The 144,179-nt window shown below is 43.3% G+C and overlaps 3 protein-coding genes and 1 non-coding gene across 5 annotated transcripts; all 4 read left to right on the forward strand.

The window, feature by feature from the left end:
- Positions 1-6,453: 6,453 nt before the first annotated feature.
- Positions 6,454-17,826, forward strand: LOC106611787 (neuronal acetylcholine receptor subunit non-alpha-3). The gene is made up of 6 exons (XM_014212373.2): positions 6,454-6,763; positions 8,216-8,361; positions 14,801-14,845; positions 14,949-15,058; positions 15,503-16,424; positions 16,551-17,826. The coding sequence occupies exons 1-6, from the start codon at positions 6,697-6,699 to the stop codon at positions 16,707-16,709; spliced, it is 1,449 nt and encodes a 482-aa protein (XP_014067848.1). The 5' UTR covers positions 6,454-6,696; the 3' UTR covers positions 16,710-17,826.
- A 5,424-nt stretch (positions 17,827-23,250) lies between these two features.
- Positions 23,251-101,807, forward strand: LOC106611786 (neuronal acetylcholine receptor subunit alpha-7). 2 transcript variants are annotated; one of them, XM_014212368.2, is made up of 10 exons: positions 23,251-23,313; positions 23,569-23,721; positions 50,079-50,218; positions 72,982-73,026; positions 74,137-74,246; positions 89,570-89,817; positions 90,321-90,515; positions 93,977-94,063; positions 99,450-99,559; positions 99,672-101,807. In XM_014212368.2, the coding sequence occupies exons 2-10, from the start codon at positions 23,652-23,654 to the stop codon at positions 100,287-100,289; spliced, it is 1,623 nt and encodes a 540-aa protein (XP_014067843.1). In that variant the 5' UTR covers positions 23,251-23,313; positions 23,569-23,651; the 3' UTR covers positions 100,290-101,807. The 2 variants fall into 2 exon arrangements, with proteins under 2 accessions (XP_014067843.1, XP_014067844.1); XM_014212369.2 differs by lacking the exon at positions 23,251-23,313 and having other exon boundaries at positions 23,322-23,721.
- A 26,243-nt stretch (positions 101,808-128,050) lies between these two features.
- Positions 128,051-130,250, forward strand: LOC106611785 (small integral membrane protein 19). Its single transcript, XM_014212367.2, has 3 exons — positions 128,051-128,330; positions 128,513-128,637; positions 129,485-130,250. The coding sequence occupies exons 1-3, from the start codon at positions 128,200-128,202 to the stop codon at positions 129,547-129,549; spliced, it is 321 nt and encodes a 106-aa protein (XP_014067842.1). The 5' UTR covers positions 128,051-128,199; the 3' UTR covers positions 129,550-130,250.
- Positions 130,251-142,272: 12,022 nt separating this feature from the next.
- LOC123724162 (U7 small nuclear RNA) lies at positions 142,273-142,327 on the forward strand. The gene has a single exon (XR_006756842.1). It is a non-coding gene; the product is annotated as a U7 small nuclear RNA (small nuclear RNA).
- Positions 142,328-144,179: the final 1,852 nt, after the last annotated feature.

Below are 144,179 nucleotides of genomic sequence, written 5' to 3' on the forward strand. Positions count from 1 at the left end.
TGCACAACAGCATGTGAAATGTATTGTCAGTCAGTGTTGCTTCCTAAGTGGACAGTTTGATTTCACAGAAGTGTGATTGACTTGGAGTTACATTGTGTTGTTTAAGTGTTCCCTTTATTTTTTTGAGCAGTATATATATATTAAAAAAAATGTTGCAGGACGTAACATATCATACTACGTGGGTGACGTTGTACACTGCTGTGCACTACTTTTGACGACCCGTTTTGGCTCATGAGCACTACTTTCAAAACTACATGACTGAAATTACACAAAACATTTATACTGCATCTTTAATGTATTCATCTTAAGGTAACTAGGTGAGACAACCACATATCACAGTCCTGTAGTAACACTGTAGCATTAGCATAGCATTAGCGTATGAATTACTGGACGTATAGCCTATAATAGCTACTGTTATAGTACTACGTTGAGTGAGACTATAGTCTGTACATTTCCTTTGAAACTAGGTGATTTGAGCTTTGATGGTCCTCGCTTGCCTGTCCTGGTTTTATTCATCGTGTGTAATCCTTCAAATAGAAAACTGATTAAGATTAACCCTGGGGAGAAGAATACAGTTTTTCTTATTTATACTCCTTTACTGAGTCAAATTACGCAGATAATAACTATGGGCCAAACCAGAACAACAGCAACAATAACAGCAGCAGCAAACAATGAGAGAGAGAGAGAGAGAGAGAGAGAGAAGCAAGTAGGGTAAGCACAAGTACTCACACACATTGCAGCTGGCCCCCTTCGCCCGGGAAGGGAACCGGCGTGCAGGTTTCTAGCCCGCGAGAATTCCCTTTTCCAAGTGATTAGAAATCGGGCAGGCACTGAGTGAGCGGGAGCCTCTCAGAGGCAGCAGCTGTCCGGCCCACGGCTCCAAGTGGAGCGGAAAATCAGGATAATTTCATTGTGATAATTAGCCTCATATTTCCTGACTACTTCCACGGAATGAAGAGCGGAGAGGAATAGTGCCTGGTTTCCCACAGTACCTCTCTCTCTCTCTAATTTAATGCATACTGCTATTCTTAACAGTTAATCTGTCTGTCAGATTTAAATGTGTGGTTGCTCTAGACAAGAGTAAATGCCATAATTCATTATCAGATGCTTTCTGTTAGCAGCTGAACTCTTTCCTTCAATGGTTTAACCTCCTCGTACATAAAAAGCACAACACACACACACACACATACACATACACATTTCCATCATTGTGATCTGCGAGGAGTTAATTTGCGTGTTTTTCATGTGGTTCTTTTCTCTGGGAGATGAATCGGTATGTTTCTCTCTCTCGCTGTCTCACTCTGTCCCTATCTCTCTCTATCTCTCTGTGTGTATCTCTCTGTCTTTATCTCTCTCTCTCTCTCTCTCTCTCTCAATTAAATTAAATTCAATTCAAGGGGCATTGCCAAGCAAGTAAAATAGATAATAAACAAAAGTGAAATAAACAAAAAAAAAAGAACAGTAAACATTACTCTCACAAAAGTTCCAAAAGAATAAAGTCATTTCATGTCAAATCAAATTTGACATGCACCAAATACGACAGGTGTAGACCTTACCGTGAAATGCTTACTTACAAGCCCTGAACCAACAATGCAGTTCAAGAAATAGAGTTAAGAAAATATTTACTAAATAAACTAAAGTAAAAAATTTAATAAAAAGGGGAGGGGGTTCAATGTAAATAGTCTGGGTGGCCATTTTATTCATTATTCAGTAGTCTTATGGCTCGGGGGTAGAAGCTGTTAAGGAGCCTTTTGGTCCCCGACTTGGCGCTCCGGTACCACTTGCCGTGCGGTAGCAGAGAGAACAGTCTATGACTTGGGTGACTGGAGTCTTTGACAATTTATAGGTCCTTCCTCTGACACTGCTTAGTATATAGGTCCTGGATGGCAGGAAGCTTGGCCCCAGTGATGTACTGGGCCGTACGCACTACCCTCTGTAGTGCCTTACGGTCAGATGCCGAGCAGTTGCCATACCAAGCGGTGATGCAACCGGTCAGGATGTTGAGGATCAGCGTGGGAGATGTGTTGTTGCCTACCCTTACCACCTGGGGGCGGCCCGTCAGGAAATCCAGGATCCAGTTGCAGAGGGGTGTTAAGTCCCAGGGTCCTTAGCTTAGGGATGAGCTTTGTGGATACTATGGTGTTGAACGCTGAGCTGTAGTCAATGAACAGCATTCTCACATTCCTATTGTCCAGGTGGGAAAGGGCAATGTGGAGTGCCATATTATGTCTACATACAATGTTGTAACGATGTGCAAATAGTTAAAGTAAAAAAGGGAAAATAAATAAACATAAATATGGGTTGTATTTGCAATGGTGTTTGTTCTTCACTGGTTGCCCTTTTCTTGTGGCAACAGGTCACAAATATTGCTACTGTGATGGCACACTGCGGCATTTTACCCAATAGATATGGAAGATTATTAAAATTGGAATTGTTTTCGAATTCTTTGTGGGTCTGTGTAATCTGAGGGAAATATGTGCCTCTAATATGTTCATACATTTGGCAGGAGGTTAGGAAATGCAGCTCAGTTTCCACCTCATTTTGTGGGCAGTGTGCACATAGCCTGTCTTCTCTTGAGAGCCAGGTCTGCCTATGGCGACCTTTCTCAATAGCAAGGCTATGCTCACTGAGTCTGTACATAGTCAAAGCTTTTCTTCATTTTGGGTCAGTCACAGTGGTCAGGTATTCTGCCACTGTGTACTCTCTGTTTAGGGCCAAATAGCATTCTAGTTTGCTCTGGGGTTTTTTGTCAATTCTTTCCAATATGTCAAGAAATTATCTTTTTGTTTTCTCATGATTTGGTTGGGTCTCATTTCTCTCTCTCTGTGTATCTCTCCGTCTCCCTCTCTGTCTCTCTCTCTCTCTGAGGAGGTTGGCACTTCGCCGTGCCCCTCGGGGTACCACCAGTAGGAGCTGAGGTTTGCGTCTGGGCGCTCTTGCTCTACTGCACACCCAATTATACCACGCTAATCCTGACGCTGTGCCCAGCTCTCCCACCTGGTGGTCACTCTGTGCCTCTACTGGTTGTACTCTCGCACTGTGAAACACCTTGTACTGACATTCAGTCGTGGTGCTGTGCTGCTCACACTCACACTCACCTCCCACGGCACTTAAAGTGACTATACAACAGGACAGATAATAAACAGTAACAGCAGCGTATGTGATGAGTCAAAAGAGCTTAGTGCAAAAAGGATCAATGCAGATGTTTCGGGTAGCTATTGGTTAACTATGTAACTTACTATTTAGCAGTCTTATAGCTTGGGGGTAGAAGCTGTTCAGGGTCCTGTTGGTTCCAGACTTGGTGCTCTGGTACTGCTTGATGTGCAGTAGCAGAGAGAACAGTCTATTACTTGGGTGGCTGGAGTCTTTGACCATTTTTAGGGTCTTCCTGTTCTGGGCCGTACACAATACCTTTTGTAGCGCCTTGTGGTCGGATTCCAAACAGTTCCCGTACCAAGCGGGGATGCAGCCAGTCAATATGCTCTCAATGGTGCAGCTGTAGAACCTTTTGAAGATCTGAGGGCCCATGCCAAATCTTTTCAGCCTCCTGAGGGGGAAGAGGCATTGTCGTGCCCTCTTCACGACTGTGTTGACGTGTGTGGACCATGATATGTCCCTAGTGATGTGGACACAGAGGAACTTTAAGCTCTCGGCCTGTTCCAGAACAGCTCCATCGATGTGGATGGGGGTGTGCTCGGCCCTCCATTTCCTGTAGTCCACGATCAGCTCCATTGTCTTGCTGACGTTGAGGTAGAGGTTGTTGTCCTGGCACCACAATTCCAGATCTCTGACCTCCTCCCTATAGGCTGTCTCATCGTTGTCGGTGATCAGGCCTACCACTGTTGTGTCGTCTACAAACTTAATGATGGTGTTGGAGTCGTGCGTGGCCATGCAGTCCTGGGTGAACAGGGAGTACAGGAGGGGACTAAGCACGCACCCCTGAGGGGCCCCCGTATTGAGGGTCAGTGTGGTGGATGCGTTGTTGCCTACCCTTACCACCTGGGGACGGCATGTCAGGAAGTCCAGGATCCAGTTGCAGAAGGAGGTGTTTAGTCACAGGGTCCTTAGCTTAGTGATGAGCTTAGAGGGCATAATGGTGTTGAACACTGAGCTCTAGTCAATGAATAGCATTCTCACATAGGTGTTCCTTTTGTCCAGGTGGGAAAGGGCAGTGTGGAATACAATAGCGATTGCATCATCTGTGGATCTGTTGGGACGGTTTGTGAATTGAAGTGGGTACAGGTTTCTGGGAAGATGGTGTTGATGTAAGCCATGACCAGTCTTTCAAAGCATTTCATGGCTACAGGTGTGAGTGTTACAGGGCGATATTCATTTAGACAGGTTACCTTGGCATTCTTGGGCTGAGATGGAGAGAGAAAGAGAGAGAGAGAAAAAGGAAATATAAATAGAATAGACTGTACTCAGCCACGAGAGAGAGAGAGAGAGAGAGAGAGAGAGAAAACACACTGATTAATCTCCCAGAGAGAGAGAGAGTGAGAGAAAGAGAGGGGGTGGAACCAAATGAGAGGCAGAAAGACAAAGAAAAACTGAGGAAATGGATAAGAGCCAGACAGACAAAGACAAGAGAATATTACTGGACAAAGCAAAGGATGTCGACACAGCCCAGTTAGAGAGATAGACACACACACACACACATACTGTAGATGGCATATTAAATGGATATTATATTTAAGCAATAAGGCCCGAGGGGGTGTGGTATATGGCCAATATACCACGGCTAAGGGCTGTTCTTATGCACGGCGCAAAACATAAGAAAAAAACACAGAGGTGCCTTAATGCTATTATAAACATAATTAGAGCACCCGTGGTATACGTTCTGATATACCATGGCTGTCAGCCAATCAGCATTCAGGGCTCAAACCACCCAGTTCCTAATATATGCTATATTAGATTCCACAGCAGCAGGACAGGGTGTGGTGTAAGGTTAGAGCTCATGGGCTTGGTTCCTGACCCAGGGAAGCTGCTGAACTGGCTGGATCAGCAGTGTGTTTGGTTGGGCCACGTCAAGCAGGCCCTGTCAGGGGCTATCAGAGTCTGTGTGTGGTGACACATGATAGAGTCACAACTCTGAGACGGTATCTGAGCCTCTAACTCAGATCTCGGAGCCTGACTAACTGATGGAAAATGACAGGGTGGCCATCAACATAGAAAAACAGTCTCAGAGAGAGAGAGAGGGGAGAGAGAGAGATATTTGAGAGAGAGTGAGAGAGAGAGGGAGGGGGAGAGAGAGAGAGAAAGAGATATTTGAGAGAGAGAGAGAGAACGCGAGAGAGAGAGGGGTGAGACAAAGAGATATTTGAGAGAGAGAGAGAAAGAGAGAGAGAGTGAGTGAGAAAGAGAAAGAATGAGAGAGAGTGAGTGAGTGTGTGTGTGAGATATATTTGAGAGAGAGAGAGAGAGAGGGAGAGATATTTGAGAGAGAGAGAGAAAGTGAGAGAGAGGGGGGAGAGAGAAAGAGATATTTGAGAGAGAGAGAGAGTGAGAAAGCGAGAGAGAGAGGGGGTGAGAGAAAGAGATATTTGAGAAAGAGAGAGAAAGAGAGAGAGTGAGAAAGAGATAAAGAATGTGAGAGAGTGAGTGTGTGTGTGTGTGAGAGAGATATTTGAGAGAGAGGGAGGGAGAGATATTTGAGAGAGCGAGAGAGAGAGGGGGAGAGAGAAAGAGATATTTGAGAGTGAGAGAGAACGCGAGAGAGAGAGGGGTGAGAGAAAGAGATATTTGGGAGAGAGAGAGTGAGTGAGTGAGTGAGTGAGTGAGTAAGTGAGTGAGTGAGTGAATGAGTGAGTGAGTGAGTGAGAGAGAGAGAGAGTGATGTGCCATCTCTAGTGAAGTGCCATGTCAGCATCAGGTCAGAAGAAGATTTAGTTTAGTTTCATAAAGCACTGAGTCAGCCATCCTTCCCTCTTCCCCCCTTCTCATAGTAAAGGACTCCCTCTCTAAGTAGGCTTCACCCAGCGTCAATCAATAGAGGTAAGGGTCTAGTACCACTCACTGTTCTCTTTGAGGACAGGCTGATGCCAAACCTTTTACCAGTTCTTCATCCCAAGCGATGCCGATAAGACTTTTTGTATCATATATTTTATCAACTGAAACTACCGGGAATCATCTGCTGACATCCTTCCCGAATTCACTGCTTTAAGCGCGCCCTAGTGGACAGTCCGTGCCCTGCATGTGGACTTTCAACAGACCTTACCTCAAACTGCTGCGATATATTAGGCTACCAAGCCATCTCCCAGTGTCTCAGAAGATCATTACAACAACGGCTAAACTTTAAGAGTTTAGTCTACGTGCTACAGTTTCCCCTCAGGTGCGCATGCACGCACGGTAATCTGCCAGGTGCTGTGGATCCTTAGCGGTTCCTCTGATTGGTTTAGGATCCTGTTTAAACCCCATTCAAACTCCCGCTCTGCTCCCTCCTCTTTGTCAGCGCGCCACACGCTGGAGGGATGTACAGAACAGCCGTCGGTGCCAGTCCTCCACGCAACTGGAGTTTTGCACACCGGGAGCTCAGTGGAGGGCTCGTTTTCAATATTAGATAGGGTTTATTTTTCATTGTCAGCGTCACTAACGGAATTATGGGACTTTTTCATTGCTACGGGGGCTCTCGATTAGTTGTATGTCTTTAATGCATGATATTAGTTTATAGAAGCCTCTACAGAGCGGAGGAGAATCATCATGAGTTTGCGGGTATCTCTGCTTGTCCTTTCGGCGATGTGTGCGCTTTGTCTCGGCACCATCCCCGGTAAGTACAGGAACTGGAACAACTGCATGTGTTGTATGACAAGTAGTGTGAGTTCTAAACGTGTGGGGCTTGCGAGGGATAGCCTATATGGAACTGAAAAGTGCACTGGGTTAGGATGGAAATAAAGGTTCCTCTATCCAGGTCACAGGGGGGGAAACCATAACACATCTGGCCTTACATCCAAGTTACGATATGACCTTCCTCAAGATTCCAATTACTCATATTCCATCTGACAAACTGGAAGCATTAACTGCGCGCCTGTTTCTCGAAGCAACCAGGATCAATCTCCGGAGGACGCTCGCGCCGGTCTGGTTCAGTTTCTGCTGACAGACAGAACCGGTCGACGGAAGCAGTGACAGACACGGTGTCAGGTGACAGTGTCTGTCTCTCTTTCTGTTCTCTTTCTGAAACTAACGGTCATAATATCTGGTGAATTATTGAAGGGCAATTTCCATTTGCCAGTAACACCCCAAGGCTGTTTGTAAACGATTGGTATATATATGTGAAGGTTATGTTGAAGATGGCTAAATCTAAGTAGAGGGTTGCATTTTATTTCTATTGTAATACAGTTTTGATTCCTGGAAGGAAAGGATGTTAAGGCTGACAAAATGGGAGCCAGAGGGTAAATCAGCTCTAGCTGCAGATTAAGGGGCACATGCACACATACACACCCACACATTATAAACACTTTATTTTAATCCAGCAATCAAATTTTACAAAAAAAGGATCCAACTATTTCAAAGGTCCCTGTATGCATGGCACTCAAGGGTACAGGAAGCACCTCCTTCTCCAAACAGCTGGACTGCCCATGAGCAGTACCTGGCCAACTGGTCTCCTTCTCCAAACAGCTAGACTGCCCACGACAGCTGAAACAGAGCGGAACCTAGCCAATTGCTTTGCCCTAGTTTTTGTCAGGCCCTGCAATCTGGAGGCCACGGTCAAGCCTGTGGCCGAGACTGCCGAATATCAGCAACACCATCTTGAACCTACACCGAGGCTGTCCAAGTGTGCAAAGCACACAGAAAGCGAGGGAGGGATGAACAGACCACGAAAAACACATCCTTTCAGCCACACACTCATCTCTCCTGGAGGAGTTTCAGAGGAGTTTCAAGTCCTTTGAAAATCAGCCACAGGCTGCTGTGTTGCAATGTCTGTGTCCCTCTAGCCTTCTGTCTGGCTCTCTGCTCTACCCCCTCCACTCCCACTCCTGTGTCATTGTGCAACTGTTTGATCATACTCTGATTCGTATTACTCAACCCCTTCTCATGCAGGCCCAGTTAACACCATCTAGGTGCTAAACTAAAATTAGACACCTTTTAGTCTGTGATGCTTAAACATTTTATATTAGAAATAATTGTTTAATTGACATTGAGCTTTCTCTCTTCTCTCAGCCCATTTAAACTCTCTCTCTTTTCCCCTTTCTCTCTCCCTCCCTTCCTCTCCCATCCCCAGGTGAGTTTGGATCTCTGGCTGAGATGGAGGATCTCCTGTTAAGGAACCTGTTCCAGGGGTACCAGCGCTGGGTCCGGCCCATCCAGCACGCCAACGACACGGTCACAGTACGCTTCGGACTCAAGATCTCACAGCTGGTGGACGTGGTGAGGATACTGTATGCAGGCGCAGGCACGAACGCACAAATGCTAAACGCACACATGCTAAACACACACAGTGGCTAAAGACCTTGCCATAAAAACAAACAGTAAAAGACATGGACGTTTTAAAATATCTTGTCTGAATGGCTTGAGCCATGTAGTTCTTGTAATTCTGACCCTGTCCATGTTGCTCAAACAAGTCATGCTGAAAGAAAGGACTCCTATAAACCACAGTGGAACAACTCCACTCCTGAGCTGGCCAAGGTCCTGAAATAATGCTGGTGGCCTCAGTGGAACTTCTATCTAGCTTTTTCTCTCCTTTTATGAAACTCTCAGAACACGCTCTTTTCCAGCAGCTTTACATTTTTCAGGGCCTGATTTGATAAGGTGAGGTGGTTTAGCAGTTCTGTCAAAGAACACAAGCAGCCAATAGAACAGTCCCATTCATGGTCTTCAATATGAACCTTGCCTAAACAAACAGCAGGATACATATTCCCTACTCTCTCTCTCTTTCTCCCTCTGAGGGGAGGTAATGTAATTGTTTCAACTCAAAAAGCGTGGTTGTAAATACTAACTGAAATCATACCAAAGAGAGAGAATGAGAATGAAAGAATATATGAAGAGACAGGGGGAGAGGAAGAAAGAGAGCTGAAGCACAGGAAAAAGAGGGATAGGATAGGAAGAGAGAACCTGGAAGATAGAATCACAGGAGAAAGTGATAGATAGAGAGAGGAGTGCTCTGCTTCAGGCTGATAAGTGGTGCCAGTGTTGCTAGCCGTCTGTCCTGTATTAGGTTACAGTTCACCTCTGGACTATGTAAACTAAAATCTTCCCTGTCATGTTGTCTTGCACCAAATGATCCTAAAGGAAACTCTGAAATGGAAATATGGAATATTCACATGAAAATTTGTCGCCAATTGGATGGAAACGTATAGCTATAGACACCCTAAAGACTGGCAAATGCGCTAGTCCAGTGTCACTTTGATCATGGTTCACTAGCAGCCCCAAACATCTAAAGAATAAGCCAACCTTGTAAGAATTGAACTTAAACTCCCCCTTCATTCTCATCTGGAGGTAGATCATTTTTTTCATCTCTGTACTTATTTCCATCGTGGTCCCTATGTTTTCCATAAGTACATACAGTTGAAGTCGGAAGTTTACGTACACTTAGGTTGGAGTCATTAAAACTCGTTTTTCAACCACTCCACAAATTTCTTGTTAACAAACTATAGTTTTGGCAAATCGGTTAGGACATCTACTTTGTGCATGACACAAGTCATTTTTCCAACAATTGTTTACAGACCGATTATTTCACTTATAATTCACTGCTCCAAAAGAAGCCACTGCTCCAAAACCGCCATAAAAAAGCCAGACTATGGTTTGCAACTGCACATGGGGACAAAGATCTTACTTTTGGAGAAATGTCCTCTGGTCTGATGAAACAAAAATAGAACTGCTTGGCCATAATGACCATCGTTATGTTTGAAGGAAAAAGGGGAATGCTTGCAAGTCGAAGAACACCATCCCAACTGTGAAGCACGGGGGTGGCAGCATCATGTTGTGGGGGTGCTTTGCTGCAGGAGGGACCGGTGCACTTCACAAAATAGAAGGCATCATGAGGAATGAAAATTATGTGGATATATTGAAGCAACATCTCAAGACATCATTCAGGAAGTTAAAGCTTGGTCGCAAATGGGTCTTCCAAATGGACAATGACCCCAAGCATACTTCCAAAGTTGTGGCAAAGTGACAACAAAGTCAAGGCATTGGAGTGGCCATCACAAAGCCCTGACCTCAATCCTATAGAAAATTTGTGGGCAGAACTGAAAAAGTGTGTGCGAGCAAGGACGCAAACAAACCTGACTCAGTTACACCAGCTCTGTCAGGAGGAATGGGCCAAAATTCATCCAACTTATTGTGGGAAGGCTACCCGAAAAGTTTGATCCAAGTTAAAACATTTAAAGGCAATGCTACCAAATACTAATTGAGTGTATGTACACTTCTGACCCACTGGGAATGTGATGAAAGAAATAATAGCTGAAATAAATCACTCTCTACTATTATTCTGACATTTCACATTTTTAAATAAAGTGGTGATCCTAACTGACATGGGACAGGGAATTTTTACTAGGATTAAATGTCAGGAATTGTGAAACTGAGTTTAAATGTATTTGGCTAAGGTGTATGTAATCTTCTGACTTCAATTGTGTGTGTGTATATATATACACTGCTCAAAAAAATAAAGGGAACACTTAAACAACACATCCTAGATCTGAATGAAAGAAATAATCTTATTTAATACTTTTTTTCTTTACATAGTTGAATGTGCTGACAACAAAATCACACAAAAAGAATCAATGGAAATCCAATTTATCAACCCATGGAGGTCTGGATTTGGAGTCACACTCAAAATTAAAGTGGAAAACCACACTACAGGCTGATCCAACTTCGATGTAATGTCCTTAAAACAAGTCAAAATGAGGCTCAGTAGTGTGTGTGGCCTCCACGTGCCTGTATGACCTCCCTACAACGCCTGGGCATGCTCCTGATGAGGTGGCGGATGGTCTCCTGAGGGATCTCCTCCCAGACCTGGACTAAAGCATCCGCCAACTCCTGGACAGTCTGTGGTACAACGTGGAGTTGGTGGATGGAGCGAGACATGATGTCCCAGATGTGCTCAATTGGATTCAGGTCTGGGGAACGGGCGGGCCAGTCCATAGCATCAATGCCTTCCTCTTGCAGGAACTGCTGACACACTCCAGCCACATGAGGTCTAGCATTGTCTTGCATTAGGAGGAACCCAGGGCCAACCGCACCAGCATATGGTCTCACAAGGGGTCAGAGGATCTCATCTCGGTACCTAATGGCAGTCAGGCTACCTCTGGCGAGCACATGGAGGGCTGTGCGGCCCCCCCAAAGAAATGCCACCCCACACCATGACTGACCCACCACCAAACCGGTCATGCTGGAGGATGTTGCAGGCAGCAGAACGTTCTCCACGGCGTCTCCAGACTCTGTCACGTCTGTCACGTGCTCAGTGTGAACCTGCTTTCATCTGTGAAGAGCACAGGGCGCCAGTGGCAAATTTGCCAATCTTGGTGTTCTTTCGCAAATGCCAAACGTCCTGCACGGTGTTGGGCTGTAAGCACAACCCCCACCTGTGGACGTCGGGCCCTCATACCACCCTCATGGAGTCTGTTTCTGACCATTTGAGCAGACACATGCACATTTGTGGCCTGCTGGAGGTCATTTTGCAGGGCTCTGGCAGTGCTTCTCCTGCTCCTCCTTGCACAAAGGCGGAGGTAGCGGTCCTGCTGCTGGGTTGTTGCCCTCCTACGGCCTCCTCCACGTCTCCTGATGTACTGGCCTGTCTCCTGGTAGCGCCTCCATGCTCTGGACACTACGCTGACAGACACAGCAAACCTTCTAGCCACAGCTCACATTGATGTGCCATCTTGGATGAGCTGCACTACCTGAGCCACTTGTGTGGGTTGTAGACTCCGTCTCATGTTACCACTAGAGTGAAAGCACCGCCAGCATTCAAAAGTGACCAAAACATCAGCCAGGAAGCATAGGAACTGAGAAGTGGTCTGTGGTCCCCACCTGCAGAACCACTCCTTTATTGGGGGTGTCTTGCTAATTGCCTATAATTTCCACCTGTTGTCTATTCCATTTGCACAACAGCATGTGAAATGTATTGTCAATCAGTGTTGCTTCCTAAGTGGACAGTTTGATTTCACAGAAGTGTGATTGACTTGGAGTTACATTGTGTTGTTTAAGTGTTCCCTTTATTTTTTTGAGCAGTGTATATTTGTTTGCAAACTGATCTGTGACGTGTGTTAATGACAAAAAAAGCAAAAAATGCGGGGCTCAAAACAGGTGGCGCTCTGCCCCTCCTGCCCTGAATGACGGGTCGCCACTGCCCGCAATGGGGTCAGAGGCAGAGAATCCCAGTGGAGAGAGGAGAGCCAGCCAGGAAGAGACAGCAAGCAGCACTGCCTTGCCGTTCACCTTCGCACCCCTGGACCAGACTACACTCAATCATTGAACCTACTGAAGAGCTGAGTCTTCAGTAAAGACTTAAAGGTTGACACCGAGTCTGCGTCTCTCACATGTATAGGCAGACCACTCAATAAAAATGTACCTCTATTGGATAAAGCTCAACATTTTGTGGACCGTAGCGTACGTGTAGGCGTGTATGACAGGACCAAATCAGAGAGATGGATAGGAGCAAGTCGATGTAATGCTTTGTAGGTTAGCAGTAAAACCTTAATCAGCCCTAGAGGCTAGCACTGGAGTAATATGATCACATATTTTGGTTCTAGTCAACATTCTAGCAGCCGTATTTAGCACTAACTGAAATTGATTTAGTGCTTTATCCGGGCAGCCAGAGAGCAAAGCATTGTAGTATTCTAATCTAGAAGTGACAAAAGCATGGATTAGCTTTTCTGCATCATTTTTGGAAAAAACGTTTCAGATTTTTGCAATGTTACAAAGATGGAAGAAAGCTGCCTTTGAAATATTCTTGATATGTTCGTCAAAAGCGAGGTCAGGGTCCAGAGAAACACCGATGTCTTTCACAGTTTAATTTGAGAAGACTGTACAACCATCAAGATTAATTGTCAGATCAAACAACAGATCTCTTTGTTTCTTGGGACCTAGACCTAGCATCTCTGTTTTGTCTGAGTTTAAAAGTAAACCATTTTCCGCCATTCACTTCCTTCATGTCTGAAACACAGGCTTCCAGGGTAAGCAGTTTTGGGGCTGCACTATGTCTCATCAAAATGTACATGTGTGTGTGTCATTCACAAAGCAGTGAAAGTTGACATTGTGTTTCCAAATGACATCAAGAGGTAGAATATATAGTGAAAACGATAGTGGTCCTAAAACGGAAACTTGAGGAACACCGAAACTTACATCCACAGAGACGAACTGATATCTTTCCCGACAGATGAGATCTAAACCACGCAATAATTTGTAAGTGTAACCCAATTAGGGTTTCCAATCTCTCCAAAAGAATGTGGTGATCGACGGTGTCAAAAGCGGCACTAAGGTCTAGGAGCACGAGGACAGATGCATTAAAAGGTAATTTACCCCCTTCACGAGTGCAGTTTCAGTTTTATGATGGGGTCTCAAACCAGAATGTAGCAGTTGGTATATTTTATTTGTCTTCAGGAAGGCAGGGAGTTGCTGTGCAACAGCTTTTTCAAATAGAGAGGAGTGGGTGATTCAATATAGGCTAATAGTTTTTACATTTTCCGGGTCAAGGTTTGTCTTTTTCAAGAGAAGCTTTAATACTGCCACTTTTCCAGTGAGTTTGGTACACATCCGGAGGATAGGGAGCTGTTTATTATGTTCAACATAGGCAGGCCAAGCTCAGGAAGTAGCTCTTTCAGTAGTTTAGTTGGAATAGGGTCCACTATGCAGCTGGATTAAAAAACTTGAGTGTCTCCATTGATCCTAGGTCCTGGCAGTTCTGTGCAGATTCAGGACAACTGAGTTTTGGAGAAATACTCAGATTCAAAGAGGAGTCTGATCATTAGAAAGCAAAATTACAATCTTTTCATCTAAGAATTTCATGAATTCATCACTTCTGAAGTAAAAGCCATCTTCTCTTGGGGAATGCTGCTTTTAATTAGCTTTGGGACAGTATCAAAACTAAATGATGGATTGTTCTTATTCTCCTCATTAGGTTGGAAAAATAGGCTGATCGAGCAGCAGTGAGGGCTCTTCGATATTGCACGGTATTGTCTTTCCAAGCTAGTCGGAAGACTTCCAGTTTGGTGGAGAGGTTATGGACATGCAGTCAGTGTCCAGATTTCAGTTCCAATTTAACCCATCTGAACAGTTGGCTACAGTTCCCTTGACGTGCCATAGGCCTACAGTATGTGAAGTCCCCATCTTCTGACTGGAATTTTGTATAGCACCTCACAATCATCACACAACATAGGCACTGCTATCCTCTTTTACCACTTCACCAGATCTTTCTAAAACATTACTTTTCAGGCCCTTTATTTTCAACTCTCCATTACGCAGATGTTACTCTTAATGATTTCAACTCTGACATTGTCCTTTTTGCCTCCGTGGATCGACGTTAACTTTTTATGCCGTTCCCAAAAGCATTTGGCGATTGGCGTGTTGGCTATTTGGCGCCCGTACGGTTTGGCCCTAACGCTTAGGCTTATGCACTAATACCAGACAGACTAAAATAATAAAGGCAAAACCTTCATGTAGCCTATAGATATAAATTGCACAAGAGCGATACATTTATAAATTGTTTAAGGTTTAATCATGACATAATGTAAAAAGGTAATGGAACAGACAGCAAAATTTGATTCCATTTAAATGACATACGATACACATTTCTAACCTGGATGTCTCCTCCTCTCCTCTGCTCCACTCTACATGACCTCTCTTTCTCTCTCGCTCTCTCACACACACACAGGATGAGAAGAACCAGCTGATGACCACTAATGTGTGGCTGTGGCAGGTGAGGAGAAGGGGGTCACTGTAGCTTGTAAAAGAGGCATAGAAACTGTGTTGTTGTCCACAGAAGAGGATAGATAGATAACAATCTGTTTTTCCCTCAACAGGAGTGGATCGATTATAAACTGCGATGGAACCCTGAGGACTATGGTGGGATCACATCTATCAGAGTTCCATCTGAGACTATCTGGCTGCCTGACATTGTGCTCTATGAGAAGTAAGCTCAATGATAATGTCACATGTTATGAAGGGTTCCATTTAGCATAATGTCTTCAGACAAGACAGTGTAGCCTCCACCTATTTTCACACTAATAGCCCACATTGATACTCTATATCCTTTTTGTTTGATGTATTCCTAAAATATGTTTTATACACACCCTAGAAAGCCATTATGAGGGTTAGCTCTCGGGCTACAATGAAAGGCGGCCAGTGTGTAGGGAAAAAAGATATCGGAGTTCAAAAAGTACTCGTACTCAAAACCATGAAGGCGAATAACTCAAGGAGGCCGAGATCCAAAAATCATATAAATAAATTAATCCATGCTCAAAAGAATACAAAAAGTGGAAGTGCAAGGTGCAAGTAAAATAAGTTTCGGACTTATACACACCCTAACCATAATATGAACCCTAATCTTACCCCCTGCCCCTCTCTCCTCTCCCAGTGCTGACGGACGGTTCGAGGGCTCCCTGATGACCAAAGCCATCGTTAAGTCCAATGGTAGAATCACGTGGACCCCACCGGCCAGCTACAAGTCAGCCTGCACTATGGACGTCACCTTCTTCCCCTTTGACAGACAGAACTGCTCCATGAAGTTTGGCTCCTGGACATACGATGGTAACATGGTGGACATGATCCTGTTAGATGACTATGTCGACAGGAAGGACTTCTTCGACAACGGAGAGTGGGAGATCCTGAACGCCACGGGGGCCAGAGGAAACCGGCGAGACGGGATGTATTCCTTCCCCTTTATAACGTACTCGTTCATTCTGAAACGTCTCCCGCTGTTCTATACACTCTTTCTTATTATTCCGTGCCTCGGTCTGTCGTTCCTGACCGTGCTGGTGTTCTATCTTCCGTCGGATGAAGGGGAGAAGCTCTCTCTCTCCACCTCCGTCCTTGTGTCTCTCACTGTGTTCCTCCTGGTCATAGAAGAGATCATCCCATCTTCCTCCAAGGTCATCCCTCTCATCGGGGAGTACCTCCTCTTCATCATGATCTTCGTCACCCTGTCCATCATCGTCACGGTGTTTGTCATCAACGTGCACCACCGGTCCTCAGCCACCTACCACCCCATGTCCCCCTGGGTTCGCTCCCTCTTCCTTCAGAGGCTACCTTGGATGCTGTGCATGCGGGGCCACACTGACCGGTACCACTACCCAGAGCTGGCGCCGGAGAGCCCTGAGCTGAATCCCCCGTCTGGGGGCCGGAGTGGTGGTCAGAGGGGGAGCAGCGGGGCCTATGGACCGAGTCCTCTGGAGGGGAAGGAAGATGAGAGTCAAGCCTGGGTCACCATGCTGGAGAGAGCTACGTACTCCGTGCGTTACATCAGCTGCCATATACGCAAGGAACACTTTATCAGAGAGGTGGGTCACAATGCTATATGTTTTAATCAACATGATATGTAGTGTAATGCCCAGTTATATAATGTTATACTAAGATGCTGAATTTGTTCCTGTTTCCCTGATTTTTCCTGTTCTTCCCGTTTTCAGGTGGTCCAGGACTGGAAGTTTGTGGCTCAGGTTCTGGACAGGATCTTCCTGTGGGCCTTCCTCACGGTGTCTGTCCTGGGGACCATCCTAATCTTCACCCCTGCCCTGCAGATATTCCTTAGTACCCCTCCCCAGTCGGGACCCAGCAACCCCCATTAACTCATCACCCCCTCCCCAGTCCAGACCTAGCATCCCCCTCTAACTCAGCACCCAGTCCAGGCCCTCTACCCCTTCCGAATTCCCCAAACTGAGGCCTGGACACCCTACCAACAACTCAACTCTGACCCCCAGTCTGGATCTATAGCCCCCTCTATCTCCAGTTTCTCCTGAGCTTTTCAGCCAACTGGCTATAGTCAGCACAGCCAACCCCCTACTGTTGAGCTATGCCCTGCCTTCCCGTGCCACACCTTGAGTCAGAATTATCACATCACCACGCAGTTCTGCTATAGATCCTTTACCCGTGTTTACATATTACATTGTCTTTATGACAGTTGACTCGATGTACAGAAGATGAATGACAAAGCTAATTAGAAAGGTGTTCAAAGTTTGTATCAAAGCCACAATAGTATGTACAGTAATGTAGCATTCTATAGCACAAACATTGACTGAAATACTTTGAATTAGTGTAAAATGTACAATATATTCTCTGTAGGCACCAACAACATACTTAGTTCTTCTCATTATACTCCTCAAAGCCGTTATCGTCCGACCCAACTATTGTGATCTTAGTTAGTGTAACTTAGTTTGTCTGTGAGTAGAATGGTAGCGGCATCCAGGCCGATCTGTTTGGACGATCGGTGTTCTATTTGTGGTGATTCGGGCGGCAGGTAGCCTCGTGGTTAGAACGAATCCCCCGAGCTGACAAGGTAAACATCGGTCGTTCTGCCCCTGAACAAGGCAGTTAACCCACTGTTCCTAGGCCGTCATTGTAAATAAGAATTTGTTCTTAACTGACTTGCCTAATTAAATAAAAATAAATTGTGGAGGGTCCTCAGTTGCTAGGAATTGTTTGAGTTCTGTTTTTTGTTCTGGGTGTTGTATCCTTTCACTTTTATTTCGCACTTGTTTGGGCACTCCGTCAACTAGTTAATTTAAAAACATTATTATTCAGGTACAATGAATATAGTCCCAAAAAATTCCCCCGTAGATGTCCAGCCACATTTGTGATTACTGTTAAGGAGTATGATGGGTAACACAGTGAATCAGACTCTACAAACCATTGTTTTGATGTACTGATGTACATCAAATCATAATAAAGAGATTTTGAATACCGCAAGTTTGTATTTTGTCATGTAGTTTTGAATGTCTATATATCTTCATTTGGATTCGCTTGGAACTCTGTTTGGAACGCAGATTGATGCTGCTGTTACATCGTCAAATTGCGCAAGATAGTTGTTCGTGTAGTATTATTTTATTCCACTAGGTGGCAACCTTGGTAAAACGATTGTCAGCTGTCTCTCTCCTACACATCAGCAGTCTGTAGGCCTATTGGAGGTGTTAGTCTATCAATCCTTTGGTCCTGATTCTTCACTATATGTAGATTTAAATACACACTCTTGCATGTGTTCTCATGCACACAAACACACATCCCCACACATGCAGACACTCACATGCACAGCCACCATATCAAAAAGTGGGCACCTTGCCAGAGTGCATGCAAGACAAACACAATGACATAAAGGAAAAAAAAAACATGATGTAGGATGCTTCTTTTTGGGTAGTGTGTATGTGTCTTTGAGAAGCTGTACTGTACTCCCCTAAATTCAGCTAGTAAAGTGCATGGAACTGTTTCCTCCCAGGTCTAATGCTATACTGACACTGTCTACAATATCACATTGAGCTCTTTGTTCTTCCCCTCTTTCTTCCACTCCTTCCTGTGTAACCCTTGACCTTTTCACTCTGACTCCTAAGTGTTTGCGAGAGGTCCAACCTTTCCCAGACACCTCATAACTCTGTTACCAATATGAAGATCTATGGTCTTCTTGGCCTGTTTATGTCAGGGCAGTCATTGGATCAACATGGGCTTGTTTCAGAACGACTTGTGGGTGTATTTCAGCAGTGTCTTCACCTGGGGTAGCTCAAGCGTCTCAGTGTGAATGCTGATTTTGGATAAGTTTTGCCTTTTAGATCACAAAGAATAAGACTACATGAACATGAACCTAGATCAGCACTCCTACTGTGAGATGCGTGTTACATACGTAGTCCCGAACATCAAAGTCACAGAGCCTCAGACACAAACACCAAAATGAACCTGACCCCATTCCATCACATCCCTAGGTTTTGAGTGATGTGTCCAGGCCCTGCTAAAGCCAGGGCCGTCTTATCGTGTCCGTGTGTTTGCGTGTGGACATAGATCAGGTGCATCTTAGTTTGCGTGTGTGTGTGTGCTTTGTGTGTATGTACATATTGTAGATACATGTGTGTGAGAGTGCGGATGAGTGTGTGTGTGTGTGTGTGTGTGTGTGTAATATTATCTGTGCAGATGTCCTGGGCAGTCTGTTCAATTTAAGTAACCACTCATGCAGGCAGGGGAGAGTGGACTACACACTAGTCTACTGGAGAGTGGACTACACTGTAGTCTACTGGAGAGTGGACTACACTGTAGTCTACTGGAGAGTGGACTACACGCTGGTCTACTAGAGAGTGGACTACACGCTAGTCTACTGGAGAGCGGACTACACGCTAGTCTACTGGAGAGCGGACTACACACTAGTCTACTGCATTCAATCCCATTAGTACAGCACATCTCATGTATAAAATATTTTTAAAATGAACAAGAGCCAAGCAGCTTCGTCCTCTTTATCTGACTCCATCTCTCAAGCATCCCTCCCTCCCTCCCTCATTCTTTCACTTATCAGATTTTTTTCTCAGTCACTGTTTCACTCCCAACCCCCCTTTCTTTCCACCTCTATAAAACACCTTATCTCTCATTCTCTTTCTGTCTCTCTCTCTCTCTCTCTCTCACACACACACACACACACACACACACACACACACACACACACACACACACACACACACACACACACACACACACACAGGGTGCTTGCTGACTCCTGTGGTCTGTCCTGCTGCCATATCGGATCTTGAGCTCACAGTGGGGCTCCTGCTGGTAAAGATCAGGCCACTGAGTCTCTGTCAGTCTGGATATCACCTCCAACAGAGAGAGAGAGCAGGGGGGGGTAGAGAGAGATGGGGTAGAGAGAGACAGAAGAGAGAGAGGGTAGAGAGAGAGAGAGAGATGGGGTAGAGAGAGACAGAAGAGAGAGAGGGGGTAGAGAGAGAGATGGGGTAGAGAGAGACAGAAGAGAGAGAGGGTAGAGAGAGAGATGGAGTAGATAGAGAGATCGAGTAGAGAGAGACAGAAGAGAGAGAGGGGGTAGAGAGAGAGATGGAGTAGAGAGAGACAGAAGAGAGAGAGGGGGTAGAGAGAGAGATGGAGTAGAGAGAGACAGAAGAGAGAGAGGGGGTAGAGAGAGAGATGGGGTAGAGAGTGACAGAAGAGAGAGAGGGTAGAGAGAGAGATGGGGTAGAGAGAGACAGAAGAGAGAGAGGGGGTAGAGAGAGAGATGGGGTAGAGAGAGACAGAAGAGAGAGAGGGGGTAGAGAGAGAGATGGGGTAGAGAGAGACAGAAGAGTGAGAGGGGTAGAGAGAGACAGAAGAGAGAGAGGGGGTAGAGAGAGAGAGATGGGGTAGAGACAGAAGAGAGAGAGGGGGTAGAGAGAGACAGAAGAGAGAGAGGGGGTAGAGAGAGAGAGATGGGGTAGAGACAGAAGAGAGAGAGGGGGTAGAGAGAGAGATGGGGTAGAGAGAGAGAGCGATGGGGTTGAGAGACAGAAGAGAGAGAGAGGGGGTAGAGAGAGAGATGGGGTAGAGAGAGACAGAAGAGAGAGAGGGGGTAGAGAGAGAGAGATGGGGTAGAGACAGAAGAGAGAGAGGGGGTAGAGAGAGAGATGGGGTAGAGAGAGAGAGAGATGGGGTAGAGAGACAGAAGAGAGAGAGAGAGGGGGTAGAGAGAGAGAGATGGGGTAGAGACAGAAGAGAGAGAGGGGGTAGAGAGAGAGAGATGGGGTAGAGAGAGACAGAAGAGTGAGAGGGGGTAGAGAGAGAGAGAGATGGGGTAGAGAGAGAGGGGGGTAGAGAGAGAGAGATGGGGTAGAGAGAGACAGAAGAGAGAGATGGGGTAGAGAGAGACAGAAGAGAGAGAGGGGGTAGAGAGAGAGATGGGGTAGAGACAGAAGAGAGAGAGGGGGTAGAGAGAGAGATGGGGTAGAGAGAGAGAGAGATGGGGTAGAGACAGAAGAGAGAGAGCGGGTAGAGAGAGAGATGGGGTAGAGAGAGAGAGAGATGGGGTAGAGAGAGACAGAAGAGAGAGAGGGGTAGAGAGAGAGATGGGGTAGAGAGAGAGAGAGATGGGGTAGAGAGACAGAAGAGAGAGAGAGGGGGTAGAGAGAGAGAGAGATGGGGTAGAGACAGAAGAGAGAGAGGGGGTAGAGAGAGAGAGATGGGGTAGAGAGAGACAGAAGAGAGAGATGGGGTAGAGAGAGAGATGGGGTAGAGAGAGAGAGATGGGGTAGAGACAGAAGAGAGAGACGGGGTAGAGAGAGAGAGATGGGGTAGAGAGAGACAGAAGAGTGAGAGGGGGTAGAGAGAGAGAGAGATGGGGTAGAGAGAGAGGGGGTAGAGAGAGAGAGATGGGGTAGAGAGAGACAGAAGAGAGAGATGGGGTAGAGAGAGACAGAAGAGAGAGAGGGGGTAGAGAGAGAGATGGGGTAGAGACAGAAGAGAGAGAGGGGGTAGAGAGAGAGATGGGGTAGAGAGAGAGAGAGATGGGGTAGAGACAGAAGAGAGAGAGCGGGTAGAGAGAGAGATGGGGTAGAGAGAGAGAGAGATGGGGTAGAGAGAGACAGAAGAGAGAGATGGGGTAGAGAGAGACAGAAGAGAGAGAGGGGGTAGAGAGAGAGATGGGGTAGAGACAGAAGAGAGAGAGGGGGTAGAGAGAGAGATGGGGTAGAGAGAGAGAGAGATGGGGTAGAGACAGAAGAGGGAGAGCGGGTAGAGAGAGAGATGGGGTAGAGAGAGAGAGAGATGGGGTAGAGAGAGACAGAAGAGAGAGAGGGGGTAGAGAGAGAGATGGGGTAGAGAGAGAGAGAGAGAGATGGGGTAGAGAGACAGAAGAGAGAGAGAGGGGGTAGAGAGAGAGAGAGATGGGGTAGAGACAGAAGAGAGAGAGGGGGTAGAGAGAGAGAGATGGGGTAGAGAGAGACAGAAGAGAGAGATGGGGTAGAGAGAGAGATGGGGTAGAGAGAGAGAGATGGGGTAGAGACAGAAGAGAGAGACGGGGTAGAGAGAGAGAGATGGGGTAGAGAGAGACAGAAGAGAGAGAGGGGGTAGAGAGAGAGAGATGGAGTAGAGCGAGAGGGGGTAGAGAGAGAGAGAAATAGGGAAAATGTTGAAAAGAGAGGGAGGACAGGCAGACAGTCAGACAGTCAAAGTCTATGTTCTGGAAGCTTGGCACTCAAAATCTCTCTCACCCTAGCAGCTCAGAGTTCAGATTTCCCCTGTGACAGATCTGTCTACTCTGAGCAGAGTGTGTATTATTGCTTATCTCAAAGTGTGTGTTTGTGTGTGTTATGTGTTTACTGCTCTCAGTGAAAGGAAAGTCCCCCAGGAGTATGGAAGGGATAAGGCGTGGGAGGCACTAGCACATTGGGAGCAAATTCTCCTGGTGTTTGGTGTGTTAGTGACGCTAAATGAGGAAACATACACACACACTCGCACTCAGACACACTTTGCCTCATCCCAAGTGGTGAAATGACAGAGCAAATTTAGACCTGCAAAAGAGTTCTAGATACAGTGGGTGACATGGACACCTCGGCTGTCCCAGACAGGACAGATAGGACAGACACGGCGTAGACAGACAGCACCACCAAGCACTGGACAGTTCCCGTCTGTCTCCCCCCACCGCTAGCCTACTGTGTGCACCGGGCATGTCAGTGTGCACAAATCAAACCGTCCTGCTGCGATCAAGACAACCGAACTGTAAAATAGCAAGAACAAACATGTCAATGTTGCTTTTCTTTAGATCGCTTTTTAAAGTGGAAATTCCAGCTTGAGAGAGAGAAGGCAGCGCATTTGGTAGTCTATATTGCGCAGTGATTCCCCCTCACCGTTTATCGGATTCTATTCTCGTTGAAATTGTTTATGATGAATGAAGTTAATTGAAGTTAAATAATACTAGAATGGCTAAATGCCCTTTGACGGTTAGCACTAAACAATACTAACGTTACCACCTTTAGCCTATTCACCTATTATAGCCAACGGCCTATGACCAATTCACTCCCTTCCTCTGTTTTTTTGCTAGCCTATAGGTTACAACTTTCTCACAAGAACATTGATGGTCATATTTACGGTAAACTATAAAACCAGACTCTGACCTCTACACTAAGCCCTTTCGGAATCTATAAACTCTTAGCGGGTCTTCACTAGTTACCACAGCCACAAAGTATATTTATTCAATTTCTCTTCTTAAAATGTGATTTTTTTAAAAACCTAACCCTAACCTTCACTACACTGTTAACCGTATGCCTAACCTTAAATGAAGACCAAAAAGCAAATGTTCGTTTTCATGAATTTTGACGAGCCAATTTTGAGTTTGTGGCTGTGGTAAATAGTGGAAAGCCCTCAGCGGGGCGCCGGAGACGGTGCGATCGCTGTCGCGCGCGTCGAACAGACCAAAGGAGCGGAAGAGTCGGGGAAAAGGTAAGCGAGCGAAGAGGGACATCCTAACGTCAGCCACAAGTTTGGTGTAAGATTCACATAGTCGTCATATCATATTAACCGACAATTCAGACACCGAGTAGTTGTATTTTTGCTAGGCGCTAAAGTTATTTTATTACAGCAGACTATGATCTGACAATGCACCCGGTTGTATGAGAATGTGTTTTAAAGCAGCGTGCACACGCAAATGTTGTTAACTATATCTGCCGCACTCACTCTCCCCCTTTCCTAACCAAGTGCTCATATTCGAGCTGAGCGAGCAATTTCAATCTAGCCGCCAGTGAAGACTCGCGGGACGTCGGATTCCTGTGAACACAAGGATGCGGTGCCGCAAGTTTTTTGGACCGTGTTCGATTGGGATCTATCTATGGATGGCGGTCCTTTTCAAAGGTATGGTGGGATCCAGGTCCACTTCTCTCTGTTGAACGATGTTGCATGTTCGTTTGGAGTATGTGGCGTCAATGTACGCTATAACCATGGTAGGCTACTTACTCTGGTTTGAGTTTTAGGTGGGACACTAGCTGATCATAAACTTCCTTCACCGTGGAGTGGAGTTTAGTCGACTACGTAGGACACCAAAGCAGGCTAGACCTAGTTTTTGGTTTTCCAGGTAGTTCTGGGCACATTTTTTTTTAAAGTTTGAAAGGAAGGAACACAGAAGGGGGAAAGGTATATGAAAGTAAAGCGGCTTTTTCATCATCTTCTTCAATGAAACCTGTTAAGATTTGATTAAAGCAGAATACAGTTGTGATGCGTTTTGCTTTGGGAATAGGCTACAGTTTTGTTGCATTATTAGATTTCCTAGTCTTGAGTGTCTTTTCCTTACATGTGACAGTGCAGTCTGTTGTTAGGTACAGCAAGATTCTGTCATCCATTCTAGATAGTAGGTATGCGATATAGTATAATGCATGTGCAGTGCATCATTTTGGAGTTCATTTAAAATAGTTAAATGTGTGTGCGCACGTTGTGCTTATTCATAGGGATAATGTAATTCGTTATTTTTACTGCCCCGTTCTCCCTCCCCTCCCCAGTGGTGGATTTACCATTAGGCAGAAGAGGAAATTGCCTCAGGCCTCACATCATCAAGGGGCCTCATGAGCTGGGCATAATTAACACAAATAACACTAGTAATATATATATATATTTATAATAATTTCTCAGTTTGAGGCACTCCATGCTCTGCTCGAGTCCCCTCCTCTTCAGCAGGTTGGTTCAGCAGGAGCACAATCAGCAGGAAGCTTAAAAGTTGCAAAGGAAACGGGGCGAGAGGGGGTTTTGCCTGGCCACTGTGCCCAGGTTAATTAAGCCACATTGCCGACAAAAATGCTCCCCAAAAAATGTAATTAATCAAAACAGCTGAATAATAATTCATAGTAGACCAATTGTTTATATCCATACATATATGTAACCGGTGGGAAATGGCTAACGAGTTAGCAGTGCACATTATTAATAACTGTTCAAGCGGTGACGTCACTCGCTCTGAGACCTTGAACTAGTTGTTTACCTTGCTCTGCAAGGGCCACGGCTTTTGTGGAGCGATAGGTAATGATGCTTCGTGTGAGGCAGTTGCAGATGTGTTTAGGGTTAGGGATCCCTGGTTCGAGCCCAGGTTAGGGCGAGTAGAGGGATGGAATAGACTGTTACATACATATCAATATTAATCCAAGTTTTTCTCATAATAGTAGAAACAAGTGTCATTAATCATCTACATAATGGTTCATAATAAAGGACTATTCCACACTAAAGTATTAACGTGCATTGTTTCACACGATATGATTGCAAACGTGACTTTCATTGACATTAAGCTGCAGCAATGAGGTGCTTTCAGGGCGGGGCAGAGAACAAGAAAGAAAGATTACATTTTTACATAAAAAAATATGTAAATTAAAGCATTTCTTTAGTAAAAAGACAGGCGCTGCTGATAATACTGCCATGGTCATCTAGGCAGAGAACATGTACTGCATGTGTGGCCCATGGCATGTCATACTCTTTTTGGCCAGGCAGCATCAGATACATGGGCTACATATAGTAAGACAGAGGGGTGCTGTTTTGCTCGCTCGGATGCTTTCTCCGGTAAGATAGTTTCAGCCACTTGTGAATTGTAGGAACATTGACTGATGCACAGTACACTGTTCGGATGCTGGAATTATTTTGGATGAACGTGCCAAGGTAACCTACATTTTGAAGTGATTTGTTTGACAATCATATGAACACATCATGACTGGTCGTGTTCATGACATATTTAAAAGGTAATACATTTTTACAGCTAAATTACAAGTGTTGACTATAAAAAAAAAAAATGTGGGGGCGGGGGGGACTCTGCCTGCGGCCTCAAACGCAAAAGCTCAGACACACCAGTAGGGTTGCTGTTCACGTAGCAAAAACTGAAGTCGTCAGCCACTCAGCCTTGTTAAAATACTCCAAACCAGAAGGTGGCAGTAGCGTTGTTTGGCAATGCACATCCGTGTGTGTTGCTTATGGTCTAGATTCCAACGTTAGCTAGCTAGCTGCGGTAATGTTGCTATTTTGTAGAAAGCCAGATGGCCACAGCTCGATAACTACCTAGCAAGATGATGAAGAAACAATTTAATTCACTCTCCATAATTCCATACTGTCAGTGCCAGTCCATAGCCAAATGTTTCGCTAGCTAGCTAATGACACTGCACTAATTTGGCAGCTAACACAGGCAGCTGTTTCATGGAAACTAGCTCATATTTAATTATAATGTCAATACTAGCTACAGTGGTTAGCTAGCTTGGAGGAAGTATTTAGTGTTGTGTGCATTGCGTCTGTGCACTTAGCTAGTTACTATCTCATAGCCTACATTGTATATAAAGTGTGACTGGCTTATCCATGGATGTACGGAGAAAAATGTCCTTTTTGTTGTCACTCCTGTTGGCTCCCCCACGTGGAGATTTGTGCTCTCTGATTGGCTCAAAGTCATATTGTTGGCAACTGACGAGCATTGCGATTCTACAAGTAGAAAACGGTAGGTTCGTCGCTTCCAGGTCAGCACGCAGCAGGTACCGCTTTTGTTTTAGCGAGAGAAGGAACGGCCTCCGACTGGGATAAGTACCTATTAGCAGTCTATCGGCACTGAGATTCTCTGTGTGTTTCATGCATAGGCCTTAGTCCGCCCTCGTCCTTCTATCCCCTTCAACATCCCTGACATCTGAGTCTACCTTATGCACTGTGACGCAGCACAGCACAGGGTTTACAGAGGTTTTTGGCACAGAGGCATCTCTCCGGTGTGTTGCATGTTACTGTCTCCGTGCATTGTTTCACCGTCTCTTTGTGTGTATCAGTACACGGACACTCCCTGTCCTCACCTATCCACTCCACTCGCGTCACTGGCCAGGGACGGAGGGAGGAACCGAGGGAGGGAGAGAGAAAGTGATATTTTGAGTGTGTTTAGACAGTGCTTTGGTCTCAAGCAGACTTGTCCTAGCATTGCCATTGTCTGATAGACAGACTGGTCTTCTTAACGGTTTGATTTATAATTGACGCAGACTAGCTTTTTCTAGACTTTAAACTCCTTACTCCCACTCTGATCGGGCACTCTTGTGCATGAGGCCATGCATACAGGCAAGTGATCAAATCATTTACACATTAACTTTCAGTAATGGCTGATCTATGTTAATTTACAATACTTTCTAAAAGTATTCTATGAGATGCATCTGAAGAGTAAGATTAACTGTGGAGCAATAGAGATTATTTTTACCAATGAAATTCTGTTTTTATTGTTTCCCTCCAACCTCCCTCTAACCTCCCTCTTTACCTCCCTCCAACCTCCCTCCAACCTCTCCGGATCTATATAATATGACGAGTTGCATGGCATCTATCAATCAATGAATCTGTCTCTGATTCCTATGCAACACCTCACTCTTTCTCCTCTTCTCCCTCTCTTTCCCTTTCCCCCTCTTTCCCTCACCAGTAACTCCTGAGAGACTGTCTAGCCTCTCACTTTCTTTAATCTCTAGTTTATGTCAATTAAACTACTCCTGCCTCATCCTGTGTATTATCGATTGGGTCTTTGCCTGGCTTTAATGAAGTGTTTCTTATGAGCGTAATGATGTGATCTATGTGACTTTAAAGAGGTCCAGCCAGCCTTTTGGTAAGGAACGCAGTGATGATAGACTAGCGCCCTGTCCACTTGTACATCAAGCTGCCTCGCGCTACAGAAACAGGCGCTTGTGCAAGGCTACTTACCTACTTATGCTGTGATTGGCATCCATAGGAGGAAGGCTTACAGTACTGCCCAGTAGCAGCATGGTAAAATACAGCAACTGCTTACATGGTATACATGTATGTACGTTACACTATAACTCTGTATATATGAGAACATATTTTTCAGTTGCCTTTGAGCCAAAGAGCCTAATGAAGATATGGATTTACATAACCAGCCTTATTTTAGATTTTTTATCTGTGTAAGAGGTCAATGTTAATGTATATGAATGCACATACAAATGTAGCAGCTGTGATGGGTCTGTTGTATAGAGTATTCCACTGTGGCGTGACATTGGATTAGATTAGATTAGGATTAAACACTAGGGCCCTGAGATGGAGGCTGGGTGGGTGGGTCTGACCACAGGAGTATAGATTGTCAACCACTCACGTCATCTCAGCCCAGCCCCTATACTGTCATTACCATGCTAGTTTACCCTACCCCACCCCCTACACTAGCTCCACCCTACCCCACCCACACTCTGAGCCCAGTGATGCAGGGTGGGAGAAGGGGTTACAACAGTAGCAACATTCACACACATGGATTAAGATGAAGAGTCAGCCTTAGAAAGCCACTGTTGCTTTTCAACTCCCTCATGTGAAAATGTGTCATTTCTTGTGGCATTGTTTTTATGTCTGAACTCTCTCTACTGTCCCTCCCTCCCACTCACTTCTCTCTGCCCTCCATCCCGCTCTCTCTCTTCCCCTCTCTCTCTCTCTTCCCCTCTCTCTCTCTCTTCCCCTCTCTCTCTCTCTTCCCCTCTCTCTCTCTCTTCTCCCCTCTCTCTCTCTCTTCCCCTCTCTCTCTCTCTTCCCCCTCTCTCTCTCTCTCTCTCTCTCTCTTCCCCTCTCTCTCTCTCTCTCTCTCTTCCCCCCTCTCTCTCTCTCTCTTCCCCCCCTCTCTCTCTCTCTTCCCCCCCTCTCTCTCTCTCTTCCCCCTCTCTCTCTCTCTCTTCCCCCCTCTCTCTCTCTCTCTTCCCCCTCTCTCTCTGTGGGTGGGTTTGGGCTGAAATAGGTCAGGGAATATGCACAACTATACTTTGATGTAAGAGTGAAGACAGAACATCTGTACTAGTTGTATTCCATCTGGAGCCTCCACTACCCAACAGGATATTGACTGGAAAGTAAAACACTGATTAAACTGGCACTGAACACAATATTGAAAAATGTGCTTGAAATATCGGAACACTCTTCCTGTGGTCAAATCAATTCTATCTGTGTCACAAATGCCACCCTATTGCCTTGACAAGGCCCATAGGGCTCTGGACAGAAGTAGTGCACTATATAGGGAATAGGGTGCCACTTTGGACGCATTCTGTCTTCACAATGGGTTTTGGGGTATTTTAAACACTTGTTTAGAGTTGTAGAACAGCGCACATGTATTACTCCTAGCCGTTTAATAACCTCATCTATCACTGTGACATTATTGGGATATGGGTCCTTTGTTTCTTCACCTTGGGATGGCTTTCTGACAGGCAGTTAAAAGGACACCCGTGAAGGTCTGGGTCGCCATTAGTTACATCCGTTTGTCTGGGTTCTTGTGTGTGTGTATGAGGCAGAGAGAGAGAGAGAAGTCCTTGTGATTTGCATACCTTACATAGCTGTGACTGTCTTCTCATCACTCTGCATTAATGACGCATGGTGTGTTTCGAGAGACAGAGCAGAGATTCTGAGGAGTGGTCTCGAAACTCTCTCTGTTTGGTCCCTTCCAGGGTCTAAACTCTGGCCCTATTTCTCCTACTGTTCTATATTCTGTTGTTCTATTTGAGACTTTGAGTGTTTCTCAATATGCATAAGACCGTGCTCCGAGCACGCAAATTGGAGTACGGGAGGGCCAGAGCATAAGTCCAAGTCAAAGTATGCGAAACGGAGCACGGATGCGTACTCTGCTTGTACACATTTCGAAAAGCATGCATCGATGCAAGCTTCAACGAAAAGTACAGACAGAAATATGACGCAACCTCATCAAAAACTCTCATTCTAGGCTCCAGCCTGTGCCTTGTGTCTGGAGCTGAATGTGGGGTGCACATCTGAGCGGGGGGTGGGTGGGGGGTGGGGGGGGGGGTTGGTTGTCTTGTCTCAGCTTCTGTTTGCAGATGCTACCCAGAACAGAGGCCTTTTTCCTGGTTCATGTGCTTCAGAGTAAATCAGCTCACAATGAAGAAGACATATAAAGAGCGTTGTCCATATTCTACGTCTACTTACCAAAAACTCTGACATTTTCATCCCTAACTACAACATTTTCAGACAAGATAGAACGGCCAAAGGGGGCGGTGTTGCAATCTACTGCAGAGATAGCCTGCAGAGTTCTGTCCTACTATCCAGGTCTGTACCCAAACAATTTGAACTTCTACTTTTAAAAATCCATCTCTCTAAAAACAAGTCTCTCACCGTTGCCGCCTGCTATAGACCACCCTCTGCCCCCAGCTGTGCTCTGGACACCGTATGTGAACTGATTGCCCCCCATCTATCTTCAGAGCTTGTGCTGCTAGGTGACCTAAGCTGGGACATGCTTAACACCCCAGCCATCCTACAATCTAAGCTTGATGCCCTCAATCTCACACAAATTATCAATGAACCTACCAGGTACCACCCCAAAGCCGTAAACACGGGCACCCTCATAGATATCATCCTAACCAACTTGCCCTCTAAATACACATCTGCTGTTTTCAACCAAGATCTCAGCGATCACTGCCTCATTGCCTGCATCCGTAATGGGTCAGCGGTCAAACGACCTCCACTCATCACTGTCAAACGCTCCCTGAAACATTTCAGCGAGCAAGCCTTTCTAATCGACCTGGCCTGGGTATCCTGGAAGGATATTGACCTCATCACGTCAGTAGAGGATGCCTGGTTATTTAAAGAAAATGCCTTCCTCACCATCTTAAATAAGCATTCAAGAAATGTAGAACCAGGAACAGATATAGCCCTTGGTTCTCTCCAGACCTGACTGCCCTTAACCAACACAAAAACATCCTGTGGCATTCTGCATTAGCATTGAACAGCCCCCCGTGATATGTAACTTTTCAGGGAAGTTAGAAACCAATATACACAGGCAGTTAGAAAAGCCAAGGCTAGCTTTTTCAAGCAGAAATTTGCTTCCTGCAACACAAACTCAAAAAAGTTCTGGGACACTGTAAAGTCCATGGAGAATAAGAACACCTCCTACCAGCTGCCCACTGCACTGAGGCTAGGAAATTCTGTCACCTCCGATAAATCCACTATAATTGAGAATTTCAATAAGCATTTTTCTACGGCTGGCCATGCTTTCCACCTGGCTACCCCTACCGCGGTCAACAGCACTGCACCCCCCACAGCTACTCGCCCAAGCCTTCCCCATTTCTCCTTCTCCCAAATCCAGTCAGCTGATGTTCTGAAAGAGCTGCCAAATCTGGACCTCTACAAATCAGCCGGGCTAGACAATCTGGACCCTTTCTTTCGAAAATGATCTGCCGAAATTGTTGCAACCCCTATTACTAGCCTGTTCAACCTCTCTTTCATGTCGTCTGAGATTCCCAAAGATTGGAAAGCAGCTGCTGTCATCCCCCTCCTCAAAGGATGGGACACTCTTGACCCAAACTGCTACAGACCTATATCTATCCTACCCTGCCTTTCTAAGGTCTTCGAAAGCCAAGTCAACAAACAGATTATCGACCATTTCGAATCCCACCGCACCTTCTCCACTATGCAATCTGGTTTCACAGCTGGTCATGGGTGCACCTCAGCCACGCTCAAGGTCCTAAACGATATCGTAACCACCATCGATAAGAAACAATACTGTGCTACCGTATTCATTGACCTGGCCAAGGCTTTCGACTCTGTCAATCACCACATCCTCATCGGCAGACTCAATAGCCTTGGTTTCTCAAATGATTGCATCGCCTGGTTCACCAACTACTTCTCTGATGGAGTTCAATGTGTCAAATCGGATGGCCTGTTCTCCGGGCCTCTGGTAGTCTCTATGGGGGTGCCACAGGTTTCAATGCTCGGGCCGACTCTTTTCTTTGTATACATCAATGATGTCGCTCTTGCTGCTGGTGAGTCTCTGATCCACCTCTTCGCAGATGACACCATTCTGTATACTTCTGGCCCTTCTTTGGACACTGTGTTAACAACCCTCCAGACGCGCTTCAATGCCATACAACTCTCCTTCCGTGGCCTCCAACTGCTCTTAAATACAAGTAAAACTAAATGCAGGTTCTTCAACCGATCGCTGCCTGCACCTGCCCGCCCATCCAACATCACTACTCTGGACGGTTCTGACTTAGAATATGTGGACAACTACAAATACCTAGGTGTCTGTTTAGACTGTAAGCTCTCCTTCCAGACTCACAACAAACATCTCCAATCCAAAGTTAAATCTAGAATTGGCTTCCTTTTTCGCAACAAAGCATCCTTCACTCATGCTGCCAAACATACCCTCATAAAACTGACCATCCTATCATTTACAAAATAGCCTCCAATACCCTACTCAATAAACTGGATGCAGTCTATCACAGTGCCATCCGTTTTGTCACCAAAGCCCCATATACTACCCACCACTGCGACCTGTATGCTCTCGTTGGCTGGCCCTCGCTTCATACTCGTCTCCAAACCCACTGGCTCCAGGTCATCTACAAGACCCTGCTAGGTAAAGTCCCCCCTTGTCTCCGCTCACTGGTCACCATAGCAGCACCCACATGTAGCACGCGCTCCAGCAGGTCACCCCCAAAGCCAATTCCACCTTTGGCCATCTCTCCTTCCAGTTCTCTGCTGCCAATGACTGGAACAAACTACACAAATCTCTGAAACTGGAAACACTTGTTTCCCTCACTAGCTTTAAGTACCAGCTGTCAGAGCAGCTCACAGATCACTGCACCTGTACATAGCCCATCTATAGTTTAGCCCAAACGACTACCTCTTCCCCTACTGTATTTATTTATTTGTTTGTTTTGCTCCTTTGCACCCCATTATTTCTATTTCTACTTTGCATTTTCTTCCACTACAAATCTACCATTCCAGTGTTTTACTTGCTATATTGTGTTTGCTTTGCCACCATGGCCTTTTTTGCCTTTCCCTCCCTTGTCTCACCTCATTTGCTCACATTGTATATAGACTTATTTTTCTACTGTATTATTGACTGTATGTTTGTTTTACTCCATGTGTAACTCTGTTGTATGTGTCGAACTGCTTTGCTTTATCTTGGCCAGGTCACAATTGTAAATGAGAACTTGTTCTCAACTTGCCCTCCTGGTTAAATAAAGGTGAAATAAAATAAATAAATAAAATGAAAACTTACAAGGCGTCCACTTCCATCTACTAGATAATCCATTAGGACACTTCATCTTTAGGCTTTCTCAGCCTACCAGTTCAGAGGCAGTGCTCTTTTAAAGCCAACAAACGTTTCACACTATTAGGACGGTTAAACAGAGACTCAGAGAATCAGTCAGGTGTCAGGACAGCAGAAACAAAAAAAGCTCATATTCATGAGGAATGAAAGATGGAGAGAGGGAGCGGAAGGAGCGAGAGAGAATGGCAGAGAGAGATGGTTATCAATGTATGTCATTCTGTCAGAGTGTGCTGGGCCGGGCTGTGAAGCTACCAATCCCTCAGCCCTGTCTGACTGTACCCCCTCCTCTCCCTTCATATCCCCCTCTCACTTTCACGCCCGCACGCACACAAGTGGTAAGGTAAGCTTACTATCCATATTACCATATCAGGTGTGTTTTAGCTGGAACATGTTTGTGTGTGTCTGGAAGTTGCTTTGGGGCTTCTGTACCCTACCTGGAGAATAATCTGGGAGTTGTAACATATATTAGAGGAAACATGTTTGTTAGCGGTAGGGTAACGTGTAGAGGCCTAAGGTTTGCTGTAACCTTGGTGTGGGATTGGGCTGCTGGTTATTCAGACACACAGCTCACAGCTCTAGCAGGGAGACAACAGCAGTAAACACCTAGCTATAGCCTCTGATGACTGGAGAGAGTTTGTGAGAGAGAGAAAGAGAGGACAAAACAGAGAGAGTAAAAGAGAGTGAAAGAAAGAGTAAAGGCTTCAGCATGCTTCCATTGGCTGGCTCTTAGCCCGAACTCGGCTAGGTGAACCGGAGGACCGCGCTCACATACTCCCTTAAAAGACCATCGCTTGAAAAAGCGGCAATAGTACTGTTTGTCCATCTTAAGACCCATAGCCACTTCCTCAAAATGCTCATAATTAATGTTGACGTTTTTTGCAGAGATCTTTGTCGGACAGTTTTACATCTAAGATGTTTGGTGCAGTATTTTTCAAGTGAAAACAATTGCGCATAAAAATTGTCTGCCGTCGGTTCCATGTTCCAAACTGCCTCTGGAAGCAACGTCAGCACAAGAACTGTTTGTCGGGAGCTTCATGAGATGAGTTTCCATGGCCGAGCAGCCGCACACAAGCCTAAGATCACCATGCACAATGCCAAGCTTCGGCTGGAGTGGTGAAAAGCTTGCCGCCATTGGACTCTGGAGTGATGAATCACACTTCACCATCTGGCAGTCCGACAGACAAATCTGGGTTTGGCGGATGCCAGGAGAACACTACCTGCCCCAATGTATAGTGCCAACTGTAAAGTTTGGTGGAGGAGGAATAATGATCTGGGCTGTTTTTCATGGTTCGGGCTAGGCCCCTTAGTTCTAGTGAAGGGAAAGCTTAACACTACAGCATACAATGACATTCTAGATGATTCTGTGCTTCTGACTTTGGGGAAGGCTCTTTCCTGTTTCAGCACGAGAATGCCCCCATGCACAAAGCAAGGTCCATACAGAAATGGTTTGTTGAGTCCTGACCTCAACCCCATCGAACACCTTTGGGATGAACTGGAATGCCGACTGCGAGCCAGGCCTTATCGTCCAACATCACTAATGCTCTTGTGGCTGAATGGAATCAAGTCCCCGCAGTAATGTTCCAACATGTAGTGGAAAGCTTTCCCTGAGGAGGGGAGGTTGTTATAGCAGCAAAGGGGGGGACCAACTCCATACTAATGGCCATGATTTTGGAATGAGATGTTCGACGAGCAGGTGTCCACATACACTACATGACCAAAAGTAACAAAAAAAATCTGGCATTAATTTAGACGTTTTTGCAGAAGAGCTCTTACTTGCACAATTTGACATCTAACTAAGATGTTTGGTGCAGTATTTTTCATGAACATTTTTTTGCATTAAAACGAGTCGTCTATCATTGAATGACAACAAACACTTAATTGAAGATTCCACTGAGGTATAATAAGAATCCCTACTGTTGACCAATGAGCGACGACGGGACGTAAACTTCGGCTACCAAAATTCGGCTTGCCTCTAGATAAATTGTCGTGTGCACGAACAGCCAAAAAAAAAACATGCCGAAGACCAAAGTAAACATAAACGTTACAAAATGTCACCATTGTATATGTACAAACTGTTCTGAACTGTTTCGGGTGAGAAGCAAGCGGAGAGCGAGAGAGAGAAAAGAGAGCGAGAGAGACATAGCTTTACGGTGTAAATCACAAAAAGTGTCAGGGTGAGTTAGAGAGAGATTAGGACAGTGCGTTACTGGCCACTCACTTAATCTCCATATCTCTTCTTCACTCACTTTCTCTGCCTCTGTTTTCATCCCCTTGAGAGGCCCACGTGTAAATATTGAGTTTCACCACTTCAAGGAGGCATTTCTCTTTCTTTCACACTCACCTACAGTATCTATAATAAACCTTTTTTCTAACCAATCAGGGTCAAGAATGGAGAAAAAAATTCACGTAATTTCTTTACTCGATATCCATCTATCTACAATATCCACCTGTCAGTCCACTTTCGATCAATTGATACGGCATGCATCAGGTCTGATAAAAGTGTTTGTATAACACATTTCCTATAGTACTTGATATGATTATATACTGCTCAAAAAAATAAAGGGAACACTTAAACAACACATCCTAGATCTGAATGAAAGAAATAATCTTATTAAATACTTTTTTCTTTACATTATTGAATGTGCTGACAACAAAATCACACAAAAATAATCAATGGAAATCCAATTTATCAACCCATGGAGGTCTGTATTTGGAGTCACACTCAAAATTAAAGTGGAAAACCACACTACAGGCTGATCCAACTTTGATGTAATGTCCTTAAAACAACCTCTTGACGGGCTCGTCCCGTATGCGGGACGGACATCCAGCGAAAAAATCCTATCGCCATTAGCATAACGAAATGTAATATATATATTTTTTCAAATATAGGACTATGTTATATCGTTTTATAGATACTCCTCTCCTGAATCGAACCACGTCGTCCGATTTCAAAAAGGCTTTACAGCAAAAGCAAAACATTAGATTATGTTAGAGGAGTATATCGTAAAAGTAGCCACATAGCCATTTTCCGACCAACCACATGCATCACAAATAACCAAAAAACAGCTAAATGCAGCACTAACCTTTTACAAACTTCATCAGATGACACTCCTAGGACATCATGTTACACAAAACATGCATTCTTTTGTTCGATAAAGTTCATATTTGTATATAAAAACAGCATTTTACATCGGCACGTAACGTTGACTAACTATTTTCCCTCAAATGCATCCGGTGAAACAGCGCTACAATTTACTAAATTACTATTCGAAAACATTTTAAAAATGTAATATTGTCATTCTAATATTTATAGATGAATATCTCTTGAAAGCACCTGTAATGCCAGATTTTAAAATAACTTTACTGGGTAATCACACTTTGCGATAAAAGGAGTGGTGCTTCTCCTGCTCCTCCTTGCACAAAGGCAGAGGTAGCGGTCCTGCTGCTGGGTTGTTGCCCTCCTACGGCCTCCTCCACGTCTCCTGATGTACTGGCCTGTCTCCTGGTAGCGCCTCCATGCTCTGGACACTACGCTGACAGACACAGCAAACCTTCTTGCCACAGCTCGCATTGATGTGCCATCCTGGATGAGCTGCACTACCTGAGCCACTTGTGTGGGTTGTAGACTCCGTCTCATGCTACCACTAGAGTGAAAGCACCGCCAGCATTCAAAAGTGACCAAAACATCAGCCAGGAAGCATAGGAACTGAGAAGTGGTCTGTGGTCCCCACCTGCAGAACCACTCCTTTATTGGGGGTGTCTTGCTAATTGTCTATAATTTCCACCTGTTGTCAATTCTATTTGCACAACAGCATGTGAAATTTATTGTCAATCAGTGTTGCTTCCTAAGTGGACAGTTTGATTTCACAGAAGTGTGATTGACTTGGAGTTACATTGTGTTGTTTAAGTGTTCCCTTTATTTTTTTGAGCAGTGTATATTTGTGATATTGACTCTTGCTATATTTTATATTTTATTTTCATATTGACATTTCTAAAGCATTGTTGGGACATTAGCTCTAGGATAATGTCATTCAATGGGCTATTGTCATCATCACCTTGGGGAAATCTGGGTTTGTTTTCAGTGGTAGAGAAGAGGATTTGAAACAAAGAGTTGGATTTAGCTAACGGTAGAAGCTCAGCTACAGCCGATGCCAGCACCAAGAGGGCAGATTGCTAAATTGTAATTATTTCTCCACTGTGGCCTATTTATTGCCTTACCGCCCTAATCTTACCTCATTTGCCCACACTGTATATAGAGTTTTCTATTGTGTTATTGACTGTACGTTTGTTTATTCCACGTGTAACTCTGTTGTTGTTTGTGTCGCACTGCTTTGCTTTATCTTGGCCAGGTCGCAGTTGTAAATGAGAACTTGTTCTCAACTGGCCTACCTGGTTAAATAAAGGTGAATTTTTTTTATTTATTTTAAAATTTAAAAATGACAAATACAGTGGCTAGCTAGCTGAGTAAATGATTTACTCTCATTGATTGAGACAGGTGTCTGTCATCATGTCCAGTGCTTAATTTGTAAATCGGGAGATCCTGGAACACCATAGTGAGCGTGAGAGGGGTTATCCGGCGGGCTCGGAGGTATCGGAACACATTGAGAAAAAAGTGTCAAACACAACGTAGCAGCCAAGTAGCCTACTATTTATGGTGGTGAAACGGACAGCACTTTCCAAGGTGCTAATTCATTAAAATAATTTTAGACGTCCCTGCAGTATGCCCACAAACTTGAGAATAGCTGCAGGGCTTACACAAGTCTGAATTTCTTAAAGCCTAATTTTCTAGACATCAATGTACAGCAACACTTTTAGACGACACTGCAGAACACCCGCCATATGCACACATACTCAGCTGTGGGGCTTACAAGACCCGAATTTCATATCGTTTAAGACATCAATGTAGCAGAAGAACAATATCTGAATAAAACTTCAAATAAAATAAATCAAATGTAGGCTACAGTAGAACACACACATGAGAATATATAGGCCTCCTGCCTATGTGATAATATGAAGCGTATATTCAGGTTACAAACGTGTTCTGTGCTGTGAAGGTAAAGTGAAAAAAAATGTCCTACCTTAGTTTTCAAAACCTCCCACAATGACTCTACCCATGTCAAGTCCATTTAACTCCTGGGAGTCAACTTGAAATTAAAATCACATTTTATTGGTCACATACACATGGTTAGCAGATGTTAATGCTAGTGTAGCGAAATGCTTGTGCTTCTAGTTCCAACAGTGCAAATCAAACCAAAGTTTAATTGTCACGTGCGCGGAATACAACCATACAGTGAAATGCTTACTTACAGGCTCTGACCAATAGTGCAAAAAAGGTATTAGGTGAACAATAGGTAAGTAAAGAAATAAGACAACAGTAAAAAGACAGGCTATATACAGCCCACTACTGTTGTGTCATCTGCAAACTTGACGATTGAGTTGGAGGCGTGCATGGCCACACAGTCGTGGGTGAACAGGGAGTACAGGAGGGGGCTGAGCACACACCCTTGTGGGGCCCCAGTTTTGAGAGTCAGCAAAGTGGAGATGTTGTTTCCTACCTTCACCACCTGGGGGCGGCCCGTCAGAAAGTCCGGGACCCAATTGCAGAGGGCGGGGTTGAGACCCATGGCCTCCCGCTTGATGATGAGCTTGTAGGGTACTATGGGTTTGAATGCTGAGCTGTAGTCAATGGACAGCATTCTTTACATAGGTATTCCTTTTGTCCAGATGGGACAGGGCAGTGTGCAGAGTGATGGCGATTGCTCATAGCCATGAGCAGGCATGTGGCTGTGATGTTTAGCCTCCTTTTAAGGCTGTTCTGAAGACTCTGGCTGTAGTCATTTTTATTTTTTATTTTTATTTTTTTGTGTTAACCTGACTTGCTGCCACCAAATGCGCTATGGTTCAGACATGTTTAAAGACCTTTTTTCTGAGGGCTCTTTGTTTTTACATCTGATGCATTGATGTTAATCTACTGTACATTCCACCCACTCTTTTGCTCATTTATTTCCTCATTTCTAGACCCAAGCTCCCTACCTTTTTGCATGTTGTACAGCCCAACTTTGAATTATGCATGACCAGCCAGGGGTTATACGTTTGCTTGCAAATTGCACCTGCTCTGAGCACTTCGTCGGTGGATGCACTGCCCCCCCTCCCCCCAGGTCCCCGTCTACCCCCCTCTCCCACTGAGTCTGACTCACTAGTCGGCCTACTAGCTAGTGGAGCTGCCGGTGGTGATGCTGAACTGGTGGGATTAGCATGGCCATCAGGAACAGTTTTCCCCTCACTCCTCTCCTCCAGCACTGACATTTCTTTGGCTCGTTCTGGGTTCGATTCACCATCTTTCTCTGGATTTCTGGACTTGAAAAATGTAAAACTCGATTGCCTTTTCTTTTCCATTTTTTTATTTGGCTTTCCCATGATTCAAATTCAGTAGGGAGACGACTAGGCTACGTGACGTGATTGCGTAAGGACCTCTTCACTAGCTGACCACCACTACCAAGACCTGTGTCAGGATCAGGTACTTAACCCACTGGCTCTCCCCATAACCTCTATGTACAAATAAGAGAGCAGGTCTGGAATCAGTGTGGCAGGATGATTACATAGAAAGATCACCGCGCTTTTACATGATGGTCTTTCTGGGGGGCGGGAAAAATAACGAGGGGGCAACTTGATTTAATGATGATCGCTATGACTAGAATGTCTACAGTGCAAACAGTTAAATAATTAATAAATCATGCCGCGAGAGGTACCGGATCTGGGCAAATAGATGCCGGAACAAACAAAGTCAAATCTGAGAGGTGCCAGATCTGGGCAAATAGATGCCGGAACAAACAAAGTCGAATCTGAGAGGGCTGAAACTAAGCACTGGTTATGCCATGCGGCACTTTGGGCTGGACACTCACCTGTCTTGATCAGAAGACTTGAAATAGAAAAGATGCCGTCTCACACTGTTGGATTACTTCATGGAGCAGAAAAGTATTTATTTTAAAAACTGAGCATTTTCTAAATTCAAACGGACCCCCTGCTACTGGACACGGACATTTTGAGACTCCTGTTTCCACGAATCAAGGATGAAGACTGCATCGCCAAGCTAAGGTCGGTCGAAAATTCTCTGTGCTACACCAAACATTACCTAACCTGTAACTCCCAGTAATGGATACCAACAATCTTTTTTGTAGACGTGTGTTTGTATTGTGTTTCGAGAATCTGCAGAGAAAAATAATGAGGTGGTTGTGTCATTACTGTTGTAGTCTTGATTTTATACCTTTCAGTGTCCCTTGCTGGTTTTTGTCCCACAATCTTGTTGTGCTTCATAATCACAAGGGTTGTCCCCTTCCTCATGCTCGTGTACCCAAAATGCCACCGCTTTGGGGTATTTTTCAGCAGGGGCTATGGAAGCACTCCATGGAACCTGAGATTTACAAAAAGAAAAGGTCAAAAGATAAAAGGGGTAGACTAAATTTATTTCATGTTCTGGAAGGTTTTCTGTGGTCCTCAGGCTACATCTAACCACCTGTAACCCCATAACACAAACACAAACCCATACAAACAGTACCCAATTCATGTTTATGCCATGCTTACTGTAAATTGAGCTATCTTAGCCGTCAGCTTGTAAATATTTTTCCCAATTTACCTCCACCTTGTGCCGAGCTTGGGGTTGGAAAACACATGCTGGTGGAATCAGATTATGTACCACCTACAACAAAACACTCAACAATACACAATTTAACCACCCCACTAGTTGTATTGACCTCTATTAGACTGGCTAGCTTAGCACACCTAACATGGACATTTTAATATTGTTAGCTTGCTGTTGGCGTCACTAAATTGGCAGCAAGATTGCTAGCTAGCTGAGAACCTACTAATCAACCTTATACAATTTATACACATTCATAATTCCTACCAACACACAGAGAGTGAGTTAGATATATTGAATTCAGTTTTCTTTCCAGACAAGGGTGGAATAGATGGCTACCAGATTGAGTTACTCTTATTTGCTAATGTTAGCTAGTTTATGTTAGCTAACATTAGTAAAAGATAGAACGAACAGACAAACGTGTACTCTGCTGAAGGTAGCTACCAGTCTAGCAGTAACTACCATGGCATAGGCAAAATTAATTGACAGTGATGTGTACCTTTAATCGAGAATCTTCCATTTTGTTGTGAAGGGAGAAAACGATGGTATCGCATCACTTCTCAGCTGTGGTCTAAATGGATTCCTCATCCGTTCAGGCTGAAAATCCCTCTGCTAATCTTTGGTCACCGTAAGCATCATTCTTGATAGCCGCAAACCACTGGCAGCATCTGGGTAAATCTCTGGTAGGTAGAACGGTAAAAGATAACTCATTTACATGCTTCTTTGTAATTAGCACAGCCAGACAGAACACCAAACGGGCATAATGACAAACGTAAAATAAAAATGCTTAAAGAAGTTCTGAGATTACAGTGTGTTGGTCGTTTGAAGTTAACAACGCCATTAACTAAATTTGTGGGCACTCCCACATGGTTTATGAACTGGTACAAAAAAACGACACTTGATTCAAGAGTTTTTCAATTTAAATTATTATATGAACTTCTTGCACCCAACAGAATGCTATATATATGGGGCATACAACAATAGCCAGTCAATAAATAATATAATAATACTTGTAGGAAAGGTTTCATCTTTAGCTCACAATCTGTGGATACTATACGATTAGAAAGGTAAAAAAAATGATGTAAAACATCACAGCACAATTGAAAAATATACGGCACATGGAAACCAAACGAGGGAGGTCTATGGTGATAGGTGGGATGGGCTGAGAGAGGCTGAGGGGTGGGATTAAAGAGCTTATGTTTGGTAATGTATTATTGTTATGTTACTGCTTTATATAAAAGTACCATGTATGCAAAATGTGTATGCAAAATGCATATGTAAAATGTATATGTAAAATGTATGTATATGTAGCAGAAAAGCTGTAAAAAAAACTAAAAGATATTTGTCCTCCGAAGAGGGGGGGTCGTGGAGGGGTTTAACTTTAAAAAAAAAGATATATATAAATAACAAAAATATTAAAAATAATAATAAATAAATAAATAAAAATATTACAAATAAAAATGTTTGCGGGCACACCCGATCTACCTAGCAGGGTGGTATCAGGATTCGCTATGAATGCCGGACTTAGTGGTTCACTATGAGCAGACGCGTACACAGGGACACTTCCTGATTCTACCAGTGAAATGAAATGTGCTAGTTGTAGCTTGTGGTTTGGATAATGTTGATGTTTATGATAAAACATAATGTTGTTAATATAGTAATGACTATATGCCATGGCAGAGCCAGGGTGAAACTCCCTTTTAACTTAAGCATTTTCATTCTTAAACATGATCACTTTATAGTGATTTATAGTCACTTTTAATTGATAAATGCACGAATGGAAGAATAGCCTAGTGGAGACGTAAACAGCAACAAATTAGTGGCTAACATTGCTTCAATTACAAAATGTAATTTCAATAAACAGTTTTACTCAATGATTTTATTTGTTGTTGCTAGAATTAATAGGGCATTAAGAATAGATTTGTGACACCATCAGTCGAATGTAGCACACAGCTGTAGGCAGGACAGATGTAGCCTAACAATGAAAAGAAACAAGAAAGAAAAGGATAACCAATCACTGTTAGACGTTGGTTTCACAAAGAGATAGAAACAGAGAAATAGAACGAGAGACAGAGACAGATAGAGACATTGTATCTGTTAACACACTCCTCCCCACCACTCCTTCCGGAGGCGAATGAGAGAAGTTAGCGGAGGCCTATCGACTCCTTGGTTAGTAAGAGGGGAAAAAGGATGTGGCATTTGACTCTCCTCCTGTGTGTGAGTGTGTGAGTGTGTGTGACAGACACTGAGACCAAAGAGATAATTTCTTCATTAGAGAAGCTATGACTATAATGAGATGGGGGACAAGGAGGAATATGAGTGTGTGTGTTCTGTGAATCTGTGTTGTTTGTGACTCCAACCAGAACCAAGCGGACATGGATTTCTCTTTGTCAGTCAAGGAGCCTGCTGCAATCATCCCTGCAGCTGTGTAACAAAATCATTTTAACGAGTAAGCTATCAAACTGTTTTAATGGGGGAGAGAGGGAGGAGAGATAGAGGGAGATGGCGAGAGAGAGAGGTGGAGAAGATGGAGGGAGAGAGAGATCTAACCTCTTGCCAAATGTATGACCATTAGAGACACATATTTCCCTCAGATTACACAGACACAAAGAATTTGAAAACAAATCCAATTTTGATCAAGTCCCATATCTATTGTATGAAATACCACAGTGTTCCATCACAGTATTTGTGACCTGTTGGCATAAGAATAGGTCAACCAGTGAAGAACAAACACCATTGTAAATACAACCCATATTTATTTATTTATTTTCCCTTTTGTACTTTAACTATTTGCACATCGCTACAACACTGTATATAGACATAATATGACATTTGAAATGTCTTTATTCATTTGGAACTTGTGTGAGTGTAATATTACATTTTTATTGTTTATTTCACTTTTGTTTATCAATTTCACTTGCTTTGGCAATGTAAACATATGTTTCCCATGCCAATAAAACCCTTGAATTGGATTGAGATTCTCACGGTTGTTATCTGAGACATGGCTTTCTGCGTTCCTTCCCTTTCTCTCTGTGTTTGGCAGAGCACCATGCTGTGTCTGCTAGATTGAGCCCCATCCTCCCTGCTTCTCATAACTGTTTAATTAGCAAAGTGAATTCAAGAAAAACAAGACGATAGAATAGCCTGAATGCTTACAGAGTCCCGGTGTATGCTGTCTTATACCATACTGACATTTGTTTAACATGTTTCATTAGATTACCACATCCCACCCTGTAAGTAATTTAATAAAGCATTCATTCCTCTGCTAGAGCTTGGAGTGTCAAATGGCTCCCTATTCCCTGTGTAGTGCACTACTTTTGATCAGGGCCCTAAATAGAATAGGGTGCAATTTGGAATATTTTTAGTCTGTCATCATTCAATTTATTAGTTTAGGTGCGTGATTATAATCCCCTCTTCATATATCTTGACTTACTTGACTTAAGCCACCTTGGGAGCATTAGGGCGTCCACCATGGCTCTCCACCTCACTCTCTTCCGTGCGAGGGCTTTTGCTTCTAGCCGGAGCCCCGCTTTACTCAGTTCTTGAAGAGTGGAGCGTCTCCAGTTGTTTTTTGGCATTCCCTGCTTTCTTTTTCCTTGAGGGTTGTAGTCCAGTGCTTGTCTTATGTTTAATGTGTCTTTTCTGATTGTATGTTCAGTCCATCTCTTGATTGCATTGCGTATGGGCTCCTGTTGAATTTTTTTCCACAAGTCATGGTCGGATATTTTGCTTGGCAACCATATCCAGAATGTGACGCAGGGAGTTGTTGATAAAGACTTGTAGTTTATTGATTAGGGATTGTGTGTTTTTCCATAGAGAACATATTCAACATTTTGAGTTGAAGATGCGGCTCTTGGTGTTTATGGAGAGCTGTGATGAGAGCCATAGGAGGTGGAGTGTCCTGAAGGAGTGTCCTGAAGGAGTGTCCTGAAGGAGTGTCCTGAAGGAGTGTCCTGAAGGAGTGTCAAGCTTTGCTGAAGTGTAGCTCTACATCCTTGTCAGATCCCCCGCCAGTGCTGATGTTGCTTCCAACATAGACGTTTTCAATAGTTTCCCCGTCTATGCTGAGTTTTGGGGATTTGGTGTTTTTTTTTGTCAGTGTCTTGGTCTTTACCACATTTATTATGAGGCCAAGTTGTCTGGTGTTTTCTTGTAGTCGATCTGTTTTTTTGTTGCGTTTGCCTGTGACTTTCAGAGACCAGAGCCAGGTCATCTGCTAAACCCAGGTCCTCCAGTTGAGTGAATGCGCTCCACTGGCTCCCTGTTCTTTGATGTGCTGTGGTTCTTGTCATGGTCCAGTCGATGGCTATTAGAAAAGCAAAGGGACATGATAAGCAGCCTTGGCGTACTCCAGTTTTGATGTGAAATATTCGGTTGGAGGTGACCTGGCCTGTCAACACTTCATACATACTCCTGATCAGATTCACATATTTTTGAGGGACGGCATAGTGCCGTAGCAGTTTCCATAGACTATTTCTGTCTCGACTATCGAAAGCTTTTTCGAAGTCTACGAAGTTGATGTGTAAAGGAGTCTGCCATTCAATGCACTATTCGACAATCATCCTGAGTGTTGCAATGTGGTCTGTACAGGAGTAGTCCTTCCTAAAAGCCTGCTTGTTCATTTTGGAGTCTCTTTTTGAGTCCTCCATCCTATCCAATATGATGCGACAGAGGTTTTTGCTGGGGATTGAGAGGAGCGGGGTTCTGCTCCAGTATTTGCACTCACTGAGGTTGTTTTTCTTGAGGACTGTAACAATCAAACCTGGTTTTCTGGTGCTTCCACGATGTCTGGGGTTAAGTCAGGTGGAGGCCTGTTTAGGATTTCCTCGACGTGTACATTCCAGTGCTCCAGTTGTTGGGATTCTTTGGTAAGAAGGGTTCCCAGTTCGTCTCTGATGGGGTGGCTTCGGATCCTGTTCTTCCCAGCCCGCTATCTGGTGATCTTGGAGTTGTGTTGTTTGGCTACCACCTCCGCCTTGCTAGCATGTTGTTCAGTGTGTGCTTTCTTGTCCCTCTAGCACCTCTTTCTGACCACCTTATCTCCATCTTGGTATTCCTGCCACAGACTTTATCTCTTGGAGTTATCGATTTCCCAGTTGAGTTTGAGTTCGGTCTCCCTCATTTCTTTCCCAGGTGTCATCTGTGATCCAGTATTTTCTCCCATCTATATTTTCTCCTATCTTCACAAGTGCTTGTGATGGCGTTCTTGCATCTTGACCACTTGTTATCTGTGTTTTCTCCCTCTGAAAATGCTTGAAATCTGTGTTGTAGAGATATTTCCCATTCCTGGCGTATCTGGCTATGTTGTAGTTTTCTCGTCTCAAATCGCCTCTGCACCCTACTGCCCACCTTCCTCTTTACTGCCAACTTCATCCTGATTTTTCCTACCAGGAGGTGATGGTCTGAGTCCATGTCAGCCCCCCTTTTGACTCTGACATCCAGGAACACTCTCCTCCATTTTCTGGTTATTGTTATGTGATCAACCTGGTTTTCTGTTTGGTGGTCCGTGGATACCCTTGTGGCATTGTTGGGGGGTTTGTGTGGGAAGAGACGTCCTCCAATTGCCAGCTCGTTGAGAGAACAGACTATTCTCGGTCATCTGTCCTAGACTCTCTCTCTCCATTGTGCCTCTCCAGTTGTCGTTGTCCTTTCCAATCTTGGCATTTGCGTCCCCCAGTAGAATTTGGATGCCTCTCTTGGGTACTTTTGGAATAACTGTCTGTAGCTGTTGATAGAAGGCGTCTTTCTCTGCAACGTCAGATGAGTTGGTTGCAGCATAGCACTGTATGATTGTAATGGTCCGCCCTTTACGTGTAATTCTGGCTGTGATGATTCTTGCCTGTATTGGCTCCCACTCAATGAGGCTCTTTGCTGCATCTTTGACAGAAGTAGTCCAACTCCGTGTGTGTTGTTTTTTTTCTTCATTTGGATTTCCAGAGTAAAGGAAGGTTTCACCTGTAGCGGTTGTTATTCCCCTGAAAGTGTTCCATCTGCTTTCACAGACTCAGGTGCTCAAGTTATATCTTCTCATCTCTCTGGCTAGTTGTGACAACTTCCCTGACTGGTGTACTGTTCTGACATTCCAGCATCCAATTCTCACTCTTCACTTGAGCTGTACTACACTCTTCCTCCCCTTGGCTTTCAGGTGAGTTTGGTTCACGGGATTCATTGGCACCCTTCTAGGCTAGTTTGTTCATCCCAGGTTTTGGAGAGGTTGAGTGTCCATGGTTTCGGTTTCTATAACAAGTTTTAAAACAATTTCCAATTGGCTCATTCATCCCCTCTCCTCTCCCCTGTAACTATTCCCCAGGTCATCGCTGTAACTGAGAATGTGTTCTCAGTCAACTTACCTGATAAAATAAGGGTTAAATAAAAAGAAAAGTAGCAAGGCAGCTGTGTCCACTGTTCTCTGCAGTGGTCGTAGATCATTTTCCTTTAAGGCTCCATGATCTAGAGGCAGACTGTCCTTCATCTGAACCCTCGCCCTAGAAGAAAAGTAGGTTTTGGAGACCATGGTGCTTGCCTACGGAGCTGTGATTGGAACGGCACCTCTGTACCTTCAGGCTCTGATCAGGCCCTACACCCAAACAAGGGCACTCCGTTCATCCACCTCTGGCCTGCTCGCCTCCCTACCTCTGAGGAAGCACAGTTCCCGCTCAGCCCAGTCAAAACTGTTCGCTGCTCTGGCACCCCAATGGTGGAACAAGCTCCCTCACGACGCCAGGACAGCGGAGTCAATCACCACCTTCCGGAGACACCTGAAACCCCACCTCTTCAAGGAATACCTGGGATAGCATAAAGTAATCCTTCTAACCCCCCCCTTAAAAGATTTAGATGCACTATTGTAAAGTGGTTGTTCCACTGGATATTATAAGGTGAATGCACCAATTTGTAAGTCGCTCTGGATAAGAGCGTCTGCTAAATGACTTAAATGTAAATGTAAATGTAGTCCGGTTTGGTTAGACCCAGTGGTGGAAAAAGTACTCAATTGTCATACTTTATTAAAAGTGAAGATACCTTAATAGAAAATGACTCAGAAATGTCACCCAGTAAAATACTACTTGAGTAAAACTCTAAAAGTATTTGGTTTTAAATATACTTAAGTATCAAAAGTAAATGGAATTGCTAAAATATACTTAAGTATCAAAAGTAAAAGTATAAATCATTTCAAATTCCTCATGAATTTCACAATTTTTCTGCCAAAATGTAACGAGTACTTTTGGTTGTCAAGGAAAATGTATGGAGTAAAAAGTACATTATTTTGTCAAGGAATGTAGTGAAGTAAAAGTTGTCAAAAATATAAATAGTAAAGTACAGATACAAAAAAACGACTTTTAAGTAGTACTTTAAATTAGTTTTACTTAAGTACTTTACACCACTAGTTAGACCTGGCTGGAGTTACCTCCCACTGGCATAGCACTAAGGGGTCATTAAGGTACAAAAGCCCCCTCACCACAACAAGGTGACAGTCCCAGAGGAATGTCATCTTAATATATCAGAGAGGAATAAAACATGAGAGAGGGTGAGTGGAAGGGGGGATGTTTCTGCAAAGCTGCATATTATGCAGGAGACATACAGATGCAATGATGTGCATTATGGACAAATATGGATGTGCAGGATGTAGATTGCATCATCTCAACATCTTTCCAGAACCCTTAGGGCTGTGCCTTATACAGCAGGTGCTGAATTGCTAATAGTTATATCAATGCACAAGTTATATGTATTGATGTTCGTATGGCTAGCTCTTTTAACCACTGTTATCAAAGGCTGTGTGCAACATGGGTGCTGTAAAGAAGGTGTGTATATACAGGTGTATAGATATGAAGTATGGGTGTATAGATATAGTATATATATGCAGAGATAGATGTTTAAGTACGCGGCTGTATGAAGAAGTGGGGAAGTGTCAGTGTGCTGCGGTGGTCAGGTTTCTCTCCCCCTCTCTGGCCGTGTCATGCAGCTTTAGTGTTCTGATCATGGAGTTCTGATCATGGAGTTCTGATCATGGAGTTCTGAACTCGTCATGCATCTACACCTACATTTTAAATGTGTCCACAGTTTGTCCGGATTCCCTTTTCCCGCGCTGTATTCAATTGCCAGTATGCATTCTACAAACGGTGGAATAGGCTAAATATGATAACGCAACAGCAACTGATGGCAGTAGCTAACTACTGTAGCTAACTAGCCGGCTAACCTCTGTTAGCTAGCAAGACGGGTTAGCATATTAGCTAGCTGGTTAGCATTTATGAGGCCAGCAAACATGTTCCTCACACGCTAGGAACGTATTTCCTCCAACGTTATAATGAAAAGGTGCCTCTCGGTCCCAAAACCCAATTTTTCTGGAGTCTTGTGGGAGGAGCGCCGATGACATCGCCCACTCTATATGCTTTCGGTAGCCTGATTGTGTCCAGACTGAGGAGAAATCCACACACAATGCATCCCTGACCAGCTCCTGAAGTGGTCAGACAGATCAGAACACAATCAGACCACAAAGTGACTTTTGTGCGTCTAAACCCGTCTTTTCAATGTGATCTTCCTATTCTGATAGCAGAAGTCACATGTTAGTATCAAGTGTAGACACGACCTCTTTCTCTTTCTCGCTCTGAACTCCCAATAGAGTCCTGTCCTGCTATAACCTCATTTTGGCCCTAATGGACCTCATCAGCAACACGCTGGGACAGAGACACTCTCCCTACATTTCTCTCTCTCTCGCTCCCTCCCTCTCTCTTTTCTTTCTTTCTCTCTCTTACATGCATATGAGACTGTCTGTGCGTGTATGTGAGCAGCAGTGCTTGTCTTCCGCAGTCTGCCCTTCCTGGTGTTGGCTGTGCAATGGGGCGAGAGGTGTGAATCCAAAGCCAACATGTACTGTAGACTACAACTGCTTGCCTCTTATCTATACAGTTGTCTATGAACCAACCCCCAACCCTAACAGTGTGTCTCGGACTGGAGTGTTCTCTTGTGAACTCTGTCTGCACATTTCGGTTATGTATTCATTTCTCTCTCATGTATGAGGACACATTTAGGCCATGCATCTGTTTAGCCATCGTTCTGAACAAACTCCCTTTTAGGATCAGTTAATGAACAGTGTTGTGGTGCCAGTTTTCCCTAAGACTAACACAACTGTGATGCCTGTGTGTTTAATGTCCACTGTTCTTAACTGACCAGTGCTGCAGGTGGTTTAGCCCTCTCCTCTCCTCTCCTCTCCTCTCCTCTCCTCTCCTCTCCTCTCCTCTCCTCTCCTCTCCTCTCCTCTCCTCTCCTCTCCTCTCCTCTCCTCTCCTCTCCTCTCCTCTCCTCTCCTCTTCTCCCCTGGCCTCAGCTTTAGAGATGGATCTTAATGAGATCAATGGGACAGAGGGAAGAGAGAGGAAAAGAGTCAAGGGGATGAAAGCTGGTCCAGCAAACACATCATCCTAATCGCCTCCTTCTCTTCTCTTCTTCTCTTCTTCTCTTCTCTTCTCTTCCCTGACCTCCTCCCACCCAGCCAACTGACAAACTGTAGAATATACATTTTATGAACTAACATGAACTCTCACTGGTTCCCTTGTTGTTCCCCAGGGTCCCTACAGGGGGAGCACCAGCGCAGACTGTACAAGGAGCTGATGGCCAACTACAACCGCCTGGAGAGACCAGTGATCAACGACTCCTCTCCTCTTCTGGTGGAGCTGGGAATGACACTGCTGCAGATCATAGATGTGGTGAGGGAGGGACTGTGTGTATGTCGGGGGGTGTGTGCGTGTTAGAGGGTGAATGAATTTGTTGGCTAGCTGTTTATGTGTGTGGAAGTGTATGTTGATTTAACAAGGACCGACACTTTCACTACTGGTGTGTAAGACAGATGCTTTAACTTCAAACATTGTCTGTTGAGAGGGCGTGTGTGTGTGTAGAGGTGACGTACAGCTATGTACTTCTGAGATTAGGTCACGTATCTGCAGACGTGTAGAGGTAATGCACTTCTGCTGTTTGCCTCCCGTTATATAAGACCTCCCAGACAGACTTACACACACACACACACACACACACACACACACACACACACACACACACACACACACACACACACACACACACACACACACACACACACACACTGCATGTGTATACACTGTGTGTACAAAACATTAGGAACTCTTTCCATTACATAGACTGACCAGGTGAATCCAGGTGAAGGCTATGATCCCTTATTGATGACACTTGTTAAATCCACTTCAATCAGTGTAGATGAAGGGGAGGAGACAGGCTAAAGAAGGATTCGTAAACCTTGAGAAAATTGAGACATGGATTGTGTATGAATGCCAGTCAGAGGGTGAAGGGGCAAGACAAAAGATTGAAGTGCCTTTGAACGGGGTAGAGTAGTAGGTGCCAGGAGCACCTGTTTCAGTGTGTCAAGAACTGCAATACTGCCTGTTTTTTTACGCTCAACAGTTTCCTATGTGTATCAAGAATGGTCCACCACCCAAAGGACATCCAGCCAACTTGACACAACTGTGGGAAGCATTGGAGTCGACATGGGCCAGCATCCCTGTGGAACGCTTCCAACACCTTGTAATAGAGTCCATACTGTATTTTATACCATCTGTTGCATCTTGCCTATGCCGCTCGGTCATTGCTCATCCATATATTTATATGTATATATTATTATTCCATTCCTTTACTTAGAGTTGTGTGTATTAGGTAGTTGTTGTGGAATTGTTAGATTACATGTTAGATATTACTGTTAGATATTATTGTTAGATATTACTGTTAGATATTACTGTTAGATATTATTGTTAGATATTACTGTTAGATATTACTGTTAGATATTACTGTTAGATATTACTGTTAGATATTATTGTTAGATATTACTGTTAGATATTACTGTTAGATATTACTGTTAGATATTACTGTTAGATATTATTATTAGGTATTATTATTAGATATTACTGTTAGGTATTATTGTTAGGTATTATTATTAGATATTATTATTAGATATTACTGTTAGATATTACTGTTGTATATTATTATTAGGTATTATTATTAGATATTACTGTTAGATATTACTGTTAGATATTATTGTTAGATATTACTGTTAGATATTACTGTTAGATATTACTGTTAGATATTATTATTAGATATTACTGTTAGATATTACTGTTAGATATTACTGTTAGATATTATTATTAGGTATTATTATTAGATATTACTGTTAGATATTACTGTTAGATATTATTATTAGATATTACTGTTAGATATTACTGTTAGATATTATTATTAGGTATTATTATTAGATATTACTGTTAGATATTACTGTTAGATATTATTGTTAGATATTACTGCACTGTCGGAACTAGAAGCACAAGCATTTTGCTACACTCTCATTAACATCTGCTAACCATGTGTATGTGACCAATAACATCTGTTAACCATGTGTATGTGACTAATAACATCTGTTAACCATGTGTATGTGACCAATAACATCTGTTAACCATGTGTATGTGACCAATAACATCTGCTAACCATGTGTATGTGACCAATAACATCTGTTAACCATGTGTATGTGACCAATAACATCTGTTAACCATGTGTATGTGACCAATAACATCTGCTAGCCATGTGTATGTGACCAATAACATCTGCTAGCCATGTGTATGTGACCAATAACATCTGCTAACCATGTGTATGTGACCAATAACATTTGATTTGATTTGATGTAGAATCCATGCCACGATGAGTTGAGGCTCTTCTGAGGGCAGAAGGGGGTGCAAGTCAATATTAGGAAGGTGTTCCTAATGTTTTGTGCACTCAGTGTATATCGCCAAATGAAGAAAAATGTGCCTACTTGAATGTCAGTTCCTCAGAAATGTAGACTGATGCCCTGTGTGTGTGTGTGTGTGTGTGTGTGTGTGTGTGTGTGTGTGTGTGTGTGTGTGTGTGTGTGTGTGTGTCTGAGAGAGAGAGAGTCTCACCAGAGGGATGCTAATGCAGCGTATTTATTGCTTTAGCAAAGATCTAGAAACTCCGTCACACTTCCCCACATGCTGTGTGTGTGTGTGTGTGTGTGTGTGTGTGTGTGTGTGTGTCCACTGATAGAGTTCTGCACCACCATTCCATCGCCTCACAGTCAGAATAGACCCATGGCCACATCACCACCCCATAGTAGGCTGTCTAATCCCTATGTTCTAGTCATTAGATCCTCAATGTCTCTATCATTCACACACACACACACACACACACACACACACACACACACACACACACACACACACACACACACACACACACACACACACACACACACACACACACACACACACACACACACACACACACACACTTCAGTGACCTGTGAAGGGTATGATCATACTTTTATAATTACCATCAAATCACCAGAGATATGTCTACAGTACCTCAGTAGCCTTAACATCTGGTCTGCCATGCTGCTTAATGATGCAGAGAGGGTTTGAAAGGCTGGTCATGGCTCACATCAACACCATCATCCCAGACATGCATGTAGGTCAACGGAGTGGAGCTTGTATTAACCTTTAAAATGTTGTTAGGGGTGTGTAGGGTGTTTTAGCAGTATTAGGAGTGTGTGTCCTCTCCTCCAGATTCTCTTCTCTGTCAAGGGCCCATGGGGCAGTGGTCTTTTTCTCCTGGATGTCAGTCAGTCATTCAGAGCTGTAGAAAACAACACAAGTGTGTCTGTTAAACTCACAGAGCGAACCAAACTGTTTCTGTGTTAAATATGGCTTTTACAATTCCCATTCGTCAGCCAGACTATGAGGAAAGAGGAAACGGAGAGGAAATATAGTCGGACAGAGCATGCAGAGTTCCGGGGGGGATTTTATAGTGGCTCTGAAATGGGTTTTGGCTTTGGCTCACTCAACTTTCTCTCTATTCAGAGTTGAGTGAGTGAGACAGAAGTGTAGGTGTTTTACTGAAGTCTTGAGCTCCTACAGACGACACACACACACACACACACACACACACACACACACGGCATCAGTCTACATTTCTGAGGAACTGACATTCAAGTAGGCACATTTTTCTTCATTTGGCGATATACACTGAGTGCACAAAACATTAGGAGGTACCAAAAAATGTCTGCTGCATTGAAGGTCCCCAAGAACACAGTGGCCTCCATCTTTCTTAAATAGAGCTGGCCGCCCGACCAAACTGAGCAATCGGGGGACAAGGGCCTTGGTCAGGGAGGTGACCAAGAACCCGATGGTCACTCTGACAAAGCTCTAGAGTTCCTCTGTGGAGATGGGAGAAGCTTCCAGAAGGACAACCATCTCTGCAGCACTCCACCAATCAGGCCTTTATGGTAGATTGGCCAGACAGAAGCCACTCCTCAGTAAAAGGCACATGACAAACCGCTTGTAGTTTGCCAAAAGGCACCTAAAGACTCTCAGACCATGAGAAACAAGATTCTCAGGTCTGATGAAACCAAGATTGAACTCTTTGGCCTGAATGTCAAGCGTCACGTCTGGAGGAAACCTGGTACCATCCCTATGGTGAAGCATGGTGGTGGTAGCATCATGCTGTGGGGATGTTTTTTAGCGGCAGGGACTGGGAGACTGGTCAGGTTTGAGGAAAAGATGAATGGAGCAAAGTACAGAGAGATACTTGATGAAAACCTGCTCCAGAGCATTTAGGACCTCAGACTGGGGCGAAGGTTCACCTTCCAACAGGACAGCGACTCTAAGAACACATCCAAGCCAACGCAGGAGTGGCTTCGGGACAAGTCTCTGAATGTCCTTGAGTGGCCCAGCCAGAGCCCGGACTTAAACCCGATCAAAAATCTTTGGGGAGACCTGAAAATAGCTGTGCGATGACGCTCCCTATCCAACCTGACAGAGCTTGAGAGGATCTGCAGAGAATAATGTGAGAAACTCCCAAAATACAGGTGTGCCAAGCTTGTAGTGTCATACCCAAGAAGACTCAAGGCTGTAATCACTGCCAAAGGTGCTTCAACAAAGTACTGAGTAAAGGGTCTGAATACTTATGTAAATGTGATATTTCCGGGGTTTTTGTGAATTACCAAAAATGTCTATAAACCAGGTTTTGCTTTGTCATTATGGGGTATTGTGTGTAGATTGATGAGGGGAAAAAAACAATTCAATCAATTTTAGAATAAGGCTGTAACGTAACAAAATGTGGAAAAGTCAAGGGGTCTGAATACTTTCCGAATGCACTGTATGTGAGAATGCTGTTCATTGACTACATCTCAGCATTCAAAGCCATAGTGCCCTCCAAGCTCGTCACTTAGTTAAGGACCCTGGGACTGAACACTTCCCTCTGCAACTGGATCCTGGACTTCCTGACGGGCCGCTTCCAGGTGGCGAGGGTAGGCAACAACACACACAACACGGTGGCCGCTCAGGGGTGCGTGCTTAGTCCCGTCCTGCACTCCCTGTTCACCTATGACTGCGTGGCCGTGCACGACACCAACACCATCATTAAGTTTGCAGACAACACGACGGTGGTAGGCCTGATCACCGACGATGACGACTAGACAGCCTATAGAGAGGAGGTCAGAAACCTGGTAGTGTGGTGCCAGGATAACAATCTCTCCCTCAACGTCAGCAAGACAAAGGAGCTGATCGTGGACTACAGGAAACAGAGGGCAGAGCACGCCTTCATTCACGTCGACGGGGCTTTAGTGGAGCGGGCTGAGAGCTTAAAGTTCCTCGGTGGCTACATCACTAAGGATCTATCATGGTCCACACACACAAACACAGTCGTGAAGAGGGCACGACAACGCCTCTTCCCCCTCCGGAGGCTGAAAAGATTTGGCATGGGCCCTCAGATCCTGAAAAGGTTACACAGCTGCACCATTGAAAGCATCTTGACTGGCTGCATCACCGCTTGGTACGGGAACTGCTTGGCATCTGGCTGCAAGGCGCTACAGAGGGTTGTGTGTACGGCCCTGTACATCACTGGGGCCGAGCTCCCTGCTATCCAAAACCTCTATACCAGGCGGTGTCAGAGGAAGGCCCTAAAAATTGGCAGACTCCAGCCACCCAAGTCATGGACTGTTCTCTCTGCTACTGCACGGCAAGCGGTACCCATGCACCAAGTCTGGAACCAACAGGACCCTGAACAGCTTCTACCCCCAAGCTATAAGACTGCTAAATAGTAAGTTACATAGTTAACCAATAGCTACCCGAAACATCTGCATTGATCCTTTTTGCACTAAGCTCTTTTGACTCATCACATACGCTGCTGTTACTGTTTATTATCTGTAACTTTATTACTAGTTATATGTACATATGTACCTCTGCACATTGTACTGGTACCCCATGTATATAGCAAAGTTATCGTTACTCATTGTGTATTTATTATTACTTTTATTATTACGTGTTTAGCTTTTCTATAATTTCTCTATTTTCGGTCTCTCTGCCTTGTTGGGAAGGGCCCGTAAGTAAGCGTTTCACTGTTAGTCTACACATGTTGTTTATGAAACTACTACGGTGTGATCTAGGTCAGGCTAGTTCTGATAGACCCAGATGGAGAGGAACCCATTGTTTAGTGGTTTATAGCGGTCAAGATGTTTTGGTTATTGTCGGTGAACGGTCTGGTTTAGTCCCCTGGTGTGTTTTGTTTTTGGTGTGGTCCAGTCCTGTGGTCTAGTTGAGGTCTGGTCCAGTCCTGGGGTCAGGTCTAATCTAGGTCTGATCCAGTCTGTTGGTCTAGTCTAGATGAGGTCAAGTCTAGTGGTCCTGACTCAGGGCAGGGCAGTGAGACTCAGGTGGTGAGGGGGGCCCTTGGGTCCTGTCTGTGAAACACTCAACGCATGATTTAACCCTGATTGGCTAACGGTACGAGCACAGCTGCCACTGCTCCACTGTGTGTGTGTGTGTGTGTGTGTGTGTGTGTGTGTGTGTGTGTGTGTGTGTGTGTGTGTGTGTGTGTGTGTGTGTGTGTGTGTGTGTGTGTGTGTGTTTGAGTTCATTTATTCTTGCTCACAGATAAAACTGAAGAAATGCAGAATTTACATTACTAATAATTGCAAAACACTCATTTTAAGATGCATGCATAATACGTGAGAAAAAGAATACAGAACACTTGAAACATTACAGGACATTTTTCATGATGGAAATTGAAATATTGAAGTGTGACTGTTAAAAAGATCATTTCTGGGAGAACCATTTAAGAGCTAGAGTTATTAGACAGTCTGACAGCACTGGGTAGAGTAGCGTTTCGCAGGCGGTTCGTACGGGCAGTTATACAGGACAGTTCGTGGCTGTTTTCTCAGGAGCCTGGTGGTGCAGTTACCTCTTTTTGGAGGGAGCAGGTGATTCAGTGGTCAAGAGTGTGCATGTCCTTCACCAGGTGCACTGCAGCCTGCTCTCGCCTGCTCTGCAGTGACAGGAGCTGTGGTTGGACTGCTCCACCTCTGGAGATGATCCTCAAGGCACTCCACCATATTCCAGACAAGGCCTGACAGTGTACTCTATACTTTGACCAGATAATCAGTGGGTAGGCCATTTCTGGCAAGAACATTCAAAAAGTGCAGGTGTTTTGAGACCTTCCTCACTGACTGCTCCACATGTGTGTCACCACTGAGGTTAGAGTCTAGATGAAAACCAAGATACTTAGTTGTTGTCACCACTGCTACTTCCTGTCCTCCTAGGATTAGTGGTGCAGGTTGTGGATGGTCTCTAGAAAAATATATGTTGTTGGATGTGGCCCACTCTTCCAGCTGCTTTGCCTCCAAGCCCATGGAAGTGTCCTCTTGTGGCACCAGAGGTGATCTCTGACCAAGGGCTAAATGTGCCATTTGCCATCACCCTCTTCCTTCTTCCGGTGGTGTAGCTGTGGAGCCAGGCTAGTAACCTTGGACATGGTTCAATGTCAGACAGATTTTGCAGGAGCTTTGCGTGATCTACTCGATCAAAGGCTTTGGACATACAATTGAAGTCGGAAGTTTACATACACTTAGGTTGGAGTCATTAAAACTCGTTTTTCAACCACTCCACAAATTTCTTCTAACAAACCATAGTTTTGGCAAGTTGGTTAGGATATCTACTTTGTGCATGACACAAGTAATTTTTCCAAAAAATGTTTACAGACAGATTATTTCACTTATTATTTCACTGTATCACAATTCCAGTGGGTCAGAAGTTTACATACACTAAGTTGACTGTGCCTTTAAACAGCTTGGAAAATTCCAGAAAATGATGTCATTGCTTTAGAAGCTTCTGATAAGCTAATTGACATCATTTGAGTCAATTGGAGGTGTACCTGTGGATGTATTTCAAGGCCTACCTTCAAACTCAGTGCCTCTTTGCTTGACATCATAGGAAAATCAAAAGAATTCAGCCAAGACCTCAGAAAAAAAATTGTAGACCTCCACAGGTCTGTTTCATCCTTGGGAGCAATTTCCAAATTCCTGAAGGTACCCCGTTCATCTGTACAAACAATAGTACGCAAGTATAAACACCATGAGACCACGCAGCCGTCATACCGCTCAGGAAGGAGACACGTTCTATCTTCTAGAGATGAACGTACTTTGGTGCGAAAAGTGCAAATCAATCCCAGAACAACAGCAAAGGTGCTTGTGAAGATGTTGGAAGAAACAGGTACAAAAGTATCTATATCCACAGTAAAACGAGTCCTATATCGACATAACCTGAAAGGCCACTCAGCAAGGAAGAAGCCACTGCTCCAAAACCGCCATAAAAAAGACTACGGTTTGCAACTGCACATGGGGACAAAGATCATTCTTTTTGGAGAAATGTCCTCTGGTCTGATGAAACAAAATAGAACTGTTTGGCCATAATGACCATCGTTATATTTGGAGGAAAAAGGGGGAGGCTTGCAAGCTGAAGAAAACCATCCTAACCGTGAAGCACGGGGGTGGCAGCATCATGTTGTGGGGGTGCTTTGCTGCAGGAGGGACTGGTGCACTTCACAAAGTAGATGGCATCATGAGGGAGGAAAATAATGTGGATATATTGAAGCAACATCTCAAGACATCAGTCAGGAAGTTAAAGCTTGGTCACAAATGGGTCTTCCAAATGGACAATGACCCCAAGCATACTTTCACAGTTGTGGCAAAATGGCTTAATGACAGCAAAGTCAAGGTATTGGAGTGGCCATCACAAAGCCCTGACCTCAATTCTATAGAAAATTTGTGGGCAGAACTGAAAAATAAATAAAAGCTGAAATAAATCATTCTCTCTACTATTATTCTGACATCTCACATTAATAAAATAAAGTGGTGATCCTAACTGACCTAAGACAGGGAATTTTTACTAGTTAAGTGAAAGGAATTGTGAAAAACTGAGTTTAAATGTATTTGGGTAGGGTGTATGTAAACTTCCGACTTCAACTGTACCCTCACCATTGGTGGTTTTCTGGAGTCTGTAGCTGTCAGCCAGGAGTGTGTGGCTTTCACAAGGGCAGTAGTAGTGCTGGACTTTGGGAGGTAGGCATACTGATTCGTGCACTTAGATAAAACTGTTGGCATGAGCATGACGCTCTCATGGACTTTTCCAAGGCATGAAGTTAGAGAGATGGGCCTCCAGTCACTTGTTGTACATGGGTTTGACACTTTAGGTATGGGGACACACATTGTTAGTCTTCCAGGCAGCAGGAACAGTCCCCTGCCAGTAGGTGGTGTTAACTATGTGTGTGATGACAGGGGCTAGATCTTCTGTATGTTCTTTTAGTATCCAGGCTGGAATACCATCAGGCCCACACACTTTACGTGGGCTGAGTCTGGTCAGAGCTTACTTTATCATCTGGCCAATGCTGCACTGCTCAACCTGCCTTGTAGGCATGGTGCAGGGGGAAGATGGCAAGAGGTGGGGTGCTTGTCCATGCCTCAGCAAAGAAGAAATAGAGCCACATTGTCATCTTCAATTACCTCCACCTGTATTCTCCCTTTTGATGTTTTCTTTCGTCCCAGTCCTTTGTTAATGAAGTCCCGCCGTTCCCTAGGGTTTTTCTTCTTTAGGTCCTGGATTTCAGTTTTGTAGTTGTTTGTCTTTGCTTCCTTGATAAGCATTTGCACTGTGTTTCTGTATTTTCTCCATTTCATTGTTTTTCTCCATTTCCCCATCTGTTGAAAATCTTCTGTCTTTTTCTGATGGCAGCTTTTATTTGGTCAGTCATCTAGGGCTTGTCCAGTGTTGTTGTTGACATGCATACATCAAGTGCAGTTTGAATGCAGAAGTTGAACGTCTCCACAAGAGGTCGACCGATTCTGATTTTTCAACACCGATACCGATACTGATTATTGGAGGACCAAAAAAAGCCGATACCAATTAATCGGCTGATTTGTTTTTTAATTTTATATACACTGCTCAAAAAATAAAGGGAACACTTAAACAACACAATGTAACTCCAAGTCAATCACACTTCTGTGAAATCAAACTGTCCACTTAGGAAGCAACACTGATTGACAATAAATGTCACATGCTGTTGTGCAAATGGAATAGACAACAGGTGGAAATTATAGGCAATTAGCAAGACACCCCCAATAAAGGAGTGGTTCTGCAGGTGGTGACCACAGACCACTTCTCAGTTCCTATGCTTCCTGGCTGATGTTTTGGTCACTTTTGAATGCTGGCGGTGCTTTCACTCTAGTGGTAGCATGAGACGGAGTCTACAACCCACACAAGTGGCTCAGGTAGTGCAGCTCATCCAGGATGGCACATCAATGCGAGCTGTGGCAAGAAGGTTTGCTGTGTCTGTCAGCGTCGCGTCCAGAGCATGGAGGCGCTACCAGGAGACAGGCCAGTACATCAGGAGACGTGGAGGAGGCTGTAGGAGGGCAACAACCCAGCAGCAGGACCGCTACCTCCACCTTTGTGCAAGGAGGAGCAGGAGAAGCACTGCCAGAGCCCTGCAAAATGACCTCCAGCAGGCCACAAATGTGCATGTGTCTGCTCAAATGGTCAGAAACAGACTCCATGAGGGTGGTATGAGGGCCCAACGTCCACAGGTGGGGGTTGTGCTTACAGCCCAACACCGTGCAGGACGTTTGGCATTTGCCAGAGAACACCAAGATTGGCAAATTCGCCACTGGCGCCCTGTGCTCTTCACAGATGTAAGCAGGTTCACACTGAGCACGTGGCAGACGTGACAGAGTCTGCAACATCCTCCAGCATGACCGGTTCGGCAGTGGGTCAGTCATGGTGTGGGGTGGCATTTCTTTGGGGGGCCACACAGCCCTCCATGTGCTCGCCAGAGGTAGCCTGAATGCCATTAGGTACCGAGATGAGATCCTCAGACCCCTTGTGAGACCATATGCTGGTGCGGTTGGCCCTGGGTTCCTCCTAATGCAAGACAATGCTAGACCTCATGTGGCTGGAGTGTGTCAGCAGTTCCTGCAAGAGGAAGGCATTGATGCTATGGACTGGCCCGCCCGTTCCCCAGACCTGAATCCAATTGAGCACATCTGGGACACCATGTCTCGCTCCATCCACCAACGCCACGTTGCACCACAGACTGTCCAGGAGTTGGCGGATGCTTTAGTCCAGGTCTGGGAGGAGATCCCTCAGGAGACCATCCGCCACCTCATCAGGAGCATGCCCAGGCGTTGTAGGGAGGTCATACAGGTACGTGGAGGCCACACACACTACTGAGCCTCATACTGACCTCCATGGGTTGATAAATTGGATTTCCATTGATTATTTTTGTGTGATTTTGTTGTCAGCACATTCAACTATGTAAAGAAAAAAGTATTTAATAAGATGATTTCTTTCATTCAGATCTAGAATGTGTTGTTTAAGTGTTCCCTTTATTTTTTTTAGCAGTATATATATATATTTGTAATAATGACAGTTACAACAATAGTGAATGAACAATGAACACTTTTATATAAAATCTATTTAGTCTCAAATAAATAATGAAACATGCTCAATTTGGATCAAATAATGCAAAAACACAGTGTTGGAGAAGAAAGTAAAAGCGCAATATGTGCCATGTAAAAAAGCTAACGTTTAAGTTCCTTGCTCAGAACATGAGAACATATGAAAGCTGGTCGTTCAATATTCCCATTTAAGAAGTTTTAGGTTGTAGTTATTATAGGAATTATGACGCGTCGACTATTTCTCTCTATACCATTTGTATTTCATATACCTTTGACCTATTGGATGTTCTAATCGGCACTTTAGTATTGCCAGCGTAATCTCAGGAGTTGATAGGCTTGAAGTCATAAACAGCAATCAACCATTGCTAAGAGCTGCTGGCAAATGCAGTAAAGTTTGAATGAATGCTTATGAGCCTGCTGCCGCCTACCACCGCTCAGTCACACTGCTCTATCAAGTCATAGACTTAATTATAATATAATAAACACAGAAATATGAGCCGTTAGTCATTAATATGGTAAAATCCTGAAACAATAATTACGAAAATGAAACATTTATTATTTCGGTGAAATACGGAACCGTTCCGTATTTTATCTAACGGGTGGCAACCCTAAGTCTAAATATTCCTGTTACATTGCACAACCTTCAATGTTATGTCATAATTATGTAAAATTCTGGCAAATTAGTTCGCAACGAGCCAGGCGGCCCAAACTGTTGCATATACCCTGACTCTGCGTGCAATGAACGCAAGAGAAGTGACACAATTTCCCTAGTTAATATTGCCTGCTAACATTATTTTTTTTTTAACTAAATATGCAGGTTTAAAAAAAATATACTTCTGTGTATTGATTTTAAGAAAGGCATTGATGTTTATGGTTAGGTGCATTCGTGCAACGATTGTGCTTTTTTCGCGAATGCACTTTTGTTAAATCATCCCCTGTTTGGCGAAGTAGGCTGTGATTCGATGATAAATTAACAGGCACCACATTGATTATATGCAACGTAGGACAAGCTAGTTAACCTAGTGATATCATCAACCATGTGTAGTTAACTAGTGATTATGTGAAGATTGATTGTTTTTTGTAAGATAAGTTTAATGCTAGCTAGCAACTTACCTTGGCTCCTTACTGCACTCACGTAACAGGTGGTCAGCCTGCCACGCAGTTTCCTTGTGGAATGCAATGTAATCGGCCATAATCGTCGTCCAAAAATGCCGATTAATTGGTCGACCTCTAGTCTCCACCTTTGCATCGATGCTCTCCACCTCATATATGGCGGACCAATCAGTGCTGGCCATACATCATGCCAAGGCCTCCTTTCTGTTCTGGGTTACCAGACGTCCTTTTTTCCCACTGCACCTCACTTTTCCCTCCTGATGTTGTGTTTGGGGAGAACAGCAGACATTTGTGATCACTGGATCCGAGAGGAGCAAGTACAGTGGGGGTGTTGTAGTGATTCTTCAGATTTATAATGATCCAATCTAAGATGGAGTCCCCTCTGATCATGTCTTTGACCACTTGTTTCATGTCTGGATGGGAGTTTGTCAGCATCTTGATGGGCAGGTGATTAAAGTCTACACGGGATGGACATCCTGAGGACATCCTGATCACATGGATAGTATTTATGAGATAATCCACAGTGTTCTGCTGAAGTGTTTTCTCATTAGTGGATGGTAGAGTACTCCCACTTCCAGAGTTGAAACTGAGCTGCCGAGTGGTTTAGGACGAAGTTGAAGCCACATATACGGCAGGGGTGGCAGGTAGCCTAGTGGTTAGAGGGTTGGGCTAGTAACCGAAAGGTTGCTGGATCGAATCCCCGAGCTGACAAGGTAAAAATCTGTTGTTCTGCTCCTGAACAAGGCAGTTAACCCACTGTTCCCTGCTAGGCTGTCATTGTAAATAAGAATTTGTTCTTAACTGACTTGCCTGGTTAAATTTAAAATAAACTCCTCTAGGTCAGTTCTTCTCTTTTCCTGAATACTGTGATTTACGTACATAGCTACTCTCATCCCCTCTCTGGACTTGTCATTTCTGAACAGCTGATACTCTTGTACGAAAAGAGATTAATCTGGGATATTTTCGTGGGCCCATGTTTCAGTGACACATCCAGTAACTGCATTTACTGATTGAAGAAGCAGTTCAAATTCATCCACTTTGTTTATCAATGATCTTGAATTACAAACAAGCACATTCAGAGTTTCTGGGGCATTCTGGGACGTATTTTGTGACATCCCATAATTCAGTTAGAGTTCTGCATTGACGTGAGAGATTGTGTTTTCCACGTATATTAGGTCTGTTAACTTCTATTGTTAGTATTTTCCTCCTTCTGCCCATACCAGCTGTTCCCGAAGCACTGAAGTTTGTCTCGGATATGCAGTGCCAGAGGAGGTACATGTTTTTTGTAAATCCGTAGAAAATGTGATGAGTATTCCAGAATGTTTGTACAATCCATCGTTATCAAAGCCACGCTTAATCAGTTAAAAGAGCAGGAAAAGTATGCAGTGCAATTTTTTTAAATTGAAAACAAACATTTGAAACATTGTAACACATGTTACTGTTGACCGGCTGCCTGGAAGCTTCACCATAATAATGTGTGTGGGTTGTGGTTTATCCCAGCTCTTACAGTCTCAAGTCAGAATTACACGTTCATCAATGTTTCTCAAACGTAACATTTTGAAGTGTTTAAGGTTAACCTTTCGGCATTAACTCCACATTTTTAAGGTTAGGCATTAACTCACAATGGTTAAGGTAAAGGGTTAAGGTTTGGGATAGGCTTACAACAAAAGTATCAAAAAGAATCTTCTATCGCTGGATTCAAACATGCAACATTTGGCCCTTTGGAATCAGAGGCAGATGCTTACACCCATCCACCATCCCCGTCCACAACACCCGGCAAAACCAAAACCTACTTGAAGGTAACAGCGCTCACTGTTGCCCCTAGTGGCTGGTTTCCATGTCATCTCCCGACGTCCTCAGACATGGATGGACGTCGAATACTGACTTGTATCACAGGTGACCTGGCTGAGTTTATCATGCAGAGCCATTTTTTTAGTTTATTTTCCAGTTACATTAAACACTTAATGTGGCCCAATGTTGACCTGAATTATGCATAAAAAACAACCTACCATTGTCTCTCCTCAGATTTCTAAATTGAGTAGGTGAGAATGTGACACATGATTATTTCTGAGGAAGAGCTGCTTTAAGCATGAAATCTCTCCCTGTGTTCCATATGTCATATGTAACCTTTCAAAGTAGCCTACCTGTCGCCATAGCTACAGCACAGCTCTACACATGGTTCAATGTATCACAGTTACAGACAATAACATTACTGCTTGATTACGTGTGGTAATGGTAATCACTGGCAGTAATGTCTTTAGATCAACAGTAATAAACTCATTTGGTATTCCAGTAGCTGATTAGCATAGTCAATTTAGCCTTTCTGTCAATTTAGCCTTTCTGACACACTAGTCATTGGTCAGGCCATCCGAATGCAAAAACACCAGGCTTCAGTAGCTATTGTAAGCCAGCACAGCTCGTATTAACATAGCAGATTCAGTATTAGCCTAGCATAGTCCAAATGGTCTCAGAGCCTGTTTCTGTTAGCATAGCACGGTGGATATTAGCCAGGATACTGTAAGTTAGTGCTTTGCAACACCTTGATCCTCAGGGAAGCACTGATAACTTTAGAGTTGTTAATGTATTTATCACCTTTATGTAAACAACATTGACTGACTGGCGCTCCACACGCACACACACTGAAGGAAGCGCACGTACAGGTAACAGCCAAAATAAAGGAAACACCAACATAACGTGTCTTAATAGGGTGCTGGGCCACCATGAACCGACAGAACAGCTTCAATGCGCGTAGATTCTATAAGTGCCTGGAACTAAAGTGCTTTCAATGTTCCTAACCCTTGACTTATTTCACATTTTGTTGTGTTACAGCCTAAATTCAAAATGGATTAAATAAATGTTTTTTTTCTCAACCATCTACACACCCATAATGACAAAGTGAAAACATGTTTTTAGAAATTTTTGCCAATTTATTGAAAATGAAATACAGAAATATCTCATTTACATACAGTACCAGTCAAAAGTTTGGACACACCTACTCCTTCCAGGGGTTTTCTTTATTTGTACTATTTTCTACATTGTAGAATAATAGTGAAGACATCAACACTATGAAATAACACATATGGAATCATGTAGTAACCAAAAAGTGTTCTTCGAAGTAGCCACCCTTTGCCTTAATGACAGCTTTGCACACTCTTGGCATTCTCTCAACCAGCTTCATGAGGTAGTCACCTGGAATGCATTTCAATTAACAGGTGTGCCATGTTAAAAGTTCATTTGTGGAATTTCTTTCCTTCTTAATGCGTTTGAGCCAATCAGTTGTGTTGTGACAAGTCCATATTATGGCAAGAACAGCTCAAATAAGCAAATAGAAACGACAGTCCATCATTACTTTAACACATGAAGGTCAGGCAATACATAAAATGTCAACAACTTTGAAAGTTTCTTCAAGTGCAGATGCAAAAATCATCAAGCGCCATGATGAAACTGGCTCTCATGAGGACCGCCACAGGAATGGAAGACCCAGAATTACCTCTGCTGCAGAGGATAAGTTCATTAGAGTTAACTGCACCTCAGATTGTAGCCCAAATAAATGCTTCACAGAGTTCAAGACACATCTCAACATCAACTGTTCAGAGGAGACTGTGTGAAGCAGGCCTTCATGGTCGGTTTGCTGCAAAGAAACCACTACTAAAAGGACACCAATAAGAAGAGATTTGCTTGGACCAGGTTATTGTTTTGCTAAAAAGTGAATCAATCTCCCAGTGTCTGATGGAAAGCAGACAACCAGGTTTTCCTCTAGGATTTTGCCTGTGCTTAGTTCCATTCTGTTTATTTTATCTTGAAAAACTCCCCAGACCTTAACGATTAAAAGCATACCCATAACATGATGCAGCCACCACTATGCTTGAAAATATGGAGAGTGGTAGTCAGTAATGTCTTGTATTGGATTTGCCCCAAACATGACACTTTGTATTCAGGACATTTTTTTTGCAGTATTACTTTAGTGCCTTGTTGCAACCAGGATGCATGTTTTGGAATATTTGTATTCTGTACAGGGTTCCTTTCTTCACTCTGTCAATTAGGTTAGTATTGTGGAGTAACTACAATGTTGTTGATCCATCCTCAGTTTTCTCCTATCACCGCCATTAAACTCTGTAACTGTTTTAAAGTCACCATTGGCCTGATGCTGAAATCCCTGAGAGGTTTCCTTCCTCTCGGGCAACTGAGTTAGGAAGGACGCCTGTATCTTTGTAGTGACTAGGTGTAATAGATACACCATCCAAAGTGTAATTAATAACTTCACCATGCTCAAAAGGGATATTAAATGTCTGTTTTTTAATTATATTTTTTACCCATCTACCAGTAGGTGCACTTCTTTGACAGTTATTGTAAAACCTCCCGGGTCTTTGTGGTTGAATCTGTGTTTGAAATTCACTGCTCGACTGAGGTGGGGTACATAAATTAGATAGTCATTCAACTTATTATGTGACTTGTTAAAACCTGTTGGGGCTAGGGGGCAGTATTTTCACGGCCGGATGAAAAACGTACGGTTACTACTCTGGCCCAGAAACTAGAATATGCATATTATTAGTAGATATGGATAGAAACCACTCTGAAGTTTCTAAAACTGTTTGAATGGTGTCTGTGAGTATAACAGAACTCATATGGCAGGCAAAAACCTGAGAAAAAGTCAAGCAGGAAGTGAAAAATCTGAGGTTGTAGTTTTTTTAAGTGATTGCCTTGACCCTACAGTGGGGCAAAAAAGTATTTAGTCAGCCACCAATTGTGCAAGTTCTCCCACTTAAAAAGATGAGAGAGGCCTGTAATTTTCATCATAGGTACACGTCAACTATGACAGACAAAATGAGGGAAAAAAATCCAGAAAATCACATTGTAGGATTTGTTATGACTTTATTTGCAAATTATGGTGGAAAATAAGTATTTGGTCACCTACAAACAAGCAAGATTTCTGGCTCTCACAGACCTGTAACTTCTTCTTTAAGAAGCTCCTCTGTCCTCCACTCGTTACCTGTATTAATGGCACCTGTTTGAACTTGTTATCAGTATAAAAGACACCTGTCGACAACCTCAAACAGTCACACTCCAAACTCCACTATGGCCAAGACCAAAGAGCTGTCAAAGGACACCAGAAACAAAATTGTAGACCTGCACCAGGCTGAATCTGCAATAGGTAAGCAGCTTGGTTTGAAGAAATCAACTGTGAGAGCAATTATTAGGAAATGGAAGACATACAAGACCACTGATAATCTCCCTCGATCTGGGGCTCCACGCAAGGTCTCACCCCGTGGGGTCAAAATGATCACAAGAACGGTGAGCAAAAATCCCAGAACCACACGGGGGGACCTAGTGAATGACCTGCAGAGAGCTGGGACCAAAGTAACAAAGCCTACCATCAGTAACACACTATGCCGCCAGGGACTCAAATCCTGCAGTGCCAGACGTGTCCCCCTGCTTAAGCCAGTACATGTCCAGGCCCGTCTGAAGTTTGCTAGAGAGCATTTGGATGATCCAGAAGAGGATTGGGAGAATGTCATATGGTCAGATGAAACCAAAATATAACTTTTTGGTAAAAACTCAACTCGTCGTGTTTGGAGGACAAAGAATGCTGAGTTGCATCCAAAGAACACCATACCTACTGTGAAGCATGGGGGTGGAAACATCATGCTTTGGGGCTGATCCGTGTAAAGGAAAGAATGAATGGGGCCATGTATTGTGAGATTTTGAGTGAAAACCTCCTTCCATCAGCAAGGGCATTGAAGATGAAACGTGGCTGGGTCTTTCAGCATGACAATGATCCCAAACACACCGCCCGGGCAACGAAGGAGTGGCTTCGTAAGAAGCATTTCAAGGTCCTGGAGTGGCCCAGCCAGTCTCCAGATCTCAACCCCATAGAAAATCTTTGGAGGGAGTTGAAAGTCCGTGTTGCCCAGCGACAGCCCCAAAACATCACTGCTCTAGAGGAGATCTGCATGGAGGAATGGGCCAAAATACCAGCAACAGTATGTGAAAACCTTGTGAAGACTTACAGAAAACGTTTGACCTGTGTCATTGCCAACAAAAGGTATATAACAAAGTATTGAGAAACTTTTGTTATTGACCAAATACTTATTTTCCACCATAATTTGCAAATAAATTCATAAAAAATCCTACAATGTGATTTTCTGGATTTTTTTTCTCATTTTGTCTGTCATAGTTGAAGTGTACCTATGATGAAAATTACAGGCCTCTCTCATCTTTTTAAGTGGGAGAACTTGCACAATTGGTGGCTGACTAAATACTTTTTTGCCCCACTGTATACAGTGACTTAGGGTTCATTTTGCACTTCCTAAAGCTTCCACTAGATGTCAACAGTCTTTAGAACGGTGTTTGAAGATTCTATGGTGAATTTGATGGGAATAACAACCCAAGGAAGTAGGTGTCCCATTATAAGGCATGGGCTCAGTCACGCGCAAGGACTTGGGAGCGAGCTGAGTTCATATTCACTCCTAAAGAGAACGGAAAGGTCCGGTTGGAATTTTATTCAAGATATATGATAAAAGCCACCTAAAGATTGATTCTATACATTGTTTGACATGTTTCTGCAAACTGTAGTATAACTTTTTTGACTTTTCGTCTGGACTAAGTAAGCATGCGCGTTGTGGATTTGGATAGTGAACCTAACGCGCGAACAAAATTGATTATTTGGACATAAATATTAACTTTATCGATAATCAAAGGTAAGTGAATATTTATAATGTAATTTCTTAGTTTTATTGACTCCAAGATGGCGGGTTTCTGTTTGCTTGTTATTGGTGTCTTCTGGGCTGTACTCAGATTATTGCAAATTGTGCTTTCGCTGTGAACCTTTTTTGAAATCTGACAAAGTGGTTACATTTAGGAGAAGTGTATCTATAATTCTGTGCATAACACTTCTATATTGATCAAAGTTTATGATGAGTATTTTTGTAATATGTGTGCTCATTGTGCTCATTCACCGAAAGGTTTGGAGGGAAAACATTTCTCAACATTACGCGCCAATGTAAAATGCTGTTTTTGGATATAAATATGAACTTTATTGAGCAAAACATACATGTATTGTGTAACATAATGTCCTAGGAGTGTCATCTGATGAAGATCGTCAAAGGTTAGTGCATCATTTTAGCTATATTTCTGGTATTTGTGACGCCTGTCCTTGCTAGGAAAATGGCTGTGTGGTTTTTCTTGTGTTGGAACTGTCCTAACATAATCTAATTTTATGCTTTCGCCGTAAAGCCTTTTTGAAATCGGACAATGTGGTTGGATTAACGAGAAGTGTATCTTTAAAATGGTGTAAAATAGTTGATTGTTTGAGAAAATGGAATTGAGAGATTTTAGCTGTTTTGAATTTGGCGCTCTGATTTTCCACTGACTGTAAAATCAATCCCGTTAACGGGATAAGAACGGGAAGGGGTCCCCTAGAGGTTAAGCAAATTTGTACTCCTGAATTTATATAGGCTTGCCATAACAAAATGGTTGAATACTTATTGACTCAAGAAATTTTAGCTTAATTAGTAAATATCTCTAAAAACACAATTCCACTTTGACATTATGAGGTATTATGTGTATGCCAGTGACAAATATATCTCAATTTAATACATTTTAAATTCTGGCTGTAACACAACAAAATGTGTAAAAAATCAAGGGGTGTGAAGACTGTCTGAAGGGATGTGACACCTTTATGTAATGGCTGTTGAATGGAGTAGACCTAGGCGCAGCGTGGTTAGTGCTCATCATAATATTTTAATGGAACACTTTAAACAAAACAAGAAACGAACAACAGCCAAAACAGTTCTGTCAGGTAACAACACTAAACAGAAATTAACCACCCACAAAACCCAAAGGAAAACAGGCTACCTAAGTATGGCTCCCAATCAGCGACAACGATGTACAGCTGTCCCTGATTGAGAGCCATACCAGGCCAAAACAAAGAAATACAAAAACATAGAAAAAAGGACATAGAATGCCCACCCTAGTCACACCCTGGCCTAACCAAAATAGAGAACAAAAACCTCTCTATGGCCAGGGTGTGACACTTTATTCCAGTAGAAATTCCATCATTTGGTGTTTTGTTGATGCACCCAATTGAACATACACTATATATACAAAGTATGTGGACACCCCATCAAATTAGTGGATTCTGCTATTTCAGCCACACCCATTGCTGACAGGTGTATAAAATCGAGCACATAGCCGTGCAATCTCCATAGACAAACATTGGCAGTAGAATGTCCTTACTAAAGAGTTCAATGACTTTCAACGTGGCACCGTCATAAGATGCCACCTTTCCAACAAGTCAGTTCGTAAATTTTTCTCCTGCTAGAGCTACCCCAGTCAACTCTAAGTGCTGTTATTGTGTAGTGGAAACGTCTAGGAGCAACAAAGGCTCAGCCGCAAAGTGGTTCAGCTCACAGTACGGGATCATCGAGTGCTGACTCACTACCGAGTTTCAGATGGCCTCTGTAAGCAACCTCAGCACAAGAACTGTTAATTGGGAGCCTTATGAAATGGGTTTCCATGGCCGAACAGCCGCTCACAAGCCTAAGGTCACCATGCACAATGCCAAGCGTCGGCTGGAGTGATGTAAAGCTCACCGGCATTGGACTCTGGAGCAGTGGAAACGCGTTCTCTGGAGTGATAAATCACGCTTCACCATCTGGCTGTCCGAATCTGGGTTTGACGGATGCCAGGAGACTCTACCTACCCGAATGCATAGTGGCAACTGTACGTTTTGGTGGTGGAGGAATAATGGTCTGGGGCTGTTTTTCATGGTTCGGGCTAGGCCCCTTAGTTCCAGTGAAGGAAAATCTTAACGCTACAGCATACAATGACATTCTAGATGATTCTGTGCTTCCAACTTTTTGGCAACAGTTTGAGGAAGGCCTGGTTCAGCATGACAATGCTCCCGTGCACAAAGTGAGGTCCATACAGAAATGGTTTGTTGAGATTGTTGTGAAAGAACTTGACTGGCCTGCACAGAGCCCTGACGTCAACATTCACCTTTGGGATGAATTGAAATGCCAAATGCGGGCCTAATTGCCCAACATCAGTGTTCAACCTCACTAATGCAATTAAAATGTTAGCTAATGCTCTTCAGCCCCTCATCATTTGAGTGACAGCTAGCAAGATGCACATTGACAGTTTCACCATGAAAGAAGGCTGGCCCAGGCCTGCCCAGCATTATCCATTGCGGTTTCAGGGTGTACCTAACGGCTAGGTGAAACAGCAGGGAGAGAGAGGGAGAGAGAGAGAGCAATGACATACTGCAGATATCTGCACATATATGATGTAGTACACAATTTTCGGGGGACCCGTTTTGGGTCTTGAGCGCTACTTTCAAAACGACTGGCTATAAAGTATGCAAATCTTCCTGGAAAGTCTCTTTACGATAATGCTGGATTTGATGGAATGTGGTGTTTGTGTCTGTTTGTGTGAGAGAGAATTCCTTTTTTCACATCCCACCACATCCTGTAAATTGTTTTCTTCATCATGCTAGCTAATTACTTTGCAAATTAAATTCCAATCTGTTGATGCCTTTCTGCTGCTCGTGTAGGGGAGCCAGTTAGTTTTGATTGGCTCCAGGCTCCTCATGGACAGCAATTAGACAGGTATCAGACACCAGCTGAGACATTGTTAGGCAAGGGATAAGAATGATAACAATCTTAAAACATTTAGATAGGAAATATTGTTTTAAATGCCAAGGTCTTTTGACATTTTGAAGACATTACATTTTTTTTGTAACTTTCTATCGGAGTGACAACGTGTGCGTGTGTGTGTGTGTGTGTGTATGTGTGTGGTGTGTATTGAGCAAGGTACTTAACCCTAATTTCTTCTGTAAATTGCTCTGGATAAGAGTGTCTGCTAAATTACTAAAGTGTGTGTGTGTGTGTGTGTGTGTGTGTGTGTGTGTGTGTGTGTGAGCTCTGCTGTGATCACCCTTGAGTTGGTGGAGGGTTAATACTTTCTCTTCATAGATTTGACCCTAACTTTTCCATCTGCATCATCTGGATCATTTGATGGAATCCTGGATATGTAGAAATATTTGGCACATAACCCAGCCCTAATTGTTAGAAGTGAGTGTTAATGACTGATATAGTTGAAGAGAGGCAGAAACAGACCAAAACGGAGATCTGCAAAGAGAGAGAGATAATGTAGAGAGAGCAGAGAACAAGACAAAAGGACACTTTACATCTTGCTAAGTGCCCTATTTACTCAGATCATGCAATCTGAGTTCTCTCTCTCTCTCTCTCTCTCTCTCTCTCTCTCTCTCTCTCTCTCTCGTTGTTTAGGTCCACGGGGCTTGTTGTTAGAGATTTTGAAATGAGGCATCTAATAATGATGTGCTACATGCCTCCACTGAAACCAATGCGTAGAAAAACACGGTGGTTACATAAATGCAGCTTTTAGAGAGGTTTCACTGCCCAGTTGTTTTGCGCCCATGCCAAACCTACAGTAGACACTCATCAAAACCTTACAATTTTCTATTCATTGTGATGATTTCCTGTTGTAGCGATTGAATTGTTCTTTTCTTCTCTGTTTGGTCAGGATGAGAAGAACCAGGTGCTGATGACCAACGCATGGCTACAGCTGGTGAGTAGAAATGGTTGAGTACTGAATGACACTGTGACTCATTATGTTCTCATATGCATATCCCCCATCCCACCAAAAAGGCTGTAACACCATCTCAAATTGATATGCCGCAGGGGTTGTCTGGTAGGACCTCATCCTGTTAGTTGTATATTGAGATGACAATAGCCTGCCCATATTGTCTCTTGAAATATTGCTTCTGTTAAATTAAAACTGCTAGTTTCTCTTAGCCAATCTGAGCTTGATCCAACATATTGGATTGGACATAGAGTTTAGGTTGCTTATCCCGATGTTTCCTTGGTAATCTGGAGGATACATGCTTATGGAGAGTTGATGAGGTTGGATTTGTGGGAGGGGCATGCGGTCCACCTTGTCTGGTCTCTATCATCGACATGACACAGGAGAAGGAGAACAACGCCTCCACTCTCCGCAGTCACTACATACAGACCTCTGTCCAATTTCCCATCAATTCATTTCTATTTGATTTTTTTTATCGAGTCATTTACTCCTTTATCGAAGTCTTCCTGACAGGACGTCGGCCTCAATTTTCGAGCCAATCACTCAGCGTGTCACTGCTGTGTGGTTTATGCGACGCTTCCCAGGCGGGCCATGGGAAATACATTTCAATGTCTGTCAGCTAGTGTGAATTCATAAGAGACAAGTGCAGTCACAACCCTTCAGTTGACAGACTGCCAAGACCCAAGCTCAGACTGGATCTTTTATCAGAGACAGACTGCCCCCCCCCCCCCATGGAACTTGGTGGAAGACAATCTGAATTGTGTCACTTAACTCTACACTTCTTTTCTTGTTTTTATTTTGACCATCTCTCTTTGTTCTGTCCTCAGTACTGGACCGATGTACCTCTCTTCTGTGGGATTATCTCTGATGTGTATCTCTGTGTTCTGTCCTCAGTACTGGACCGATGTACCTCTCTTCTGTGGGATTATCTCTGATGTGTATCTCTGTGTTCTGTCCTCAATACTGGACCGATGTACCTCTCTTCTGTGGGATTATCTCTGATGTGTATCTCTGTGTTCTGTCCTCAGTACTGGACTGATGTACCTCTCTGCTGTGGGATTATCTCTGATGTGTATCTCTGTGTTCTGTCCTCAGTACTGGACTGATGTGTACCTGAGCTGGAATCCAGAGAACTACCCCGGGGTTCAGAACCTACGTTTCCCCTCCAGCCAGATCTGGACCCCTGACATCCTCCTCTACAACAGGTGTGTTCCCACAACCCCCATCTTCTCCCATGATACTCCTCTCCTCCCACAACCCCCCCCCCTCACCTCCCATCACAGTCCTCTCTCCATTTAATCCTCTCCTCCCATCATCCTCATCTCCTCCCACAACCCCCTCACCTCCCACAACCCCCCCCCCACCTCCCATCACCGTCCTCTCTCCATTAATCCTCTCCTCCCATCATCCTCACCTCCTCCCACAACCCCCTCACCTCCCACAACTTAGTGATGACAGTCATTTATGATTGATCCTTTCTTTGGATGGCTTTAGAGCTGAGATTTGGTTCATAAACCAACAGCAACGGAGCATCTGTGACCTGGCATCAGCCAGCCTGGAGGGACGGGACCTGAATGTGAAATATGTTTACGGCCGTGTTTAGTTTGGAAGTCTCCCGAAGTGTATCTCTGTGTGTGTGTATGTGAGAGTTAGCATTGAGATGCAGTTGGGTATATGGGTTTTTAGACGTGCACAGTGTTTGGAATCAGGTCGGGTTTATGCTGTCTCCTCTCTCTGTTCTTAACCCCCTTCTCCTGTTATTGGGAAAAGCTTACAGAGATGGTATCTACTCCTTCACTTTGCCATGTAGGGCAAAACACAAGTAAATGCACTGGCTAGACATGTGAGAAAGATATAGCTGACAGCTGTGGTATATCAGACCGTATACCACGGGTATGACTCAACATTTATTTTTACTGTTCTAATTACGTTGGAAACCTGCTAGTACTACTACTACTACTGCTAGTACTACTACTGCTAGTACTACTACTGCTACTACTACTACTGCTACTACTACTGCTAGTACTACTACTGCTAGTACTACTACTGCTAGTACTACTGCTGCTACTACTACTACTACTGCTAGTACTACTACTACTGCTACTGCTAGTACTGCTACTACTACTACTACTGCTAGTACTGCTACTACTACTACTGCTGCTACTGCTACTACTACTACTACTACTACTACTACTAGTAGTACTACTACTTTTACAGATCTGCCCAGCCACGCAATTAATTCACTTGATCTCCACTGTAAAAAGCACCTAGACATGATCTCCGACATTTGCAACATTTTTGCAATATTGAAATTTGATCTCCACAGTCTCCCAAATTAATGAATGTGTCGGCAGAGGAGAGAGGAATGCAGCTTTTCTCAGCCAGTCGAAATCACCAATCAGCATCAAAACTGGTAAAACAACATGAACTGCAGCTAGTTTGCTGTGTAGTTAGCCAGCAACCTGCAAAGTTCCCGGAACGATCAACCAACGATCAACCAGCGCAACCACGTCACAGCCATGATAAAAATGTCATAACATATGGACTTGAGTGTATTATTGCTTAATTACAATCTCCATGCGCGTACACCCCAAACACACAACACCACACCATCACAGGATTAAGGAGAGAAACAATTGGTATTTAATCCTAATTTTAAAAGCACTGCTGCATTTGGAAAATGGATTACTTCTCTCCCCATCTCACCCCTCTTCTCTTCACCTAACCTGCTTCACTCCTCACCACGTCCAAAAAGGTCAAAGGTAGCAGGAAACATACTTTTCATTCATGTAAAATGCGTCTGTTCTCTTCTATTCTTCGCAATAAAATAAACATGCTCAAACAATTCTTTGGCATGCCCTCTTTTACGACGCTATAAAAAAGTTACGTGACGGTTAGGGTCATTGGTTTGGGTCATGTGACGTAAACATCACAGACGTTGACAAATTTCAGCACAAGAGCAAAGTTAACCTTGTAGATCATGCCACGACCCTCTAATATAATGGAGCTGCCGAGGAGAACCAGTTTCAGAGTGTTGCTGAGGTTTGTTTAGCTGCCCCAAAAGGCAAGTTCAAATTTGCAAGTCTGCTTCAATGATATCGACACACAAACACATATAGACACACACTGACACAGCAGACTTTCATGACATAACATACGCCATTAAACCGTTCGTCATGAATGCGTAAGCAATAACACGCTAGTCTGACAGCGGTGTACAGCAGAGGAACCCAGTCTCATTAGCATGCTTTTGAGATGAGCAAACGCAATAATGAATGTATTCACTTCTATTGCGTTTGATTAACGAGAGCCTTAATGAGTCAGTTCAATACATCCCATGTATCTCATCAAAAGACCATTTCAGTACGGAGGGTTGTATAGGCACGCACAATGGAAGGATCAACAGCATGTTACAGATTATGCGTTCTTTTTCTGCATTCCATTTCATTCATTTCCCCCTCTGAACGATCCTTTCGTATCTCAGTCTGTCTGGTATTCAGCCGTCGAGGGCCGGGGGATGAGAGGGACGTCGAACACATCTCTGATTGCTGTTTGTTTGTGACTCAGCGCTTAGCAGGATTAGATTTCAATGTGGTTGATTCCATTGATAAATTGCCGTGAAGGAATCCTTAATAGTAACGTGCTTCGTAAACACGATGTGCTGAATGTAATCGCATGGGAGGTGTGAAAGGCTATATGTTACTGTATTCCACAAAAACAATTCAAACATGACACGTATAGATAATCATAGGAAAAGGTACATTCACACTGAGCATTGTACACACCCACATTTTATTATGGTATTGTACTATGGTACAAATACTATAGTATTCACTGTAGTGTTTTTGTGGACTAAAGTAGTATTTACAGTTTAATATAGTAAAAATACTGTGGATATACTATAGTAATTACTGTAGTGTTTTTGCGGACTGTAGTATACTGTAGTGTTTACTGTAGTGTTTTTTTTGCGGACCTTACTGTAGTGTTCACTGTAGTGTTTGTTTGCGGACATTACTGTAGTATTCACTGAAGTGTTTTTGCGGCCTGTAGTATACTGTTGTATTTACTATAGTGTTCTACAACATTCTATAGTAAGTACTACACATGATCGAGGGATATTAGTGAGTAGTATAGTATTCTACAGTACACTACAGTTTACTACATAATTCTATAGTAAGTACTGTAGTACTCTATAGTAAACTGTAGTATTTTTTCATGTGGGCACTGACAATTCTACAGTTACAAGTACACATATCTCACGCCATAACCTTGTGTAGACGTGGATCAGCACCAAACAGACTTTAATCACCATTAGATCAGTTACTACATGACCATCTCCCTTGTTAGAGAAGGACAGGGAAAAGTCAATGTTTTCATTTCCCTGCTGATCGATCAGACCAAGGACATCCAACTCAAGGAGCCAGACGGGACATGCACACGCCGCACAGTAGAGATCAGAACAATAACAATAACATTACTGCACCCGTCTTCATATCACTAGCAATCAACTATAGTGCACACATAGCCCAGATATACTGTAACACAGTTACACCGCAGGACATTGAGTAGCACTGCCTATTACAATCATATATATTAGGGATGTGTTGACAAATTGCCATTCTAATTTGGTGGGGCTGATCATCTCCCATGCTATCTGCAATAATAAACGGAGGTGTTTGTACCTGTCTGTCCAGATCTCCTATAAAACTCAAATGACTTCAGACAGGCAGCCATCCACAGGAGATAGTTGGAAGTGTTAGCTGCCATCTGTGTCTCAACTGCATAGACCTGTGTGTGTGTGTGTGTGTGTGTGTGTGTGTGTGTGTGTGTCTCTAGCCTTGGCAGAGCATACTCTCAAATAAATTGTAGTCATTTAGCAGACTCTCTTATCCAGAGTGACTTACAGGAGCAATTAGGGTTAAGTGCTTTGCTGAAGGGCACATCCCCAGATTTTTCACCTCGAACTTTCGGTGGTCGGCCCAGCTCTCTTAACCGCAAGGCTACCTGCCGCTGTGACTATGACAGCAATGTGAGCGGACACATTCCGTTTAAAAAAGAGCGAGATAATCACTCTCTCTCTCTCTCTTCAAATCAAATCACATTTTATTTGTCACATGCGCCGAATACAAGTGGTGTAGACCTTACCATGGAATGCTTACTTACAAGCCCGTAACCGACAATGCAGTTTTAAGAAAATAGAGTTAAGATTTTTTTTTTACCCCCCCTTCCTTCTCTGTACTGAGTATTGTGTGTATGTGTATTCATACTGGGAACATATGGAGATGAGGCTCACATTATCATTACACTGATGTTCAGTGTGATAGGCATGCAGAGATAGAGAGGGACATATCCCCACTCCAACTCATCAGGCCCCTGGGGCTGTCTCCCTGTATGCCTGATCCTAATGATCTGGGAGCAGGGAAGGCATATCCAGAATAATGTGCTTGGATAACTTCTACTCTGTTTCAGAGGCATTAGCCATACTATTCCCTCAGCTGCTGGAGAGAGCAGTAACATAGAACCCTGGCTGGACCTCCAAAGAGAATGTTCTCTTCTTCTTCTTCTTCTTCTTCTTCTTCTTCTCTCTTCATCTCGGGGCAGACTGGACTGACTGTCTCTTCTGCTCTCTGGTTGGATGTTCCTTTCCATATCTCTTACTTCTCTCTTGCTATCTCTGTGTGTCTTTCATTGGGTTTAATCTCTCTCTCTGTCTCTCTCTCTGAGCTGCTCCATCTCATTACCATGCGTGCGTGGAGGTGCAGAATGAGGTGTTGAGTAAGTGGAGAAGACAGCAAGGTGACTCACGTCCCCTGGTTGCAGCAACCTGTCACTACCTCCGTTGTTTGTCTGATCTCTGTGTGTCGCCAGAATGCTTTGTCCCCTTTCACTGTGCTCACATGTCTAGGACACATGTCTAGGGCTTCTCTCTCTCTCTTTCTGTGTGTGTGTGATTTAAAACCCCGCTCTATGTCCCTTCTCTCAGGGGTATCACCTGTCCCATTGTGTGTTAACGCGATTCTTTCTTTGGGGTGTGTTTTGTCAGTTTCTGGGTTTATGTTCATGTGTTGTTTGATGTTCCCTGTTTTGTGTTCGGATTGCGTGTTTGTGTGTGTGTGTGTGTGTGTGTGTGTGTGTGTGTGTGTGTGTGTGTGTGTGTGTGTACATGCGCTCTCTGGCACACACACTAGCTGATATGCGTGCTGATTGCAGTGGAACGCGGGCAGAAGCTTTCTGACACAATGAAGCAGAGTACTGAATAATTCAATGAGCCAGGGACGGCAGCGACACACACAGCCCCAACAGCCCTGCCCCACAACACAGACACATACACACATACACAGACACACACGTCTCCTGCCCAACCAGCACAGATAACACACTGACACGAAACGAGAAATTGATGACGCTACTAAACTCTGAAAAGGTAGATCATTCAACCTACTGAGTGGAACAGGAAGGAGAGATAGGGAGACGAGGGTAATCAGTAAATCCTCTCTCAGGCTTGGGCCTGTCACCGTGCTGAATGAGTGTGTAAACCTGAGGACTGCGTTCCCAGGCGCGTCTACGTTATCGCTTGGGGTGTCTCGTGGTTGTCTGGGGGGATAAGTGGTCGTTGATAGGGGTCTGAATAGAACTGTCAGGTGCCTTAATGGGTTTCCACTGCTGGGGTCCACTGCTGGGGATGGACCCCTGACAGAAGGGGAAGGGAGGGTGGGCCCCATAGGACCCGCAGTGTGTGTTTTCGTTTCTGATACTGTGCTACTTGTGCTACCTGTGCTAGTGACATTGTGGATGTGTTTTCGTGTGTCTGATCATATCTGATAATGGTTCATTCACACAGGTAAGATTCTACACCCAGTCGCTCCAACTACAACTTCAACCCCAGTCCCAGTCCCACCTAATCACTGGATCCATCCCCCAGCCCTAACTCTAGCTTCATGTCCTCATCCCGGTTCAACCCTAACCCTAGCTTTATGTCCACATCCTGGTTCAACCCTAACCCTAGCTTCATGTCTTCATCCTGGTTCAACCCTAATCCCTAGACTCAACCCTAACCCTAGCTTCATGTCTTCATCCTGGTTCAACCCTAATCCCTAGACTCAACCCAAACCCTAGCTTCATGTCCTCATCCCAGTTCAACCCTAACCCCTAGACTCAACCCAAACCCTAGCTTCATGTCCTCATCCCGGTTCAACCCTAATCCCTAGACTCAACCCTAATCCTAGCTTCATGTCCTCATCCCGGTTCAACCCTAACCCCTAGACTCAACCCAAACCCTAGCTTCATGTCCTCATCCCGGTTCAACCCTAACCCCTAGACTCAACCCTAATCCTAGCTTCATGTCTTCATCCCGGTTCAACCCTAACCCCTAGACTCAACCCTAACCCTAGCTTCATGTCCTCATCCCGGTTCAACCCTAACCCCTAGACTCAACCCTAATCCTAGCTTCATGTCTTCGTCCCGGTTCAACCCTAACCCCTAGACTCAACCCTAACCCTAGCTTCATGTCTTCATCCTGGTTCAACCCTAACCCCTAGACTCAACCCTAATCCTAGCTTCATGTCTTCATCCTGGTTCAACCCTAACCTCAACCCTAATCCTAGCTTCATGTCTTCATCTCGGTTCAACCCTAACCTCAACCCTAACATAGCTTCATGTCCTCATCCCGGTTCAACCCTAACCCCTAGACTCAACCCTATTCCTAGCTTCAGGTCCACATCCCAGTTCAACCCTAACCTCAACCCTAAACCTAGCTTCATGTCCATATCCTGGTTCAACCCTAACCCTACATTCATGTCCACATCCCGGTTCAACCCCTAGACTCAACCCTAATCCTAGCTTCATGTCCACATCCTGGTTCAACCCTAACCCCTAGACTCAACTCTAATCCTAGCTTCATGTCTACATCCCGGTTCATTCCTAACCTCAACCCTAATCCTATCTTCATGTCCTCATCCTGGTTCAACCCTAACCCCTAGACTCAACATCCCGGTTGAGTCTAGGGGTTAGGGGTTAACCCCTATGTCCATCCCGGTTGAGTCTAGGAGTCTAGGGGTTAACCCCTATGGCCACATCCCGGTTCAACCCGAGCCTCAACCCTAACCCTAGCTTCATGTCCATATCCCGGTTCAACCCTAACCTTAGCCTCATGTCCACATGCCGGTTCCATCCTAACCTTAGCCTCAACCCATATCCACATACTGGTTCAACCCTAAACCTAGCTTCATGTCCACATCCTGGTTTAACCCTAACCCTAGCCTCAACCCTAACCCTAGCTTCATGTCCACATCCCTGTTCAACTCTAACCTTAGCCTCAACCCTAATCCTAGCTTCATGTCCACATCCTGGTTCAACCCTAAGCCCTAGCCTCAACCCTAACCCTAGCTTCATGTCCACATCCTGGTTCAAACCTAACCCTAGAGCCAGTTTGCGCTGTTCTGTGAAGGGAGGGTATTGCGTTGTACGAGATCTTCAGTTTCTTGGCAATTTCTTGCATGGAATAGCCTTCATTTCTCAGAACAAGTATAGACTGACAAATTTCAGAAGAAAGTTCTTTGTTTCTGGCCATTTTGAGCCTGTAATCGAACGCACAAATGCTGATGCTCCAGATACTCAACTAGTCTAAAGAAGGCCAGTTTTATTGCTTCTTTAATCAGGACAACAGTTTTCAGCTGTGCTAACATAATTGCAAAATGGTTTTCTAATGATCAATTAGCCTTATAAAATGATAAAATTGGATTAGCTAACACAACGTGCCATTGGAACAAAGGAGTGATGGTTGCTAATAATGGGCCTCTGTACGCCTATGTAGATATTCCATTAAATATCAGCCGTTTCCAGCAACAAAAGTCATTTACAACATTAACAATGTCTACACTGTATTTCTGATCAATTTGATGTTATTTTAATGGACAAAAAATGTGCTTTTCTTTCAAAAACAAGGACATTTCTAAGTGACCCCAAATGTTTGAACGGGAGTGTATATAATTGAGTTTATAAAGCCGCATACAAACATGGTCTGTTTTTTGTTTTTTTGAATAAAGCAGCTGTCACGTCCTGGCCAGTATAAGGGTTAATTAGTATTGTAGTTTGGTCAGGACGTGGCAGAGGGTATTCGTTTTATGTGGTTCGGGGTGGTGTGTTTGTTAAAAGGGTGTTTGATTTAGTATTTCCGGGTTTTGGTTTATGTTTAGGTATTTCTATGTTTAGTCTAGTGTGTCTGGTTCTATGTTGAGTTAATTGGGGTTGGACTTCCAATTGAAGGCAGCTGTTTGGTGTTGCCTTTGATTGGAAGTCCTATATTAGTTGGGTGTGTTTGTCTTGTATTTTGTGGGTGATTGTTCTGTGTTAGCCTTGTGCCTTGCAGACTGTCAGTGAATCGTTCGTTTTCTTGTTTGTTGTTTTGTATTCGTTTTGAAGTGAATAAATGTTCAAAATGAACAATCACATACCTGCTGCGTATTGGTCTACCTTTTCCGACGATGATTTCGTTATATCGTCAGAAGACGAGGAAATCCCTGACAGCAGCTCCAAAATGCAGGTGTTTCAGCCTAGCTCAGTGCTTTCTATGGTGGCGGGGCAAGCCAGCAGAAAATAGAGCATTGCACCGTGATTGACTCAGTGTTCTGTCACTCATGGGGACGCTAGAAAATTCAAGCCCCTTGGATGCTGCCATAGAGTGTAACGCCCTGGCCATAGAGAAGGGTTTTTTGTTCTTTATTTTGGTTAGGCCAGGGTGTTACATTGGGTGGGCGTTCTATGTTCTTTTTCTATGTTTTTGTATTTCTTTGTTTTGGGCCGTGTGTGGCTCCCAATCAGGCACAGCTGAAGTTCGTTGTTGTTGATTGGGAGTCACACATAAGTGCATGTTTTTCCGTTGGGGTTTTGTGGGTAATTGTTTCTGTCATTGTGTTTCACCTGACAGGACTGTTTGGCTGTCAGTTTCTTATTTTGTAGTTGTATAGTGTTCCGTTTAAGAATTAAATATGATGAACACTAACTCCGCTGCGTTTTGGTCCACTCTCTCTCACGGCAGTCATTACATAGAGTTACATTAGAAGTGCCCATCCAAGAAGGCTCAAGGTCTCCGCAGCGTTCAAGCGCCTCCAGCACACACGCACTGTTGGGGAGAAAAAGGGGTAAAAAAAATATACAAAAATAAAAATTGATTTGCCAGCAATGCCCCTTATAGGACACATCACTGCACTCTATACTCCTCTGTAAACTGGTTATCTCTGTATACCCGTTGCAAGACCCACTGGTTGATGCTTATTTATAAAACCCTCTTAGGCCTCACTCCCCCCTATCTGAGATATCTACTGCAGCCCTCATCCTCCACATACAACACCCGTTCTGCCAGTCACATTCTGTTAAAGCTCCCCAAAGCACACACATCCCAGGGCGCTCGTCTTTTCAGTTTGCTGCAGCTAGCGACAAGAACGAGCTGCAACAAACACTTTAACTGGACAGTTTTATGTCAATCTATTCACTCAAAGACTCAATCATGGACACTCTTACTGACAGTTGTGGCTGCTTTGCGTGATGTATTGTTGTCTCTACCTTCTTGCCCTTTATGCAGTTTTCTGTGCCCAATAATGTTTGTACCACGTTTTGTGCTGCTACCATGTTGTGCTGCTGCCATGTTGTGTTGCTACCATGTTGTTGTCATATTGTGTTGCTACCATGCTGTGTTGTCATGTGTTGCTGCCATGCTATGTTGTTGTCTTAGGTCTCTCTTTATGTTGTGTTGTCTCTCTTGTCGTGATGTGTGTTTTGTCCTATATTTTTCTTAATTTTTTATTTATTTTTATCCCAGCCCCCGTCCCCGCAGGAGGCCTTTTGGTAGGCTGTCATTGTAAATAATAATTTGTTCTTAACTGACTTGCCAAGTTAAATAAAGTTTGGCCACACATAAAATTACGCCAAATCATATATCTACAGTAGCTTTGATTGAACTGGTCATGTCAACATCATACTTTCAAAATCTTAGCTAGCAGTCATCATTATGAATCAAGTCGACATTCTACTGGCAAATCCTTTTTAATCCCTGTCAGAGAAATAATGAAGAGAAATTATAGATAAAACCTATCGGTGCTCATCGGCCATTGGACATAAACATTACACAACAAGTTGGAAATCGCAAATGTTTTGGAAGGAATCAGTGGCTAACTGCAAGCATTGCAAAGCAATCCTGAGCCTGCTATTCAGTGGAGTTGCTGTGTGGTCCCTAGTCTAAGACTAAGGCGCTCTTTTCCTAGTTTAAAATTATAAACATTCAACATTGGCCATGAGTTCCGGAACTCCAATTTGAGCAGCAGCAGCTGAAAAATGAGCTCCTACAAATATTGAAATTTACATGGTTTTTAGAGTGAAGTACATCGGAAAAAAGCAAAAGAAAACTGCAAGACTGAATAGGAGAAAAAACAAGCAACAAACAAAGAAGATAGGCTTTTGAAAATAACTATTTTTCATAAAATTGTAGTTATCTTAGCAAGCTGAATTGTTTACCAGTTGCTAAGCAGTTGCTAGGGACTCTTTTGGAAGAAGCTAGCTAGCTAACGAAGAACAACAAAGAATATCTAGTTAACAGAAGAAAAGAAAGAGAAAATCAGGACAGAAGAAAAAGGATATCAAAGTGAAACAGTTCTCTAAAGACACAGGAGACAATAATACAAGAAACAACACTTCTGTAGCTTGTCAACTATGTGTCTGTCTATCCCTGTTCTCTCCTCTCTGCACAGGCCATACAAACGCTTCACACCGCGTGGCCGTTGCCACTCTAACCTGGTGGTCCCAGCGCGCACGACCCACGTGGAGTTCCAGGTCTCAGGCAGCCTCTGGAACTGCCGGTCTGCAGCCAACAAGGCTGAGTTCATCTCAGCCTATGCTACCCTCCAGTCCCTAGACTTCCTGGCGCTGACGGAAACATGGATTACCACAGATAACACTGCTACTCCTACTGCTCTCTCTTCGTCTGCCCACGTGTTCTCGCATACCCCTAGAGCATCGAGCCAGCGGGGTGGTGGCACTGGAATCCTCATCTCTCCCAAGTGGACATTCTCGCTTTCTCCCCTGACCCATCTGTCTATCTCCTCATTTGAATTCCATGCTGTCACAGTTACCAGCCCTTTCAAGCTTAACATCCTTATCATTTATCGCCCTCCAGGTTCCCTTGGAGAGTTCATCAATGAGCTTGACGCCTTGATAAGTTCCTTTCCTGAGGATGGCTCACCTCTCACAGTTCTGGGTGACTTTAACCTCCCCACGTCTACCTTTGACTCATTCCTCTCTGCCTCCTTCTTTCCACTCCTCTCCTCTTTTGACCTCACCCTCTCACCTTCCCCCCCTACTCACAAGGCAGGCAATACGCTTGACCTCATCTTTACTAGATGCTGTTCTTCCACTAACCTCATTGCAACTCCCCTCCAAATCTCCGACCACTACCTTGTATCCTTTTCCCTCTTGCTCTCATCCAACACTTCTCACTCTGCCCCTACTCGGATGGTATTGCGCCGTCCCAACCTTCGCTCTCTCTCTCCCGCTACTCTCTCCTCTTCCATCCTATCATCTCTTCCCTCTGCTCAAACCTTCTCCAACCTATCTCCTGATTCTGCCTCCTCAACCCTCCTCTCCTCCCTTTCTGCATCCTTTGATTTTCTCTGTCCCCTATCCTCCAGGCCGGCTCGGTCCTCCCCTCCTGCTCCGTGGCTCGACGACTCACTACGAGCTCACAGAACAAGGCTCCGGGCAGCCGAGCGGAAATGGAGGAAAACTCGCCTCCCCTGCGGACCTGGCATCCTTTCACTCACTCCTCTCTACATTCTCCTCTTCTGTCTCTGCTGCTAAAGCCACTTTCTACCACTCTAAATTCCAAGCATCTGCCTCTAACCCTAGGAAGCTCTTTGCTACCTTCTCCTCCCTCCTGAATCCTCCTCCCCCTCCCCCCCTCCTCCCTCTCTGCGGATGACTTCGTCAACCATTTTGAAAAGAAGGTTGACGATATCCGATCCTCGTTTGCTAAGTCAAACGACACCGCTGGTCCTGCTCACACTGCCCTACCCTGTGCTTTGACCTCTTTCTCCCCTCTCTCTCCAGATGAAATCTCGCGTCTTGTGACGGCCGGCCGCCCAACAACCTGCCCACTTGACCCTATCCCCTCCTCTCTTCTCCAGACCATTTCCGGAGACCTTCTCCCCTTCCTCACCTCGCTCATCAACTCATCCTTGACCGCTGGCTACGTCCCTTCCGTCTTCAAGAGAGCGAGAGTTGCACCCCTTCTGAAAAAACCTACACTCGATCCCTCCGATGTCAACAACTACAGACCAGTATCCCTTCTTTCTTTTCTCTCCAAAACTCTTGAACGTGCCGTCCTTGGCCAGCTCTCCTGCTATCTCTCTCAGAATGACCTTCTTGATCCTAATCAGTCAGGTTTCAAGACTGGGCATTCAACTGAGACTGCTCTTCTCTGTGTCACGGAGTCTCTCCGCACTGCTAAAGCTAACTCTCTCTCCTCTGCTCTCATCCTTCTAGACCTATCTGCTGCCTTTGATACTGTGAACCATCAGATCCTCCTCTCCACCCTCTCCGAGTTGGGCATCTCCGGCGCGGCCCACGCTTGGATTGCATCCTACCTGACAGGTCGCTCCTACCAGGTGGCGTGGCGAGAATCTTTCTCCGCACCATGCGCTCTCACCACTGGTGTCCCCCAGGGCTCTGTTCTAGGCCCTCTCCTATTCTCGCTATACACCAAGTCACTTGGCTCTGTCATATCCTCACATGGTCTCTCCTATCATTGCTATGCAGACGACACACAATTAATCTTCTCCTTTCCCCCTTCTGATAACCAGGCGGCGAATCGCATCTCTGCATGTCTGTCAGACATATCAGTGTGGATGACGGATCACCAGCTCAAGCTGAACCTCGGCAAGACGGAGCTGCTCTTCCTCCCGGGGAAGGACTGCCCCTTCCATGATCTCGCCATCACGGTTGACAACTCCCTTGTGTCCTCCTCCCAGAGTGCTAAGAACCTTGGCGTGATCCTGGACAACACCCTGTCGTTCTCCACTAACATCAAGGCGGTGACCCGATCCTGTAGGTTCATGCTCTACAACATTTGCAGAGTACGACCCTGCCTCACACAGGAAGCGGCGCAGGTCCTAATCCAGGCACTTGTCATCTCCCGTCTGGATTACTGCAACTCGCTGTTGGCTGGGCTCCCTGCCTGTGCCATTAAACCCCTACAACTCATCCAGAACGCCGCAGCCCGTCTGGTGTTCAACCTTCCCAAGTTCTCTCACGTCACCCCGCTCCTCCGCTCTCTCCACTGGCTTCCAGTTGAAGCTCGCATCCGCTACAAGACCATGGTGATTGCCTACGGAGCTGTGAAGGGAACGGCACCTCCATACCTTCAGGCTCTGATCAGGCCCTACACCCAAACAAGGGCACTGCGTTCATCCACCACTGGCCTGCTGGCCCCCCTACCTCTGAGGAAGCACAGTTCCCGCTCAGCCCAGTCAAAACTGTTCGCTGCTCTGGCACCCCAATGGTGGAACAAGCTCCCTCACGACGCCAGGACAGCGGAGTCAATCACCACCTTCCGGAGACACCTGAAACCCCACCTCTTTAAGGAATACCTAGGATAGGATAAAGTAATCCTTCTAACCCCCCCCCTTAAAAGATTTAGATGCACTATTGTAAAGTGGTTGTTCCACTGGATATCATAAGGTGAATGCACCATTTTGTAAGTCGCTCTGGATAAGAGCGTCTGCTAAATGACTTAAATGTAATGTAATATATCAATGAAGCATGATTTGTGCCGCGCTCAAAACAAATGTTAACTTGGAGAATGCCAGACTTTGATGACAAAGTTTGATGACAAAATTTCCCCACGAAGGACCGCAGCGCCACATTCCTGTTCAAGTGATCACAGCACAACAAGGTCAGTCCAAAAAGATCTTATGCTGCTGTACAAATGATGTAATATGCCAGGGAGTTATGTATTCTGTAGCTAAGAAAGTAATACTAAGTGTATGTTGTGTAGTAAGCTGTTAGTAGCCCATGTGCCTCACCCTAATAATTTGGTTTATTTTCACCTCTTAATTTTGCCTACTGTTCTGACTTGGTGGTGCACATGTAACCTATAGCCTGTTTTAGAGAAATGTCATCATCAAATATTGTAAGAGCTTTCATTGTCTGCTTATATGCGCCCTTTATTTATCCTATGGCTCTGACTTTGTATGCAGGGAGAACACTGTAAGAACGGCCCATGCTCTGAATTCTTTTGCTGTACATTTCAAAAGTGCTGAACAAATAGTTATATTGACTACGTTCGTCCTAGCTTGGTCATTAATGTCTTAATCAAAATCACGGATTGCCTCTTATCCGCTTGTCGTCTCCTTATGCCGTAGTTTGTACATCTCAATTGTCAATAAAAAACACATTTGTTTAAGCAAGTCAGCCATATCAGCAATTGTTTTTTAAACGGCAGTAAATGAGGCTGAATGAACTGTTTCGCTGCCAGATGAGACTCCATTGATAGCCAGGTGTAGCAGTGGTAAGGTGTTGGGACTGCTGTTGGGACTCTGCTGTTGGGACAGCTTTATGTAGGCCCTAACAGTTTGTGGGCACCGTTTGTCACCGTTATAGTGCAATTAATGTATTGTTTAGTGTTGTGTTGTGGCTTTGTTGACACGAACCAAGATTTGCCCCATCAAGATTTACATGCTAAAATCACCACTGGTTCATGTGTGTCACTGTAGATCTGTGTGCGTTACTTACAGGGTGTGTGTGTGTGTGTGTGTGTGTGTGTGTGTGTGTGTGTGTGTGTGTGTGTGTGTGTGTGTGTGTGTGTGTGTGTGTGTGTGTGTGTGTGTGTGTGTGTGTGTGTGTCACTGTAGATCTGTGTACGTTACTCACAGGGTGTGTGTGTGTTGACACAGGACAGGTTGTCTGACTGTTTTAGCTTCTCTAACTCGGGCTTTAGCTGACCTCTTAACACATATGTAATATGTTCTACCATAGAAATGTGTGTTTACAACAACCCAGTAGTCAGTAGCAGTGTAACAGCCATAAACAGGCACAGCAGGCGAGCAGATTACTAATGAAGGACGACAGTGGTTTGTTGATTCCCTGACTGTCGCTGCATGTTTAACATCTTATGACATCATCAGCTCACCTGGGCATCACCTCTGGTCCTGTGTTGGCTGGTCCACAGCTAGCCATGCATAACACTTCACTAAACATTACTGTGACAGGTTGGGCTGAGGCAGCAAAGACTCACACGCACCCAGGCACACACACACCATCCCTTTCCCTCTAGACCCGCTTGTCTTTTATCATGCTATACTTAACAGGTAGAATGACTTTCTTTCTCTCTCTCTCTCTCTCTCTCTCTCTCTCTCTAATACACACATACACTCCGTCTCCTTGTATTCTGACTTACATATCAAATATATAAGTAATACTTATACATTTTGACATGGATCTATTGAGATGTTAAAGGTATGCATCTCTCCCCTTCTCCCTACAGTGCTGATGAGAGATTTGATGCCACCTTCCACACCAACGTGCTGGTGAATGCGTCAGGTTACTGCCAGTACATCCCCCCGGGCATACTGAAGAGTACCTGCTATATCGACGTGCGCTGGTTCCCCTTCGACGTCCAGAAGTGTGACCTAAAGTTTGGCTCGTGGACCCACAACGGCTGGCTGCTGGACCTGCAGATGCTGGACGTGGACACGTCTACCTACATACCCAATGGAGAGTGGGACCTCGTGGGTACGATGTGGTTAATCTCGCTCTCTATCTCTCGCTCTCTATCTCTCGCTCTCTCTCGCTCTCTCTCAGCATGTACAGTATGTCCATGCCTCTGTCGCTATCTCTATAGAGGTGGGTGGGAATGGGGTTGTGGGAGAGGGGGTGGGGGTGAGGCTGTTGTGACCCATCTGGGCCAGTGGAGGGTCCCTGAGGGGTGTGTCTGCGTATGGGGGGGGGGGGGGGTTGTCAGACTGATCCTGATGGCACATTTCATGTTTACTCCACACTGCCAGAGGGGGCGTGTTACTGAGATTAACTCTGCTTAGCAAAAGGAACACGTGTTTGAGAGTGCGTGGAGATCCCCAGCCTGTGTTATGTGTTGCCTATATGTCCTTTGAAATGTGGGGTTCGTACTTGTGTGTGTGTCAAAGAAAATGTGAACAGTCCATCGTTGAATCAATGTAAATGCAGTGATTTTGAATCCCCCCTGTGTGTTTTTTAATGTGTGTGTGTGTGTCTCCTAGGAGTCCCTGCCAAGCGTAATGAGCTGTACTATGACTGCTGTAAGGAGCCCTACCCTGACGTCACCTTCACCGTCACCATGCGAAGACGAACCCTCTACTACGGTCTCAACCTGCTCATCCCCTGTGTCCTCATCTCTGGCCTGGCCCTGCTGGTCTTTCTGCTGCCCGCCGACTCCGGAGAGAAGATCTCCCTGGGTAACGAAGGAACCCCGGGAAGCCAACTTGGAGTTTTGTCTGTTACGGAGTTCTATCTATACTGGACTTCTTTCAGGTTTATTAATAGATATCGCAGGGTCAGCAGTTACCTGTAATCTCTTCCAATTGGTAACTTGCCTTGAACATATCAGAGAAACTGTCAGTCTAACAAGTCAGTTTGGCCAAGAGGTTATAAGTCTGACAATCTTATCTCGCTCGCTCTACCAGAATTTTGCCGGAGGTACAGCCGACTAGCGCTGTCTAACGCTACTGTACCTGGCAAAAAAAATATGTTATTATCATTTTTTTTACAAATTGATATTTGAAGTCAAAGTATCGATATAATATTGTCCAAAATATTATTGCGATATGTAACTGTATACATATTTCAAATCAAATCAAAATGTATTTGTCATGTGCGCCGAATACAACAGGTGTAGACCTTACAGTGAAATGCTTACGTACAGGCTCTAACCAATAGTGCAAAAAAGGTATTAGGTGAACAATAGGTAAGTAAAGAAATAAAAACAACAGTAAAAAGACAGGCTATATACAGTAACGAGGCTATAAAAGTAGCGAGGCTACATACAGACACCGGTTAGTCAGGCTGATTGAGGTAGTATTTACATGTAGATATGGTTAAAATGACTATGCATATATGATGAACAAAGAGTAGCAGTAGCGTAAATGAGGGGTTGGCGTGTGTTGGGTGGCGGGACACAATGCAGATAGCCCGGTTAGCTAATGTGCGGGGGCACTGGTTGGTTGGCCCAGTTGAGGTAGTATGTACATGAATGTATAGTTAAAGCGACTATGCATATATGATAAACGGAGAGTAGCAGCAGCGTAAAAGAGGGGTTGGGGGGGGGGGGCACACAATGCAAATAATCCGGGTAGCCATTTGATTACCTGTTCAGGAGTCTTATGGCTTGGGGGTAAAAACTGTTGAGAAGCCTTTTTGTCCTAGACTTGGCACTCCGGTACCGCTTGCCATGCGGTAGTAGAGAGAAAGGTCTATGACTGGGGTGGCTGGGGTCTTTGACAATTTGTATGGCCTTCCTCTGACACTGCCTGGTGTAGAGGTCCTGGATGGCAGGCAGCTTAGCCCCAGTGATGTACTGGGCCGTACGCACTACCCTCTGTGGTGCCTTGCGGTCAGAGGCTGAGCAATTGCCGTACCAGGCAATGATGCAACATGTCAGGATGCTCTCGATGTTGCAGCTGTAGAACCTTTTGAGGATCTCAGGACCCATGCCAAATCTTTTTAGTTTCCTGAGGGGGAATAGGCTTTGTTGTGCCCTCTTCACGACTGTCTTGGTGTGTTTGGACCATTCTAGTTTGTTGTTGATGTGGACACCAAGGAACTTGAAACTCTCAACCTGCTCTACTACAGCCCCGTCGATGAGAATGGGGGCTGCTCGGTCCTCCTTTTCCTGTAGTCCACAATCATCTCCTTAGTCTTGGTTACGTTGAGGGATAGGTTGTTATTCTGGCACCTTCCGGCCAGGTCTCAAACCTCCTCCCTATAGGCTGTCTCGTTGTTGTCGGTGATCAGGCCTACCACTGTTGTGTCGTCTGCAAACTTAATGATGGTGTTGGAGTCGTGCCTGGCCATGCAGTCATGGGTGAACAGGGAGTACAGGAGGGGACTGAGCATGCACCCCTGGGGAGCTCCAGTGTTGAGGATCAGTATGGCAGATGTGTTGCTACCTACCCTCACCACCTGGGGGCGGCCCGTCAGGAAGTCCAGGATCCAGTTGCAGAGGGAGGTGTTTAGTCCCAGGATCCTTAGCTTAGTGATGAGCTTTGAGGGTACTATGGTGTTGAACGCTGAGCTGTAGTCAATGAATAGCATTCTCACATAAGTGTTCCTTTTGTCCAGGTGGGAAAGGGCAGTGTGGAGTGCAATAGAGATTGCATCATCTGTGGATCTGTTTGGGCGGTATGCAAATTGGACTGGGTCTAGGGTTTCTGGGATAATGGTGTTGATGTGAGCCATTACCAACCATTCAAAGCACTTCATGGCTACGGACGTGAGTGCTACGGGTCTGTAGTCAATTAGGCAGGTTGCCTTTGTGTTCTTGGGCAAAGGGACTATGGTGGTCTGCTTGAAACATGTTGGTATTATAGACTCAATCAGGGACATGTTGAAAATGTCAGTGAAGACACCTGCCAGTTGGTCAGCACATGCCCGGAACACACATCCTGGTAATCCATCTGACCCCGCAGCCTTGTGTATGTTGACCTGTTTAAAGGTCTTACTCACGTCAGCTACGGAGAGCGTGATCACACAGTCGTCCGGAACAGCTGATGCTCTCATGCATGCCTCAGTTTTGCTTGCCTCGAAGCAAGCATAGAAGTGATTTAGCTCATCTGATAGGCTCGTGTCACTGGGCAGCTTGCGGCTGTGATTCCCTTTGTAGTCTGTAATAGTTTGCAAGCCCTGCCACATAAGACGAGCGTCGGAGCCGGTGTAGTATGATTCAATCTTAGCCCTGTATTGACGCTTTGCCTGTTTGATGGTTCGTCGCAGGGCACAGCAGGATTTCTTGTAAGCTTCCGGGTTAGAGTCCCGCACCTTGAAAGCGGCAGCTCTACCCTTTAGCTCAGTGCGAATGTGGCCTGTAATCCATGGCTTCTGGTTGGGGTATGTACCTACAGTCACTGTGGGGACGACGTCCTCGATGCACTTATTGATAAAGCCAGTGACCGATGTGGTGTACTCCTCAATGCCAATGGAAGAATCCCGGAACGTGTTCCAGTCTGTGATAGCAAAACAGTCCTGTAGTTTAGCATCTGCTTCATCTGACCACTTTTTTTATAGACCAAGTCACTGGTGCTTCCTGCTTTAATTTTTGCTTGTAACCAGGAATCAGGAGGATAGAATTGTGGTCGGATTTACTAAATGGAGGGCGAGGGAGAGCTTTGTATGCATGTCTGTGTGTGGAGTAAAGGTGATCTAGAATTGTTTTCCCTCTGGTTGCACATGTGACATGTTGATAGAAATTTGGTAGAACCGATTTAAGTTATTTTCCCCTATCACAAATAGAAATGTGTGTTTACAACAACCCAGTAGTCAGTAGCAGTGTAACAGACATAAACAGGCACAGCAGGCGAGCAGATTACTTATGAAGGACGACAGTGGTTTGTTGATTCCCTGACTGTCGCTGCATGTTTAACATCTTATGACATCATCAGCTCACCTGGGCATAACCTCTGGTCCTGTGTTGGCTGGTCCACAGCTAGCCATGCATAAAACTTCACTGAATATTACTGCGACAGGTTGGGCTGAGGCAGCACACATACACACACACACACCACCCCTGTCCCTCTAGACCTGCTTGTCTTTTATCATGCTATACTTAACAGGTAGAAGGACTTATTCTTGCTCTCTCTCTCTCTCTCGCTCTCTCTCTCTCTCTCTCTCTCTTTGTCTTTGTCTCGCCTCTGTCTTTCTCCAGGTATCACGGTCTTGCTCTCTCTAACAGTCTTCATGCTACTGGTTGCTGAGATCATGCCCGCCACCTCAGACTCTGTGCCTCTCATCGGTGGGTTCTGTGTGTGTGTGTGTTATATATATGTTATCCTCTGTCCTCTTATGGTTTGGTTTGATTGGCTTTGCATTAGTGAGTGTAAAGCCAGAGTGTTTGTATTAATGAGTGTGTGCAAATCTTGTGTTAATGTGTATGTTAATACAGTCTGTGATCCTCTGATGGCCTCGCTAGGTTCGACTAGCGGTACATTAATAAGTTATTAATGTCAGTGAGGGCTCAGAACCTATGTACTAGGGTGTCCAATCAAAAACATACAGTACCAGTCAAAAGTTTGGACACACCTACTCATTCAAGGGTTTTTCTTTATTTTTACTATTTTCTACATTGTAGAATAATAGCGAAGACATCAAAACTATGAAATAACACATGAAATAACACATATGTAATCATGTAGTAACCAAACACGTAGTCAACCTTTGCCTTGATGACAGTTTTTCACACTCTTGGCATTCTCTCAACCAGCTTCACCTGGAATGCTTTCCCAACAGTCTTGAAGGAGTTCCCACATATGCTGAGCACTTGTTGGCTGCTTTTCCTTCAGTCTGCGGTTCAACTCATCCCAAACCATCTCATTTGGGTTGAGGTCAGGTGATTGTGGAGGCCAGGTCATCTGATGCAGCACTACATCACTCTCCTTGGTTAAATAGCTCTCACACATCCTGGAGGTGTGTTTTGGGTCATTGTCCAGTTGGAAAACAAATGATAGTCCCACTAAGCTCAAACCAGATGGGATGGCGTATCGCTGCAGAATACTGTGGTACCCATGCTGGTTAAGTGTGCATTGAATTATAAATAAATCACAGACTGTGTCACCAGCAAATCACACCTCCTCCTCCATGCTTCACAGTGGGAATCACACATGCGGAGATCATCTGTTCTCCTACTCTGCGTCTCACAAAGACACTGCGATTGGAACCAAAATCGTAAATTTGGATTCATCAGACAAAAGGACAGATTTCCACCGGTCTAATGTCCATTGCTTGTGTTTCTTGGCCCAAGCAAGTCTCTTCTTATTGCTGACCTTTAGTACTGGTTTCTTTGCAGAAGTTCATCCATGAAGGCCTGATTCATGCAGTCTCCTCTGAACAGTTGATGTTCAGATGTGTCTGTTACTTGAACTCTGTGAAGCATTTATTTGGGCTGGTAACTCTAATGAACTTATCCTCTGCAGCAGAGGTACCTCTGGGTATTCCTTTCCTGTGGCGGTCCTCATGAGAGCCAGTTTCATCATTAATTGTCATGTTTAACCTCTCTAGGGTCGGCGGGACGAAATCGTCCCACCTACTCAACAGCCAGTTGAATCCCGTGGCGCGTTATTCAAATACCTTAGAAATGCTATTACTTCAATTTCTCAAACATATGACTATTTTACACCATTTTAAAGACAAGACTCTCGTTAATCTAACCACACTGTCCGATTTCAAAAAGGCTTTACAACGAAAGCAAAACATTAGATTATGTCAGCAGAGTACCCAGCCAGAAATAATCAGACACCCATTTTTCAAGCTAGCATATAATGTCACATAAACCCAAACCACAGCTAAATGCAGCACTAACCTTTGATGATCTTCATCAGATGACACTCCTAGGATATTATGTTATACAATACATGCATGTTTTGTTCAATCAAGTTAATATTTATATCAAAAACCAGCTTTTTACATTAGCATGTGACGTTCAGAACTAGCATACCCCCCGCAAACTTCCGGTGAATTTACTAAATTACTCACGATAAACATTCACAAAAAACATAACAATTATTTTAAGAATTATAGATACAGAACTTCTCTATGCACTCGATATGTCCGATTTTAAAATAGCTTTTTGGTGAAAGCACATTTTGCAATATTCTCAGTAGATAGCCTGGCATCACAGGGCTAGCTATTTAGACACCCACCAAGTTTAGCACTCACCAAAATCAGATTTACTATAAGAAAAATTTTATTACCTTTGCTGTCTTCGTCAGAATGCACTCCCAGGACTTCTACTTCAATAACAAATGTTGGTTTGGTTCAAAATAATCCATAGTTATGTTCAAATATCCTCTGTTTTTTTTCGTGCATTCAAGACACTATCCGAATGGTAAAGAAGGGTGACACGCACGACGCATTTCGTGACAAAAAAATTGTAAATATTCCATTACCGTACTTCGAAGCATGTCAACCGCTGTTTAAAATCAATTTTTATTCTATTTTTCTCGTAAAAAAGTGATAATATTCCGACCGGGAATCTGTGTTTAGGTTCAAAGACGATAGAAAATAAAAACATGGGGTCGACTCGTGCACGTGCCTCAGCCCATTGTCCTCTGATAGAGCACTTGCCAAAAGCGCTAATGTGTTTCAGCCTGGGGCTGGAATTACATCGTTCAGCTTTTTCCCGCCTTCTGAGAGCCTATGGGAGCCATAGGAAGTGTCACGTTACAGCAAACATCCTCAGTCTTCAATAAACAGAGTCAAGAAGCTCAAGGAATGGTCAGACAGGCCACTTCCTGTAAGGAATCTTCTCAGGTTTTTGCCTGCCATATGAGTTCTGTTATACTCACAGACACCATTCAAACAGTTTTAGAAACTTTTGGGTGTTTTCTATCCAAAGCCAATAATTATATGCATATTCTAGTTACTGGGCAGGAGTAGTAACCAGATTAAATCGGGTACGTTTTTTTATCCGGCCGTGCAAATACTGCCCCCTATCCCCAACAGGTTAACAATTTGTTGTTTTCATCTGTGTACATATGTGTTATTTCATAGTGAAGACAACAAAACTATTATTCTACAATGTAGAAAACAGTAGAAATACAGAAACGCCCTTGAATGAGTAGGTGTGTCCAAACTTTTTACAGGTACTGTATATTTTGACCAATGGGTAAAGTAATGTTAATTGTGTCGAAATTGAATGGTCCAAACCTCAGGTCTCTATCATATTCCATTCAAAAGTAATTGGAGTTTTTAACCTTGTAGGATGGCCAGAATTAAGGTGACTGGCCAGAGAAAAGGTGGTAAATAAAAATATCTGGAAAATGTTATCCCGTCAGCTAGGCTGGATTCTGTGCAAGAATGAAGGCTACAGGCTACCTGACAGGCTCATTTTCCCATTGAAAATCTTTATTCTCGAATCCGCCGGACATAAAAGAATATAGAGGTCAGATGGGTATCGATTTAGAGACATGACATGTTATAGTATACGCTTTTCATATACATTTTTCGAAGAACCAGCATATCTCTGTGAAATGTCAAAGGAGCACTGAGCATATACTCTACCAAAGAAAGGAGGACCAAGGCACTCTTCATATCATTCATTAAAATGCCTTTATTTGTATGGCTTTGTTCAATGGAAACAAAATGTCAAAAATCCAACGGGTTTCGGCTGCATCAGATTTTTTTCACCATTCCACCTATTCCACTCCAGCCATTACCACGAGCCCGTCCTCCCAAATGAATGTGCCACCAGCCTCCTGTGATATGCGTCCAGTATGTCAGTGTCAATCCCCTGATGTTATAATGGAGCGGGATGGTGTTGGAACAGGCTGTCTATGACGATGATACTGTCAACGTTATTAGTAGGCTGTGACGAGCCAGGCTCCCCGTGAGGAGAGGAAGAAGAGCAGGACGGAAGGCTGGATGGATGGAGGGAGGGAGGGAGGTGAGTAACCTTTAGGGGGAAAGGTTCTGAGAGAGAACTTCAAAGGCTTCAGCTGCTGCGATGAGACACTCGTGATATGAGGGTAAAACGCTCACTAATTCACCCATCCCCTCTCTGGTGTGGAGACCTAGGAGGAGTGTGTGTGTATGTGTATGTCTGTAGACCTATGCAGTTTCTATCAATCTTCCTGCAAAATAGTCCCACATTTGTTTACCATGTAAATATCTGTGTATTTGTATTAGCACCAGAAACTGTTAGTTGCGGTTAGTTGTGTTTCTGATGTAATCAGTCAGATTTGATGTGCCATTGACCAGCAGGGAGGCCCAGTACTCAGCGCTTAAAAACGTTGAGGAGTCAAATAAAACTGAATGATACCCGTTTTCGCTATGAACTACACAGCGTGTTTGCCTGCCAGTGAGTTATACTCCAGAAGCTGCCTATTCATTTCAGTCTGTTTGTTTTCAGTCTCACTCCTGCTTACTAGAAGGCCACTGTGTATGCAGGCTTTTGTTCCAGACCAGCACTAACACACCTGATCCGTCAAATCCACATGTTGATGATTAGTCGATTGGTTGAATGTGTTTTTTGGGCCTCGAGACACTGAACCACAGTCAGGGTACTGATGAGGTCCCACTATACCCAAAAAGTGGCAATGTCAGCACCCTCTCTCATCTTCCCCCCCATCCTACCCTTCCCTGCTCCATCTCTGTGTGTCTCACTCTAACACACTCATGTAGTTTTGTGTGTGTGTGAATGTGAAGCTGCTGACAGGCTCCGATGGGGATGGGCTGCGTAGAGTTCTAAGTGAAGGGCAGTGTTAGTCAGCACTCTGTAGGTCTGTAGGGGCATCCCTGCACTTCCCACCTCCACTCTGCTGGATTAGACTCTGGCAGGACTGCTATCTGGTGTCTTCATCCAACTCCTCTTCCTTATTAGAATCCAACTCTTCTCCTGGATCCACCTCCTCCTCTTTCTCATGCTTATCTTCATTTGTGTTCTGCTTCCGTGTTTTCCTCCTCCTCTTTTCTCCTGCTCCCTCTCTTACACTTCACCATACTCTGTCTTCTCTATTTCCTCCTCTATTTCACTCCTCCTCCACTTCCTCTCTTCCCCCTCCTCCTCTCTTCTCTCCCTCCCTCCCTCCCTCCCTCCCTCCCTCCCTCCCTCCCTCCCTCCCTCCCTCCCTCCCTCCCTCCCTCCCTCTTCCTAAGCCGACTAGGGATAACCCTAACCCCTGATCCCACAGTCGGTCATGTGCACTTTGCCCTGCTAGCATTTCTTCTTGTCTGAACTGTTTAGCGGTTGTTTGCTAACAGAGAGGGGGAGGGGGGTGTGACTGGCCTGGGAGGCAGCTACAGAGCTGAGATATTTGGGGAAGAACAGTGTTGAGTTAACGCTTGAGTGGGGTGAAGCTTCCCTCACATCCCTCCCTCCCTGCCTCCCCCCAGTCCCTCCCCTGAGAGAACCCATTCATGATGTGCCCTCAATGACTCAGCACTAAAGCTCTGTGTTTTTGGCCTTTTGTTCTGTTTTACTGCTGTTATTTTATTGGGTTGCTTGATTTTCCACTGATATACAACGACACATTCAACTGGCGACCTATTCCCTATTTAGTGCACAGCTTTTGCCATGACCAGTGCCATTTGGGACACACAATCTCTTTTTTATTTTGGTCAGTGTCTGTATCACGTGTGATGTTACTGTGTTAATGTTTGATGTGGTTGTGGCTTTTGTTTTGTAGCTCAGTACTTTGCCAGTACAATGATGATAGTGGGTCTGTCTGTGGTGGTGACTGTTCTGGTCCTGCAGTTCCATCACCACGACCCTCAGGGCGGCAAGATGCCCAGATGGGTGAGTCCCGTTCCTAATCTTCATCGTATCCCTCATCATCATTATCGTTGTTGTCACCATCGTCGCCATTGTGTGTGTGTTTCAGTCTCAACCCCCTCTTCTCTCTGTCCAGGTCAGGGTAGTGCTGTTGAACTGGTGTGCCTGGTTTCTGCGAATGAAACAGCCAGGTGAGGAGCGCAAACCCGCTGGCTACCAGTACCGCCATCCTCCCCAGCAACATTCCAGCGCCAGCTCCATCGAGATGGGACCTATGGGCACCGTGACGGGCATCACCCCGCCCCTCTCCCAGGCCCCCTGCCCCACTGGCACTTCCAATGGCAGCATGAGCCTCTACTTCAGCTACAATGCTGTGGAGAGCCCCCGCTGTCTCCCCTCCAGCGACTCAGGCGTGGCGTCGGGGGGACTGGCCCAAGGGACCCCCTGCGAGGAGGCTGAGCCCCCAGGGGGAGGTGCTGGAAGAGGGAGAGGAGGTGGTGGAGGAGGAGGGGGGTTGATCTTTACTCCTCCGGAAGTCTTTCAGATCCTGGAGGAGGTGTCGTATATCGCCCAGCGCTTCAGGGACCAGGATGAGGAAGTTGCGATCTGCAGCGAGTGGAAGTTTGCTGCTGCCGTGGTGGACAGGCTGTGTCTGGTGGCCTTCACTCTGTTCTCCATCATCGGCACCTTCACCATCCTCATGTCTGCTCCCAACTTCTTGGAGGCCGTCACCAAGGACTATCTAAAGAAGTAGTGTCAATGTATTAAACCGTATAGGCCAGTTTCCCCAGACACAGATTAAGCCTAGGCCTGGACTAAGAACCACTTTCAATGGAGAATCTCCATTCAGCATGCTTTGTAGTACAGGACTAGGCCAATGCTGTGTACGGGAAACAAGCCTTACATGTTCTATCCAGATTATTCTGGAGTATATTTGAGAAAATTGATTTTAATGTAAATAGATGTACACTGAACATGTATCAATGCAAGGGTTCTCCATAGTCCCTCTCCTCTGCTTAGATCCAGCTTAACTGAGGTTGTTCCTGTTTGTTGCCTTGCCATCCAGATATCTCATTATAATATCAACTCGACCTTTGAACTTTGGATTCCTGGGCATGCATTCTACGACCTTTAGAACTTTACTGGACATTCTGGACTTTGTGACATTATGTAGCATTGTTAAAGTAACTGTGTAAATACAGAGATGTTTCACTGTGGCTATGACCTTATCGTATTCGAACCATTTACTTTCACTATATTATAAGTTTGCTTACTGTACGTACACGCCGTTTACTTTTTGCTTGTCGATTCTAAATAGCAGCTAACTTTGTCACGGGTGTAGAAGTAGTTGGGTGTTCTCTAGGTCCGCAAATGACGTCATTAACTCTGACATTGACTGTGCCACTCTGTGATAACATTGAATGATTTGTGACGTCATGATGTAAGACTCACATGTACATTAGAAGAGGACTCAACCTGCAACAGCCTTCAACAACCTGCAAAAACCTGCAACAACAGGAGCTATGGAAACAAACCACTGGACAAAGACATGACCATGCGACTATCAGTGGAACCTGAACTACTGCACCAGCTGCTAGGCGGAAGAAACTCCTGCTGAGATGGAGGCTGTCCTAATATAAAAGGGTGGCAGGAAGTCCAGGTTTAGAGTGTTGGGCCAGTAACCGAAAGGTTGCTGGTTCGAATCCCAGAGCTGACTAGGTGAAACATCTGTCGATGTTCCCTCTGGACAAGAGCGTCTGTTAAATGACTAAAATGTAGTATTGACACCGTAATGCCCCCATACATCAGATAGATACACGTAGTATTAGTAATTGCAATCACTTGATATGTGTTGTATATAGGGGAATGGATATAGTGGTGTACATTAACATGGAGGATGTCTGTCTCGTGATGACTTCATAGAGGTTACTATGACTAAAGATCACAGGGGCTGACTCTTCCTGTTTTTATTGATTGAAACAAACGAAGATGTCATGTTTTGTTTTAATGTGGTATTATTATCCATAAAGACCATGGTATATGAGTGCTCTCAGGGCAGATAGTTAAGTTCAATGACTAATCGACTGCCTGTCATGTCAGTGAGGGAGTCCGTGCATCTATCTTTTTCTATTAATAACCATTGTTACTGTGTACTGAACATATTCCCCCCACCCCACAGTCAGTCTTCCTCTGTTGTATCGGTTGTCACACTGCTGTCCTTCTCTTCCTGTGATTTCGTTGCACTTCCCTAATAAACCTCCCATGTAGCCTAAGAAAAGATCAACCTGGACTATCCATATGGGCATGAATGGAACAGGAGAGAGTCTGACTGGGTGTATGTGTGACCGACCGCCTTGATTCGGTCTTATGTAGCACAATTTGAAACTGATTTTTTTTTTACATTTGATAAAAGCAGAGACTCAGAGCTACAAAATGATATGTCATACACTGCATTTGAGGAACAATGGGAAAGTAATTCTGCTTTGAAAGTTGACAAGCTTGTAACCTCACTTTGAGAAAATGGCCTTTGAATGTTTTGGTATCTACTGGAGAGCTATTCTTTGTCTACACCCATTTAGCATCGTTCACACCCTCTTAAGCTTTTGCCCCACCCATCTCTTTAATGGTTGATCCGAGTGTTCTGTCCTAACAACAACAGTCAAGCAATCAAGCTAACTGGCTAACGTTGGCTAGCTTGCTAGGTACTTCCAGACACAAATGAGAGAACTGCTCGCCCTAGCAGAGGTGGTTAGGCAGTTTTTTTGTTATCCGGAGCGTTGATGAATGCAACTGTGCTGCTGGCAACAATTTACGCTTTTTTGCCAATGTTTACTGACAGCAGCCATATTAAACGGGTGTTGAGCGTTCGTAAATTCATCAGTTATTCTGCGATCTATTGAAATAGTGAAATAGACATTCTATTGAAATAGTTACTTGCATAGTGGAGTCTTTTGTTAAGACATCTAGCTAGCTAGGTAAAAAATGAAACATAATCCCAACTCATGATGTTACTACCCTGCATGAATCTGCAGGTAGCTAACCAACCAGGTTCAATGTTAGCTAGCTAACATTAGGCTATAACTAGCAAAGCAAATGGCTCTAAGATACGAGTAATACGATCACACACTTATTGTTAGCTACCTAGCTAGCTAACAGTACACTTTAACCTGAAATAGAAATTACTTTCTGTCAAAATTAGAAACGTGTAATATCTGAAAATGTAGTTAGCTAGACTATCTTGCCCGTATACCTCATAGATGGACGCTTCTCCCTGTCAAGGATGCCATGGTTGCCCTTAGTTTGAAGATGTAATATGGAGACAGGTGTTTTCTCCATCTCCTTAGCTATCATACTCTAATTCCACTGATTTCAAAACTCGGTCCTCCAAAAAGTGAAGATAAACACTTATGCAGTTCTACGACGCAATACATTTTTTTAAAGCAGCGTTAGACAGGATTACCTACACAAACTGATCAGCTCAAATAGACAGAAGCATGCTATATGGCAGACCAATCCCAACTCATCTATCGCGATGTCCAGCCCACACATTATTTCAGACAATCATGGCTAGCGGGAAGGTTGCTGACTTTTCCTGTGGCTAAACCAACTAGGGTCATAATTTTGAATTTAAAAAAAAAAAATTACGTTCAAACGGCTCTCCTGTGAAGTAGTGACCCGGCTCTCCTGTGAAGTAGTTTCCTGAAACGAGTCACATATGGGCCTACTGCGTGAATATGGGCTGACTGGGTGTATATGGGCTGACTGGGACTTAGACCACAGAAATATTTAAATATCCAAGGGATCTCTCCATATTGCAGGCAAATCATTATTAGCAGGTTTAGGTAGGTTACTTTCCAAATGTAATCCGTTACAGTTACTAGTTACGGTCCAGAATTGTAATCAGTAACCTGATTTTTGGATTACCCAAACTCAGTAATGTAATCGGATTACTTTCAGTTAATTTTGGATTACTTTTACTTTAAAGAGATACTTTTGTGTACTTTTTAGCCATTAGTTCTGAAAGTAGCGATCATGAGCTAAAAGTGGTCCCCGAAAATTGGGTACTACGTCACATGCAAATTTGTACATCACGTCATTGCTCTCGCTCTCACTCTCCTGTATGTCCATGATGTGCCTCTTGCTAGCTGTCACTCAAATGGTGAAGGGTTGAAGTTGGCGCAGCACAGCTTCCAGAAAAACAGTCGCTTTCAACTAGGAATTTCGTGGCTAATTGAGGTAAGAGAGTAATTCTGCTCATGGATTATGCATGTATGAACTACACATTAACACATATTGCCCAAAGCGTGAGGTTTAAAAAAATACTTAATAGTCGTCAGAGTTTCGGAGCATGTCTTTAAGAGGCGTTAGAAGACAAAAAGGGTCCATTAAACACATTTAATGTGTCATCATAGTGGTCTCTGACTTGGTCAGACTCGCTCAGGTGGAACAAATTTAAAATTGCGCATTTTTTCAATGCTAAATTGAATGTAATTGAGAAAACAGAAAGGTGTCAATGTATTTTTAAAAGTAAAAAAAAAGCAATCCAAAAAGTAATCTAGTTCTTAAAAAGTATCTAATCTGATTTGAATATTTTTGCTGGTAACGCAACTAATCAGTTAGTTTTGTTTGTAATCAGATTACATGTAATCAACCCACACCAGATTATTAGCCTCAATGCCCTAGCATTCTACTCTCACTGCTACAGTAGCTGACCATCCATGAGTCTTGCAACACGTTCACCAATCGAGGCCATGGGACTGTAAGGTTCTGACAATTTTGTCAAAAATGAGTTAGTCGCATATAATTGATCTTTGGATAGGTCTTCAGATGACTGTGAAGTTATATTTTTGGAAAAAACACATTTTAAGTGCAACAAATGAAAGTTCTATCTGCCTAAAACCATTTGAACTTGGCCCTATAAGGTTCTATCTGCAATCCAATCACAAGCCTGAACAAATACAAATAGACCAATCAGAACACATCTTTGCCATCTCCCTCTAAGTATGGTCTAGGCTAGTCTAGCCAGAAGTAATGGTACCAAGCAGAAAAACAAGTAAATGATGTCACGTTGTTGTTCAGTGATGACAGTAATTAATCTGATGATCAGAATACATTTCTTAATGTATTTGATGATTTATTCTATCTTGGTAAAATAGTGTTACTCTATCATTTATGTATTCAAATAGCTACGGTTTTCTTAAACTGATTCAGAAGTGTCATATAGAACCTTGTGGCTGAACATTTACTAATGTAAATTCAAAGTTAAGTCAAACAAAAATGGCATCATGTCATTGGATGTAGGGTAGAAGTTGGGTGAAATCAATACAAAATGCCCTTACGTTGACGACTTTTTGCAAATCATATTCGTTATTCCACATTTATTCAACGTCATCACATTGATTGTTTGGGTTGAAATGACGTAGAAACAATGTTGATTCAACCAGTTTGCAATTGAACGTTCTGTGATTGCACCCCCCCTAAAAAAATGTATTTACAAATGTCTCAGGAAAACTGAGGGATGTCTATGGAGATGAAAACAGCAGTTTCAGATGTGTGAACCCTATATGGTTGTCTATACTATGGCTGAACAATTATTTGCAGAGTAACCCTATGATTGTGGATCAGCACAACATTTATCAGTATTATGTACTGTGAACGGATCAGCTTGTCCGAAACACCCTAACACAGGCGGGAGGCATAAAATGAACAGACCAGAGGCAGTGGTTGTGATTCCTTTTCTTGTGATTGTTTACTAAATGGGTCTTCTTTCGCCCGACAAAATAACTCCAGTACAGGTTATGTCCAACCCTGAAACACCAGCGTAACAAAACAAATAAACTAAGCCGTTGACCAAAAGGCCGTGGCCAAAAAAGGGAAGGCAAAACAACAAACGGCTACTCCTGTCTTTAGACTATCATCTACACATAACAGTTCCAGGAGGAACGCTTCTCTCTACCTACAGTGGCTTGCGAAAGTATTCACCCCCCTTGGCATTTTTCCTATTTTGTTGCCTTACAACCTGGAATTAAAATTGGTTTGTGTGGGGTTTGTATCATTTGATTTAAAACAACATGCCTACCACTTTGAAGATGCAAAAATATTTTTTTCTTGTGAAAACAAACAATAACAGAAAATTTGACCGTGCATAACTATTCACCCCCCCCCTCCCCCAAAGTCAATACTTTGTAGAGCCACCTTTTGCAGCAATTACAGCTGCAAGTCTCTTGGAGTATGTCTCCATAAGCTTGGCACATCTAGCCACTGGGATTTTTGCCCATTCTTCAAGGCAAAACTGCTCCAGCTCCTTCAAGTTGGATGGGTTCCGCTGTTGTACAGCAATCTTTAAATCATACCACAGATTTTCAATTGGATTGAGGTCTGGGCTTTGACTAGGCCATTCCAAGACATTTAAATGTTTCCCCTTAAACCACTCGAGTGTTGCTTTAGTAGTATGTTTAGGGTCATTGTCCTGCTGGAAGGTGAACCTCTGTCCCAGTCTCAAATCTCTTGAAGACTGAAACAGGTTTCCCTCAAGAATTTCCCTGTATTTAGCGCCATCCATCATTCCTTCAATTCTGACCAGTTTCCCAGTCCCTGCCGATGGAAAAACATCCCCACAGCATGATACTGGGGGATGGTGTTCTCAGGGTGATGAGAGGTGTTGGGTTTGCGCCAGACATAGCGTTTTACCTTGATGGCCATAAGGCTAAATTTTATTCTCATCTGACCAGAGTACCTTCTTCCATATGTTTGGGGAGTCTCCCACATGCCTTTTGGCGAACACGAAGGCTACCTCTATCCATTCTATTTCTATGACCTCAACCTCTGACATCACTTTGGTTCTGTTCTGCCTCTGTGCAACTCGAATCTGTTCTAGTTGGCCCAGTTCTGTTGAAAGTGATGTTCTGGCGATATTCAATGACCTTTCAGGTTGCTGTATATTCAACTCACTTTAAATTTCTGAGAACTTAGTACCCCACTGATGGTAATGCCAAAGTATAATGATGTATAAAGCTTAGCGAGCTGAGAGGGATTATCGATAGTTGAGGATTAGACTGTTAAAACAGTCAGTCACAAACTGCCATGGCCACATACACTCAGAGGAAGTTGGTATGACTGTCCAGCAATTCTAGGCCCAGTCATTAGAGTGTAATATAGGCCAAGCATTCCCATGCCTTGATGGGAACCACTCTCTGTGCGCACCATTGAGTTCTTTGTGTGCCAAGATCACCATCACGGTCGTCGTGTTGTAGAGGATTGTGTGTGTGTGTGTGTGTGTCTGCCCATGTTAGTAAGAGATAGGGATGATGTTTTAAAAGGGTTTTAAAGGCTCTGTGTTTATGGTTAGTGGAGGATTTAACAGCCGGGTGGCAGTGTGTGTTTTACTGAAAGATTTACCTCCACCCTCCCCAACACCACAGATGACGCATGAGAGAGATGGAAGGCGGGGAAAGAAAGAAAGGGAAGAGAGGGTGGGGGAGAAAGAGAGAGGTGGGAAGAGAGAGATGGAGAGAGTGAGAGACAGAGAGAGAGAGAGATGAAGAGAGATTTGAAAGTAGGGAAAGGGACTACCTCAGAAAGACATTGAATAGGGTAGTAAAGGACATTTCTACTGACGCAGGGATCATCTTAAAATCACTGATCATCTCTAGGATAAAGATAAGACTGGGCTCTGGCTGTGTGTGTGTGTTTGTCAGTGTTTGTGCCTGTGTGTTTGACAAGGCTGTGGGTTAGCTGAGTTGAAACTGATGCTAGCGAGCTAACCTTTAACCCTCCTTGCCTGCTTCTCTGCAGCATTGCCTAAGGGAATGGAGGGATGTAGAGAGGGAGAACGGGTGTGTCAAACTGACACTTATATAACTCACATCACATCACACACACACACACACACACACACACACACACACACACACACACACACACACACACACACACACACACACACACACACACACACACACACACACACACACACACACACACACACATTTTCCTAAATATAGTAGCTATCAGCAAAGTCAGAGCTAGTAAGGTGGAACATGTTTCAAAAGAAGTGTTAGTTCATGAAAGACACACACACACACACACAAAATACTTTATTTGAATCCACCAATCAAATGTACATTAAAAAAAGGATCCAAACATTTCAAATTTCACTGTACGCATGGACACTCAAGGGTACAGAAAGCACCTCCTTCTCCAAACAGCTAGACTGCCCATGAGCAGTACCTGGCCAACTGCTTTGCCCTAGTTTTTGTCAGGCCCGCAATCTGGAGGCCACACACTGCAAGCCTGTGTACATTGCCAAGAGTGCCAAATATCAGCTTGCACCTACACCCGAGGCTGTCCAAGCGTGCCAAGAGGGGCTGGTATTTAAGAAGCTTGTTGGCAAAGGCCTGCTCCATGTAGCCGTCTGTCCCTTTCCTCGCCCCAACCTGGGATTGAACCAGGGAACCTCTGAAGACAGACGATATATTATGCCAGCATTATGTGACTTATTTGTTCACTTTGGTGTTCATCAGTTTTTATTTTAATTTTTTACGGCTGTTCGATCACACAAAACGTTTTCTTGAGCCAAGTCGAAGTTTGGTAGCCGAAGTCTACGCCCCTTTGTCTGTGAGTTGTCAACAGTACTTCTCCTACAGGAGTGGGATATATGGACAGGATTCTTTTTTTGCAATTTTTGAAGCAAAGGTTTTTTTAAGGGAGTTTGCGTTGCCTAGCTGAGTTCTGCTATGAACAAACCCAACCTAGTATGCGGGCGGCTTAATGCACACACTAGCAACGGTCATCAAAATAGTTAAAAAGTAAAAACAGTTATAAGAAATGAAACAGTTGGACAATGGATGAAGATACTCCAAACGTTTAGAATTGTTTTTTTTCCTTCAGATATTGACTGAATTATAGCACACACATTTTTACTTGCAGGGACAAATAATGGAGTTCAGTGATTTTGGAGGGAATTCAGGTATTCAATTTATTGTCAAATTTCACTTTTGTTTTCTTAGAATGCAGTCATATATATATACATATATTCTAATAGTATCAGTTTTTTTATTAGTATTTTAAAGAACGTTATTTGTGCCTAATTTGCATAAATACAATGGGTGTATTTGCACGTATGAATAAATTAACATAAATGGATGGAACAGGGCTGCACTCACCTGCCCTGTCTAGACTGCCTCATTAATTCCCGTTATCACGATCTGTTGCATAATTCAACAAGTGTGTCAATAGTGTGTCAATAGCAGGATACCCTCAGATCAACACGCTTGGCTCTAGATTACACCTATCTATACATACTTTACATTGTTTGTGAGATCAGACATATCACTATAATCCAGGTGTTAATTTTCAGAAGTTTTTCATTCCAGCGTAACTCATTTGTAAACCTTTCAACTTTTTTCAATTCCACAAAAAATGTACAGCCATCAAAATAAAGTTATTTCTTCTCTTTCTTGTGTGTCAAGACGATGCGGACTAAGTTTTAGCGTTCTTATAGATGCAATAGAAGGACAATGTACCTTCAGAAAGTATTCATACCAGTTGACATATTCCACATTGTTGTGCTACAGCCTGAATTCAAAATGGATTAAATCATTTTTTTTATTCTCACCCATCTACACATAATAGCCCATAATGACAAAGTGAAAACATGTTTTTAGAAATCTTTGCAAAGGTATTGAAAATGAAATACAGAATTCTCTCATTTACATAAGTATTCACACCCGAGTCAAAACATGTTAGAATCACCTTTTGCAGCGATTACAGCTGTGAGTCTAAGAGCTTTGTACATCTGGATTGTACAATATTTGCACATTATTCTTCTTAAAATTCTTCCTGCTCTGTCAAGTTGGTTGTTGATCATTGCTAGACAGCCATTTTCAAGTATTGCCATAGGTTTTCAAGCAGATTTAAGTCAAAACTGTAACTTGGCCACTCAGGAACATTCAATGTCATCTTGGTAAGCAACTTCAGCGTATATTTGGCCTTGTGTTTGAGGTTATTGTCCTGCTGAAAGGGGAATTTGTCTCCTAGTGTCTGCTGGAATGCAGACTGAACCAGGTTTTCCTCTTGGATTTTGCCTGTGCTTAGCTCTATTCCATTTCTTTTTATCCTAAAAAAAACTCCATAGTCCTTGCCGTATACCCATAACATGATGCAGCCACCACCATGCTTGAAAATATGAAGAGTGGTACTCAGTGATGTGTTGGATTTGCCCCAAACATAACACTTTGTATTCAGGACATAACGTGGATTTCTTTGCCACATTTCATGCAGTTTTACTTGAGTGCCTTACTGCAAACAGGATGCATGTTTTGGAATGTTTTTATTCTGTACAGGCTTCCTTCTTTTCACTCTCATTTAGGTGTTGTGGAGAAACTACAATGATGTTGATTCAGCCTCAGTTCTCTCTTATCACAGCCATTAAACTCTGTCACTGCTTCAAAGTCACCATTGGCCTCATGGTGAAATCCCTGAATGGTTTCCTTCCTCTCCGGCACCTGAGTTAGGAAGGACGCCTGTATTTTTGTAGTGACTAGATGTATTGATATACCATCCAAAGTTGAATTAACCCCCTAGAGTCGATTGACGCACCGGTGCATCAATCTAAGTTACATTTAAAAAAAAATCCCCATCAAAATCATTCAGTTTAAGCATTGGATGCGTCTCAATCCACCGTGTCCGCCAGTGTTGCACTTCGCAGAGCTAGGAGCGGTGTTTGACAGACCATGAAAATCGGTCATCATTGTTTGTGATATCAGACATAATATCACTATAATCCGAGTGTTCATTTTCTAAAGTTGCTTTAATTTCAGTGCATCTAATTTATAAACATTTAAAACTGTATTCAATTAACTTTTTTCAATTCCACAAATACATTTTTTTATAATAAAATCGGTCTTCTCACTTAAACGTCCGAACGGTTTGACCTTCGAACTATTATGACCACTCTATGGAAAGGGGAGACTCTCACGATGGTTTTCTCCATTTTGCTCTAGGACCCCCACCCGTGTCACGGGACTCGTCTGAAGGCAACCGGTCCTGTTAACAAAAATAACTAATGGAATTATGAGGGTAGTTTTGTGCCGTCCCAAAAAGGGGTTAAATATGTACAAAAAAAAAAAAAAAAATATATATATATATATATATATATATATATATATATATATATTTCCCCCAAAAAATTCTTACTTCATATCGCCTAGATTTAGGACAGACACTTCAAAACCTTGTTTCTTATGATTTTTCTTTTTGACATTTATGAGCGTGGTATTCAATGCGTTTCTAAGGGCTTTAGTAGTAAGGGTCAACATCAATATTTTATATATAAAAAAAAATAATTATACATATAAAATTTGTATTTTTTTAGACCTAAATGGGGTACTAAAATTCAAAATCAAATGACTAAATGATCCATAGTATGACCATCTTAAAACAATTCCACATGTCAGCTTAGCACCCCCCACAACGTCTTACACTTTAAATAATTAATAACTTCACCATGCTCAAAGGGATATTCAATGTGTGCTTTTATTTTTACCCATCTACCAAACGTTGCCCTTCTTTGCGAGGCATTGGAAAACCTCACTGGTCTTTGTGGTTGAATCCGTGTTTGAAATTCACTGCTCGACTGAGGGATCTTACAGATAACTGTATGTGTGGGGTACAGAGATGAGGTAGTCAGTCAACAAAAATCATATTAAACACTAGTATTGCCCACAGAGTGAGTCCATGTAACTTATTAAGTGACTTGTTAAGCACGTTTTTGCTCCTGAACTTATTATTTAGGCTTGCCATAACAAAGGGGTTGGATACTTATTGACTCAAGACATTTCAGCTTTTCATTTTGTATTCATTTGTGAGAAATTCTAAAAATATAATTCCACTTTGACATTATGGGGTATTGTGTGTAGGCCAGTGGTACCAAATCTCAATTTAATCAATTTAAATCAGGCTGTAACACAACAAAATATTGAAAAAGTCAAGGTGTGTGAATACTTTCTGAAGGCACTGTATTCCATTGAGTACATTTCAGCCATTACCGGGGTGTGTTTGACAGGTCATTACAAATATTTCTGCGGTTGTAACGTTAACGGGAAAAAACGACAGACACAAGCAAGAGTATGAAAGAGTCACAGGAGTCAAATGAAAGCAATCAATCCAGTGAGATTTAAGTGCCAAGTGGATTTTTCACCCCTCAAACACAGGAAATAGATGGCTGAAAGACAGATCCTCAGGTGGGCGGGGCTTGCATGTTGCTAGTGACACACACGCACACACACCTGATCAAATCAAATTTTATTAGTCACATGCGCCGAATACAACAGGTGGAATGCTTACTTACGAGCCCCATAACCAACAATGCAGTTAAAAAAATATGGATAAGAATAAGAAATAAAAGTAACAAGTAGTTCAAGAGCAGAATACTAATTCAAGCTCGTTTATTGTAGATGGGGCCCAATATGACATGAACCTGGTCAGTCTGAGTTTTTGTGCCCATTTCATTGCAATAATGGCCAATGTTTTAGGCTCAGAGACAGACATTCTCCTCCTTATGTGGGGTTAATCCCTGTGTGTCCGCCAGACAGACTACCCCAGCTCTAAGTACCTCAGACAGAGGAAGGGAGGGAGGGAGAGACAAAGAGAGTGTGAGAGCAGATGAGAGGGTGGAGCAGTCCGGGGACATTTGTGTGTTGTGTAGTGTGTGTGTGTGTGTGTACCTCAGCCTATCAGCAGAGGCCTGCTTCCCACAGTTATAGTAACGAGAGAGAGCGAGAGAGAAGGCATGTATAAGAAAGGAAGAGAGGGGGAGTGAGGAAGATGCAGAGTCAGATGATAAATGAGACAGATAATATAACAGTTTATTCGAGTGCAGATCTGTCAGTCCTATTTAAACATCACACACACACGCCTTGCTTGCAGCTGAAGTTAATGAGGTGCATATTGATTATCACATAAATTAGCCACTGCTAAAAATGGGCATGACACGACATCCCTCCCCCATCTAATTTAGAAATCTTCCATGGCTGACTGTGGCTGAGCAGGATGAGTGGACAACACGCACGCACAACAGGTAGCCTATATTCAATATAATACAGGAGTTAAATCAAAATATGTTTTACACCCTAGTTCATGAGTTGTCCATAATTCGTGAGTTGTCCATAATTCACAAGTTAAGGCTTAACAGATCGCGTGACATACAACTAGAGGTCGACCGATTAATCAGAATGGCCGATTAATTAGGGCCGATTTGAAGTTTTCATAACAATCGGTAATCGATATTGCTGGCCACCGATTTGCCGATTTAAATATATATATATATATATATTTTTTACACCTTTATTTAACTAGGCAAGTCAGATTAAGAACACATTCTTATTTTCAATGACAGCCTAGGAACGGGGGTTAACTGCTAGGGGGGATTCGGGGATTTGTTTTTGCAACCTTCCGCTTACTAGTCCAACGCTCTAACCACCTGCCTTACATTGCACTCCATGAGGAGCCTGCATGGCAGGTTGACTACCTGTTACGCGAGGGCAGCAAGAAGCCAAGGTAAGTTGCTAGCTAGCATTAAACTTATCTTATAAAAAACTATCAATCTTAACATAATCACTAGTTAACTACACATGGTTGATGATATTACTAGTTTATCTAACGTGTCCTGCGTTGCATATAATCGATGCGGTGCCTGTTAATTTCTCATTGAATCACAGCCTACTTCGACAAACGGGTGTTGATTTAACAAGCGCATTTGCAAAAAAAGCACTGTCGTTGCACCAATGTACCTAACCATAAACATCAATGCCTTTCTTTAAAATCAATACACAAGTATATATTTTTAAACCTGCATATTTAGTTAATATTGCCTGCTAACATGAAATTGTGTCACTTCTCTTGCGTTCATTGCACGCAGTCAGGGTATATGCAACAATTTGGGCCCCCTGGCTCGTTGCGAACTACCCGTTGCCACCTGTTAGATAAAATACGGAACGGTTCCGTATTTCACTGAAAGAAAAAACGAGATGATAGTTTCTGGATTCGACCATATTAATGACCTAAGGCTCGTATTTCTGTGTGTTTATTATATTATAATTAAGTCTATGATTTGATAGAGCAGTCTGACTGAGCGGTGGTAGGCACCAGCATGCTCGTAAGCATTCATTCAAACAGCACTTTCGTGCGTTTTTCCAGCAGCTCTTCGCTGTGCTTCAAGCATTGCGCTGTTTATGACTTCAAGGCTATCAACTATAATTTAATATAATTTGTGGAACGTTCCAGCAGGAATCTATTCCAAAAACTTTGTAAATAACAAGGTTGCCAAAAAACAACGTGTACAAAGTTGTATAGCGGCAGAATAAGATACCGGGTAGTGAGTGGTCTATTTCATTGCGTTTTTCACTCATCACGTTTATTCCGAAAAATGTCTGTCCTCACTGGTTGCCTATGGACAAACATTAAGAATAAGCTACGTGGTGAGTTGATGCCTATTCGACAGCTAGTTAGCTAGGTTTGTATGCGTTGCTACTTTGTATGCGTTGTTGGTTGGCAACCTTTTACTTTACGTTTTTTGGAACAGATTCCTGTTGGAACGTTCCACAAATTATACCCACCACTTCAAGCCTATCAACTCCCAAGATTAAGCTGGTGTAACCGATGTGAAATGGCTAGCTAGTTAGCGGGGTGCGCGCTAATAGCGTTTCAAATGTCACTCGCTCTGAGACTTGGAGTAGTTGTTGCCCTTGCTCTGCATGGGTAACGCTGCTTCGAGGGTGGCTGTTGTCGATGTGTTCCTGGTTCGAGCCCAGGTAGGAGCGAGGAGAGGGACGGAAGCTATACTGTTACACTGGCAATACTAAAGTGCCTATAAGAACATCCAATAGTCAAAGGTATATGAAATACAAATCGTATAGAGAGAAATAGTCCTATAATTCCTATAATAACTACAACCTAAAACTTCTTACCTGGGAATATTGAAGACTCATGTTAAAAGGAACCACCAGCTTTCATATGTTCCCATGTTCTGAGCAAGGCACTTAAACGTTAGCTTTCTTACATGGCACATATTGCACTTTTACTTTCTTCTTCAACACTTTGTTTTGCATTATTTAAACCAAATTGAACATGTTTCATTATTTATTTGAGGCTAAATTGATTTTATTGATGTATTATATTAAGTTAAAATAAGTGTTCATTCAGTATTGTTGGAATTGTCATTATTACAAATAAATACATGTAAAAAAAAATCGGCCGGTTAATCGGTATCGGCTTTTTTTTGGGCCCTCCAATAATCGGTATCGGTATCGGCGTTGAAAAATCATAATCAGTCGACCTCTACATACAACACTACCTTTCTTTCCTTACATTAATGACAGTGTTATTTGTCATTAAGCATTTTACAATTTTATTAGAACTATGAACTTCAACCCTGTACGAATCATGGATCTGGGAGATCTCGGTAAAATGCAACGTAAGTGTAACTATGCGTATGTAACGTCTCATTAAGTTTCACCATGAAAAACAGTTCTCGTGGGCACACAAATCCACAATAATGTAGGCCTATGCCATTGCAAAATGGAATTCCTCTAACCAAACATGAATAAATCCTCTTCTAACCGAAAGAGTCTCCTTTATAACCCTACTGTTAATGTATAACCTACTTGTTGGATGGATTGGATGGGCATTGCTGTCTAGCTATTGGCTAGTTGTCTAGTGATATTGTCGACCATCGCCAGCTGATCCAGCAAAGAAAACAAATACTGAGGAAAATAATAAAGCTAAAGAAATGGTCTAGTACTTCTGGTTACGGATGGCAGGGAGAACACCAGTACCTTTGTCCACCTGAAAAACAAAGCAATGTGCGCTCTAAACAGCTGACTGACAAAAGAAAACAATGATAAATCAACTGATAAATCTAATGCATTGGAATAAAGGTGTTTTTTTAAGATCAAGGATGCATTGCAAACAAATGGCGAAAATGAGGAAGTACAAAGGAAAATCTGTAAATTAGGTCAGCTGAGGCCGAAATTCAGCGCTACTGAGTGGACAGCCACATAGAAATAAATGGTTTAAACCATGAAATGTTTGTTTAATTTGGACGTTTTTCTTTTCATATTTACCACTGTAAAACATAGTTACCGCTACATTTTAAACAAATAAGAGAATGGTTAAATTAGCATTATTTAGAGACCCCCCAAAGTTTGACTTTTGTTGCATTTAGAGGAGCTAACATCTCATTCCGGAGAGCTGATCGAGCTAATCTATTCCGTTATAGGACTCGAGCTTTGGAATGTATTGCAAAAGACAAACATCTCATCTATAAACCCTAGTGCATATCCAAACACGGTAAATATACCCAAAATGGGATAAAATCCATTTATTATCTTACAGTAAGATCCCCAACTCCTGTCAGCCTCCTTCCATTCAGACTACATCCTGGATCCTGCAGAGAGATCCCCAAACAGATTAATTCAGCTCTGTGTACAGAGACAGGAGGGAGATTTGGACGGCCGCTGTATCTTGATGTGTAAGCAGGATATCTTGACGGATAAACAAACATAAGCTCAAGCCACTTCCATAAGCCAACCCAACATAACGCAACCCTATAGTTCTGCATTACAGCACCAACTGACTGCCTCTCTCTCTCTCATCTCCCCTAACCTCAAATACTGATTCAGATTTTACACTTCCACAACAGAACGGAAGCATGACAAACTTTTCTTATTGCAGTGTCATTGTTGTTAAGAGGTTAAGCTGGGTAACCTTTGTGGGTGCCAGATCTGGAGCCGGCTAAAACAGATACTAGGTAACCAACTGCTATCGGACTGAATTATCTCCCAAAGGTAATTCAATCATGAATATTGTGTTGCACTTTTAACCAATAGCCTAAGAAATGAACAACTATGTTGAAAAAATACAAAGACTTTTGAATGTCTTTATTAAGACATCCTCTATATCAAATCTTAGCCAGACCGACCATCCATGCCGAGCCGCCTGCAAGCCCAACCCCCACCAGTCTAGTCAATAACTCAACTCTCTCCCAACACAATTTCTTTCCCAGTTCACACCTTACATTTATGGAATTCCCAAGGGAAAGTTTGGAAATTAACTTCAGGTTTGTCAGACTGCCTTAAAATTGCATCTGGCTTGTCCAGTGTTTGCTGCACAGAGAGAGTAAAGTGTTGTATCTACCAAAATTCACCTCACATCAATCACAGACTGGTCTTCCCTGTCTGCCTGACCCTGCTGAGGCATGATAAATGATTACCTTGGTGTACATTTATACATTATATTATCCAAGAATAGAATCAAATGGTTCAATAATTGAAATGACCATTATTCCCAGACTGTAGCTTTAAGCTGCTGTCCTGTAGCTACTGTAGGTCTACCCATCAACTCAAGATGGAACTTTGTATCATTCACTGATATTGTTAATATACTGCAAAATTCACCTGAGCTCCGTAGACTGGTCTTCCCTGGCTGTCTGACCCTGCCGGGACCCCTGTCACATTTGATCCTGCTAAGACATGATGAGCATAGTGTTGTGTACTGACTGCACTACAGGGGCTGCATTTCCGCGAGATGCCTGCTGGACCTGACAGAGATAATTGCATCACGGTCTGCATTTTTTACGCTGCGGGTGGCCAGGAAGACATTTGGATGAAAATATTTTTGTCGTCCCCCAGATTGTTTGGAAACGGTCCTCTTTCTGCTTTGTGTGCGTTAGCCTACCTATTGGATTAAAAGCACATATTTTCTCCCATTATTAACACACTCAAAATTCGCTGCTTCAACTTCAGTAGCCTACCTCTCCTAGCTGGGCGTGAGAGTTCCAGTGAGCCTAGTATGTATGGTCTCATTGAAATGGAGTCGGCTGCCTACAGGGGCGGAGAATCACGTGGCAGTTAAGTTCAATATGAAATGAACTTAAATACGATTAGACTGTAGTTTAGTAGAGCGCCTGTAAAAAAATATTGATAATGGAATGAAGGAGGGCACTCAACCGACGCGAGTCGAAGTGCAATCAAAACATGTCATCAATAAGTATTGATTATCCATTTATTTGTCTCTGCCTCCAAATCTTCCACCTAAAAAGGAAGAATATACCGTACAGGGCTATGCAAAACGTAGGAAGTGTCGCTGTCCTCATTCTTCCTGCTTCCAGTTCAGAAGACATACCTGTGAGATCAGGTGCGCATGTGGTCTTAATTAAATAGAGTAGGCTATAGCCTATGCATGGGCGGAGAAGCACGGGGCAGTTCTTTTCAAGGTAATGTACTTCCTAAATAGGTCTATGATAAGGCTATAGTTTACTACATTGCCTAGAAATAGGCCTAAATTATTGATCACCCATATTTTACCGTCTGAAAATCTTCCCACTTCTAAAAAGGTAACTATAAAAATAGCTAAAGAGAAAGTGCAAGTCTGTCACGTCCTGTCCAGTATAAGGGGTTATTGGTTATTGTAGTTTAGTCAGGACATGGCAGAGGGTATTTGTTTTATGTGGTTCGGGGTTTATGGGATATGTATTTATGTAAGAGGGGTGTTTGATTTATGTGTTCTGGGGTTTTTGGGTAATGTTCTTGTTTAGTATTTCTATGGTTTTCTATGTTGTGTATTTCTTTGTGTTGGCCTGGTATGGCTCTCAATCAGGAACAGCTGTACATCGTTGTTGCTGATTGAGAGTCATACTTAGGTAGCCCTGTTTCACCTGTCCCTTTGTGGGAAGTTGTTGTTTGCATAGCTGTGTGGTTTAGGCTGCAATCATGATCGTTATCTTTGTGTTCAATAAAAGTCATTATGAGCACTCAACCCGCTGCGCCTTGGTCCACTACGTACGACGACCGTTACAAAGTCTCTCCAAATCTGCTCTCTTCAAACAACATCTGGCACAGTGGCTGATCTAGCCCAGTAATACAATAGAAGGGCCATGTGAAGCCTGTAACATTAGAGCTGTTTATTACTGTGCCAGTGTGAAAAGTAGGGAATTAGCTGTGTGGGGAGGACACGACCCTCCCGTCCCCAGTGAAAGTTGCGCCCCTGGCTGAAGCACTAGGGGTAAAGCAATACAACTGTATAAATGAGTCATGCTTTTGAAATCCAATTAAATGTCCTTTCAGGGTATAATATGGCAGAGACCTCTATACCTGGTAAAGTGCTGGGTCGGCAGATATGAGATATGAGGAAAATAGTAGAAATGGAGGTGTCTGTGTGTGAAAGAGAGAGGGAAGAGAGAGACCTACCACAAACTCCCTCCATCCCACCTCAGCGTACAAATTGCCCTGACCACTGTACCAAAACTAAGGTCTGCAATACGGGGAAAATTCAGCCAAATGACATCCAAATTATTTGAACAGAAGGGAAAAATATATTTATTTTTCATGGTTTGACTAATTCTGGAACTAACGATGCAATATTAATGCCTGCGTTGGAAAACAGCTCCTTCAGATCAGATAAAAGAGCAAGTTTGATTGAATTTCCAATTAGGTACATATTATTTTTTTTGAGAGTAGTTCATATGTTTTTAATTATGTTTATGTACGGAGTAAGTGCGATATCTGATGTTTGTATGGGTGGTGTTCTGGGGAATGTTTCATGGCTAGCTCCATCAGTAACGGATGGCATGTGATTGGCTTGTCATAGTAAACACATTCTCTCATCTCTGTTGCTCTTCTTTACCCCCTGCTGCTCCCACCCCTATCTATCCTTCCCTTACAAAAAAAAGGTGCCATCGAGACACTAAAAGGGTTCTTTGGCTGTACCCATAGGATAATACTTTGAAGAATCCTTTTGGGTTCCATGTAGAACCATTTCCACAGATGGTTCTACCTGGAACCAAAAAGGTTTATCCTATGGGGACAGCCGAAGAACCCGTTTGGAACCTTTTTTCTAAGAGTGCATCAAGCTCCCTCCCTCCCTCCCTCCTTCCCTCCCTCGAGAACACACCACCCAGGGTGCTGCAGGCTCAGCCAGGTGTGAGATGAGTGCAGCCTCCCATTGCCCGAGTATCTGTCCAGTCCTCTCACCCTGACAGAGCCTCACACACCCCACTCTCTCATCCCATCGCATACACATTATTAACCTTCCTCACAGCCCTCTCCCGCTCTTCTAGACCAGGCTGGTGTGTGTCTATAGCAGTGTGTAAATCAGTGTGAAACCCTGCCGTCTAACCTCCAACAGAGCAGTCCTACACATACTGTGAGCAGAGAGCGAGAGAGAGAACGAGAAAAGTAAGAAGCTGTCAACTGTTGTGGATGCTTGTTTTGAAAATGTCAGTGTTTACCCATAAATCGTTTACATTTGTCTGAGACATGGATTTATGTGTGGTCTGAGATCAACCGCTGAATTTGAATGTGTCTAGACCAGAACATAACACACCTGTAATTTCATGCGATTGTCACCAGTAATGGCTGCCACAGGAGGCTCACATTGCCGAACATAATTACTGACCTACCATTATACCATCCCTGACAACCATGTAGACGGCAGACGTAATAGGAAGGTAAATGAAGACTTGATATGGGAGAAGATAGAGAACCAGGGGTGGGTAGGGACTCCTGTCATCCATCATGCCCACCCACAGTGTCTCATCTCTGGGTACTCATGCAGGCCAGGGTCTCTGACACCTCCCAGCGGGCCGGAGGAGAGTGTAATAGAGATGACATTACATACAACACATTCTGGATGCCGAGATCAACTAAACAGGATACGAGGTTATCGCAGGAGAGCGGGAAATTCCCTGTGCAAAGACATGACACTAATTATATTGGTCGATTTATGTTTATATGCACTTTACATCCATATGGTTTTATCTAACACATCTCTAATGCTGTAACTAGATCTAAAGTGAGATGTGTTTGCAGCCAAGCCCAAATCGTTTCTGTTCAGATGAAAATGACACCTGGCCATAGTAATAACATGGATAGAACAATGAGACAGATATTTCACTGAATGTATAAATTGTGAAGCATCCGCTTGGCGTTTCCACTGACTTCCAAATATGGTAGTGAAAGGAAGCCCAGTGTCCAGCAGTGGGAGACGATGGAACAAGATGGATTTTGGCCCCGACATTCTACAAATGTTCTTATCGATGAAACATTTGATCTCAACACAGTTTTCTGTTCCCAAAACTAGAATATGTTAAGAGCAAAGTACAGTAAGTTTTGTAGACTTTGCAAAAAATATTTATATATTTTTTATCACATTGTTTAGAAGATGCGCAAAGGCGAATGGAGTTATTGCACACCCTAACTGAAATATGCAGATGATGCTACAACATGCCAATAGGATCTCGCTAGCTCGTGCTTGGCTCTGTCCACCTCCTTGCTTGTTCTGCCCACTATGACTCATTTGTTCCCATCAGAAACGACGAGCTGTGGTCTATCTTTGGTTTAGTTCTAAAAATCTTTAGTAGTAATCTGTGGTCTGCATAACGTCATATGCCCATACCTACTGTGTCGTTCACTGTGGCAGTCAGCTTTAACAGCAGGAGCAGCACTCTAATGGAATGACATGCTGGGCTTTACAGAGCCCTCCCTCTAAGAGCAGCAGCCATGAGACAGACAGACACACACTGACTGTACACAGATCATCTCTGGGAATTAGGGCAACTGTGGATGTGCATTTGGATTATCACTCTGGACCATTTTAGAAAACACTCCTGGGTTGATTCCTCTCCTGACAGTGTTAACCCCTGACTGAAGCAGCTGACCTGGTACATGTAGCTACATCTATGTTGTGTACCCTTTGGGAATGCTATCTCAGACAGAAAACAGGTAGGCTTCTGTCAAGTTCTCTGTTCCACATGAAATTACCTACTGGTGCAAATGACCTGAATTGTTATTGCTCACAGACCAATCTGAGCAATGTCTCTGCAGAATGTTTGTGTGTGTGTGTATACTGTACACTGTTTACAGGACGATATGCTTGTCAGAACCCCACTGATTGTCAGCCCTGATATCCCTTAGAGGCTTGTCTGCCTGCCTGTCTGCCCTGATCAGGGGTGGGTGGGACACAATAACACACAGTACAACCAACTGCCACACACAGGAAATAAACAAACACAAGCAAAAACACCAAGCTAACAGAGTTTAAAACCTTGGGACAGAATGGGGAGGGTTTGTTCTCAATTTTAGTAGCAGACCCCCAGCCCCCCCCCCATCCCCCACCCAAACCCTGTCCTCACCACCTCTACCAAAGGAGGAAAGTGGGAGAGTTGTCCAAAGAGACTAAAAGTTATATTCTTAAATGAGAACAGACAAGTCCCAGAACCCCCAGAAGAGGCATTATAAAAGCACTCCCAAAAACCCTTCTGTTCTAACTCAGAGGCTAGCTCCAGTCTACTGGGTCTCTGGGCAGTTCACACACTTACAGAAAGGAATAGGGAACAGACATCCCAGAACTAGAATTGTATTAAATCCCCAAAAAAATCATATCTGTTAAAAAGATCAGTTAGCTCCAGATTTCTCAAATGTTCTGTATTAAATACATGTATCCAGGTAAGACTCATTGAGATTGATGTTACAAGGAGCCCAGGCCAGAAGGCAGCATCACAATCAACCATACAAATCTACCATGACATGACCCACAAGCTCACCCGTTCTCAAGGGAACATTGTCAGTCGCTCGTGCAACGGAGGCAGTACTGATCTGCCACTGTCGCTTACAATAGCGTGGCCCTGTCTGTCAGACAGACTCACTGAGGAGAGGTGATCTATGTCTACACTGGACTGCTGATAGTTTCATCTCCTCTTTCCTTCTCTCTGCCTCGTAAACAGTGGCCCCATCGACATATGTGGTTTTATCTTCCTCAGGAGAATGACGAGAATGAAGACAGTCAACGCCTTGGCTCCCCTGTCTGTCGCCCCTCTCACCCTGACCCCGGGCCCGTGGATAAAGGCTATTGATTGAATCGACTGCATGTCGCCATGATGGCTGCATTGTTTTATACTGGCTGTCAGTGGATGGAGAAACACATTAAATTGAGGGTTTCACTGTAGGCTGGGGCCAAACCTCTGCCCTGAGGGACAATAGTGTCTGCTTACAGTATGACATCAATCAGCATCCATACATGTCCCTAGTCATGAGTCAGATACTGCTTGTAATAAACTAAATTGAATAGGGAATGGGTGAGTTGGAAAAATGGGAAATACTGGAGATGCATATAGTCATTAATCCCTATTAGTGAGATGTGGGTACAGTAGCCTTGTGCTGTAATGGAAAGATGGGGGTGAAGAGGTGGGGTTTAAAGACTATCAGTAATGTGTAGTTGTGAGGGGCCTGGCTTCCCTAAAGGCTTCTATCATTTCCCATTGGACATTTCTGACTTAATTTGCCTTCACGAAAAATTTAGCAACCCCTACACAAATGCCCATTAACCATAATCCACATTTACTGTTGCTGCAGGATTATTTTCCTGCTGTAACAAACTGGCTCAAATCATGATCCTACATCTGGGTCTGGCGATCTCCTGTATGGCGACAGAACTGGAAGGTGTCCGAGAGTGAACTCTGAACAGTCCCCTTTCAAGCAGTTTTTAAAGTCTATCTGTGAACCAGAGGGATTTTTATTTTGGTACTATATAACTGGTATAATACATCTCCCTACTCTCCAGTCGTTTTGATCTTGGTGATAGGGCACATAGGATAGAGTTGCTAATAATAGTATGATGCATTGAACACTTGTGGTAGTGAGTTGCATTTACTGAGGAGAACATTTCAGTACAAACACTGAGGTGATTGGAGCTGGAAGACACACACACACACACACACACACACACACACACACACACACACACACACACACACACACACACACACACACACACACACACACACACACACACACACACACACACACACACACACACACACACACACACACACACACACACACCTCTTTGGTCTTGCCTCACCTTAGGTAACTAGATGTGGCAGCAGGTGCAAATGAGACATTTAAATAGTGTCTCTGAAAATAAACAAGGCATCAAGCACACGCAACAAAACCACAGACATACATAGGGACTTGACTCACATCGTCCCCGGAAGGAATTCATCTGTCAAGGTATGGCTAAAAATCACAATTACCCATTCAAGACATAGGCCTAACTCGAGGCTCCTTTAAAAAGAAAACCACTCCCTCTCTACGTACTCTTTTCCCCTCCCCGTCATTTTCCTGCTAGCAGGCGTCTAAACACCCTTGGCTGGGCTGGGCTGGGTCCTCATGGGTGTACTTTGTGCTCACACACACACCTGTGTCCTGTCTGATGTCAGTGGGCTGGAGGAACATTACCCAACGGGCGTGTGATGAGATTAAACAAATACAGCGATTGGTACGGTGCTCTGCTCCCACGCCATACCTCACTGTTTGACCGGCCTGATGGGAGGGGACTGGCTTCTCCTGTAGACCTATGGTTCTAACCAGACCATAGAGTATACCAGAGCTAGACCTCACCTTACAACAGTACTACTCATGTACCTCTGGTTCTGATTTCCCTGGGAGAATGCAGCAATGGTTACACTTCCTCACTGTCCTGCTCTTTCAGTCGTGAAATAGTTCTGACCATCTAACAGACCTTGAATAGTCTCCTTTCAAAGCCTTGATGTATTGATGTGTCCTGTTGATCAAATATAGAGGTACACCTCCCCCTAGTGGTTGAATTACATACTACAGTACGCATGCACAAAAATGTATTTATTTTTATTATTATGAACACAACAAATACAAAAAACAGAAATATACAAACAAGAGTACATAAACCTAACAGACAGGGGTATTACATACCAAGATTCATTTTCAATTTGTTAAATACTTTTATGGTGCGTATTGCTTTTACTGATCATTTCAAAATAATATTTAAATTCTATCTTAAATAACGTGAAAAGGGGTTTGTTCGCTGCCCACTTCATTTTATGGATAAAGAATCTTCCATGAAAGATAAACAAATGAACAATGACAGATAAATCAGGGTTCATATCATTTGGATGAAAATACAACATAATGTCAGTCTCTCAGATTAACATTAACTGTCGTATCGTTTCAAATAAAATCTTCTAACTCACTCCAAAATCTTCTGACATAAGAAAAGTCCCAAAATAAATAGCCAAGAGTTTCTGGGTCACAACCACAAAATACACATTTGTTATCAATAGCTGTTTTAAATCTGTGTATAATAAAGGTCTTTACAGGGTAGAATCTATGAATGAGTTTGTATGATACTTCTTTCACCTTATTAGATATACAATATTGACCAGACAACGAAACTTTATTCCAGTTCAATTGTCCTAGGGCTGCATTCCAGTACATTTTAGCAGAGGGAATAGTAACATATTGACATAGATTCCTTATATACATGTTATTACATTTAGAGTTTAAAATGTCAATTCCTTCTAATTGTATTGAGGCTACAAAATCCTCAACAGTTGCACTTGGAGTATTGTTATATTCTCCTAAAAGAAGAATAGCACCTTTAGGAACAGCTCTAACAACAATTTGATACTCCTCAGGAGTGAACGTAACAGTGTGTGTTCTCATAAATTCTGGATAATCATATAGTTGTCCATCATTGTAACGGCTGTCGTAGGAGAGAGAGGACCAAGGCGCAGCGGGTTGCATGTTCATCATATTATTTATTGTGAACACGAGAAAAACAAGAAAACAGAGAACAACAGACAGCCAGTTTCACAGGCTAAATAATAACAGCAGTGCGAAATACAACTACCCACAAATCCCCAGGTGAAAACAAGCATCTAATATAGGACTCCCAATCAGGAACAACGATGTACAGCTGTTCCTGTTCGGGAGCCACACAAACCACACAGAAATAGACATACTAGAAAACCATAGAAAACCAACACCAGAACAATTACTCAAACCCCAGACTACATAAACCAAACACCACTTAAATAACACACACAACCTGAACCATATGAAACAAATACCCCTCTGCCACGTCCTGACCAAATATAATACAATTACTCCCTCTGCTGGTCAGGACATGACAATCATTATATATACACAGTTGAAGATGGAAGTTTACATACACTTTAGCCTAATACATTTAAACTCAGTTTTTCACAATTCCTGACATTTAATCAGAGGAAAAATTCCCTGTCTGAGGTCAGTTAGGATCACCACTTTATTTGAAGAATGTGAAATGTCAGAATAACAGTAGAGAGAATGATTTACTTCAGCTTTTATTTCTTTCATCACATACCCAGTGGGTCAGAAGTTTACATACACTCAATTAGTATTTGGAAGCTTTGCCTATAAATTGTTTAACTTGGGTCAAACGTTTCGGGTAGCCTTCCACAAGCTTGCCACAATAACTTGGGTGAATTTTGGCCCATTCCTCCTGACAGAGCTGGTGTAACTGAGTCAGGTTTGTAGGCCTCCTAGCTCGCACATGCTTTTTCAGTTCTGCCCACAAATGTTCTATAGTATTGAGGTCAGGGCTTTGTGATGGCCACTCCAATACCTTGACTTTGTTGTCCTTATGCCATTTTGCCACAACTTTGAAAGTATACTTGGGGTCATTGTCCATTTGGAAAACCCATTTGCGACCAAGCTTTAACTTTCTGACTGATGTCTGGAGATGTTGCTTCAATATATACACATCATTTTCGTCCCTCATGATGCCATCTATCTTGTGAAGTGCACCAGTCCCTCCTGCAGCAAAGCACCCCCACAACATGATGCTGCCACCCCCGTGCTTCACGGTTGGGATGGTGATCTTCGGCTTGCGAGCCTCCCCCCTTTTCCTCCAAACGTAACGATGGTCATTATGGCCAAACAGTTCTATTTTTGTTTCATCAGACCATAGGACATTTCTCTAAAATGTACGATCTTTGTCTCCATGTGCAGTTGCAAACCGTAATCTGGCTTTTCAATAGCGGTTTTGGAGCAGTGGCCTCTTCCTTGCTGAGCGGCCTTTCAGGTTATGTCGATATAGGACTCGTTTTACTGTGGATATAGATACTTTTGTACCTGTTTCCTCCAGCAACTTCACAAGGTAATTTGCTGTTGTTCTGCGATTGATTTGCACTTTTTTGCTCCAAAGTACGTTCATCTCTAGGAGACAGAATGCGTCTCCTTCGTGAGCGGTATGACGGCTGCATCATCCCATGGTGTTTATACTTGCATACTATTGTTTGTACAGATGAACGTGGTACCTTCAGGCGTTTGGAAATTCCCCCCAAGGATGAACCAGACTTGTGGAGGTCTACAATTATTTTTCTGAGGTCTTGGCTGATTTCTTTAGATTTTTCCATGATGTCAAGCAAAGAGGCACTGAGTTTGAAGGTAGGCCTTGAAATACATCCACAGGTACACCTCCAATTGACTCAAATTATGTAAATTAGCCTATCAGAAGCTTCTAAAGCCATGACATAATCTTCTGGACTTTTCCAAGCTATTTAAAGGCACAGTCAACTTAGTGTATATAAACTTCTGACCCACTGGAAATGTGATACAGTGAATTATAAGCAAAATAATCGGTCTGTAAACAATTGCTGGAAGAATTACTTGTGTCATGCACAAAGTAGATGTCCTAACCGACTTGCCAAAACTATAGTTTGTTAACAAGACATTTGTGGAGTGGTTGAAAAATGAGTTTTAATGACTCCAACCATGCTGTATATTGTAAAATTTGACTGCACGACAGACCACTTTTTACCTCTGAAATGTAGCTAATGGATTTCAGCCAAGTAATGATAAAACAAAATTAACAGGAAGGCTAGTCAACTATCTAGTAAACATTTCGGATTTGAGGGTGGGTTATCTATTTTTATTTTTTTTTACAAAATTAAACGGATATATCTTGTAATTTAACAAAATATTAAGATAGCTAATAACTGGGAACCGTATGCCGATAATATGGTAAGTATTTTTTTTCTTCTAAACTGCTTATCAAAAAGGTGATAGAAGTATTTCCACTCAAATGTCAAACATGCTAATTGCTAAACAGCCAACATTTTTAGACACCAATAATCACATTTATTTTGGGACTGTTCTTATGTCAGAAGATTTTGGAATTTTAGAATATTTTATTTTAAAAGAAGCGACTATTAATGTTAATCTGAGAGACTGATATTATGTTGTATTTTGATCCAAATGATATGGACCCTGATTTATCTGTCATTGTTAATTTGTTTATCTTTCATGGAAGATTCTTTATCCATAAAATGAAGTGGGCAGAGAACAAACCCCTTTTCACGTTATTTAAGATAGAATTTAAATATTATTTTGAAATGATCAGTAAATGTAAAAGCAATACGCACCATAAAAGCATTTAACAAATTGAAAATGAATATTGGTATGTAATACCCCTGTCTGTTAGGTTTATGTACACTTGTTTGTATATTTCAGTATTTTTTTGTATTTGTTGTGTTCATAATAATAAAAATAATAAAAAAAATAAGAGAAGTGAAAATAATATTAATAATAATATATAAGCAATGCACTTACTTCCTGTTTTGAAAAAGTAAGCGGGGGTGGTCTTTGTGAGGATGAAAACCCAATCACCGTCTAGTGTTCGACTCCGGAAACGACGTCAGACTTCTGTTTACGTCGTAGGAGTCGTATTCAGATAAATCTCGGTCTATTGAATGTTATTTTTTAGAGACGTTTATACAAATAGAAACATACTTCACAATTTGTTTGATCGCAATGGGCGGTCATGGTGTCATGGCGAACGAGGAATCTTTGGATTACTCCGTGCACGAGGCGTGGAATGAGGCCACCAATGTCTATTTGCTCGTCATTCTGGTTAGCTTCGGACTGCTAATGTATGCTAGAAAGTAAGAGGCTCCTTTGTATTTTGCGGCCGACTGTTAATACATATGAGTGTTTTGAACTGAATGTGTGCTTAATAACATGTTTTTGATACACTTTGCTGTTACAATGCTTCCAACCAGCTAGTGCACATGAATGACAGTTTACTGTTGGGTCTCACTCGCTTTCCTCCTCTTCTCCCCATCAGAAATAAGAGGAAGATCATGAGGATATTCGCTCTACCTCCCACAGCTGGAGTAACGACCGAACCCAACTTCTATGATAGTCTGCAGAAAGTGAGACTCCGCCAGCAGCTGGAGATGTACTCTCTTGGTGAGTTTGTCAGTCACAGTGAGTGCCGGTTCTAGCCTTTTTGGGGCCCTAAGCTAGACGCAAACATTTTACGGTGGAGGGAATTCTACACATTTTGCCATGGGGTGAAGAGAAAGATTTGCAATTTTATTACAAATTTCATGCAATTCTACTCATTTTGCTATCAGGCAGAGATACTTTTTTTTGTGGTTTTACAGCACATTTCCTGCAATTCTTCCTATTTTGCCATGAGGTGGAGAGACATTTTTGCCATTTTAGGAAACATTTTCTGCAATTCTACACATTTTGTAATGACTTAAGCCATGTTAATATGATATTTAAGGGAGAATGACTAACAAAATCAATGGGGACCCCTTGGAGGTCAGGGCCTCTGGGCATGGAATTTGACCATAATTACTACACATTTAGATACCTGGCTAGACTATCAATCCAAACATTGTTAGCTGACATGGCTAATTAAGTGACTGTCAGTGCCTGACATATCAAGAGGAAGATGGCTGATGTACAACCAAGCGACCGCTTATGCCTGGAACGGCCCTGGTCTCAGTGCTGTTGCAGAATAATGCGTCAATCAATGTTAGACTTGTGCTCACTTATGATAGAGCTTGGGGTCAAATGCATATTTAACATATAAAAATGTATCTAGAAGAATTGTTCTATTTCTGTCCATGATTAGGAACTGACCTCAAATCTGTTAATCACTCAAGTCAAATATATTTCTGGTTTATCAAATAGCTCTGTGTCATTCACTAGTAAACTCTTAGCTCACACAGCACTTCTAAAATATCTAAATCAATCCCACTGTTTAAATTGGTATAATTCTGACTTCTTTATGCCTTCTTAACAGCGAGGAAGTTTGACCAGCATCAACACCAAGGCCAGAGTGAGAGTGTTCAGCTCTCTATGGAATGAGACTACAACAACAAGGTAGCATGGCCCATCATCATGCCTGTCTCTCCATCCCTAGGCCTCTTTGGCTTTGGTAAGTCTGATCATTACTACACTCCTGAAGAGGGCATGGTTACCAAGAAGGAAGAAGTCAAGGCTCAAGAAAGGTTTCTGTGATTGACTGTCGTCAAATCGTTTGTGTTTGCACAATTGTTGCTGTACGATTTGAAACAAGGACTATAATGGATTTGGATATGAAGAATTACTGGATGTTCCCCCTACAAAATCTGTTTGTTGTTTTCGCATTTGTTTTGCCTTTTCTATGTATTTTATTAGTCATTTTTGTATTTTATTCAATGCCTTATTGGATTATGTGTGGATTTGTCTCCCCATAGTGGTTGTAGGAGAACCTACATCCAATGTTCACGGTACATCCTCTACAGTGACAATTCAAATAAGTCTTAAACTTGTAAAACAAAAGTATATTACAACAATAACTATTTCATTTAGCATATCTATATAAATGTTTGGTTGTCAAGAACTGTTTCATTTCCCAGTTTCTGATCCTCCTATAGATTCCTTATTATGGCATTACTGCTGGGAAAGCTTAAAAGTGTTGAGAGGGTCAAAGTTGACTTTTACCCAATCCAATTGCTTTTTCTAAAAAGGAAATGAATTGCTATTATTACTCTGGTTCAAAATAATAAAAAAAAACAAGGGACCAATGAAGCGCCAAGGAATTCTTTTTAACGTTTTGCTTGATTTCACCCTCTCCCTCACTCCACTTCTTTTGTAATAATTCATTTAATAGCACAATTCTCAGAGCAGAAAGTTAGGTCTGGTGTGTGTGTGTGTGTGTGTTGTAGAGCAAGATGGTGTATGTGTTTGGGAGGCAGTGATTGAGGAAGGTGACATTTTGCATCAGGGGCCTAGCAGAAAAGCTGGGCCTCTAATCCATCAAATAAATAAATAAAACATGAGTCAGAGGAAAGCTGTGGCCCAGAAACACAACCCAAAAGAGGCCAAACAAATGTGTGTGGACGTCCTTCGGAGGTAGTGTAATGGAAAAATGATTACTCCTCGCGGCGGCGAAATGGCACACTGATTAAACGCATCAATACATCAACGACCAGAGCGCAGGGCCAGATCCTTACCTATTCTAAATAGGGCTGTGTGTGTGCGTGCGTATTGAATCTTTGCTTATTCAGTTTTGTCGTGTGCATACCCCTTTGTTGTTGCTGTACCTCTGAGCAGAGACTACTTCAGGATACTCTACTATTGTACCACTGTAATTAAACAGCCTCCACTCTTCTGGGAAGGCTTTCCACTAGATGTTGGAACTATGCTGCTAGGACTTGCTTTTATTCAGCCACAAGAGCATTAGTGAGGTCGGGCACTGATGTTGGGCAATTAGGCCCGTGTTTGGCATTCTAATTCATCCAAAAAGTGTTCTCGACAAGCCTTTTCTGTATGGACCTCGCTTTGTGTACGGGGGCATTGTCATGCTGAAACAGGTAATGGCCTTCCCCAAACTGTTGCCACAGTTGGAAGCACAGAATCATCTAGAATGTCATTGTATGCTGTTGCAATAAGATTTCCCACCGAAACTAAGGGGCCGAGCCCGAATCATGAAAAACAGCCCAGACCATTATTCGTCCTCTACCAAACTTTACAGTTGGCACTATGCATTCGGACAGGTAGCGTTCTCATGGCATCTGCTTAACACAGATTCGTCTGTCGGCCTGCCAGATGGTGAAGCGTGATTCATCACTCCAGGAAGGTGTTTCCACTGCTCCGGAGTCCAATGGCGGCTAGCTTTACACCACTCCAGCAGACACTTGGCATTGCGTATGGTGATCTTAGGCTTGTGTGAGGCTGCTCAGCCATGGAAACTCATTTCATGAATCTCCCGATGAACAGTTCTTGTGCTGACGTTGTTTCCAGAGACAGTTTGGAACTTGGTAGTGAGTGTTGCAACCGAGGACAGGCAATTTTTATGCTCTACGTGCTTCAGCACTCGGCAGTCCCGTTCTGTCAGCTTGTGTGGCCTACCACTTCGTGGCTGAGCCGTTCTTGCTCCTAGATGTTTCCACTTCATAATAACAGCACTTACAGTTGACCGGGGCAGCTCTAGCAGGCCACGAATGTACTTGTTGAAAGGCGGCATCCTACGATGGTGCCACGTTGAAAGTCACTGAGCTCTTCAGTAAGGCCATTCTACTGCCAATATTTGTCTATGGAGATTGCATAGCTGTGCATATTTTATACACCGGTCGGCAGCAGCTGTGGCTGAAATATCCGAATCCACTCATTTGAAGGGGTGTCCACATACTTTTGTATATATAGTGTATTTATATCAACATCGGTGTCCATTTTAAATGAGAATAAGTGAGTTGACAGTCATTGGGCAAATATGGGTGTATGGTCTTGCAGTTATTAAATCCATGTCCCCGCCTCAACGTTATCAACAGAGAGATAATCCATGCCCATGAGTCATCTGCTGTATTATCATGAGCCGTAAGGTACAAACCCCAAATGCCACCTAGCCTATAGTATTAGGCTAGTACCAAAGAAAGATTATATCATGTGAACAAGTGTGTTAACGAGATAATGAGCCATTGTACATGTGCTTTTCTAATTAATCTGCTGATGTAATCAATCAGTTTCTCATTACCAGAGGTTTAATATTTAACCAGTACTATCCCATTGAGAAACATTATTCACAGAAAACATTAATCAATAGCTAATCTGGAGTTAATTGCTTAATTACCAAATGGACTAATGAGGTCGTTAGTGGGAGAGGTCTAAATGAACCACTCAGAAGCTTTACTTCATTCTGAGAATGAAAGGGTTCAAGAGAAGGAGAGTAGAGGAGTGGACGAACGATACCAGGACCAAGGTGTTCCATCCACACCGCTCTTTAAAACGTCACCGTATTAAATTCATTTCTTGTTTCTCCTCTGTGAAGGAAAATGCGGTAGGGTTGTATCCTTGACATTCAGCAAAGTATGATAGTGATAGAAAAGAGAGAGTGGTTTACCTGCATGTCAATACACTTGGAGGGTAGCATGTCACCTAGAATGACGTTGTGTGTGTGTGTGCACACATACTGGGCGTTTGTGGCTAGCTAGGTGGTGGAAAAATTAGGCACAGCTCGGTAGTTTTCAATATTGTTTCATAAGGTTTAATTAAAAATAGTTTATCACTGGGTTTGGGATAACACAGCGACTCAATCTCCCAGCAATGGTCTCCAACCATGCAGAAAGCTATTAATAAACACCAGTCTGAAACAGAGCGAGAGAGAGGAGAGGGTTGAGAGAGAGGAGAAGGGGGGGGAGAAAGTGAGTGTGAGGAAAAGGAGAGGAATTAAGGGATAGAGAGGGTTGGGGATGAGAAGAAGGGAGGGAGAGGAAACCCAGCTGATAAATGAATGTAATCTCACAGTGAAAAAGTGAAGAGCCACCGTGATTATACATCACCTGGAGAGGCTAATGAAATATGCTATCTGTTTCTGTTAGCCAAAGAGCCCTTCGAGGGATTCTAGTTCATCTCAATGAATTCTCTGTTTCTTCCCCTCTCTCTGCATCATACAGCAAGTGGGAGAATAGTTAGACTTCAATATTTTGCTCTCTCTCTTGCCTTGCTCCTGCTTCATCCTCCCCTCTCACCCACTTCCTTTATAAACATTTCATATATGTGGAGATGTTATGATTAAAGAGAAATAGACAGCACGGTTTGGTCTATTTTAATCTCACCTGACACTGTTTTTATGGTGATGGTTATCATGGTATTGCAGGACATCAGCATATTATACACGAGCTCGCATTCTTATTCCACCTCCACAGCAGCCGCCTTGAAAAATACGAGAAAAGTAAACAGCTTTCTAATTTAGTTTTTATATAAGAAAAAGTCAGGAACAAATGCAGCTGATCAAAAACTCTGGGTGTTTTGGCTGTATTAGTTTGCAACATTCTCTCTCACAATACAATAAAGATGGGTGGTTCTGGTTTGTTTTGAAAGCAGGAAGTGGGCCAGAGCCTAGGGCGATCACTCTCTCTACTGTCTACATCCGAGAGCCAGTTCAGAGAGAATTACTTTCTTTATTTTCCCTCTTCAAACTGAAAGGGACTTTCAAGACAATCTCTCTCCCAGGGACATGCATTAAGTACATTATGTTCCTAGTTTCCCAGGACTTTTGCAATGTACTAGTTCTGAGAAATGTTTGTCATGAATTAAGATGATCGTCTTCTAGCCTTTTCTATGCAACACTAGGAGTAATATGCAAACACACAAGCCTACATGCACATGCCCATTTACACACTACAGGCACCCACACGTGTGACCTGGAGTGGACATAGACAGAGGATATCTCTTAGAACGAGGCCCCACTCTTCAACACAGCGGGGACAATCTCTCCTTTCTCTTCTTTATTACTGTAAGGTGATTTATCGTGTAATATAACAAGCCTTAACTTGAGCCCCTTTAAAATGTCTTCCAGATTAACTGGACATTGTTCGTCTTCTCCGCTCCTCTCTTCATTAGCCAGAGAAAGCAGACAGCCTCGTCAGCCGCGGGCTGCGACAGGAAGGAGCTTGGTGTTTTATGGGTAGTGTGCATCATATGATGGGTGGTACATGTTATGGTTATTATGCTCTATGGATGGTCTATCAATTAGCTTTATTGAATAGAGGTGAGTTATACTGATGGGCGTTCTTTTCTTCCGTAGCTGAATAGGGTATTATCCTATGACGTGTTATAAGAGTGTGTTCAATGTTATGGTTATGCCCACAACATGTTTCAGCAACCTGAGTGCCATTATTTGCATGTCTGCTCTTTTCCCTCATGTGTAAACAGCTTGAAAACAACATGGAATCTGATCTTTTGACTTCCGATTTATACCACTTCCATATATGGATCAGAATCCTGACACAAACCCCATCCTCCATATGCGACATCTGTCTGGATGCTCAGGTCAGATTTTTATGCTTTGAAGCGATTTCTTTGGGGGGAGTTGCACATGACCTGGCGTTACCATGACAACCACCACAAAATTTAAAGGAACAGTGACAGGAAATGAGCATTTTAACCTTTATTTAACTAGGCAAGTCAACAAATTATTTACAATGACGGCCTACCTCGGCCAAACTTTCCCCTAACCCGGATAACGCTGGGCCAATTGTGCTCCGCCCTAATGGACTCCCGATCACGGCTGGTTGTGATACAGGCCGGGGTCAAACCAGGGTCTGTAGTGACACCTCTAGCACTGCGATGCAGTGCCTTAAACCGCAGCGCCACTTGGGAGATTGATTGTATCTGTGTGCTACTAATAAACTGTGTTTGAATACCCATACTAATATACTGTATACTACATACTTAATGAGTATATACTACATACTATTATTTCATTTTAGTATATTGTAAACGAACGGTAACCTTTCAGGTTAGCATACTAGCGCTTCGTCTGTCTACCGGAAGTTGATGCTGTTGCTATGCAACCTCTTGCTAGCTTGTTAGCATAATAACTTACTAGCTAGACATTTTATGACTTAGGGTGTGTTCTTAAATTCAATCTGGAGTGCCAGAAGCGCTCAGAGTGCACTCTGGGCGTTCGTAAATTCAGAGCATTGTCAGATTGTCCGTTTGTAAACTCAGAGCATTCTGGGAACTTTTGGCATACTAACTATATCCATACTATGACCAATAAGCATACTATATACTCAATTTATGTCACAAATAGTATGGTTAGTATGAGTATTCGAACACAGCTATAGAGAGTGTATCCTTACATACTACCAATTATGGTGTCTATTAGCGCACGGGCGGTGCCATTGAGGCAATCTCCATTTTGAAGTAGTCACGATTGGCTGATCCCTCCTGGTGACCTGTTTGGACATGACTCCAACAGTATCATCAGGAGGGATCAACCGATGAAGTTGCAAGTCCCACCCAGTTGACTACATTAAAATGATATTACTCATGTGCAAGTATGGCTTTTTCAAGTTTTATGTGTACTTGTTATTTTTTTTTTTTATGGTTTAATTAAATTAATAAACTAAAAAAAGAAGCCCTCAATAGCACTGCCCATGCTAAAATGGCCTTTTGGCCACTAGAGGCCTCTATCATTCTCTATGGTGCTACTCCAGAGGATACATCAGTATGAATGCGCAAATCTGATATGGGTCACACGACTGAGTGTGGACAGTCAGAAAGGATAGGGTGGCTGTGTAAAGACAGCCGTTGTGATCTACTTCATTCATCCATTCACTGCTGCTCACTCTTTTGTGTCAGTAACAGTTCCACCTCTCCCTCCATTTTCCTCATCAGTGGACGATCAAAAACAGCCTTAGTCACTAGATAGAGGAGCCATAGTGCATTGAACGTGACAGACCAGACAAGATAAATCCACCCAGAGCCATAGATCGCGTCGTCCCATTAGCCAGTTGAGCCTGTTTCCTCATGACCTTTTCTGCGATGACATGATACACCACCTCCTCATCGTCACGGTAACACATCCTCCGACTGTGTAATCCCTTAGGTCCTATTTAATCTCTGTAAGCGTCCTGGTGGCGGAGGGATAGGGCTTTAACTGTCTCATAATCTGAGAGGTGAGGATCATCAATCCATGCTGTGTCTGAAATGGCACCTAAGCCTTATTTCATTTCTAAGATGTATTTATTTTCTTGGGCTCCTGAGTGGCGCAGCGGTCTAAGGCACTGCATCTCAGTGCTAGAGGCGTCACCACAGGCACCCTGGTTTGAATTCAGGCTGTATCCCAACTGAAAAAAAGAATAGTGTCAGGCATCTTCATGATGCCCAGCCCACGTGGGCTTATAAAACAATGCATTTGGTGTATACAAATCAAATTATCATATTAATATATGCACATACCTACATACATACAGTACCAGTCAAAAGTTTGGACTGGGGTTTTAATTCCTGGGGTTTTCTTTATTTTTAATATGTTCTACATTGTAGAATAACAGTGAAGACATCACAACTATGAAATAACACATATGGAATCATGTAGTAACCAAAAAAGCTTTAAACAAATCAAAATATATTTTATATTTGAGATTCTTCAAAGTAGCCACCCTTTGCCTTGATAACAGCTTTGCACATTCTTGGCATTCTCTCAACAAGCTTCATGAGGTAGTCACCTGGAATGCATTTCAATAACAGGTGTGCTTTGTTAATTTGTGTAATTTCTTTCCTTCTTAATGTGTTTGAGCCGATCAGCTGTGTTGTGACAAGGTAGGGGTGGTATACAGAAGATGGCCCTATTTGGTAAAAGACCAAGTCCATATTATGGCAAGAACAGCTAAAATAAGTAAAGAGAAATGACAGTCCATCATTACTTAACCTCTCTGGGCTGGGCTATGCACTCCCAGGACTTCTACTTCAATAACAAATGTTGGTTTGGTCCCAAATAATCCATCGTTATATCCAAATAGCGGCGTTTTGTTTCTGTGTTCCAGACACTATCCGAAATGGTAAATCAGGGTTACGAGCATGGCGCTATTCGTGACAAAAAAATTCTAAATATTCCATTACCGTACTTCGAAGCATGTCAACCGCTATTTAAAATACATTTTTATGCAATTTATCTCGTAAAAAAGCGATAATATTCCGACTGGGAATCTCCTTTTCGGTAAACAGAGGAAAAAACAGAAAGACGGGGGCGGCCAGTGCACACGCCTAAGCCCATTGTCCCCTGATCGGCCACTTGAGAAAGGCGATAATGTGTTTCAGCCTGGGGCTGGAATGACGACATTCAGGTTTTTCCTGGGCTCTGAGAGCCTATTGGAGCCGTGGGAAGTGTCACGTTACCGCAGAGATCCTAAGTTTTGGAAAGAGATGTCAAAGAAAGCCAATAAATGGTCAGACAGGCCACTTCCTGTAAAGGAATCTCTCAGGTTTTGACCTGCCATTTGAGTTCTGTTATACTCACAGACACCATTCAAACAGTTTTAGAAACTTTGGAGTGTTTTCTATCCAAAGCCAATAATTATATGCATATTCTAGTTACTGGGCAGGAGTAGTAACCAGATTAAATCGGGTACGTTTTTTATCCAGCCGTGTCAATACTGCCCCCTACCCCCAACAGGTTAAGACATGAAGGTCAGTCAATCTGGAACATTTCAAGAACTTTAGAAGTTTCTTCAAGTGCATTCACAAAAACCATTAAGCACTATGATGAAACTGGCTCTCATGAGGACCGCTACAGGAAAGGAAGACCCAGAGTTACCTCTGCTGCAGAGGATAAGTTCATTAGAGTTAACTGCACCTCAGAGTTAATGCTTCACGGAGTTCAAGTAACAGATACATCTCAACATCAACTGTTCAGACTGCGTGAATCAGGCCTTCATGGTCAAATTGCTGCAAAGAAACCACATCAATAATAAGAAGAGACTTGCTTGGGCCAAGAAACAGGAGCAATGGACATTAGACGAGTGGAAATCTGTTCTTTTGTCTGATGAGTCCAAATTTGAGATTTTGGGTTCCAACCACTGTGTCTTTGTGAGACGCAGAGTAGGTGAATGGATGATCTCCGCATGTGGGGTTGCCACGTGGAGCATGGAGGAGGTGGTGTGATGATGTGGGGGTGCTTTGCTGGTGACACTGTCAGTGATTTATTTAGAATTCAAGACACACTTAACCAGCATGGTTACCACAGCATTCTGCAGCGATACGCCATCCCATCTGACTCAAAACACACCTCCAGACTCTGTAAGGGCTATTTGACTAAGGAGAGGGATGGAGTGCTGAATCAGATGACCTGGCCTCCACAATCACCCGACTTCATCCCAATTGAAATGGTTTGGGATGAGTTGGACTGCAGAGTGAAGGAAAAGCAGCAAACAATTGCTCAGCATATGTGGGAACTCCTTCAAGACTGTTGGAAAAGCATTCCAGGTGAAACTGGTTGAGAGAATGCGAAAGTGTTCAATGCTGTCATCAAGGCAAAGTTTGGCTACTTTGAAGAATCTAAAATGTATTTTGATTTGTTTTACACTTTTTTTCTGGTTGCTACATGATTCCATATGTGTTATTTCATAGTTTGATGTATTCACTATTATTCTACAATGTAGAAAATAGTAAAAATAAAGAAAAACCCTTGAGTAGGTGTGTCTAAACTTTTGACTCGCACTGTACATGTATTATGCAGTGTACATACACATTTGCATTCTTGCTGAAATGAATACAATTGAAATACAAAAAACAAAAACCTTTCAGTTATACAACTTATCTTGTCTTGTCTTCCACGCTTTGGAAACAAAATCTGCAACCAGGAACACTTCTTTTTTGAATTGCCATTCAAGTTTTTCTTCATCACTACTCCAGAATAGTTCTGGTTTCTGTCACTGCATTTTTTCAAACATGTTACTCTTACATCCTCATATGAAGTACAATAAAATGTTTAAAGTGCAGTTCATTCTCGATCTCCCGTAAAATTGCAGACTGTACACAGCCACTCTTCTTCATCTATGACATTGAACCTACCTACTTCAATACTTGTTCTCAACTGGGCACACAAGAACCTTTGACTTCTTGTTAGGTGAGAGGTGACATAGGGTTCTGGAACATAGCTATTTTTGATCTGGTTGTAAGTTCTGAGTTTTGGTTTTAGCCATGTATCAGCAATTTTTCTTTGTAGCTAATGGTTAACTTGTGTTTGATCAGGTTGACATTGCATCATAACTTGTTTCTAAATATATGTTGAAGATCAGCTTCCTTAAATACACTACATGGCCAAAAGTATGTGGACACTCCTTCAAATGAGTGGATTTGGCTATTTCAGCTACACCCGTTGCTGACAGGTGTGTAAAATTGAGCACACAGCCATGCAATCTCCATAGGGAAACATTGGCAGTAGAATGGCCGGTGCTGAAGAGCTCAGTGGCTTTCAACTTTGCACCGTCATAGGATGCCACCTTTCCATCAAGTCAGTTAGTCAAATTTCTGCCCTGCTAGAGCTGCCCCGGTCAACTGTAAATGCTGTTATTGCGAAGTGGAAATGTCTTGGAGCAACAATGGCTCAGCTGCAAAGTGGTAGGCCACACAAGCTCATGGAACGGGACAGCCGAGTGCTGAAGCGGGTTGCTCAAAAATCGTCTGCCTTCGTTTGCAACACTCACTACCGAGTTCCAAACTGCCTCTGGAATCAACTGTTTGTCGGAGCTTCATGAAATGAATTTCCATGGGTGAGGAGCCACACATGCCTAACATCACCATACACAATGCCAAGCATTGGCTGGAGTGGTGTAAAGCTCGCTGCCATTGGACTCTGGAGCAGTGGAAACACGTTCTCTGGAGTGATGAATCACGCTTCACCATCTGGCAGTCTGACAGACGAATCTGGGTTTGGCGGATGCCAGGAGAACACTACCTACTCCAATGCATAGTGCTAACTGTAAAGTTTGGCGGAGGAGTAATAATGGTTTGGAGCTGTTTTTCATGGTTTGGGCTAGGCCCCTTAGTTACATTCCATATTAATGCCCATGATTTCGGAATGAGATGTTCAACAAGCAGGTGTCCACATACTTGTCATTGACTTCCTTCATCCAAGGTAGTTATGTTTTATCCCAGTATATATTTTTGGGGTTGTTATCCTTCCCTCTGGCATATTGATAAGATGGTTCCATAATCAAATCATTTCCCCCCTCTGTCTTATTTCACAATGCTCCCATGTTTCCTTGAATATCAAGGCTTGGAGCAAGCTTATTCACTCCAAGGGAACATCTTATGGCTCTGTTTGGAATAGAGTTGTCTGTTTTGTCTTCTTCACAACCCCAGATTCCAGCAGCATAGCTTCAATATATGACACACACATGAATTATAGTGAACTATATAGTACACAACTAACCTATGGGCCCTGGTTGAAAGTATTGCACTATAAAGGTAAAAGTTTTTCCGACACAACCTGGATCTTATGTAATGTACCTGAAAAGATCTCATATCACTATGCTTCAGTTTTTCTATCCCAGGGATTAAAACTTGGCCCTTTTTATATTTACTAGTGGTAATGATTGTTTTATATATATAAAGACAATTCCTCTGTTCTCTTTTCTTCCTACTGTGGCTCTGTTTTTTTTGTCACTGTTTTTTGGAGAATCCCTCTGGCTCCACCGTGATTCAATTACATGTGATAAAGGGGGACGATGCCCAGAGTGGAGGAGGTAATTTGAGACAAAAGGGGACCATTATGATTCTGTAACTACCTCTCCTCTCCCCAAGGATGGTTCACTGCCACCATGATGATCACTTTATCAGGGGAAACGTGGAGCCCTGCTTTAAGGCTCTGCAGAGCCAACATGGACCCACTCCACATAGGCTTTACAAAGCCAAAATTGCCCCTGTTCTCATAGGCTTATCAAAGCCAAACTGAACAAAGGCATCACAGGCTTAATCGTTTCAAAGTGGAGTCCACGGTAACAGGTTGGCTAGATGGAGCCAAGACGGCGCCGGCGGCAATTGGCTTCCCAAGCCCAAATGGAGACACCACTTTTAGGCTTTTATGGACTTTTATGGCATTAACGCTCTGCCTCACCTCCATTAAACTGTAGTGTTTTCATGGGGAAATACAGAAACAGTGCTATGCCCGTTCTGTTTGATTGCCCGTCAATAGAATAATAAAGTTGAATTGAATTGAATTGCACTGAACTGAATTGGGGTTGGAGCGAGGCATTTCAATGAAATTACGCTGAACCAACGTGGAACAGGCGTTGAATTGACGCCCATGCCCAGTGGGCAGTCTGTCCATACGCAGCGGTGTTAAATCACCAATCCACATAACAAAAACTGAGCGGGGAAAAGGAAAGATTAACTTCTCAACGAACAATTCCTTCCTTTCTGATAGGGGATGTAATTCAAAAGCTAAAAACATTGCCCAGGAGAGAGATGATCTAATTTCAATGAAACAACGCTGGACAGAGTGTTAAGCCGTACCTGTTGTGTAGGGTGCTACAACAGGATGTCACGTTAACCTAGGTGTGTGTGTGCGTCTCTCTCGATAAGACACAAGAGGTTTAATATCTCCACAGCTCCATATCACTTCCTAGATCAGCGGAGATAACACTGCTAACCTCCTGTCACACAACACTCCACAATCCGCTATTGCACACCACACTCAATTAAAAAAGCACCCCCCACCCACCAAACCCAATTCCCTGGTCTGATAGCATCACTCTTGTCTTCTCTCCGATCTTAATGATGGCTGGGGAGGAGGAAGATACACTGTGTACAGGTTTGGACATCAAACCAAACTGGGAACACAGTGTTGTCTGTGTCATTGTTGTCGCTAGTCGTCTGTCATTAATACCATTCTAGCCAGTCCACAGGAACAAAAATACTACAGTACTTTACTTTATAATTATGTAGTAAACTGTAGTATACTATAGAATACTATACTACACACTGTAGTATTCCTCGATCATGTGTAGTCCTTACTATAGAATGTTGTAGAATACTATAGTAAATAGTATAGTATTATAAAAAAACCTGTAGTAAATACAACAGTAATGTCTGCAAAAAACACTATAGTTTTTTAAACTATAGTAATACTACAGTAATTTACTTGCATATACACAAACCATTCCTCTCCCACATATACCAGTGTGTGCCACCCATGAGTGAGAAACCTACATGCCAAGGATAGACCATATATTGTGTTCTCTACAGGTTATAGTTCAGAGCTTCTGCTCTTTCCTATCTGTTCGGACCACAGTTCTACCTACCTACAGGTTATGGGACATTTGCTCTTTTAGTATTTCTCCAGTAGGTTTCCTGATTTAAGAAAGCCTCCATTTTCTATGTCAAAGATAATAAAACATAAACAATACTACAGTAATGTCACTAAAAACACTACAGTAATAGTGATGATATATAAATGGTGATGGGAAGTTTGGCTCTGTTTACTGACTCAGATCTGTTCAACTCGTTCAGTTAAAGGAACTCACCTTTCGACTCATTTCGTTCATTTCATACAGTAATCTCCAGCGCTATCGAATGATGGCGAGCGATAAACTCGAAAGAGTCATGAATCTACAAGCCTCTTGTTCATCATAGGAGGCTTATTGGAACTGTCGTTTCTGACTGAGACTTATGATAGTGTGATTCAAACAATGTACGTTTGTGATTGCTAGGCATACAAATAACATTATTTATTGATACATTTGAAACGAGTTTCAGTTGCGTGCGCTACCGGACTAGATTGTGAACGAATCTTGGCGGAATCCAATTGCTTGACTGCTGCGTGAGAGATGAGCACAATATCGTTCTCGAACTGCAGCAGTCACGCAAACGATTCGTTCTCTGGTGTTTAGCTGAGGCAAGCTGTGTACGTTTGGGTTCTACAAAGCTGTGTCCATCAACATTAAAGAATCAATGCATTGCATTAACTATTGCACCATGCGATCAATTATCAGTTTTCTAAACATATATTTTTCTTCTCTTCAGCATGATCTATTTTCCAGTTGGTGGTCGGAGGATGTCTCGGGAGCCGCTGATCCGGGGGAGCGCATAACCCTGCTATAGGATTCATTGCGACACGCAGGTCAAACGAACGACAACAAATAACGAGTCATTCAGGAAAAACGAATCATGACTCTCGAGTCAGTAAAATGTATCTTTCAAAAATAACCAATAGTTCGCGAACTGCCCATCACTAATAGTAAACTTTAAATAGCCTACTATAGAATACTACAGTGATCTGCTAAAATAAAACACTGTAGTAGGTTAAATACTACAGTAATGTCGGCAAAAACACTTGTGTCTGTAAAAACCCTACAGTAAATACTATATAGTATTCACTGTAATGTTTTTGCAGACTTTATGTAGTAGGCCTATTCACCGTAGTGTTTTTGCGAAAAAACACTACAGTGAATACTACAGTACAGGGTTCCCCAACTTGCGGCCTGCAGGCGTTGGTGTAAAGTACTCCTTAAGTCGTTTTGGGGGGTATCTCTTACTTTACCATTTATGTTTTTGAAAACTTTTACTTTTACTTCACTACATTCCTAAAGAAAAGAATGTACTTTTTCTTCCATACATTTTCCATGACACACAAAAGTACTCATTACATTTTGAATGCTTAGCAGGACAGAACAATTGTCAAGAGAACTTATCAAGAGAACACATGGTCATCCCTACTGCCTCTGATCTGGCAGAATCAGTAAACACAAATGCATAATTTGTCCATTATGTCTGAGTGTTGGAGTGTGCCCCTGGCTATCTGAAAATTAAAAAATCAAGAAAATGATGGAATCTGCTTTGCTTAATATAAGGAATTGTAAATTATATTTACTTTTCATACTTAAGTATATTTTAGCAGACATTTACATTTGATACTTAAGTATATTTCGAACCAAATACTTATAGACTTTTACTCAAGTAGTATTTTACTGGGTGACTAACTTTTACTTGAGAAACTTTCTATTACGATATCTATACTCTTACTCAAGTATCACGATTGGGTACTCTTTTCCATCACTGCCTGTGGGTGATTTTCCCCCAAGTTTTCTGAGCATATTGTTGTACATAAAAGACTGTAAAATCAGCTCCAAGTGATTTTAATTTTGGAAATTATTATGTTTTACTCAAATATGCCTGTATGGCCTTCTTGCAGTCAATTTTTTGTCTACAAATGATTTGTAATT

This window comes from Salmo salar, chromosome ssa09 (genome assembly GCF_905237065.1).
Source record: "Salmo salar chromosome ssa09, Ssal_v3.1, whole genome shotgun sequence".
In the NCBI taxonomy this organism is placed as follows: domain Eukaryota; kingdom Metazoa; phylum Chordata; class Actinopteri; order Salmoniformes; family Salmonidae; genus Salmo; species Salmo salar.

Excerpts from the sequence above, each read along its gene's own strand:
- LOC106611785 (XM_014212367.2), top strand. The coding sequence starts at position 128,200 with ATGGGCGGTCATGGTGTCATGGCGAACGAGGAATCTTTGGATTACTCC. Across the intron at positions 128,331-128,512 it reads CTGCTAATGTATGCTAGAAA|AAATAAGAGGAAGATCATGA; the intron begins GTAAGAGGCTCC and ends TCTCCCCATCAG. Across the intron at positions 128,638-129,484 it reads GCTGGAGATGTACTCTCTTG|CGAGGAAGTTTGACCAGCAT; the intron begins GTGAGTTTGTCA and ends CCTTCTTAACAG.
- LOC106611787 (XM_014212373.2), top strand. The coding sequence starts at position 6,697 with ATGAGTTTGCGGGTATCTCTGCTTGTCCTTTCGGCGATGTGTGCGCTT. Across the intron at positions 6,764-8,215 it reads TTGTCTCGGCACCATCCCCG|GTGAGTTTGGATCTCTGGCT; the intron begins GTAAGTACAGGA and ends TCCCATCCCCAG. Across the intron at positions 16,425-16,550 it reads AGGAACACTTTATCAGAGAG|GTGGTCCAGGACTGGAAGTT; the intron begins GTGGGTCACAAT and ends TCCCGTTTTCAG.
- LOC106611786 (XM_014212368.2), top strand. The coding sequence starts at position 23,652 with ATGCGGTGCCGCAAGTTTTTTGGACCGTGTTCGATTGGGATCTATCTA. Across the intron at positions 50,219-72,981 it reads TGCTGCAGATCATAGATGTG|GATGAGAAGAACCAGGTGCT; the intron begins GTGAGGGAGGGA and ends CTGTTTGGTCAG. Across the intron at positions 89,818-90,320 it reads TGGAGAGTGGGACCTCGTGG|GAGTCCCTGCCAAGCGTAAT; the intron begins GTACGATGTGGT and ends TGTGTCTCCTAG.